The sequence below is a fragment of the Elephas maximus genome, chromosome X (assembly GCF_024166365.1).
Source record: "Elephas maximus indicus isolate mEleMax1 chromosome X, mEleMax1 primary haplotype, whole genome shotgun sequence".
In the NCBI taxonomy this organism is placed as follows: domain Eukaryota; kingdom Metazoa; phylum Chordata; class Mammalia; order Proboscidea; family Elephantidae; genus Elephas; species Elephas maximus.
In genome coordinates, this window is record NC_064846.1 from 56976505 (window position 1) to 57112881 (window position 136377).

At 39.4% G+C, this 136377-nt stretch overlaps 2 protein-coding genes and 1 pseudogene across 2 annotated transcripts; 1 reads left to right on the forward strand and 2 right to left on the reverse strand.

Moving 5' to 3' along the window:
• Positions 1-5088: 5088 nt before the first annotated feature.
• Positions 5089-94796, reverse strand: CENPI (centromere protein I). Its single transcript, XM_049872711.1, has 21 exons — positions 94734-94796; positions 92449-92645; positions 90933-91070; positions 88374-88492; positions 87963-88070; positions 74471-74519; positions 74186-74232; positions 38878-38967; positions 38410-38538; positions 37830-37997; positions 37568-37688; positions 36360-36451; positions 34776-34893; positions 34622-34686; positions 27172-27266; positions 23920-24055; positions 22602-22726; positions 21958-22006; positions 21597-21833; positions 7282-7323; positions 5089-5868 (listed from the first exon to the last, which is right to left on the reverse strand). Exons 2-21 carry the CDS (start codon positions 92630-92632, stop codon positions 5767-5769), a joined length of 2214 nt encoding a protein of 737 aa, XP_049728668.1. The 5' UTR covers positions 92633-92645; positions 94734-94796; the 3' UTR covers positions 5089-5766.
• On the forward strand, positions 43817-52772 carry LOC126069457 (Fanconi anemia core complex-associated protein 24-like; annotated as a pseudogene).
• A 2968-nt stretch (positions 94797-97764) lies between the features above and the next one.
• On the reverse strand, positions 97765-108782 carry TMEM35A (transmembrane protein 35A). Its single transcript, XM_049872322.1, has 2 exons — positions 108572-108782; positions 97765-98717 (listed from the first exon to the last, which is right to left on the reverse strand). Exons 1-2 carry the CDS (start codon positions 108689-108691, stop codon positions 98334-98336), a joined length of 504 nt encoding a protein of 167 aa, XP_049728279.1. The 5' UTR covers positions 108692-108782; the 3' UTR covers positions 97765-98333.
• Positions 108783-136377: the final 27595 nt, after the last annotated feature.

Genomic DNA, 136377 nt, shown 5'->3' on the forward strand with positions numbered 1-136377 from the left:
ACCTCCAATCTTTTGGTTAGTAAACAAGCTTGTTAGTCATTTGCACCACCCAGGGACTCCTGCCTGCATTTAGGAAGGGACTAATAGCTCAGCAGTTCTCCAGTTGTTCCTGAGAATGTGCAGCCTTATATTCTTTCACATGACCCGGTATGGCCAGCAGGGCCTCTTTTGTTGTCTCTTTCCCTGATCTCCCTGTTAAACTTCTGGATGGTCCACCGTTAGTCTCCACTGATCACTAACTGATTATTATTTTTGACAATGCCCTGGAGACAAAAACTTCTCCATCATCCAAATAAAGTCAAATAATTCAAGCTGGGCCAGGATGCTCCCAGCCTTTAGGCTTACTCTGACCCCCTCCTTGGTATAGCTTCTGTATTATAGAGCAAGATCTGGGGGAGCTGAGAGCTGCCACTTGGATGCTAACTCCACTGAAATAGCTCTTCCATAACATGGAGCTGGATGGCGGGATGGGTGCAGCCCCTAGCTCAAATCTGTGGCCTCCCACTATTATTACTGAGTTCTGTAGATTTTGTTTAACAAATGATTCTCAATTTGTTATAAGACATTTGGTCAGTCTCTATAGACTTGCTAATTTTAAACAATTAAATAGTTGCTCTTACGGGGAGAGGTTTCATTTTTCTTTACTTCAAGCTCCTCACGCTGCCATCTATAAGATGTCCCCTTTACAATTTTAAACTGATTATGCAGAAACTGGTGATCAAGTTTATGAATTTAACACAAAGCTGATTATAAATAGAAAAATACTGATTTGTGTTCTAATTTAAAAAAGCTTTAACTTTTAAAAAATTATATACTAAAAAAAAATCATATACTATCTTCTCTCTCACTACACCAGGTAATAGAAAGATATCTACAAATAGATACAAGGGCAGCGTACAGCACACAAAAATTCTATTTTGTTCTATTTCATAGGTGATACTGTATGTGTCATTACAGCCAGGCCTGAAATACTCATAAATGCCCACGATGTCAAACTATTAAATGGGTGTTCATTCATTCATATTTTAGCACTTCTTCCTGAGGTTCAAATGACCTATATTCACCAATGAGGGTAGGAGTACAGAAAATACACATTACCTCAGTAAGTCACTATCTTCTGGGATAGTCTTCAATTGCATTTATTATATATAAGTTATACTTTGATTAGATATACTTGAAAGGTAGGAAAAATTTTTACTTTTTTCCCACTTTGGGATTTTTAATGAAATTTTACATATTTGCAATCATTTTATATGATGAACAGTTTGGAAGACAGACATTAGAATCTAAACTTTAAACAAGAGGGGATCAAGAGGCCAAAATAGTTAGGTGGCTTCTCTAAGGTCACGGAATTCATTAGTGAAAACCCAGAACTAGAAGCAATGGAAGGACCCCTTGACATCCAGCCTTTCAGTTCTGGAAGCAGCAGTCAAGAATCGAATGATGTATTGCATTGTGCAAATCTGCTCCAAAAGGCCTCTTTAAAGTTCTAAAAGGCAAAGATGTCACTTTGATGACTAAGGTGCACCTGACCCAAGCCATGTTCTTTCTTCTCAATCACTTCATATGCATAAGAAAGCTGGCCAATAAAAAAAAAGAACATAGAAGAAGAATTGACGCATTTGAACTGTGGTACTGGCAAAGAATACTGAATAGAAGAACAAACAAATCAGTCTAAGCAGAAACAAAACCGAAACACTCCTTAAAAGCAAGGATGATGAAACTTCATCTTAATTATGTTGGACACCAATCCCTAGAACAGGACATCATGTTTGGTAAGTAGAGAGAGGGTCAGTAAAAACAAGGAAAACTCTCAGTAAGATAGACTGGCACAATAACCGCAACAACGGGCTCAAGCATATCAAAGATCATGAAGATGGCACAGGACCAGGCAACATGTTGTTCTGTTATACGTAAGGTTGCCATGAGTCAGAGCCTACTCGATGGCAACTAACATCAATATTAAAAAGCATAATAATTTAAATGAAGTGAAAGGTAAAATCAAATGAAAAGACATTTTTAAAACATAACACCAAGTTTAGAGTATTTTTTTTCTTTCAAGTAAAACCATTTTGTAATATAAAAGGTATCTGATGTAAAGAAAGAATTTATACTACGTTAATAAAAGGTATATGGGGCATCACAGAATTATTTACTTTTCTTTCCAGATCTACTCCAATACCAAGAGGAAAGAAAAGCTATGATTAAAAGGAAAACAAATATAAGAAATCTAATAGCAACTTAAGTATTAAACATTAAGTCAATATTTATAACTTGGAGAATAATACACAAATATACTGGGTAAAGAAAGTAGTTTATTCTTTTTTGTACAATTGGGATAGTAAACCAAATTTTGTTTTCCTTTTCTCTAGATATCTTTTGCACCGAAGCCAAAATAGCTGCTATTCTTGTTTAAATCTTGTTTTTCTTCTGTTATGAGATTTCTTTGAAAAAGATTTAACTACCTTTGGCTTATTTTCACAGCCATCTATCTACTCTTAAGAGGGTTAAGAAACTAATCAAAAGAAGAAAAATATGGGCTTTTATAGATTGAATTGTGTCCCCCCAAAATGTGTTGTAAATTCTAACTCCTATACCTATGGTTATGGAGCCCTGGTGGTGCAGTAGTTAAGTGCTCGGCTGCTAACCGAAAGAAAGCTTGGCCGTTCGGATCCACCAGCTGCTCCTTGGAAACCCTATGGGTTTCTTTGTTATGTTAATGAGACAGTATTAGCGTAGGGTGTGCCTTAAATCAATGTCTTTCTAGATATAAAATAGATCAAACTGGCCATCGAGCAAGCAGAGATGGGGCATGAGAGATGCCAATCCACATGAAGGTTGCTCATGAGCAGAAGTTCAAAAGAGACAAGCACCTTCCTCCAGAGTCAAGAGACAAGAAAGCCTTCCCCTAGAGCCGGTATCCTGAATTTGGACTTCTAACCTCCTAAAGTGTGAAAAAATAAATCGTGTTGTCAAAGCCACCCACTTGTGGTATTTCTGTTATAGCAGCACTAGATAACTAAGACAAGAGCCCCCAAAAAAGGTACTCAGCAAGTCATTACTGAGCAAAAATACTAACCCAAGGGAAAATATTTCTCTTTCCTGGAACACAAAGTTTAGAAAAGTTTCTTCAATGATCTGAAGATTGTTAGGAGTTAAATTCCTAGATGAAAAATAACATGAAAGATAATCAAAATCCCTTCTCGCAAATGAAAATGTTACATGCTCTTAAGGACAAAATACCATGTTCTGAAAAAAAAATATGGAAAGTTATTTAGAGCACAAAGTTGAAAGAAATCTCTAAATGAGAAAATTATCCATTGGGAAAGCTAACACATTTACTTCAAGGCAGTTAAAGCTGCATTCTTCCCAGTATATGTGTAACATTCCACACCATTAAACATTCCCTCCTTTTTGAAAGTTTCTTCAGTTGGCTTCCAGCACACCAGTCTCCTAATTTTTCTCCTAGCTCTCTGGTGGGTCCTTTTCAGTCTTTTGCTGGTTCCTTCTATTCTCTACCCTTAATGTTGGCATACCCCAGGGCTCAGTCCTTGGCCATCTTCTCTTCTCTAGCTGTATTACGTGATCTCATCCAATATCATGGCTATTCCCTGATGGCTCTCAAATTAATTTTTCCAGTCCCAACTGGTTCCTTGAACTCCAGGCTTGGATATTCAACTGCCTACTCAGGATCTCCAGCCGAACATGGTCAAAATAGAACTTCTGATTCCACACCCCTCCAAACCTGTTCATCCTCCAGTATGTGTCATCATGCATCTCAGAATTCACCCATTTGCTGAGGTCAAGGAGTCATCCTTGACACCTACCACTCTTTCTCCCTCCTCATATCCAAGCTATCAGCAGATCCTTTCTTCTCTACCTTCAAAATAGAGCCTGAATCCAACCTCTGACCACGTCCCCATCATCTACCACCCTAGTCCAAGACTCTTGCTTGGAACATTGTAACAACCTAAGTGATCGCTCTGCTTTCACTCTTTCTCTCCTTCAGTCTAATCTTCACACTGCTGCTCCACACTTCATATAGGTAAGTCAAATTATGTCACTCTTCTACTCTCAATTCCTCTAATGGCTTCCCATTACATATCCATGCCAGGCTCTAAGGACCTTCATGAACTAGTTAGTCTCTGGCTTTTTCCTCTATTTCATTTTGTATTCCTCTCCTCCCTTAGTCACTGTTTTAACCTCATTGGCCTCTTTGTTATTCCTCGAAGATGTCAAGTAAGTTAACATTTTAGGGCCTTTTTGCTTGCCTTAAGGAGCTTGGTGGCACAGTGGTTGAGCACTGGCCTGCTAATCGAAAGGTTAGTAGTTTGAATCCACCAGCTGCTCCATGGGAGAAAGATGTGGCAGTCTGCTTCCATAAAGATTACAGTCTTAGAAATCCTATGGGATAGTTCTGCCCTGTCCTATAGGGTCACTATGAGTCAGAATCAATTCAACAGCAATGGTTTTTTTCACAGTCACTTGCCTTTACCTCTGCCCGGAATGCTTTTCCCCTAGATTCTTACATGGCTCACATTTTTACTTCATTAGGGGCTCTGCCTATGTCACCTCCTCAAACAGGCCTTCCCTGACCATCTTAAGTAGTAACTCTCTCAACATTTTGTCCCTATCTCCTGCTCCTTCTTCATAGTACATGATAACCATATTTTAGATGTTATATTTTTATTGTCTGTATTTCCCACTGGAGTGTAAGTTCCACAAAAGCAGGTACTTTATACTGTGCTGTATTTCCAGCCCACAGAATACCAGGCACGTATTAAGTAGTTCGATAAATATCTATTTATTGAATGAATGAAGAAGATTTACAGTCTGAACACTGCCCCATAATATAGTTTTGCAAAAAAAAGAAAGGAACCACAACAATGTGGCCGTAAGACAAAAACAAATTCAACTTGGCTTCTCTAAGTGATATGAATTTTATTATAAAGAGGAAGAGTTATTCAGTAGCACTGAAGCAAAATTTTATAGTAAATTTTCAACAAGATAGTCTAGCTATTTTGAAATAAAAGGAAAGCTTCAGAATTACCCTTGAAAGTAAAGTTGTAGTTAAGTTTATTTGGGCCTGAACATTTAAAAACTGGACATATATATATATACAAATGAACACACAGAAAAAAAATACAGCAGTTTCATGAAATCAAACCAGTAAAAACAGGAATGTCTTGATTGCCCCACAATCCTCTTCCCTTCCTCCTGTCATCAAACTGCTACCAGTAAAGGCCCAGACAGCTATTATATACTTAGAGCCAGCTTTTAGAGTTATATATGTTGACTTACTGCTGGTACTGTCGTTCACAGTAAGAAAAATGACAATACAACAAATGTTTCACCAATTTAGCACAGTACTTTGCATGTGTCTGTCTATGGATTAATTGCCACTGTGTATTACCTGTTCTCTTCATCTGTGCAGCTTATAGTACAAAAATAAGAAAAATCCTACCATATAACAGATGTGGCTCCTAATGCATAATTTGGTTGAAGACAGAGCCTGATGATGAAGAGGTGATTTTTCATTAGTGGGCAAAGAAATCTAAATTCTGAAAAATAAAGTTAGCCACACCAAGGCATTCCTGGGCCATGGATGGAAGGGCAAGTCCAAAAAGGTGGCTGTCTGTTGGCAAAGCAAATATGGAAACTCAAGTTGAGCCATTTGGCCACTATAGCAACAAGGAATTTAGTCTAGTGTGCTCAGTTTGTTTATGTCAGTATTTAATGCTCATCATTGTGGTTTATGTTGTTTCATCAGGGGGTAGAAGAATGATGAATATTACTTCTTATGAAAAGTTTCAGGCCTTGTAATCCCTGTGAAAATAAATAGTCCAAATACCAGCTCCATTTCTTTCCCTGCAGGCACAGAAAAAGGAAAATTATTTTACTATGCTTATTCTCTACTTCCTTTCTTTACCTAGCATTGTGCGACTAATTACTGTTGCATGTGGCCTTTCTAGCCATGGTCTTGTAATGCCACTCAGGTGACTGTGGGATAGGGTCATTGTGGCCTACCAAGGGGATCGATCAGTTTTGCCTTAAAAGAGAGCCAATTCCAGAGCAGAATGAGACCTCATCATCATCAAAGGAGAGACCCACAGCAGAGACCTGCAGGAGACGGCTCAGTGGGCTTCCCAGCCCATGGAGCAAGAAAGCTGAGTGCTTTGGGGAAGAGACTGAGGGCCAAGGAGAAGTCTATGCCTGACCCATGAATTTGGGACCTGCTATCCTCCACAATTGTGTGAGCCATTTCCTTCATATGGTTGGTGAGTTCTGTGAAACACTGCAATGAATTAGGGAACCCAAAGACAGGAGGGAGAGTTCTGAAGTGAGAGGGAGTAGTTGACTTTAGAGATGATGGAGTGGGGTAGCAGCTTGGAAAAGTTGGACATTTGGGACATCTTTAACCTCCATCTCATAGGAACCAGCTTTGTGCTGATCCTTATAAAAGAAATTATTCATTTACCTAGGAAAAGTTAAAGGATCCTAGATGTATATAACAAGAGTTACCTCATAGGGGCCAGGTTCATAATGGGCACTCAATCACTAAGTTAACATTTATGCCAAAAAGTACCCAAAATCCAAGGGTTAAACATCCCTTTTATTATACTGGCAAAAGAAAAAAAAATTTAGCTGGTCAACTGAGCAAAGTACTGTGGAATGGAAACAGTTCATTATTCTAATGCTCTAGAAATTTAACATCTAAAATACATATAACACAACTTACGGGGCAATGAGTTTATGTTAATGAGGGAGGAACAATACAGAAAAGGAGGATGAGTATGGTTACACAACTTGAAGAATATAATCATGTCACTGAATTGTACATGTAGAAATTGTTGAATTGGTGTATGTTTGCTGTGTATATTCTCAACAAAAAATAAAACAAAATACATAACACAGGAGCAGACATTATTACATTACTGCCTATATTAAGTATGTACACAGCTGAAGTTTCTATAATGATGACACAATTATGTATGGTTTTGTTAAATCAGTCTCATTACAGTCACATGTTGTATATACGCAACTGTACTATAAAATGAGACTATGCATGACCACAACATCAAGAGTTGAACTATGAATAGTAATATTCTACAGAACACTGTGGAGAGTATGTGCCAATTAGTTCAAATAAAAGTCACTGGAATGAATTCAGAAGGCAAACATTTTGTTTTGACTTTGTGGAGGCAGCAGAGTTTAGATCTGGAGAAAGGTAAAGGTATAAATACTCCTAATGAAGTTAAAAACTGTACAAAGTTTATTTACCTGAATAAAGCTCAGTTTTATGATCCTTGCCTCTGGCTGTACCTTAAAACAAACAAAGGGAGTGGGAGAGATATAGGGATGGAAATATTTCGTTAGCAAAACTTACCAGAAAAAGATTGCTGTTCACTGTCTAATTCATTTGCTAAGTTCCATTCCTACCAACACTCTGATTCCTTTTGAACTGGCACCCACTATAACCCTCTAGATTTCTTTCTCCCTTAGAAGCACAAACAGAGGGGAAATAAACTCACAGTAGATAAAATTAGCATCATTTTGCTAATATATGGCCTTGTTTTTTTTTTTTTTTTTTAATTCTGTACTTAGCCACTAGGATGGGGATGGAAGGTTTACAGGAAGCTTTTTAAAGAAATATGGTACGTAAATTGAACTTTGAAGGATGAAGAGGAAGTCTGAGTAAGGCAGTCTGTATACATAGTATATTCCGTAAAACTCTGTAAGTCTTTATGAAAACTCAGACCTAGGTAATCCTATCTATTCCCTGGCTCTAACTATGACTTACTGTATTTCATTGAATCTAAGAACCATCAATTCTAAGAAACGTTTTTTTAAATACCACTAAAAAAATTCCTCTTATTAAGCTATGCATAACACAATGCCTTTTTAACACTTAGAATTTTTATTTTATAATGATTCAAAGACTTGTTTTAGATGCAGGCAAATTTTTAATCATATATTACTCTTATACAAACAAAATGGTAAATATAAACAAACTGTGAAGGTATTTCTAAAACTCCACATTCAGAGTTCAACTCTTCTCAACTACTTTTCTACTTAAGAGTCGTGATCCCTTTGTTTTTTTTACACAATGTCATTCTCTCTGCCATAAAGAGTATGATGCAACATTTCTTAAAACAACTAAAAGCTATTGGCGCTTCCCTCCCTCCCAAATCAGATGATTTTAGGGAGTTAAAACAGTGTTGAAATATTGTCTCCAGATTATTTTTCCAAGCTGCTGACATCCATTCTGCACGGTCTGATTCTGGCAATCTGCCTATGCAAACTTTAACAGCAAATGACGACTGTATCATGATTGTTACCTGGCTGACAACAATCTTATTAAGATGCATCCTGATCTCCAAGAAGTTAAAAAGTGAAAAAAATGTACATTTATGGAACTGATGAAATGTAGTACAAGCTGATGACTTACATATTTATTTCTCTAGCTCTAAAATTTCTCTCCTGAACTCCAAGCCTGTACTTCAAACTGCCTACTTACATTTCTTCTTCGATGTCTAATAGGCATCTCAAATTTAAGTAGGTCAAGACACAACTTGAATCTCAACTTGCCCCTTCCTCAAAATAAAGGAAATAATCTCTCCTGTTCTTTCAGCAGTGTTCCTCTTATTAGTAAATGGAACACCATCAACTCAGTTGCTCAAGTCAAAAGTCCTTCCCTGTTTCTCATCCTCACTTACATCAAGCCATCAACAAGTCTTGTCTGCTCTACCTGTGCATCGTATCTCAAAGGAGTCAACTTCTATCCATCTCCACTGCCATACGAATATAAGTCACTATTAATTATCTCTTGTCTAGACTACAGCAATAGCCTGGCTAACTGGTGCCCCTGCTTCCACTAGGGTCTCCTCATAGAACCTCATCTTCCACAAAGAAGCCAATGTGATCTCTATTAAATGTTAAGTCAGATCATATTACAATCCTGCTTAAAAATCTTTCAACTGTTTCCCACTGGACTCTTTACCAGACCTGTAAGATATACGGCCTCTGTGTCTCTCTAAATTCACCTCATTCCAATTCTCCCTCTTGTTCCTTAAGCTCTAAGCCTCACTGGCCTACCTTATTATCTGTGAACCCCCTGGAATGCTTTCTCTAGCTATTCTCAGACTCATTCTCATCTTTTAGACAAAATCTCAGATCAAATGTCACCTCTTCAAAGAGGCCATCCTTGACCACCCATTCCTGAAAACTCCCCAGTCATTCTCTTACCCCGCCCAGTTTATTTCTTTAATAGCATCTATCAAAATTTAAAATTATCATGTTTACTCATTTCTTGTTTATTATTTCCCCTTGTTAGAATATAAACTCCATTTGGGCATGGTATCTGTCTTCTTCACCACTATATTCTCAGTACCTGGAGCAAAGTGGGAACCAAATAAATATTTGTTGGATGAATGAACAAATAAATAGTTGTTAATTCAAAGGCAACTTATGATAAGAAAACATAGAGCTTTAGAATTTCCTGGAATGTAGGCTCTTCAAATGTTTAAAATATTTTGACTCGTTAAGTGAGCTGAGCTCTTTGATACTGAGAACTGACTGGCCAAGTTAAATTCACTAAATTATCTCTATAGAGTGGCTACTTTGAAATAATGACAATGTGATAATTCACTAAAATAAAATTGCCAGAATTAAATCATACTACCATGGCATCTGGAGCCCTGGTGGTACAGCAGTTAAGAGTTCGGCTGCTAACCAAAAGGTTGGCAGTTCAAATCCACCAGCCACTCCTTGGAAACCCTATGGGGCAGTTTTACTCTGTCCTATTGGGTTGCAATGAGTTGCAATCAACTTGACGGCAATGGGTTTACCATGGTATCAAGGAGCTCTGGTGGCACAACAGTTAAGTGCTCAGCTAATAACCAAAAAGTCAGTGGTTCGAACCTACCAGGGGTTCCATGGGAGAAAAGACCTGGCGATCAGCTCCAATAAAGATGATAGCCTCGGAAACCTTATAGGGCACTCCTACTCTGTTCTACAGGGTCACTATGAGTTGGAATTGACTAGATGGCACACAACACCACCAGTGTCAGAGGTTATTTGTACTTAGTGCACAGTTACTTGGTGACTGGAGTTCAAAGACACTCTTTTAATAGAAAAATTCACATTAATGCCAAGTATTTTCTGAACCTTATAGAAACACCACCAATTACAAAAATGACAGTTTCAGTTTGCCAAAGAACAATGTTCTCTTCTGTTCTATGCTGCTAGAATTTAACCCTCCAGAACCAACCTACCTTAAACATTTCAAAAAGCAGTTTCTGATTTAAAAAAAATGAATTGCTGATCCTCCAAAACAAGTTTGCTTACCTATGTCCAAATCAATATACTACTTTAGATACTATAATATTTTTTAAAAAAAAAAGGGCAGAATAAATTCTAGTCTACCTATGATTCATTACATGTTGTTATGTTTTGAATTGTGTCCTCCCAAAATACGTGTTGGAATCCTAACCCCTATACTTGTGAATGTATTCTAATGCAATGTAATCACCTTCCATAATGCATTCTAATGTAATGTGATCAATCAATCAGTTGAGGTCGGATCAGTGTAGGGCAGACCCTAAACCTAATCACTTCTGAATTATAAAAAGAGCAGGGTGGACACAGACAGGTGCATGCGTGCGTGTGCGTGCACGCATACATACACATGGTAAAGACAGAGCCAGATGAATTGACAAGCCCAGGAACTCCAAGAACTGCAGGCTACCAGAAGCTGAAATAGACAAAGAAGGACCTTCCCCTCCACCTAGAGCCACACCCTGTCTGGGCTTTTCGCATTCTGGACTATGACTAAATAATCTTCTGTTCTTTAAAGCCACCCACTTGTGGTATTTCTGTTAAAGCAGCAATAGGTAACTAAGACGTATGCTTTTCCAGCTAAGAATTGTGGAAGCTGCAACTGTTAACAGAGTAGAAAAACGGACACCTATTCATTGCTAAGAAGGAGCCCTGCTGGCATGGTGGTTAAAACCCAGCAGGTGCTCTGTGGGAGAAAGATGCGGCAGTCTGGTTCCGTAAAGATTACAGCCTTGGAAACCCTATGGGGCAGTTCTACTCTGTCCTATAGGGTCGCAATGAGTAGGAATCAAATCAACAGCACTGGGTTTTATTCAATACTAGTCCTAATGCAATTTGGTATAACTTCTACTGAGAGCCATTTGACAAAAACCAACAAAATTAAAAAGATATACCTTTTGAAAGTAATTCCACTTTGGACAATTTTATCCAATAGACAGCTTGCATTATGTGTAAAATGATGTATACAGTTCAAGGACATTCCTGAGAGTATAATAACATGATTAAAAACAACTTAAATGCCCCATAAGAGGGGACTGCTTAATTTACATTAAATGCATACAATGGAATAACTATGTAGATATCAAAAAGAATGAGGCAGCCCCATATGTACCAACATGGAAAAAAAAGCCAAGTAATTAAGTCAAAAAATGAAATTGCAGAAAAGTGTATATAGCATATAGTGTTGACAAAGGTAATTTACACAGAAATGTCTCTGGAAGAATATTCAAGAAATTGCTAAGAGTGGATGCCTCTGGGGAGGGAAACTGAGTAACTAGAGGACAGGGTTAGGAAGGAGATTATTTAAAGAAACTTTTTTATTAGGGAAAATTACAAACAAATACAAAGAGAATATAATAAACCCCTATGAATCACCCAGATTCAACAATTATCAACTTATAACTAATCGTGTTTCCCCTATTCCCTACCTACTGCCATCTACCCCCAGATTTAAAAAAAAAATTTATTTGAGGTCAAATTCACATAACATAAAATCAGCCATTATAAACAATTTAGTGGAATTTAATACATTTACAATGCTGTGGACCCACCACTGCTATCTAGCTCTAGAACTTTTTTCATTACCCAAAAGGAAACCCCATACCGATTAAGCAGTTGCTTACCTGGGTGTAATGGATCAATTTTGTGTGGCCTTTCTAGCCACAGTCTTGTAACTATCACCCGCGTGATTGGGTGGGACTGTGTAAATAATTGTGGTCCACCAAGGCGATTGGTTGTTTTGCCTTAAAAGAGAGCCAATTCTAGAGCAGAGAGGACAGCCCACTACCACCAAGGAAAAACAGCCAGGAGCCAGTGCATCCTTTGGACCCAGGATCCCTGTGCTGAGAAGCTCCTGGAAGTAGGAGACAGAGAGAGAGAGAGAGAGAGAGAAAGACAGAGAGAGAGAGAGAGAGCTATGACCCTGAAGATGGTGAGAGGCGCTGGCAGGAGAAACCCCACAGCAGGAGATGGCACAGTGGATTTCCCAGCCCACGGACTGAGAAAGCTGAATGCCTTTGGGTAGAGGATGAGGGCCAGGGAAAGGCCTGCCTGCAAGCACAGCTGGAAAGAGGCTGTCCTGATGGAAGAAATGTATCCTTGAGTGTTCCTGAGCCTGAATTGTAACCTGTTACTTCCCTAATAAACCCCATCATCGTGAATATGGCCTGTGAGTTCTGTGTGGCCAATGCAATGAGTTATCGAACCCAGCAGAGAAGTAGAGAGTGCCATAAGAGGGGCGGTTGGTGTCAGCAGTAAAGCTAGCAGAGAGAAGAGGCATGTCTGACCTCTGTCTCATAGGAATCAGCCTTGGGCTGTTGATCTTGAGTCTCCTTCCCCCTTGTGAAGTTAGAGGAGGTCAGGCACTGCCCCCATGCTGTTTTTACATCCCCCCTTCTGTTCTCCCCACAATTCTGGCAATTACTCGTTTGTATTGTCTTTATGAATTTGCTTATTCTGAATACTTCACATAATGGAATCATACAGTGTATGGCCTTTTGTGTTTGGCTTCTTTCACTTAGCATAATGTTTTTGAGGTTCATCTATTTTGTAGCACAGATTATTACTTCATTCTTTTCGTGTATTTCATTGTATGGATTATATGTCATTGTATGGATACCACATTCTGTTTATTTATTCATCCATTTATCGATGGACGCTTGGGTTATTTCCACTTTTTGGCTACTATAAATAATATTACAATGAACGTTCATGTACAAGTTTGAGTCCCTGCTTTTAATTCTCTTGGGTATACACCTAGGAGTAAAACTGCTGGGCTGAACAACAAAGTTGGTGGACTCATACTTCTCAATTTCATAGCTTACTACAAAGCTACACTAATCAAGGTAGTGTGGTACTAGAATAAGGAAAGACATAGCGATCAAAGGAATAGAATTGACGAGTCCAGAAATAAACCCATACATCTACGGTCAATTGATTTTTAACAGGGTGCCAAGACAGTTTAATGGTGAATGAGTCATCTTTTCCACAAATGCTGCTGTGGCAACTGTATACCTACATGCACTATATAGGACATCTACATCACGCCGTATATAAAATTTAACTCAAAATGAATAAAAAACCTGAATGTAAGACTTAAGACTATAAAACTCTTACACAAAACATGAGTGAACTTAGGTCAGGCAGTGATTTCTTGGCTATGACAACAAAAACACAAGCAGTAAGAGGAAAAAATTCCTAAGTTGGATTTCATCAAAATTAAAAATGTTTGTGCTTCAAAAGACAACAAAACAGTAAAAAGACAACCCACAGAATAAGAAAAAAAATTGCAAATCATATGTCTCATAAGGGACTTATATCTAGAATATAGAAAGAACATTTATGACTCAAAAATAAAATGACAAATCAGTTGATTAAAACTTGGACAAAGGACTTGCATAAACATTTCTCCAAAAAAGATATACACATGGCCAAGAGTCACATGAAAAGATGCCCAACATTATTAGTTATTAGGGATGCGCAAAACAAAACCACAATGAGATACCACACCACTTCGCACTCACTAATCCATAACCTGTTGCCATGAAGTCAATTCCGATTCATAGTGACCCTAAAGGACAGGGCAGAACTGCCCCATAGGGTTTCCAAGGCTGTAATCTTTACAGAGGAAACCTGGTGGCGTAGTGGTTAAGAGCTATGTCTGCTAACCAAGGGGTCGGCAGTTCAAATCCACCAGGCACTCCTTGGAAACTCTATGGGGTAGCTCTACCCTGTCCTACAGAGTCGCTGTGAGTTGGAATCACCTCAATGGCAACGGGTTTGAGTTTTGTTTGTTTGTTTAATCCATCCTTACAGAGGCAGACTTCCACATCTTTCTCTTGTGGAACGGCTGGCAGGTTCGAACTGCTGACCTTTTAGTTAGCAGCTGAGCACTTTAACCACTGGCCACCAGGGCACCTTTCACACTCACTAGGATGACTAAAATTAAAAAAAAGGGACAATAACAAGGGTTGGTGAAGATGGAATCCTCATATATTGCTGATGGGAATGTAAAGTTGTTCCTCAAAAAGTTCCAAATTGAATTACTACACAGCTCAGCAATCTTACTCCTTGGTATATAACCAATAAAAACATAGGTGTGCACACACACACACAGACACAACTTGTACACCAATGTTCAAGAGTCCCCAGATGGTGCAAATGGTTGAGCACTTGAGTACTAGCTGGAAGGCTGGCAGTTCAAACCTGCCCAAAGGAGCCTCGGGAGACAGGTCTGATGACCTGCTTCCGAAAGGTCAAAGCCTTATAAACTCAATAGAACAGTTTTACTCCGCACACACAGGGTCACCATGAGTTAAAATCAGCTCCACGGCAACTAACAACATACCAATGTTCACAGCAAAATTATTCATAATAGCCAAAAAGCAGAAACACCCCAAATGTCCATCAAGTGATGAATGGATAAACAAAATGTGGCATATCCATAAATGGAGTATTATTTAGCAGTAAAAACAAATGAAGTACTGATACATGCTATGATATGGATGGACCTTGAAAGTACTATGCTAAGTGAAAGAAGCCAGTCATAAAGAATCACATATTGTATGATCCCATTTATATGAAATGTTCAAAATAGGCAACTCTACAGACAGAAAGACGATTAGTGTTTACCTAGAGCTGAGGATGATGTGGAGATTGGAGAGTGATGGCTAAGGGGTTCAGAATTTTTGTTTTGGATAATGAAAATGTTCTAAAAATTGATGATGATGATGGATGCACAACTCTGTGAATATACTAAAATCCACTGAATTGTACACTTTCAAATGGGTAAATTGTATGGTGCTTGAATTATATCTCAATAAAACTGTTAAAAGAGAGAGGGAAGGAGAAAACCAAAATTCATTAGTTGTTACCTGGAGCAGGTGGGGGACACAGGGATTGGGGAGAGGGTACTGCTTAAGTAGTACAGAGTTTTTGTTAAGGGTGCTGAAGAAAATTGGAAACTCCAAACATAACTAAAAATGCACCAACAGGAGAAGATGAACTAGATATACAGGACTTCCTAAAAATTAAATACTTAACGCTTACCAAAAGACTTCTCTAAAAGAGTAAAAAGAGAATCTAAAGGCTGGGAAAAAAATTTTGGCTACAAAATATCCAACAAGGGTCTATCTCTAAAATTTATAAAATGCTTCAACACCTCAATAACAAAAAGACAAACAATTCAATTAAAAAATGGGCAATGGATATGAACAGATATGAATGACTTTGGTGAAGTCAACAAAGGAGACGTTCAGACAGCTAACAAACACATGAATAAATGCTCGCGATCATTAGCTATTAGAGATACAAATCAAAACTACAATAAGATACCATCTCATCCCCAAATTACTGGCACTAACCAAAAAAAACAGAACATAACAAATGTTGGACAGGTTGTGGGGAGACTGGAACTCTTATGAAATGCTGGTGGGAGTGTAAAATGGTACAATCACTATGGAAAACACCACGGCGCTTCCTTAAAAAGCTAGAAATAGAAATACCATATGATGCGGCAATCCCTCTCCTAGGAATATAGCTAGAAAAATAAGAGCTGTCACTCGAACAGACATATGACACCTATATTCACTGTAGCATTATTCACAATAACAAAAAGATAGAACCAACATAGGTGCCCATCAACAGACGAATGAATGAACAAACTGTGGCATATACACACAATGGAATACTATGCAATGGTAAAGAACAATGACGAATCCATGAAACATCTCACAACATGGATAAATTTGGAGGACATTACACTGAGTGAAATAAGTCAATCAATCACAAAAGGACAAATATTGTATGAGACCACTATTATGAAGAAACAAGAAAAAAATTTCCACATAGAAAAATAAAATTCTTTGATGGTTACCAGGAGGGAGGGAAAAATCACCCAAGAGATAGAAAAAAAAAAAAAAACTAGTGCGCACGTGTTAATACTCATGAAGAGAAAGGCAATACACAACATGCGGGAAGTCAGCCAAACAGGACTAAGGCATGGGAGAACACTGAGAAGAGCACAAGAATAAAAGGCAACAAAGGTAATTACTACAGCATAGACAATCCTGCAACAATAGTATTAACAAACACTAATTTATGAATAGATACATAGCTAGACAGGTATATCAAAAGGTGTTGGGAGGGTGTAAGGGAACACACCCACCTGCAGACATAGTTTTGGTGGTGGATATTTCTACACAGATAACTGTAAGTGCTGCTTATATATTAATATAGGCAACAGGGCACACAAGGGCCACAGTCAGGGTAACTTCTCAGACATAACCAAACACCTTGCAGGATGAAGTTCCTAGGTTTGAAGGCAAAGAACCATAGAATCGAGGGACATCTACATCAATTGGCACAACATAGTTCATAAAGGCCAAGTTCTGCATGCTGTTTTGGTGAGTAGCATTTGGAATCTCAAAGCTTGCAAGCGGTCATCTAAGATACAATTATCAGTCTTTTACATCCGGAGCAAAAGAGAGTGAAGAAAAAGAAAGACTCAAGGGAGCAATTAGTCCAAGGGGCTAATGGACCATATGAACCACAGCCTACACGAGCCCGAGACCAGAAGAACTGGATGGTGCCCGGCTACCACTACTGACCATACTGACTGGGTTCACAACTGAGAGTCCCGGACAGAGCAGGAGAAAAATTGCAGAACAAAAATCAAATTTACAAAGAAGACCAGACTTACTGGTCTGACAGAGACTGGAGTAACTCCCAAGACTATGGCCCTAAGACACCCTTCTGAACTGGAACTGAAGCCATTCCTAGAGACCTCCTTTCAGTCAAACCATAAACAGGCCCATAAAGTAAACAATAATACCCGAGAGAAACATGCTCCGTAGAACAATCAATTATATGAGATCAAAATGGCAACATTTGCCAAAAAGCAAAGATGAGATGGCAGGACCGGGTAGAATAATAGGACAAAAGGAAACAGGGAACCTAGCACAGAAATGGGGAGAGTGCTGATACACTGTAGGGCATGAAACCAATGTCATAGAACACTTTATGTACAAACTATCGAACGGGAAACTTAATTTGATCTGTGAAGTTTCTCCCAATGCACAATAAAAAATTTAAAAAAGGAAAGTGATAGCGGTAATTGCTGCACAACATGGTGAATATAGTTAATGTCACTGAATTGTACATGTAAAAATGGTTGAAATGTTCAGTTGCATATATTTTACAATACAAACTTTAAAAAATAAAAAAAAGAAATAGTTTTAAAAAGGATCAATATCTTTTAGAGGCATATAATGAGATATTTACAGAATTATATAATGTTTGGTATTTGCTTCAAAATAATCGGGGGGTGTCAAACTGGCGGGAGTAGAGATTATGCTGGGTAATGGGTACATGGGGGTTGATTATACTATTCCCTCTAATTTTGTAAGTTTGACACTTTTCACAATAAAAAAAATGCTTTTTTCAAAACAACAAAAGGCTAACACTCATGGTAAGGAATTATCAAGCCAAAATCTAGAGGATAAAAACTCAGAGAAGTAAAACTAATACTCAGTCACTTCTGGCCTGAGAGAATTTGCTAATGCAGAGGAATCAGCTATAGAACTGAGCTGCACTTTCAAAGCCTCACAGGTTTCAAGGGACAAAAGTCAAAGCACAGGGTTTGCCAAAGGTAGAAGCTGTTAGAAACCAAAAACATACTTCCCCCCTCACCCCATGTCAACCTGGAAGCCCGAAGGGCTACACGTTCAAGGTAACAGCGAACCAGAGGTTACAGGGTTTCTGCTTGAGATGATAAAAATGGATTTAAAATAGTGGTGTCGGTTGTACAACACCATGAATGTAATTACAGTAATAGTGCCACTAAAATACACACTTAAAATGATTAAAACAGCAAATTTTAGGTTATATGTATTTTAACACAATAATTTTTTTTTTAAAAAGAGTTAACCAGAAGTAAATTAGCCCTCTCACAGGTTGCAGTCTGACTTCCTATGGTCCAGGGAATCTCAGGCATAGCACTTGGATTAGGGTTTGTTATGAGTTGAATTGTATCCCCCAAAAATGTCTGTCAACTTGGTTAGGCCATGATTCCCAGGATTGTGTGGCTGTCCTTCATTTTGTGATCTAATGTAATTTTCCTGTGTGTCATAAATCCTGACCTGATGTTAATGAGGCAGGATTAGGGGCAGTATGTTAATGAGGCAGGCAATCTACGGGATTAAGTTATATCCTGAGTCAATTTCTTTTGAGAAATAAAAGAGAGAAGCAAGCAGAGAGGAGAGGAGCCTCATACCACTAAGAAAGAAGAGTTGGGAACGGAGTGTGTTCTCTGGACCCAGGGTCCCTGCATTGAGAAGCTCCTAGACCAGGGGAAGATTGATGACAAGGACCTTCCCCCACAGCAAAGAGATAGAGAATGCCTTCCCCTGGAGCTGGCACACTGACTTCAGACTTCTATCTCCTAAACTATGAGAATAAATTTCTGTTTGTTAAAGCGATTTACTTGTGGTATTTCTGTTACAGCAGCACTAGGTACTAAGACGGGGCTGTTGTTATGGTTAGTTACTGTTAAGTCGATTCCTAATCATGGAGACCCCATGTGTACAGAGTAGAACTGTTCCTTAGGGCTTTCAAGGCTGTGACCTTTCGGAAGCAGATCTCTAGGCCTGTCTTCTGATGCGCCTCTGGGTGGGTTAGAAGCGCAAACCTTTCACTTAGTAGCCAAGTGTTTAACTGTTTGCGCCACCCAGGTACCCCTAGGGTAGTCTCAGACAAATAGCAACCCTAGGTACCTGTGAGAAGCAAATAAAAATCCTTTCTCCAGAAAGATAACATTTTAGTCTTCAAATTATTTCTACAAATGATATTCCAAGTACCCAACACATGGTCAAAGACAACCAGGCACACAAAGAAACTAAACAACATGAGGAAGCAGCAGCAAAAAAACAGGCAACAGAAAGAGACCTATAAAAACTTCAGATACTGGAATTATCAGAAACACATTATAAAACGATGTTAACTGAGTTTAATTAAATAAAAACTAAGTCTGAAAGTTTTGACAGATAACTAGAAATGATAAGTAAGATATCAAGACAAGAATGAGAAAGATCTCTTCATTTGGAACAATCTGCAGGACATATTAAGGAAAAAAAACCACAAGGAACAGAACAGTAATGTTTAGTGTGCTATCTTTTACGCAGGGGTCAGCAGTGGTTCAGCGGCAGAGTTCTTGCCTTCCACGCACGAGAGCTGGGTTTGATTCCTGGCCAATGCACCTTACGTGTAGCCCCACCCATCACCCATCTGTCAGTGGAGGCTTGTGTCTTGCTATGATGCTGAACAGGTTTCAGTGGCACTCTCAGACTAAGACAGATTAGGAAGAAAGGCCTGGGGATCTATTTCTGAAAATTGGCCTAAGAAAACCCTATGGATCACAACGGCCCGGTCTGCAACCAATCATGGGGATAACACAGGACCAGACAGCATTCTGTTCTGTTGTGCATGGGGTCTCCATGAGTTGAGGCAATCTTAACAACAGCAAACAACAATCTTTTCTGTAAGGGCTGAAAGGAATGCAAATACATATATATACTTTCTGATTTATGAAGGGAAAGACGCAATGAAAAAAAAAAACCAAAACATGATAAAAATGGTACACATAGAAGAGGGGCGTGAAGGATGGACGGAAGGGACATTTTCATAGTTTAGAGTTTGGAAGCATATGAATGTTTTACACACTTAAAGAATAAAATTAAAAAGGAAAAAAGCAATCTCTGAAACATGAAAACCAAGTGTATATAAAGTACAGTATCTAGTCAAGGGACAAAAAGAACTAAAAACATTCAAAAATTAAGAAAAGACAAAAAGACAAGAAAAAAAATCAGAAAACCATTAAACTATACTGCCTCTGAAATTAATCTATGTAGTTAAAAACATGACTTTTATTCAGATATTAAAATCAATCAATATGTTTTTGAAGGCCTACATATTTTTTTTTAATATACCATCTGGTCCTTGACTACTTTTCAAAACCTCATCTCCTGTCATGCTATAGTCTAACCCAGGGGCTTTCAACCCTTCTTGTGTATCAGAACCATAAGAAAAAAGCAGATCCTGGATGTCACCCAGAGTTATTAAATCAGAATCTCAGGGTGAGACTAACCAAGAAAGTATACTTTGGAAAAGCACCTTGGGTAATTCTACCGCTCAGTCAGGATAGAATCACTGCCCTAGCCCTTTGAATCTATTTCAAGTACTTCAAACATGGCATGCTCTAACACAGGAGTCAGCAAACCACAGCCCATAGGCCAAATCCAGCCCAATGCCTGTTTTTATAAATAAAATTTTGTTTGAACACAATTATGCCCATTTGTTTACACGTTGTCTACAGAGGCTTTCACACTACAATGACAAAGTTGAATAGCCTTGACAGAGACTATATGGCCTGCTAATAAGGCTTTTTACTACCTGGCCTTTTGTAGGAAAAGGTTTGCTGACCCCTGCTCTAACTTATCTGTGCTCTATGCTTTTCCACCTTTCCCCAAATACTGCTCCTATCCTAGCAAGCACCTGTTCACCCTTTAAAACTACCATTAGCTTCACTTCTGCTGAGTTTGAACTAGGTTAGTACCCTCTGTATATTTTTTCATCATTCCCTGTATGTTGCCTATTACATTGCTCACTATATTTTATTCCTAGAAGCCTGTTTAATGACTGCCTCCCTGACTAGACTGTAAGCTCTGTGAGGGCAATGAGTAACACCTGTCTTGTTCACCATAGTGCTTGGCTCATTGTTTGCATACATTAAACATTATTCAATGAATCTCTCTCCCACTCCATATAGCATTTTTTTTTCATTCTGTTACATCCCTCAGTGTTCTAGCTTGCTAAGGGAATTCTGAATTCCCATTCTATCAAGGTATTTGTAATCCTACCTCGTTGTGCTAAACACACATTTAATATGCACACCATTTTATGAGCGCTTCCATTTCAATGAAGCCTTCTCTTGCCTGGCACCACCTCCCCTATTTTTCTCATTAACTATACATTTTGTCACTTCACCATACTGTATTATAGTATTTGTTACAAGCCTGTCTCTGCTACGAACACAGGCTCTTGGAGAGCAGACCCTTCACTTAACTTTGAATTCCCAAGAACCTAGCACAGAGACCAAAATTTAGTTGATACTAAAAAAAAAAAAAAAGTATTGCAATTCAGACAGTTCCTATTTCTGTCATAACAGTATTGCTATAACAATCTAAAAATCCTTTATATACCCTTACCTGTAGCAGAAAGGCAACAGCATAACTGAATAGAGCAGGGTGCTGCATTAAACTTAAGCTGTTTTTGTACTCTGCTATTCCAGCTTCTTCTAGAATTTGGGGGTCAATATCTATAATTCCATGGTAGAAACTTTTCTGGTGGGGTTTGGATAGCCACAGGCAACCAAACATGGATGTCAAATAGTGATTAAATTCTTGATAGGTCTTGTTGCTGAAATTGAATTGGGACTTTCCCTGCTGTGAAAGAAAAAAAAGTTGTCACTATCACTTATTCTCCCTTTCCTTCTTATCCCAAAAGGTCACGTAAATCTATACTCAATTTTTAAACAATGGTGGTTTAACAGAGATTTACAATCTGTACCTTCTGTATCAAGTAATTTTTCTTTGCAGCAGTCAAATTTTTACGATACCTAATAGGGAGAACAAATAGAATGAAATTTAAAAGTAAATGGCTTCAAAATGTAATGATAAATAAAAACGTACACTTTAAATGTAAATCTGTGCAAATGTGTATAACACAAATATTCAGCTGTCCAGGTGTCCAGTTAAGGTTTTTATTCCTTTGTGGTATATTCTCCTCAAAAAAGAAAAAGAGGCTCAACACTGAATCGGACATTTAAGATGTGCACTTGTTATGTAAAGAAAACGCAATGAAGGAGATGCTTTTAATGTCTCCCTATTAGAGAAGCTACATAGACCCAAAATAGTTGTCAGCAAATAACTAATCTTTCTATAAGACACAACTATTATAATTAACAATGCTGAGTAGAGCAAAGGGTACTTAACCATGAATTTTTTTATTCCATAGTCCCCACAGTGACATTTTAAAAATGATACAGCTATCATAGCCCCACATGGGAAGATCATTCCCAAAATAAAGCCATCTTTTCTATTTCTATAGGTCCTAGCAGAAAAATGAATAGGAATTTTTATCGTATTATAGTTGAAAAAATGAAGATAAAATTATCATGTACCGATTCATAAAATGGTAAAAAGGCTTTATACCTGTGCATTATGTAACAGAGCTGGTTCAGAATACTGGAATCCAGGCTGAAGAGTGCAGGATAGAAGACTCCAGGAGGAAGCAACACCACTAATGGAAGGTTATGATTTATATATATGTCACATACCTTTAGGGAAAAATGATAACATTAGTATATAGTATATTAAAAAAAATTATATAGATTATTCCCCAGAATCTCTCAACCAAGTTCACCTCAAGAATCATGAGTATAAGATAACCAATAATATAACATTTTTTTTAATATAACATTAGATTAGGGCCTGCCCAATTAAATAGAATAAATAGCCATAAACCTCTTTAAAGATATACCTCACTGAAAATATATATGTATATCTATATGTATATATACATACACACACACACACACAAACCTTAGCAATCACCAACCTTTACCAAAAAAAAAAAAAAACACCAAACCAAACCCAGTGCTGTTGAGTCAATTCCAACTCATAGCGACCCTACAGGACAGAGTAGAACTGCCCCATAGAGTTTCCAAGGAGCGCCTGGCGGATTCGAACTCCCGACCCTTTGGTTAGCAGCCGCAGCACTTAACCACTACGCCACCAGGGTTTCCCAACCTTTACCACAGAGCATTATTTCTAGAAGACCATTATTAAAATCTTCAATATTTTTCTGGGGAGAAGGTTTAGAATTAGGGGAACAGGGTAGGAAAAAGAAGCATTTCTTTTTCCTTAAGTTCCATAAACACTTATTAATCATATTAGTTAGCTTATCTATCATATTAGTTAATCTGGAAAACAAAGGAGCATGCTTCTAAGCATCTATAATGTAAGACAACTAGGTATTAGTGAAGGGAAAAAGCCAGGAAAATTGAGATTAGTGGACACTTCCTAGATAACAGCTCTGTCCAGGTAGAATACCACAAGACAACAGAAGAGGACCAGAATCATAAAGAAGTAAGGCAGCTGAAAGGTGGGAGTGGAGATCTAAAGAAATAAGATGGTATTTTTGGTTTTAGCCAGGGGTTGTGGATATACTATGAACAAAAAGTGACACCAGAGACAGACTTCTGTCAAAGGCTAGCATTATTATAGTACTATAGATGAATGTCTATTACGTGGTACATGAACAAAAATTCTTTTTAAAAAGCATTTGGTTTTCTACTTTGTTTTATGAAAGTCAGTCATTCAGGTGAGAATACAATCATTATCTTAGTGTGTACCTTATTTTAATATGCTCAGAGCCAACTTAATGGTCGTACATAAAATTTAGATAATAAGCACTAAAATGGACATCCATCACAAAAATCTAAACAGGGAAAAATGGGATATGTAGTACCTTCTCATAGAAATCCAAAATAAAGTGCAGCAAGAAAGTACTATTGCTCTCTAAGCGCACTGCATTAGTGGACAGCCAGCCTACGTAGTGAATCAGTTTAGACACAGAGTTCATGGATCCACCTAAAGTTGTCTCTCTGCAATAGGAAAACATGACATTCTATCAATATTAGCAAAACTGCTTACAATTTCCAATCTAAAGCTGGATATTATATAGCAAAAGGTTGATAGGTGTTTCAGAAAACTCCTATCAGTGCTCCAGTGTCTACTTCATTTTATTTTTTAAGCCACAGTGAGTAAGCTCAAAACCACATTTAGCCCGCTAGGGAACCATTAACATCAAGTCACAGAACATCCTTGGCAACCCCATTGCTATATACGAGAGAAAGAAAGGATTAACCTCTACACAAACTTTAGATAATGTTACCCATGGGTAGTAACTGATAAGCATTGAACTCTAACACTCCTCAAATATGGAAATCCTTGAGTGATAAGCATATAAAAACCACTAGAAAATAGGTATTTCATTACAAAATTAGAGGGAAAAAAGAGTTCATAACAAGGTGGGTGACACAAAAAACTCAGAATAAAATCTGAAAGTGGACAAAACAATCCACCAGAAAAAATGAGAACTAATTAATCTCAACCAAACCACACATTGGTTTTAAAAGTATAAATATTACAATGAGTTTGGGAATTGTTGCCTACGATGTCAGTAATGTTGCAGCACATTTACTGAAAACTTAAACAAATCAAAACTTAGTTTTGTCTGCATTCCTGAGCTAAGATGCTCAAGTTAAAGAAAATAGAATGTTAAAATATTTTCACTCTAATTTGACTGGCATTCGATTCAATCCTAAAACTAAATTAGTAAAACTTTTGGCATCTTTCATTCTTCCAGTAAAAACTAAATCTGGATATTTCATATTCTTCCAAAATCAATGAACTGAGTCTCTTTAGACCAGACGTCGGTTCAATCCATCCATCTATTCACCCTTATCCTTCTTCAACCCACACTGTTAAGTGAGCCAGGAAAAGATACACCTGCAGATGTGATCTTATAACTTTATCCTCCTATCTAGGTAGCTAACAATGGTTATAAAAAAATGCACAATGAAAAATAAATGATATATAGTCTTAGAGCTTTGAACCGATGACTCTACCACTATTCATCACCATGATGGTTCAGTGCCAGAGCAAGCAGGGAAGGATTAAGAGACCATTCAAATAGGTGGGCATCCATATAATCAGCTGGCTATTTATAAAACTATATTTTAACTATGACTTTTGGCAGCACTTAGCAAATGTATCTGAAATAATTTGAAACAATGGTGATTGCTCAGAACAGCCTCTTAAAAGTTTTTCTCCACAGAACTCTATTAGCATGTTGGATGAAATAATCCACTGTTCAGGACTGCCTTCTTATCTCCATCCACTATATAGCATCTTTAGCATCCCTGGCTCCCACCTACAAAATGATGGTACCATCCTCTTCCCAGTCACTGTGAAAACCAAAAATGCTCCCTGGAGAACCACTGCAGGAGATATGGCATTACAACCGTATTGCCAAAATAGAAGAAATTATTGAGAACTTAAGACCTATATTATATAATGTTAAGTATTATTATGATAAGCAAAGTTCTCTATGTTTTCTTCGTTTCAAGGATTTTAGAAAGTGGAGCTCCTTTTTAAATGCTCTCCCCTAAATTTATAACATAAATAAAAGAAGGATTCCAGGATTTTTGGAAAGAAAAATAGAAATTATAAGTGATCTATTTCAGGAGTGCCTAAGACTTAAATTGCAAGGTAGCTGAAGACTGCAGATGCAAACATGCTATCCTTAATCAAATTTAGCTGGAAGGAGTTCAACATTTTAATGGAATTTCTTTATAATAGTGGTTCTCAAACTTTAGCTTGCACCAGAACTACCTGAAGCTTTTGTTAAAACACAGATTACTGGGCCCCACTTCTTGAGTTTAATTCAATAGGTCTGGGATAGGACCTGAGAATTTGCATTTCTAACAAGTTCTCAAGTGGTGCTGCTGCTGCTGGTCCAGAGACAACACTTTGAGAACCACAGCTTTATAAGATGCATTCACTACCCATGAACTCTCCATTTCCTTCTAGAAGCGATCAGACTTACATGGAAGCATTGCAATAATGAAGAATTAAAAACAATTTTCCAGGTTACCCTCATAAGGCTTCTATTCCCTGTTCTCCTACCAAAGTAGATCACCACATGAATAAGAATACATAGAAAAATGGGTCTGGGCTAATCTTTTAACCAACCACCAGCTATCTGCAACTGAAGCTAAGGAATCCTTATGTTACAATTATAACTATAAAGTAAGATGTGGCTGACAATATAGTGAATTTGAACACTGATTAGATACTTGAAGATATTAAGAGCTATTAATTTCTTAGGTGTCATAATGTTACCATTTTTTTTACATTTGAAATGTCTGGGTTCTCCTTAATGATAATCCAGCAGGGAGGAGGAGAAAGGTGGGGTTGTAACAGATGAAAAAACAGTTAGCTGTTGAAACTGGATGATGGGTACATGGGAGTAACAGTACTTAGTCTCCCTATTTTTTATTATGTTTCCAATTTTCCATAATATAAAGTTAAAAATCAATGCTAAAATATAATGTGGCTGATAGCAGATTATAGAAGGCAAAGATTTTAGATAAGGAGTCAAAATAACCTAATTATGCAGTTCCTTGAAATTTAGACTTTTACTTTTAGGGTAAAGCACACATTTAACAATAATCAACATAATAGACATTTAGGGCTCTTTTTTTACTCAAAAGGCAAAATAAATTAATGCATATAACCAAAATATATCAGAGGATCTTAAAAAAACAAAACTATACACCAACATTACCTTGGAGATTTTCTAATCATCACCAAAATTGGCTTTACATATATATTCATTACATAAAGTGAGCTAAACTAAATGGAAGTCAAACTTGCAAGTTCTAATCTCAGCTCTTCAGTGTTTTGCTATATTAACTCTTTTGCAAGTTACTTAGAGGCTAAGGGATTGCTTTCTGATTTATGTAAAGGAAATAGGAGAATAAACCTTCCTCACAGCATTGTAGGGAAGGGGAATAAAAAGTAACCAAAAAAATCTTTCAGAAAAGTACTACTAAACATTTACACGAAATAATTAGGCTTCCTATCACACTGTAAAATTCCTTATGGAAACGATTCATACAGACCATTTCTTGTGGAGGATTGGAAGATAACTCACAGAGGACTGTTCAGCACAGGTTTCATGTGGATGTCCGTAGAAAGGCACAACAGCCAATTCTGCAGTAACTCTTTTAGACTCTGAAGAACACTACACTGAGGGGGCAAAACAAAAAAATCATTCCGTCATAACATCTTCAGAAGGAATAGATTAAATAAAAGGCTTAGAAGTGGAAGTGACCATGAAGATGCCCTCATCCAATTTAGAACTCAATAGCTGTTGCTCCAATATCATCAGTCTCCGGGAGATAGATGAACGCAGGAACAAGTTTACATTGCCATTTTCTCTACAAGAAACACACCTCTACACTACTGCCCCAAACTTAGGAACAAACTTTTGTTTCTCTAAATTACATTCATTTATAACATACATTGCATCATCAAACACAGCATTATCCACTCCTTACTGTCCCCTCTCAAAAATCCTTTAAAGTTGCCACAGATAGGAGTTTCCCATCCTTCTCTCCTTCTGGTTTACAAATAAAATTTACTCCCTTTTTAACAGCCATAAAATTTATCTTATCATGTATGACTATGAAAATGAACAATTCTAGTTTTTCTTTTCCCAGGCCCTGCCTTGATTTCCCAGGGCCTGATTCACATACAAAATATATAGTCATGATAGAAATTTACCTGGGACATTTATGATGGGACATTTTATCTATAAATTTGAAAGCAATCCATATCATCCCAAAACATCCTTTATCAAACATCCTTAAAAAATAATAGACTTGATGGGTTTTTAGATGCTATTTGAGTATTTCCAGTGATAGGGTGTTCATTGCTACTTTACAGAACAGTTCTATTAAGATTTGTTAGAAACTGACAACTTACATTCAGGTTATAAATATGTCCGAATTCAAAGCAACCTTGGAGTCATCTAAAACAATCCTCTGCTTGGGTATCAATCAGGGAATTTTATCATTTGAAAAGGTATTCAATATTACAATGTTATATTTAGAGAACAAAAGTCTTTAATTCCCCATCTACCTATGCTATCCCACCCAGCCCCCACATTAAATGAAGGCATGAGGTTTTTACGTTTATAGGGTTAAAAAAAAAAGGTCTGGAAGCATGGCCCTACTCTATGTGTGAACTTTCTCTACATAAATACTCCAGCAGACAGACAGTAAACCTCTGCTTGACTTACTCCACTGTCAACAAATAAATAGACTACAACTTAAGGTCCTTGATTCCATTTTGAGACTGCACTGTTATAAGATACTGTCCTTTATCTAATTCGGCCCCCTGTAGCCAAACAGAGATCTGTTTCTTCCATGTGGCAACCTTTCAAATATTTGAAAGGAACCGGAAAACATTAGACTTTTTTCCTCCAGTCAGAATATCCTTGGTTCCTTTACTGTTCCCCAAGGTAGAAATCAATTTTTTTCCCTTCAAAATATCCAACTTATCCATTTCCTTCCCAATTTCACTATAATTACCCTAGACCAGGCATTTACAACTCTGAGATTACTTTTATCCTCCCAGTTTGTCTCCATTCCTCTAGTCTCGTTCCCCAGACCCAATTCTTTCACCACAGCTGTCAGACTCTTGTTATGGGAGTACTCCAACCACTATATTCCTCTTCCTTCCAAGAGCTTGCAGTGAATATGCCTTCTGCAAAGGAATAGCAGTTATGTATCAAGGTCATAAAAATGTTCAAACCCTTTCCTTTCATCTAGTAATATAACTCCTGGAAAAGTATCCCAAGAGAATACTACAACAGAAGAAAAAACTGTTTTATGAAGATGCCCAATGTAGTTATCTATACCTACAAATTAGAAATAATAATAGAGAAATGAAATAGATTATGGTACAATATTGATGGGCTATTGTGCCATTAAAAGTATGAAAAATAGATAGGACATCATAAAAATTAAAAACTTTTGTTCATCAAAAAACTTTACCAAAAGTAAAAAGACAAGCTATTGACTGGGAGAATATCTTCAGAAACCACACAGCCAAAAAGATTCTAATAACCAAAATATATATAAAACTCCAACAACTTAACAACAAAAAGACAAATAACCCAATCATGGGCAAAGGACTTGAATAGACATTCCACCAAAGATGACATTCAAGTGGCCACCAAATACATTAAAAGACGTTCAGCATCACTAGCCATCAGAGAGATGCAAATCAAAACCACCATGGGATACCATTTCACTCCCATTACAATGGCTAAGATAAAAAAAATGGAAAATCACAAATGTTGGCGAGGATGTGGAGAAATTGGAACCCTTACCCATTGCTGGTGGAAATGCAAAATGGTACAGCTGTTGTGGAAATGGTGGCGGTTCCTCAAAAAGCTAAAAATAGAACTACCATATGACCCAGCAATTCCACGCCTAGGTATATATCCAAAAGACTTGAAAGCAGAGACTCAGAGATCTACACACCAGTGCTCACTGGAGCATTATTCACAATAGCCAAAAGGTATTTAACAACCTAAATACCTACCAAGAGATGAATGGATAAACAAGATGTGCTATATGCATACAACTGAGTACTACTCAGCCAGGAGGAGAAATGAAGACTTGATACATGCTACAATATGGATGCAACTGGAAGACATTATGCTGAGTAAAATAAGTCAATCACAAAAGGACAAATATTGCATGACATCACTTATACAAAAAGACAAAAGGTAAATGTAAAGATAACAAAGTTTATTCGTGGTTACCGGGGCAGGAGGAAGGGGAAAGGGGGGTGGTGGTTAACAGGGATGGAAATATTGCATAGAATAAGGGTAGGGTTGCACCACTGATTATTGTAACTGCTCTCAATAAGTTGTACAGCTATAAAAAGTTAAATTGGCAAAAGTTGTGTGATAGACATATTTCCAACAACAAGAGTAGCTACTGAGGCTACTTGTATACAACCAAACATGTCATGGAATCTGGTTCCTCGGTTTGGAGGTTTAGAGTCATGGTTTCATAGGACATTCCAGTTAATTGGCCTAATAACATGTTTAGTGCTTCTGTTCTACCTCCTAGTTTGTTGGAAAGTGCCTGGGGTCTTAAAAACTTTCAAGCAGGCATCCAAACCAAAAACTCATTGCCACCAAGTCAATTCCAACTCATAGCAACCCTACAGGACAGAGTAGACTTGCCCCATAGGGTTTCCAAGGAGTGGCTGGTAGATTCGAACTGCCAACCTTTTGTTTAGCTGCCAATTGCTTAACCACTGTGCCACTAGGGCTCCAACAGCCATCCAAGGCAGAACAATTGGTCTCTATTTGCTGAAGCAACAGAGAAACAAAGAGTATCAGGAACAGGAGGAGGATGTGGAATGTGTGGCTAATTACCTCCACGAACAACTGCCTCCTTTGCCACGAGACCAGAAGAACTAGATGGTGCCCGGCTACCATTACTGAACAGCTTGATCAAAGATTCCACAGAAGAATCCTGGTAAAAAGGGGGAAACTGTAGAACAGAGCTTCAAATTTTCATGGGTTCCAGATTTCCTGGAGCCATGAAGTTTAGATGAACCCCAGAAACTATTGCCCTGAGATAATCTTTTAAGCCTTAAAGCAAAAATATCCCCTGAAGTCTTCTTAAAACCAAGTAGTTTAGCTTAACTAGTAAAAATGGCTTCCTTGAGCCTTATGCTCTTTTAAGAACTATGTATACGGGATCAAATTGACAACAGCAACTTGAAGATTAGACAGGAACCTTAGGGGGCAGTGAATTAATGTTAAGGGGGAGCAATAACTTAGAAAAGGAGGTTGAGAATGGTTGCACAACTCAAAGAATGTAATCAATGTCACTGAATTGTACCTGTAGTATATGTTTTACTGTGTATATTCTCAACAACAAAATATAAGATTTATATATATAAATAAAAAATATATATTATAAAAATATAAAAAAGGGGAATCCGCTTTAACTAAAAAGACAAAGAAATCAAATGGACCTTCTTATTTAATCAGGTGTCACAGAATAAACTGTGTTTATTCTGTTTATATTGTTCTAGAATATTTACAAATATCTTATGAACTATAGAACCTCAAGAGCTAAATCTGCTAACATTAGTCGGGATTTGTTAAGTTCAAAGACCCCCACTTCAGATTGCATTTTGCTATAGTTTTTCTCATGAGTTTGACTATCCCTTGGTTTTCTGACATCCAAAGTCTAAGGAGATAAATTCTCTAAACACATGTACAGAATCTATCTTTATCTTTTGAAAAATTTAAGTCCTAACCCCTATATTCAGGCAGACTTCAAGGTTTGTGAAACATGTTTGAAAAATTGCAGGTTGTCTTTACAAACATGGCTAATGTGATATTATAACAATTCATAAATTGCCCCATTGATAACACTTAAAATGTACATAAACTCACAGTGAACTAAGTTTTTTTCTTTCACCTGTCCTATCTTGAGCTGTACCCTTTGCTTCACATTCTATAAAAACTCAGCTGAACATCTGGTGCTTGACATTGCTGCTTCCTCTGTGCATCTCCCCTCTGCACTGTCCTAATAAGAGTGCTGATAGCTTCTGAACCTAAAAACAACACAAAAGCTACCTTTAACACTATTTTTAAGCCATTACTCCTCCTTCCTTATGTAAAAAGGAAAAAAACCTTCTTCCTTTGGTGTTTATACTAAACTACCCAACTATACTATCATCTACTTTTTCTTTCCAAACCTCTCTTACCCACCTCCTAGAAACTCAACCACATTCACTGAGGACTTTGACACTCTCTACCCTCATGTCCTGTCATTAACAGTTCAGTTATGTCAGCGTGTGTGAGGATGACCAACCTAATATTTCAGCTTCAGAGTTCCACGACCTCAAATCTTCACTGTATTTTAGCTACCCACTCCCACAGCCATACAATAGACTTTATCACAACCTGGATTGAACCATCACTGAAATCTACTCTATTACTCTTTCTTTGTTTATAACTTCCCATCCTTCCAGCTTCCTCACACCCTCAACTATTACAATTACTCTCCAACTTCAGACATTTAAATCCTTGATTCTTTCATTTTTAAACTCGATTTTCAGGTTTATCAGCATGTTTCTGGCCTTACTTCCCTATCTAAACTAGACCACACTGCTAATCATGCTCAACTCCCTTGTACCCTATCCAATCAGTATAACTGCAACTGATGCAATCTTGTAATTTGCCTACTCTGCTTCTACATCTGAGCTGAAGAGAATCGCACAACTGTACAGATGGGTGCCACTCCAAATATATGGTGTCCAACTTCAGCTGGGCCCTTATGAAGCTTAAGAATCCTTTCAATTGTCTTCGACCAGCTCTCTCACATTTTCCTCGGTGGCTGTCCTTAACACTTAACACCCTCCTGAAACTCCCTACTCAATTCTATACAACATCCTTCCTATTTTGAGAAATTTACCATTTTTAGGCACAAAGTATTTCAATTTCTTGTCCTTTTCCCCAACTATTCAAATATATCTAAGTATCCACCTATCTATACCTCCTTCCCTCGAGTCTTAGAGGATAAGTGGTTACCCCAAGCCCTCACCAACCTCTCAAACAAATTCTTCTACCTACAGTCTTAATCCAGTTTATTCTGGAACTTTACATCATGAATTATCACCATCTTTCTTCTATCTTCAACTGGCTCCTTTTATAAACATCCTTGTTATGGCGGCAAAACAAACAAACAAACCTTCCCTTGATTCAAAGTCCCATTATAGCTACCTCTCTCTATCTCTTCTTTATAGCCAAACTTCTTGAAAGATACCCATTGTCTTGACTTTTTCACTTCTCATACACTCCTCAGTCTGGCTTCTATCCCATACTCCATAAAAACTGCTCACAAAGGTAGCTAAAACCTCTGTATTACTAATTTCAAAAGAAACTTTTTTGTCCTTATCTTTCTGGACCTTCCTGTGGCATCTGGCAACACTGTTCTTTCACTCCTTTTATTCTCCCTTATTTCCCTGGCACTATTGTTCTCCTGGTTCTTTTCCTTTCCTCTTAGCAATTCCTTTTTAAGGTTCCTTTGTAGACACTCTTCCTTTATAGGCTGAGTATTAAATACTAATTATTCCCCTGAATAATTAGTCCTTGGCCCACTATCTGTTCCCTTTCCTACCTCCCTACTTCCCTCCTTCCCTAGATATAAATAGATGTATGTGTATATAAATGTGTCTACACATATTAGGTTGAACCATAGGAAAGTGCCAATTGTCAATCATTTCTGACGTACAAAAATGGCACTTTCCTATGGTTCAACCAAATATTTATAGATAAACAGCTCTCTAGATTGTTGGAATAATAACAAATAACCCAATCAGAAGAGTAGAAGAGTATAACAGAAAACTTCAAAATGAGGTATCTAAAAATGTATTCACTGAGAAGAATAAGTGTACACTTTCATGTGAATGATGATATTGGCCAGATAGTAAAAGTTACAAGTAATATAAATAAATCTCAAAGCCAGGTTAATGTGATGGGTAGTTAATAAAAGTGTTATTTAATTACGACAAACACTAAACAGGAAAAGATATTTTTCCTGTAAATATAGCCAAGAGTAAGTAATTCAAAATGAAAAAAAAGTTATAAAAGAAGCATTACTTATACTGTCATTCTTTTAGAATAGGAATAATCATCCTATAAGAAAGTGGCTCTCAAATTTGTTCAGATAGTAGAACTCCTAGGAGCCACACTGGTCCTTTTTTGGAGAATACCCCAAAATAGTAACACAATTCTATCATACAAAATTGAAACAGAAAATGATGGTATTAAATGTAAGTGTATATATACTCTATATTGTTTGTGCATGCATGTATATATATATATAATCAATGTATGCATATAAGCATACAATATGAAAGTCACAGGGAGTTTTATATGCATTGCTCACTACTGCATTACCGGTGCCAATAGTGGTGCTCAGTAAATATTTTGCATGTTCACAACAATCAACCTAAGTAATACTAAGTATTTGCTAGTTTGTTTTTATTAATATGTGTTTGCCACTGGTTCATTCACTTTCTCTTCTGCTACAAGTGGAAACAGTTCAGCGTGGTTGTATGGGAGAAAAACTTAAAAACTGAGAAAATCTTACGCGTTCATTAACTGTTGGAGAGGAGTACTAGTGGGAAGTAAATGAATAAAACCCCACTAATATTTGAGTTGAGCGATGCAATACCTCATAGTTCAGGTACAAGAGAATCCTGTTAGAAAACCGCTACTATAACCCGGGTTTGGAATTACATAACACTGGCAACAGAATGAAAACTTCCTGTTGAACTAGAAGGTAGGACGGGACAGGAAAGCTGGTGATTGGGAACCCATTGTTCAAGAAGGGAGAGTGTTGACATGTTGTGGGGTTGATAACCAATGTCACAAAACAGTATGTGTACTAATTGTTTAACTAGAAGCTAGTTTGTTCTGTAAACCTTCTTCTAAAGCACAATTTAAAAAAAAGCTTCCTATTTGAATCTAAGCAAGACAGTTTTTTTTTAATTACCTTGAAATAAATAGTTGATGTAAAGAAGAGGTGTGCTAGATGGTCAAAAAGAAGTGGTTTCAACTCTAGAAATTAAAAGAAAAGATTAATATTAAAAATCCTTTTAATAAATATTACACAACATTAAATAGCCCCAGATTTTCATGGTACATACCACAGAAGTTACTAAAAGGAATCCAGCTCACTAGCTGAAGGAACTGTGACCGACAACAGAGGCCATCCCAGAAAGGAAGGCTCTTATACAGGAATGCTTCACAGGCATAAAAGCCCTCCTGTAACATAAGTCAGTAGTAAAACATTATATTAGTTCCATGGAACTCCCCAGTTTAATTTTTGCTATAGTTTTTCACTCTTACACTAATTTTTTTGTCATCAATATAATTAAAACCTTGGGCTAGTTGCCAGATTTCCTCATAAAAAGGATCAGATCATTACTATCAGGATACATTACCATCTTTATCAATATAGTTTTCAGCCACCATAAAACTTCAACAGTTGGAAAAAACATAAAAAGTTACAGGACATTTTTCAAAGATAAATGAAATTGTATTACTTTGGGGATACATATGGTAATCTGAATAGTCATTAAAATGTAATGTTATATAATAGGGCTAGAATTTCATTAGATACTATAGACCAATCCAAACTCTGGGTAGCTCCACTGAAGAGGCCTGAGTGTCTAGAAGACTTATGTTTCTACCAAATTGAGGATCCAGAGCTCTTTTTTTTACTTTGTCTCCCTAAGCCTTATATAGTGGTACATACCAGGACTCTATCCCAGACCTTCCTTCATCAGATAAATGTTCTGGGCAATCCCATCCATACCATAGCTAAAACCACCACTTACATCATGTTGAGTCCTAAATCTGTATCTCTAACCCAAATCTCATTTTTGAGCTCTAGACTCATTTATCTAACTGCAAACTGGATATTATCACCTAGTAGATGTCTCACAGCCATCTCAAAATCAACATATTTTAAATCAAGCTTAATTTCCCTTCCAAGCCTTCTCTTCCCATATTCCTTTTTTCAGTGAATGCCACTATCATCCTCTCAAGCAAGAAACCTAGATTCTTCCCTTCATCTTTACTACTAACTTCCAACTCAATGGTTTCACACCAATTCCTTAAGATTTATTAAACTTCAATTCTGTGCCAAGTACCAAGCTGAATCACCTGTACATGAAGAAAAATTAAAACATGGCTCCTGTCTGCCAGGAGCTCACATGTGGAAAAACAGATTCTGAAAGTGCCATGTCAGAAGTAAGCACTGAGAGTTATGGGAGCACACAGGACAAGTAGCTAACCCAGACTGGGGTGCTAAGTGAAAGCTTCTTGAAGGTACTGATACCAGAGCTGCAGTTTAAAGTACAACTCAGGGTTACCCAAGCCAAATGGTATAGTGGCTATTCAAAACCTGTTAGTATTCAAAAGCGATTATAAGAACACAAGTAGTGACCCTATAAGATTTATTTTACTGGCTAATTCCATCAATTGAATGCATTCGATTGCATCTTCAGTTCTCCTAAATTAGATTTTGCTCCCTTATTTGCATAATTTAACAAATTCTTTCTTCAAACCTAACAGTACAAAGTAGAACTCCGCTCTATTTATGTTTCAATTTCAGTAAACAGTGTTTACAAAAGATGTCACTGCACTAAAGAAAAGGTTTTTAATGGACATCTAAGTAAATTTTAGTAAAGAATGGTGGAGTCTGTTGGAAAGAAGTAGAATCTTACTTGTAAAAAGCACTGTGCCCTGATGATAGAGTCCAGTAAGCTGGTAAATTCTTTTCCAAATTCAGAATTATTCACCTTGTACCAAACACATTCTAGAGCAGAAATATTAAACATAAGCAGTTGGTTGTACAACAATGAAAACTACAGAAAACATAATTACCGATACCCTAAAGAGACAAATATAAACAAGGTGTAAGTCTCATACATCCTAACAAACTCATACTGTAGATGGTAATGGGTATGTGGAGGTGACAGTGAGATGTTACAGTGAGAAAATAAACTGGTACAATTCACATATAATGAATATCATTAGCTTTTTGTCACATAATAATCCAAGAGACTAAAAATGTGTGAATTAAAAATGGGAGATTATTCTGTAACGATAAAAAAAAAGTTTGAGAATAGCCCAAATTTCAATTAGGGCGAGCCGGGTGCCATCTGACAGTGATAGGACTAGACGATATTAGAATTTAATAAGTGGGAACTTAATAAATTATATCATACCCTATCTAAAGAAAGACCGAATGGGAAAACGAGTTAGACTAGTACTGACTAAAACTGACTTTAAACACTTTAAATAGTGAGGAGTTGTTTATCCAGGTAAGAAATACTCAGTCTGGTCAACAGAATACCATCTTTAAAGAAACTCCCTGGAGGAATGGGATGATGAGGCCTGCATGAAACACTCCTCACTGCCCTTTCCTTTATTTCTATAATTAAGAACGCTTCTAATGACTAATTGGGCTCTACATATACTGATAGCAGAGAGGGGATGCTCTAGTTGGCAAACATGAACATTTTGGTCACCAGAAAGAATTACTTGTATTATAAATAATAAGTTGACATTCTGGCTCATACATTAGTCTCTTGTGAGTTTAGTTAGCATTAATCTGATGGGCTTTGGTACTTACAGGCAAGTTTCTAGACATACAAAGATGGAGAGGCCTTGAGTTATGACCCTCATCAAAGCAGAGCCACCTAGTGGAAGTTTTGGAGGCCAAAACAACACACCTTCTTTCTTGCTGCCCTTTAAAATTCCAATAAAGGAAGCATTCATGCTCTAAATATATGGTTACTAGAGAAATAAATAATACTGCATATGAATGATCTTCGTGTCCAGAATTTGGCATCCTTATGAAAGAAACCAATCTGTAAACTATCTTGTTCCTTTCTCATTCATCTAATGCTTTTAAGTAGGCAATTCTTACCTTCTTGTAATGTTAGACTCAACCAGTGATAGAATCTCAGCAAGACTGACTCATTTCTGACACAGTTAATATAATGAAGTAGCAGAGAACTGTTTAGCACTGAACCCATCTGACAAGGCAGCTGCAAACACAGAACACTTGATCAACTATAAGTATATGAAAAGTGACTCAGAGCAACAAGAAAATCACTTTAGAGAAGATATGTAAGGAAAATAAAGGCCATGAAGACAAAATGGAAAAAGCACATGGTTCAGTCACATACCTCTAAGCAATGGATGTTTTCTAAGAGTTGATGGAAGCTCTGAAGCTGTTCTACTGGAAATGATCCATTGTTACTGAGGCAATCAGAAATACTCATCTCTTTCTTTCCACATTCTCTGACATAGTTACTGGAGTTTGGCAAGGGTATAACTGAGTAAGAATTCCTTTTCTAAAGAAAAGAGATAATAAAACAATCAATAAGCAGACTAAATAGACTATAAACTATAACTGCAGAAGAACTTGTTAAGATAGTTCAACTAACGGAGTCTGAATGTGGTTTACATGAAATCCTGGACAATTAAAAGATATTTAAATATCTATATACTCTCCTCTAACATCCCAAAACCAAACCCACTGCCGTCAAGTCGATTCCGACTCATAGCAACCCTATAGGACGGAGTAGAACTGCCCCACAGAGTTTCCAAGAAGCACCTGGTGGATTCGAACTGCCGAATTTTTGGTTAGCAGCCGTAGCACTTAACCACTATGCCACCAGGGTTTCCCCTCTAACATCTGAATGGCTATTATTTGGATTCAATAAAAGAAGGCGACTAAAGTCTTTGGAGTTTTAGATTACTCACTCTGTTTACAGGACGTACTTTAGCTGAACCTAGTATCAGCTTTAGAGATACTGGAGAAGGTCCCATGTTTCTCTGCCTCACAGCAATCAGAGCCATCTGCCATAAATTCTCTGAATTCTTAAAATAGATCTATAAATTTTAATGTACAGTACATGAGAGGTATTCATAAGTGAGAGCGACATAAAATCTAAAACTCTTCATTAATTGAAATATATTAACTATGAAGTATCTTGTACCCTTTCAAATCCAACTAAAGTTGCTTTTTCTTTTCTGATCAGGAATCCATTAAATATATCAAATAAAATCAAAACAAAGCACCAATCCTCCCAAAAAACTTTCCACAAGCAGTGGCACAATACTAGATTTTAAAACAGTACACTATAAATATTTCAGTCAAAATATGTAAATTGACTTTATCAAAAATAACATAATTCAATCTCAATATGACTTATGTCTTTACTTCCTTACCTTCTTCCTTACAGGCAAAGACACAGAAATCAAAGTAGGAGCAAAGAACTTATACAGAGACAACAAAGCTTGGAGATGAGACTGCATGCCCTGAAATAAAATAGAGTTTTCAATTTGTACCCAACAAGAAACTGCGGGGGGGGGGGGGGGGTGGGGAGGGGGCAAGAAGAAAAGAAAAATGTAATGATAAAATAAACTGAAACTACACATATGTTCAGGCCCTAATTTCACTACATGATATAGCCATTGGAAGATGCTATAGAAAAATCAAGGAATGAATAACTGACATTTAAGTCAACCACTGTAAAACAGCATTCTCTAACCTATGATGTTTCTCTATTTTTTTTTATTTTATGATAGTAAAATATACATAACAAAAAATTTGCTGTTTTAACCACTTTTAAGAGTACAGTTCAGTGACAATAATTACATTCACCATGTTGTTACAACAATCATCTCTTTTATGACTTTTTCCTATTTTACTTCTCCCTTGTATTTTCTCTCTTCTCTTCCCATTTCATCTTCTTCTCTGCCCATGCCTTAGGCTTACCAGTCATACTTGCTAGCCTGGCTTACTCTCACTGATAGCATATTTAGGACTCAAAGAGTGTGTTGTTGTTAGCTGCTGTTGAGTTGACCATCGACACATTTCGATCTAATTCAAAATGGGATTGGACTGTTGTGATCCATAGGGGTTTACACAGGCTGATTTTCAGAAGTAGATCACCAGGCCTTTCCTCCTAGTTTGTCTTAGTTTGAAAGCTCTGCCAAAACCTGTTCAACATCATAACAGCACACAAGCCTACATCGACAGACATGTGGTGGCTATGCTTGCAGTACATTAGCTGGGAATTGAACCATGTTTCCCACATGGAAGGTGAGAATTCTACCACTAAACCACGACTGCCCTCAAAGAGTTTGTTGTTGTTCTGTGCCGTCAAGTCAATTCCAGCTCACAGTGATCCTAGAGGACAGGGTTGAACTGCCCCCATAGAGTTTCCAAGGCTGTAATCTTTAAGGAAGCAGACTATCACATCTTTATCCCAACAGAGCAGCTGGTGGGTTCAAACCACCAACCTTTGGGTTAGCAGCCAAGCACTTAACCACTGCGCCACAAGGGCTCCTTTCAAAGAGCTCACTCATCCTTAACTTAGACATCAAGGAGGTAGGACAAAAAGGGAGGCCAAGAAAACATGGCAAAGGAAATATTAACACCTGATTATCATAATTCCTGGAAAATTAACTAGAAAAATCTGACAAATGGTGTGCAGTAGTCAAGCAGCTTGATATAGGTAAGTCTTAGCAAGTAGCTTGATATAAATAAATAAGTCACAATGAAAGAAGTCATTTTCCTGCTAGATACTTATGTTTGAAACACCTGAGTATACAGAGAAATCATACCTCTAAAATGAATTCCAAGGAAATAACTAAGTTGCTTTAATATATTAAAATTTTGTTGAATCAAATACTGTCCAAAATAAGGAAGGCAGCAAATGGGAATTAGAAATACAATATTTCCATTTTTTGTTTTAATTATAGATTTTATTCTTTAGAGCAATTTTAGGTTTACAGAAACATTAATCATAAAGCACAGAGTTCCCATATACCCCTCTCCCACTTAGTTTCTCCTTTTATCTTACATTTCTTAAAATTGATGGACCAATACTGATATATTATTATTAACTAAAGTACATAGGTTACATTAGGGTTCACTCTTTGTATTGCATAGTTAGTTTTACGGGTTTTGACAAATGCATGTCATGTGTCCACCAACACAGTATCATACAGAATAGTTTTACTGCCCTGAAAATCCCCTGTGCACCACCTACTCATTCCTTCCTCTTTCACTCTGAGCTAATCCTGGCTACTGCACCAATTGTATCAAACCAGTCCAGAGAAACGTCAGTTTGCCTTTCCTGGTCAGACCAGACCCCAGCTGTTCTATATGGCCCTTTCTCTTTCATCCGCATTCACCGGGGGGAGGGGCACGTCAGCAGGTACTGCCCCTTCTTTGTTTCTTAGGTTGGATAATCCCTTGAAATGACTCACAAACTCCAGGGAAAGGGCTATCTTTAATCTAGCAAAAAAAAAAGGGGGGGGGGTGATAAAAACACAGAGGGTGAGGACTGGGAGGAGTCTTGGCGCAGAGTTTCCACGTCCCCAAGGGACAGGTTTCCAAGAGCAAATATTTGCTATCTCCTCCAGGAGGAGCCGCTGAGCCTCCATCCACCAAGGCCTTTATTGGCCTTACACCAAGCAGCCATGATAAATTACATCATGCCCCCTGAGGCTTGGTCAGCATCAGGCCCCAGGTGATCCCTCCTGGTCTGCTCAGCCCCCACTCATTGGCCCCAGGTGGGGTCCAGCTCTCAGGGACCAGAACCAAAGTCCAAATTGTTCATGGCAAAGGACTTCCGTACCTTGCAGCTACCTCCCTCAAATAACCTGGCAGCCACTGATCTTTTTACTATTTGTACTAAAAAAAAAAAAAACCCAAACCCATTGCCATCGAGTCAATTTCAGCTCATAGCAACCCTGCAGGACAGAGTAGAAATGCCCATAGGGTTTCTGAGGCTGTAATCTTTACTGAAGCAGACTGCCACATCTTTCTCCCATGGAGCAGCTGGTGAGTCTGAACCACTGACCTTTCAGTTAGCACCTGAGCATTTAACCCCTGCGCCACAGGGCTCCTTACTCTGCATATAGTTTTGCCTTTTTCCAGAATGTCATATAGATGGAATTGCACAATATGTAGCCTTTTCAGATTGGCTTCTTTCACTTAGCAACATACACTTAAGGTTCCTCCATGTCTTTTTGTAACTTAATAGCTCATTTCTTTTTATCACTGAGTAATATTCTATCACATGGATGTACTACAGTTTATTCATTCGCCTACTGAAGGAAATCTTGATTGCTTCCAATTTTGGGAATTATGAATAAACACTCAACCATGCCTCCCCCACCCATTCCTGAAGAACCAGTCCAGGACTGAGACAGATAGAGTTAACTGTGCTGGTGGAACAAAAGAGCTGTTAAAAGATGACCATCTAACTGCCCCGACAGGGAACACAACAGAGAACCCCTCAGGGAGCAGGAGAGCAGTGGGATGCAGACCTCAAATTCTTATAAAAAGACCAGACTTAATGATCCTACTGAGACTAGAAGGACCCCAGAGGTCATGGTCCCCAGGCCTTCTGTTAGCCCAAGACAGGAATCATTCCCAAAGCCAACTCTTCATGTTACCGCAAATCGCGGGTTTGAGTTGCCTGCCGCAAAGCCAATATTGAGACAGGAGGAGGTAAGCAGTAAGAAGGTTTTATTCAATACCGGTATTTAAGAGACAGAGGGGCTTAAATTTTTTTCAAATTCTGTCTACTCTAAAGGGTTGATGGGAGGGTTTTATATAGGGAAGATCAGGGTTACCTAATGTTTTGAGCACGTAGTCTACGGATGGTCTTATACGTCACAAAACAACTACAAAAAACTCTTTATTAAACTAAAGATATGTATATCAGGCATCTGGACTCTAATCAATATATTTGTAACAGGCTGAAAAACTCACACAAGAATCTCTCGGCTAATGGAACTGTTTTGTCAAGTCTACTGTGGCTGAGATAGGGAGCAAGAAAGTTGTAGATTAAAAATGCCAGAGAGCCTTTCTGTCGGTTTGTAGGTTGAAGGTCATTTCTCAAGAGAACAAAAAGAAGAAGAAAGACCAAGGCCACAGGAGCTGAGATAGCTCCGCACCCCTTTGGAAGAGATGGGTGTAGCTGGCGTAATAAAAAAATGTTTAGAGATTATTTACAGTATCATTATGGTGTCACTCATGTCAAGCTCTTAATCACTAATTTTGAATAGGGGAAAACATGTTGTAAGGTATTCGGGTGTTTATGTTTTAAGAGCGGAACAGGCTGTTCAGCTATATTTTGAAAAGAGCCTGTACCATTTTTTAAGGACTAGAGATTAACCACAGTTTATACAGCTATACTAAAACAAATGAGAAAATATATTTTCTCTAATATTAAAAACACTAAGGAAAATGCATTCTGGTACTTCATTCAGATGGGGATTGGACTGGACAACGGGATAGAAAATGATACTGCTGAAGACTGAGCTTCTTGGCTCAAGTACGCACATGAGACTAGGTTGGCAACTCCTGTCTGGAGGGGAGATGAGAGGGCAGAGGGGGTCAGAGGCTGGCTGAATGGACATGAAAAGAGAGTGGGGGGGAAGGAGTGTGCTGTCTCATTAGCAGGAGAGCAACTAGGAGTATATATCAAGGCGTATATAAGTTTTTGTATGAGAGACTGACTCGATTTGTAAACTTTCACTTAAAGCACAATAAAAATTAAAAAAAAAAGATTACCATCTAGAAGTTGGGTAAACGGGAACCACATTCTGTCAACATGAGATAAGGCTGAAATAATTACTACCTCCTTCTTAGTGTTTTTCTAGTCCCTTCTCCCTTTACAGGCTTGGGATATGCAGAAGAACAAAGCGTGACCACTGTTTAACCTTCTTCAGACCTCCAGAGATGGTGATGTAGTGCCAAAGATCAGTGTGCTTACACTATATCCCATAATAAGTGATGCCAAGGGTCACCGAAAGGACTCCCTCTTGAGTATCGTCGGGTTCCATCTTGGATTCCAGATGCGTGTGCAACCTAATTAACATGCACTGCCATTTGAGAAGTACCCATGCCTTGAAAGAAGGCCACTAAATATTCATTACTCTATTGTCTCCACCGAACCCATATAACCCCTAGCCTTGATTCACTTTTCAAGTCAGTCTTTTGGAGAGGCTTAGTCTCCTGCTGACTCCTCTTGCTTGGCTCAAGCAAAATAAAGCTTGCTGAAGATAGTTTGTCTTTCACATGTACTCTTACTCAGGAAAAGACAAGGATGCTTTGTGTCAGACTTGCGGCTGGTAATGGGACCACATGCCGTGCCGCAGCAAGGGCTCTGCACCCCCTCCCCGTGCCACAAAACTTGCTGTGGCAAAGCTGTAGCCTCTTCACATTGCCCCCCAATGCCACATGCCTCACCAAGGCAAGGGATTTGCCCCTTTGCGCAATATGCCTTGCTGTGCTGATAGAAGGGTCCCAACCCAGTGCTGTACAACACACTGCAAGAAGGGTCCCACACCCAATGCTACATGCCCCACCCAAGGGAATCAGATCCAGCCCGCCACCTGCAACAGAAAACCATGCCCAACCAACCCATAACTCTGAAACCATAAGCAGATTTCCTGGGCACAGTGACAAGAGAACCTCCACCCCTACACTTTCCAGCAAAACAGAAATAAATCTAGGAAACTAACACAGGGTGAAATGCAAAACAAAGTACATGAACAGACAACCCTGACACAGAGGTGAGTTTGACACACAGGTGGCCAGGACACCAGAGAAATCAGACTTGAGAGAGTAAGTACTATTCAGATGGACGTTTCAGTGGAACACAGGAAGAAGCTACAAGGGAACCTACTTACAAAACAGTGACAGCTGGCGACCCTGGAAAGGGAGAACAATAACAAGTGTTCTAAGACAAGGCTGGAGTAGAAACAGAGAAATACATTCTCCAATAATAAAAAATAGTAACAATAAAGGAAGAAAAGCTATCTAAAGAGAAAGGGAAGAAGCTAATTCCCTGGGGGAAAAAAAACTCAAAGAAAACAGATAATTACAAAGCATATGAGGAGATAGGATCCCCCGTGATGACACAGGCCTCAAACACGTGTTTTTTGGGCATATTGTGGCCAGTGAGAAATGCCGTGGGTCGTACCTGGCACAGGGGATGTAAGGGGAAATTAAACTCGTTTTTGAGGATCACCTGCCAATGGCAGATTTTTGTCTAACAGATCCTATATTCTTTTTTTTTTAATTAATTTTTATTAAGCTTCAAGTGAACATTTACCATTCCAATCAGTCTGTCACATGTAGGTTTACATACATCTTACTCCCTTCTCCCACTTGCTCTCCCCCTATTGAGTCAGTCCTTTCAGTCTCTCGTTTCGTGCCAATTTTGCCGTCTTCCCTCTTTCTCTATCTTCCCATCCCCCCTCCAGTCAAGAGTTGCCAACACACTCTCCAGTGTCCACCTGATTTAATTAGCTCACTCTTCATCAGCATCTCTCTCCCCCGCCGCTGACCAGTCCTTTTCATGCCTGATGAGTTGTCTTCGCGGATGGTTCCTGTCCTGTGCCATCAGAAGTTCTGGGGAGCATTGTCTCTGGGATTCCTCTAGTCGCAGTCATACCATTAGGTATGGTCTTTTTATGAGAATTTGGGGTCTGTATCCCAATGGTCTCCTGCTCCCTCAGAAGTTGTCTGTTGTGCTCCCTAACAGGGCAGACATCAATTGTGGCCGGGCACCAACTAGTTCTTCTGGTCTCAGGATAATGTAGGTCTCTGGTTCATGTGGCCCTTTCTGTCTCTTGGGTTCTTAGGTGTCGTGTGACCTTGGTGTTCTTCCTTTGCCTTTGCTCCAGGTGGGTTGAGATCAATTGATGTATCTTAGATGGCCGCTTGTTGGCTTTTAGGACCCCAGGCGCCACAATTCAAAGTGGGATGCAGAATGTTTTCATAATAGAATAATTTTGCCAATTGACTTAGAAGTCCCCTCAAACCATGGTCCCCAGAACCCAGCCCCTGCTCCGCTGACCTTTGAAGCTTTCATGTTATCCCGGAAACCTCTTTGCTTTTAGTCCAGTCCAGTTAGGCTGACCTTCCTTGTATTGAGTGTTGTCTTTCCCTTCACCCAAAGCAGTTCTTATCTACTGATTGATCAATATAAAAACCTCTCCCTCCCTCCCTCCCTCACCCCTTTGTAACCACAAAAGTATGTGTTCTTCTCCGTTTTTTCTATTTCTCAACATCTTATAATAGTGGTCTTATACAATATTTGTCCTTTTGCCTCTGACTAATTTCACTCAGCATAATGCCTTCCAGATTCCTCCATGTTATGAAATGTTTCACAGATTCGTCACTGTTCTTTACCGATGCATAGTATTCCATTGTGTGGATATACCACAATTTATTTACCCATTCATCCGTTGACGGACATCTTGGTTGCTTCCAGCTTTTTGCTATTGTAAACAGAGCTGCAATAAACATGGGTGTGCATATATCTGTTTGTGTGAAGGCTCTTGTATCACTAGGGTATATTCCGAGGAGTGGGATTTCTGGGTTGTATGGTAGTTCTATTTCTAACTGTTTAAGATAACGCCAGATGGATTTCCAAAGTGCTTGTACCATTTTACAATCCCACCAGCAGTGTATGAGAGTTCCAATCTCTCCGCAGCCTCTCCAACATTTATTATTTTGTGTTTTTTGAATTAATGCCAGTCTAGTTGGTGTGAGATGGAATCTCATCGTAGTTTTAATTTGCATTTCTCTAATGGCTAAAGATCGGGAGCATTTTCTCATGTATCTGTTGGCTGCCTGAATATCTTCTTTAGTGAAATGTGTGTTCATATCCTTTGCCCACTTCTTGATTGGGTTGTTTGTCTTTTTGTGGTTGAGTTTTGACAGAATCATGTAGATTTTAGAGATCAGGCGCTGGTCTGAGATGTCATAGCTGAATATTCTTTCCCAGTCTGTAGGTGGTCTTTTTACTCTTTTGGTGAAGTCTTTAGATGAGCATAGGTGTTTGACTTTTAGGAGCTCCCATTTATCTGGTTTCTCTTCATCATTTTTGGTAATGTTTTGTATTCTGTTTATGCCCTGTAATAGGGCTCCTAGGGTTGTCCCTATTTTTTCTTCCATGATCTTTATCGTTTTAGTCTTTATGTTTAGGTATTTGATCCACTTAGAGTTAGCTTTTGTGCATGGTGTGAGGTATGGGTCCTGTTTCATTCTTTTGCAAATGGATATCCAGTTATGCCAGCACCATTTGTTAAAAAGACTATCATTTCCCCAATTGACTGACACTGGTCCTTTGTCAAATATCAGCTGCTCATACATGGATGGATTTATGTCTGGGTTCTCAATTCTGTTCCATTGGTCTATGTGCCTGTTGTTGTACCAGTACCAGGCTGTTTTGACTACTGTAGCTGTATAATTGGTTCTGAAATCAGGTAGAGTGAGGCCTCCCACTTTCTTCTTTTTCAGTAATGCTTTGCTTATCCGGGGGTTCTGTCCCTTCCATATGAAATTAGTGATTTGTTTCTCTATCCCCTTAAAATATGACATTGGTATTTGGATTGGAAGTGCGTTATATGTATAGATGGCTTTTGGTAGAATAGACATTTTTACTATGTTAAGTCTTCCTATCCATGAGCAGGGTATGTTTTTCTACTTAAGTATGTCCTTTTGAATTTCTTGTAGCAGAGTTTTATAGTTTTCTTTGTATAGGTCTTTTACATCCTTGGTAAGATTTATTCCTAAGTATCTTATCTTCTTGGGGGCTACTGTGAATGGTATTGATTTGGTGATTTCCTCTTCGATGTTCTTTTTGTTGATGTAGAGGAATCCAAGTGATTTTTGTATGTTTATCTTATAACCTGAGACTCTGCCAAACTCTTCTATTAGTTTCAGTAGTTTTCTGGAGGATTCCTTAGGGTTTTCCATGTATACGATCATGTCATCTGCAAATAGGGATAGCTTTACTTCCTCCTTGCCAATCTGGATACCCTTTATTTCTTTGTCTAGCCTAATTGCCCTGGCTAGGACTTCAAGTACGATGTTGAATAAGAGCAGTGATAAAGGGCATCCTTGTCTGGTTCCCGTTCTCAAGGGAAATGCTTTCAGGTTCTCTCCATTTAGAGTGATATTGGCTGTTGGCTTTGCATAGATGCCCTTTATTATGTTGAGCAATTTTCCTTCAATTCCTATTTTGGTAAGAGTTTTTATCATAAATGGGTGTTGAACTTTGTCAAATGCCTTTTCTGCATCTATTGATAAGATCAAGTGGTTTTTATCCTTTATTTATGTGATGGATTACATTAACGGTTTTTCTGATATTAAACCAGCCTTGCATACCTGGTATAAATCCCACTTGATCATGGTGAATTATTTTTTGGATGTGTTGTTGGATTCTATTGGCTAGAATTTTGTTGAGGATTTTTGCATCTATGTTCATGAGCAATATAGGTCTAAAATTTTCTTTTTTTGTAATGTCTTTACCTGGTTTTGGTATCAGGGAGATGGTAGCTTCATAGAATGAGTTGGGTAGTATTCCGTCTTTTTCTATGCTTTGAAATACCTTCAGTAGTAGTGGTGTTAGGTCTTCTCTGAAGGTTTGGTAGAACTCTGCAGTGAAGCCATCTGGGCCAGCACTTTTTTTTGTTGGAAGTTTTTTGATTACCGTTTCAATCTCTTTTTTTGTTATGGGTCTATTTAGTTGTTCTACTTCTGAATGTGTTAGTTTAGGTAGGTAGTAATTTTCCAAGAATTGATCCATTTCTTCTAGGTTTGCAAATTTGTTAGAGTACAATTTTACATAGTAATCTGAAATGATTCTTTTAATTTCAGTTGGCTCTGTTGTCCTTCTCGTTTCTTATTTGGGTTATTTGTTTCCTTTCCTGTATTTCTTTAGTCAGTCTAGCCAATGGTTTATCAATTTTGTTAATTTTTTCAAAGAACCAGCTTTTGGCTTTGTTAACTCTTTCAATTGTTTTTCTGTTCTCTAATTCATTTAGTTCAGCTCTAATTTTTATTATTTGTTTTCTTCTGGTGCCTGATGGGTTCTTTTGTTGCTCACTTTCTATTTGTTCAAGTTGTTGGGACAGTTCTCTGATTTGGGCTCTTCTTCTTTTTGTATGTGTGCATTTATCGATATAAATTGGCCTCTGAGCACTGCTTTTGCTGTGTCCCAGAGGTTTTGATAGGAAGTATTTTCATTCTCGTTGGTTTCTAAGAATTTCCTTATTCCCTCCTTGATGTCTTTTATAACCCAGTCTTTTTTCAGGAGGGTATTGTTCATTTTCCAAGTATTTGATTTCTTTTCCCTAGGTTTTCTGTTATTGATTTCTAGCTTCATTGCTTTGTGGTCTGAGAAGATGCTTTGTAATATTTCGATGTTTTGGATTCTGCAAAGATTTGTTTTGTGACCTAATATGTGGTCTATTCTAGAGAATGTTCCATGTGCACTAGAAATAAAAGTATACTTTGCAGCAGTTGGGTGGAGAGTTCTGTATAAGTCTATGAGGCCAAGTTGGTTGATTGTTGTAAGTAGGTCTTCCGTGTCTCTGTTGAGCTTCTTACTGGATGCCCTGTCCTTCTCCGAAAGTGGTGTGTTGAAGTCTCCTACTATAAATGTGGAGGTGTCTGTCTCACTTTTCAATTCTGTTAAAATCTGATTTATGTATCTTGCAGCCCTGTCATTGGGTGCGTAAATATTTAATATGGTTATGTCTTCCTGATCAATTGTCCCTTTTATCATTATATAGTGTCCTTCTTTATCCTTTGTGGCGGATTTAAGTCTAAAGTCCATTTTGTCAGAAATTAATATTGCTACTCCTTTTTTGCTTATTATTCGCTTGATATATTTTTTTCCATTCTTTGAGTTTTAGTTTGTTTGTGTCTCTAAGTCTAAGGTGTGTCTCTTGTAGGCAGCATATAGATGGATCGTGTTTCTTTATCCAGTGCGTGACTCTCTGTCTCTTTATTGGTGCATTTAGTCCATTTACATTCAGCGTAATTATAGATAAATAAGTTTTTAGTGCTGTCATTTTGATGCCTTTTCATTTGTGTTGTTGGCCTTTTCATTTTTCCACATGCTTTTTTGTGCTGAGACGTTTTTCTTAGTAGACTGTGAGATCCTCATTTTCATAATGTTTAACTTTATGTTTGTTGAGTCGTTACGTTTTTCTTGGCTTTTTTCTTGAGTTATGGAATTGATATTCCTTTTTGTGGTTACCTTATTATTTACCCCTATTTTTCTAAGTAAAAACCTAACTTGTATCCTTCTATATCGCCTTGGATCACTCTCCATCTGGCAGTTCAATGCCTCCTATATTTAGTCCCTCTTTTTGATTATTGTGGTCGTTTATCTATTGATTTCCATGATTTCCTGTTATGTGTATTATTTTGTTTATTTATTTATTTATTAGAATTAATCTTAATTTGTTTGTTTTTGTGCTTTCCCTATTTGAGTTGCGTTGATATCAGGACATTCTGTTCTGTGACCTTGTATTGTGCTGGTACCTGATATTATTGGTCATCAGGCCAAACAATCTCCTTTAGCATTTCTTGCAGTCTTGGTTTAGTTTTTGCAAATTCTCTAAACTTGAGTTTATCTGTAAATATCTTAATTTCTCCTTCATATTTCAGAGAGAGTTTTGCTGGATATATGATCCTTGGTTGGCAGTTTTTCTCCTTCAGTGCTCTGTATACGTCGTCCCATTCGCTTCTTGCCTGCATGGTTTCTGCTGAGTAGTCTGAACTTATTCTTATTGATTCTCCCTTGAAGGAAACCTTTCTTTTCTCCCTGGCTGTTTTTAAAATTTTCTGTTTGTCTTTGGTTTTGGCAAGTTTGATGATAATATGTCTTGGTGTTTTTCTTTTTGGATCAATCTTGAATGGGGTTCGATGAGCATCTTGGATAGATATCCTTTTGTCTTTCATGATGTCAGGGAAGTTTTCTGTCAGGAGTTCTTCAGCTATTTGCTCTGTGTTTTCTGTCCCCCCTCCCTGTTCTGGGACTCCAATCACTCGCAAGTTATTCTTCTTGATAGAGTCCCACATGTTTCTTAGGGTTTCTTCTTTTTTTTAATTGTTTTATCTGATTTTTTTTCAGCTATGTTGGTGTTGATTCCCTGGTCCTCCAGAAGTCCCAGTCTACATTCTAATTGCTCGAGTCTGCTCCTCTGACTTTCTATTGCGTTGTCGAATTCTGTAATTTTATTGTTAATCTTTTGGATTTCTACCTGCTGTCTCTCTATGGATTCTTGCAACTTATTAATTTTTCCACTATGTTCTTGAATAATCTTTTTGAGTTCTTCAACAGTTTTATCAGTGTGTTCCTTGGCTTTTTCTGCAGTTATCCTAATTTCATTTGTGATATCTTTAAGCATTCTGTAAATTAGTTTTTTATATTCTGTATCTGATAATTCCAAGATTGTATCTTCATTTGGGAAAGATTTTGATTCTTTTTTGGGGGGGGTTGGAGAAGGTGTGATGGTCTGTTTCTTTATGTGGTTTGATATGGACTGCTGTCTCCGAGCCATCACTGGGAAACTAAATTTTCCAGGTAATCAGCTAAAAAAAATGCAGTCAGATCCCTATCTGAATTCTCCCTCTGGCTCAGGGTATTCGGATGTTAATGGAGCCGCCTGGGGAGGGTGGGGAGGGATCAGAGAGCTAGGAGTGTAGCACCACAGAATATAGAGCTGATCCCCGCGTTCACGCTCCACCCCCGTCCGCCAAAATCCCGGCGGGAAGGCTCCCTGGCTGGGACGCTACTCTCCCCGTTCCGAGACCAGTCACTTCCTCCCGGGGACTTCTCCCTCCGGTGCGCCGCCCTGCTCGCGCGAACTGGGTGGGCGTCTCCCGCACGAACGGCTGGGCCTGCCCCCGGGGTCTATTCAGAGGAATATGACTGGACCCCGCGCTCACGCCCCGCCCGCGTGCGCCAAAGTCCCAGCGGAACGGCTCCCCGGCTGGGACGCTGCTCTCCCCGCTCCAAGACCAGTCACTTCCTCCCGGGGATTTCTCCCTCCGGTGCGCTACGCCGCACGCGCGAACTGGGTGGGCGTCCCCCGCACGAAAGTCTGGGCCCCCCTCGGGGTCGCTTTAGGGAAATATAGCTGATCCCCACGCTCGCGCCATGCCCGCTTCCCGCCAAACTCCCAGTGGGACGGCTCCCCGGCTGGGATGCTGCTCTCCCCGCTCCGAGACCAGTCACTTCCTCCCGGGGATTTCTCCCTCCAGTGTGCCGCGCCGCACGGGCGAACTGGGTGGGCGTCCCCCGCACGAAAGTCTGGGCCCCCCTCGGGGTCGCTTCAGGGAAATATAGCTGATCCCCACGCTCGCGGCACGCCCGCTTCCCGCCAAATTCCCGGCGGGATGGCTCCCCTGCTGGAACGCTGTTCTCCCCGCTCCAAGATCAGTCACTGCCTCCCGGCTGCTTCTCCCACCGGCTGCGCCGCTACACCGCCCACGCCAACCAGCTAGACTCCCTCCCGGGATGGGTTCGGGGGGGTAGGGCTGGGCCCCTTGTCTGTGCCGTCCGCCCCCCTGGGCTCTGCCCCAGATCGGGCTCCGAAGGTCACCTGCCTGGTACGCTGGCTCCTAGTTATGAAAACGATCGCTGTCTGCTCGTATTTGTTCGTTTTCCGTCTCTAAGTCTGTGTTTGTTGTTCAGAGTTCGTAGATTGTTATGTATGTGATCGATTCACTTGTTTTTCCGAGTCTTTGTTGCAAGAGGGATCCGTGGTAGCGTCCACCTAGTCTGCCATCTTGGCCCCACCTGATCCTATATTCTTTTATATCACTGCAGCTGATTTGGTGGCAGGAAATGGCTACAGAAAGAGGCTTGTTCAGGTTAGAAATTCCAGTAATCTTCAAGGGATTGTACCAGTTGAAAAGATAGAGATGAGTGAACAATACTTTCCAGCTGTACAGAAGTTTACTGTGCTGGGCGCCTTGGGATGGTGTTGCTTCCAGTGGCCAGGCAGATGGAAGCGTCCTGCCTCATTATCCGCTTAATTCAAGAGCAAACCAAAAAGCTCAATGAGAACACTTCTCTCAGGAAGACACATGCTCTGCTCTCTGAGCCATCCCTCCTGTGAACTGTGTAGCAGGTCCCAGGAGTTGGAAAAGTTAAAGCTCCCATTCTGCTTCAAAAATTCCCAAGTATCCAACAACTAAGTAACGCATCCATGCAAGAACTTAAGCAAGTCATTGGACAAGGAGTAGCATACAGCAAATTCAAGTGTTTTTCACACAGTCCAAGTGATGACTCGCCTTATGGCATCTACTATGTTTTTTCCTTTAGACCACAAACTATAAGATTTCATATTTAAAAACCAAGAAAAAGTATTTCTTCTTACAGCAACTAGTCAAAGATGAGGTACAGCCTAAATGGGGCCTCAGTCTCTGGGTTCAGGCCTTGTGGGCACCAGATGGTACTGTCCTCATTCTTCTAGGATGAAAAGGGCCTATGGGGATCTCCCTAAGACAGTCAGTTTAATTTAGAGACTCTTATAACTCAGCAGAAAGCCAGCTTGGGTAGATTTTAACGTGTGACCTTGACCTGCATCAATCATGGAAAGGTGTTCAAAAGCTTCAGGTGGTGGATGCGAATATCTAAAGCACTGTGTATCATAAGCCCCTTGCTCCTGGTGTCAGTGCTGCTGTTCTTCAGATCTGGTCTAAATATACACGTTCTTTCAGGCTACCAGTATAAATAAATAAATAAGCAAGCAAGCAAACAAAAAAATAGAAATCTTAGGAAAAAATTAAAAATTCTAGGGCTTAATAGTAAAATAACAGAAATGATTAATTAACTCCATGGAAGGGCTTAGAAGTAGAACTGAAATGACAGAAGAAAGGATCAGCAAAACAAAGCAGGACCTTTGAGATTGCATATGCTAAGGAATAAACAGAATAAAGAGTGAAGAAAAATGAACGAAGCCTAAGGGATATGTGGGACACTATCAAGAGGAATAATATATGCATTACGGGAGTTCCAGAAGGAGAAGAGAGGGAAAAAAAAGTCCAGAAAGAATTTTTAAAGAAATAATGGCAGCAAACTTCCCAAGTATCATGAAATGTGAGAAGTTTTACATCCAAAAAGCTCATTGAACTCCATATACAATAAATCCTAAAAGAAACACGCTGAGGCATATCATAATCAAACTCTCAAGAACCAAATACAAGGAGAGAATTTTGAGTGCAGCATAAGAAAAGTAAAGTATCACATACCAAAAAAAACCCATCCCTATCGAGTCAATTCCGACTCAAAAGAAAGCCTATAGGGCAGAATAGAACTGCCCCATAGGTTTTCCAAGGGTGTAAATCTTTATGGAAGCATACTGTCAGATCTTTCTCCTGGTGGGGTGACCGGTGGGTTTGAAATACCAACCTTTCAGTTAGCAGCCGAATGCTTAATCTCTGTGCCACCATGGTCCCCAGTAAGATTAAGGGCCAATTTCTCATCAGAAACCATGTAGGCAAAAAGACAATGGGATGACACAGCTAAACTGCTGAAAGAAAAGAACTTGTCAGTGATAATAAAATATCCAGAAAAATTACCATTTGAAAATGAAGGTGAATACCTGGAGCAAAGGAAAATGAAGAACACCAAAGACACAAGGTAATTATGAGCCCTAGAGACAGAAAGGGTCATATAAATCAGAGACTACATCAGCCTGAGACTGGAAGAACTAGATGGTGCCTGGCTACAACTGTTGACTGCCTTGACAGGGAACACATCAGAGAATCCCTGATGGAGCAGGAGAGAGGTGGGATGCAGACCTCAAATTCACATAAAAAGACCAGACTTAATGATCTGACTGAGACTAGAAGGACCCCGGAGGTCATGGTCCCCAGACCTTCTGTTACCCAAGACTGGAACCATTCCCAAAGCCAACTCTTCAGACAGGGATTGGACTGGACTATAAGAAAATGATACTGGCGAGGAGTGAGCTTCTTGGCTCAAGTAGACACATGAGACTATGTGGGCAGCTCTGTAAACCTTCATCTAAAATATGATTAAAAAAAAAATCCAGTGCCTCCAAGTCGATTCTGACTCATAGCAACCCTATAGGACAGAGTAGAACTGCCCCATAGAGTTTCCAAGGAGCACCTGGCGGATTCGAACTGCCGACCCTTGGGTTAGCAGCCGTAGCACTTAACCACTATACCACCAGGGTTTTTAACTAGACAGTAGACAAGAATTATCTTAGGTGAAAGGAAGGACAACACAAAATACGGGAACGTCAGCACAACTAGACTAAGCCAAAAGCTAAGAAGTTTTCTTAATACAAGCAAACACTTCCAGGGACAGTGTAGCAGGGGCAGGGGCCTGCAGACCATGGTTTCAGGGGACATCTAGGTCAACTGGCATAACAAAGTTTATTAAGAAAATGTTCTGCATTTGGTGAGTGCCATCTGGGGCCTTTAAAGCTAGTGGGTGGCCATCTAAGATGCATCAATTGGTCCCAACCCACCTGGAGCAAAGGAGAATGAAGAACACCAAAGAAATAAGGAAAATATTACCCCAAGAGACAGAAAGGGCCACATAAACCAAAGACTCATCAGCCTGATATTAGAAGAACTAGATGGTGCCCAGCTACCACCAATGACTGCCCTGACAGGGAACACAACAGACAGTCCCTGAGAAAAGTGGGATGCAGAATTCAAATTCTAGTAAAAAGACCAGACTTAATGGTCTGACTGAGACTGGAGGAACCCCCAAAGACATGGCCCCCGGACTCTCTGTTAACCCAGAACTAAAACCATTCACAAAGCCAACTCTTCAGACAAAGATTAGACCGGACTATAAGACAGAAAATGATACTCATGAAGAGTGTGCTTCTTAGTTCAAGTAGATACATGAGGCTAAATGGGCAGCTCCTGTCCAGAGGTGAGATTAGAAGGCAGAAGGGGACAGGAGCTGGTTGAATGGACATGGGAAATCTAGGGTGGAAAGGAGGAGTGTGCTGTCACATTACAGGGATAGCAACTAGGGTCACATAAAAAAGAAAGCATTGACATTATACAGATCAAACGTAAGATATTTCCTACTGGTAAATACAACAGGCATGTCCTTCATGCTTTATAATGACAAAGTTATAAGGGGGACAAAAGGGAAAAAATAACAAAATACATATAACAATAAAATAAATTTAGATTACAGGGAAGCCGAGATACAAAGATGTAGTTGATAACATCCAAACAAAAGGGAGGAGAGGATTAGTGAAGATGTAGACTTTTTATATGTTAAGGAAGCTAAGTTGGTATTAGCATGTAACAGGTAGTTTTAGATGTAAGATGATAAACGTACTCCTCATGGTAAACACAAAGAAATTAAACATAAAATTATATGCCAAAATAAAGAAGGGAAAAAAATAGCTCAGTACCTACAAAAAAAGGGAATAAACAAAAGAGATAAAATCTATAGATAAAAAGAATTGAGCACTGGAGGAAAAGAGAAACAAAGAAACCGTCAGTCTCACAAAACAACATATAATAAAATGGCAGAAGTAAATCCTCCTCTATCAGTCAATTACCATGAACATAAACAGATAAATGTTCCACACAAGAGGCAGAGAGCAGCAGAATGGATAAGAAAACATGACCCATCCATATGCTGTCTACAAAAGACCCATCTTAGGCCCAATGACACAAACAGAAAGTAAAAGGATGGGAAAGAATGTTCCATGCAAACAGTCACCAAAAGAGACCAGCGATGGTGTCTTAGTTTGGGTTCTCTAGAGAAACAAAACCAGTAATGTGATTTATATTAAGGAAACAGTTCACATGATTGTAGGGGTTGGAAAGTCCCAAGTCCTTGGATCAAGATAGAGTCCTTTCTCAACGCATGGCGCCACAGAAGCTGCTGAACCCAAGATGAGCAGGTTAGAGAGCAGGGGTCCCGCTCACAGGTTGTGATGGTCGAGGAATTCCCAAGGTCGGCAGGCAAGACCACAAGGTTTCTCCTGAGTCAGCTGCAGGGGCTGGCAAACCCAAGATAGGCAGGTCGGGAAGCAGGACTCTTGCTCGCAGGCTGTGCATATCAGCGAATCCCAAGATGGATAGATAAGCTGCTAGCTCAAGTCCCAAGAACCAGAGGTCAGACAAGAGACAGCTGCTGGATCCAGAACAAGCCAAAAATCTTTGCAAGGGGAGCAGGAAAAATGAAGTAGACAGAAGAAGGCAGAGAGATGAAGGGTAAGGGGGCGAGGAGCCGCCACAGGCCCTACGCCCACAAGTACCACTCAGCAGATTCCATCATGGGGGTAATCACATATCAAATTTCAATAGGAAAGTGATCACAACATTATGCAACTGCCAAAACACTGAGAATCATGGCCCGGCCAAGCTGACACACAATCCTAACCACCACAGACGGTCAAACTGGTATCAGACAAAATAGACTTTAAGTCAAAAACTATTATAAGAAATGAATAAGGATATTATATATTTATAAAAGGGACAATTAATCAAGAAAATATAGCAATCATAAATATATACACATTCAACATCTGTGTACCAAAATATATAAAGCAAATACTGAAAGAACTGAAAGGAGCAATAGCCAATGCTACAATAAATAGAGGCTTCAATACATCATTGTCAATACTGGAAAGAACTTCCAGAAAGAAGATCAGTAAGGAAATAAATGACTTGTAGAACACCATAAACCAATTAGATCTAATAGACATATATGTAGCATTCCACCCAACATCAAAACAATACACATTTTTCTCTAGTGCACATTTGACATTCTCTATTTTTTTTTTTTTAGGATAGGCCATATGCTAGGTCATGAAACAACCTTTGACAAGTTTAAAAAGACTGAAGCGATATCAAGTATATTCTCCAACCACAAAGGAATAAAACTAGAAATTAATAATACAAAGAAGAATGTAAAACACACAAATAAATACAAACTAAATAACACACTATTAAACGACCAATGGGTCAAGGAAGAAATCAAGAGTGAAATAAAAAAAGAAAAACTTGGAGTTCAATGAAAATGAAAACACAATATATCAAAACCTATAGGATACAGAGTATATAGTCATCAGAGATAAATTTATAGCAATAAATGCCTACATCAAAAAAGAAAAAAAGATCTCAAGTCAACAGTGTAATGCTACAATTTAAGGAAACAGAAAAAGAGCAAACTAATCCCAGAGCTTCTGGGATAAATGAAATAATAAAGATCAGAGCAGAAATAAATGAAATAGAGACTATAAAAACAAAAGAAAGAAACAACAAAACCAAAAGTTGGCACTATGAAAAGATCAATAAAACTGACAAACCTCTAGTTAAACGGACAAAAAAAGAGGATGCAAACAACCAAAATAAGAAACAAAAGTGAAGACATTACATCAGACCCAACAGAAATAAAAAGGATCATAATAGAATACTATGAAAAGCTGTACTCCAACAAACTTGATAACTTAGATGAAACAGACAAATTTTTAGAAACACATAACCTATCTAAATTAACACAAAAAGAGGCAGAAAATCTCAACAGACCCATAACAAGAGATTGAATAAGTAATCAAAAACCTTTTAACAAAAAAAGCCCTATACAGGATGGCTTCACTAGAGATTTTACCAAACATTCAGAGAAGAATTAACAGTAATCCTGTCGAAATCCTATCAAAATATAAAATAGGTAGGAATACTCCCTAACTCATTCTACAAAGCCACATTAGCTTGGTACCAAACCCAGACAAACATATCACAAGAAAAGAAGAGACTATATCCCTCACGAATATAGATGTAAAAATGCTCAACAAGATTATAGCAAAGAGAATCTAACAACACATTAAAAGAATTATACAACAGGGCCCAGTGGGATATATTCCAGGAATGCAAGGATGGTTCAACATTTGAAAATCAATTAATGCAATACACCATATTAACAGAAAATAGGAAAGGAACCACATGATCATCTCAATAGACACAGAAAGAGCATTTGATAAAATCCAACAGCCTTTCCGTATAAAAACTCAACAACGTAGGAATAGAAGTTCCTCAACATGATTCAAGGCATCTATAAAAAGCCAACAGCTAACATTATACTCAAACGGGAAGGAGATAAGGATGCCCACTATCACCATTCTATTCAATATTGTCCTGGAAGTCCTAGCCAGGGCAATAAGGCAAAGATCTCCAAATTGGAAAAAAAAAAAGAAGTAAAATTATCTCTATTTGTAGATGACATGATCTTACATGTAGGAAAATCCCAAAGAATCTACAAGAAAGCTTCTAGACTAATAGAAGGATTCAGCAGAGTTGCAGTGTACAAGATCAAGACAAAAAATGAGTTGGGTTTCTGTACACCAGCAATGAGAAATCTGAAAAGGAAATTTTAAAAACTCCACTTACAATAGCATCTAAAAGAATAAAATACCTAGGAATAAACCTAACCAGGGGTGTGAAGGACTTACACAATGAAAACTACAAAACATTGCTATAAGAGACTAAAACAGACCTAAATAAGTGGGAAGAAATTCCATGCTAATGAACTGAAAGATTTATGTCAATACTACCCAAAATGATCTACAGATTCAATGCAATCCCAATCAAATGCCAGCAGCATTTTTTACAGAAATGGAAAATCTAATCAACAACTTTATATAATAGACAGTCAAGAGGTCCCGAATAGCCAAAGCAATTTTGAAAAAGAACAAAGGAGAAGGCCTCACACTTCCCCATTATTAATTAAAATATACTATACAGCTACAGTAATCAAAACACCCTAAAAAAAAAAAAAACAACCCTGGTACTGGTTTAATGGAATAGAACTGAAAGCTCAGAAGTAAATCTATACATCTGTGGTCAGATGATTTTGACAAATGTGCTAAGTCCATTCAATGTGGAAGGAACAGAATCTTCAACAGATGTTGCTGAGAAAATTAGATTTCCAAATATGAAAAAGTAGGAGCCATACCTCACACCATACACTAAAATGAATTCAAAATGAATCAAGGACCTAAATGTTAAAGTGAAAACAATAAAATTCTTGGAAGAAAATATAACAGCGAAGCTATACAACTTAGTTTTTCTTTTTAAATGCTAAATTAACAAGCAAATCAACAATTGCATGTGCAGAAGAAGACAAAATAGGTAACTAGAACCTGATGAAAATGAAATACAATCACACAATGCATCATGTCCATTCGGGCAATGTTCAACAGCATATATGTCCATGGTCTTGTAAGTTTTTTTTTTTTTTTAAAGAGAAAATAGCTTTTCTTTTATTATTTCCCTTAATGGTTTTAAAGACCCCAAACCTAGAATTTTGCAGTACTAGACCACGGATGGGACAGAGGCAGGTAAGGCAAAGCACATGACTCTGGATGTGGGCTCTCAGGCTTGGTCTGACGGGCAGGTAGGCATGGGCTGCAGGGACAGGCTGCTTCTGCTCTTTAGGCAGGTGGAACAGTTAGCAGAGCTGGTACACCCTGCTCTCTCTTTGCTGGCTTCCTTTCACTCCACTCCCGCAGCCGCCCTCTCAGCCGCCACTGCTAACACTACCGCCCATTCCTCCAGCAGCAGCAATGAGGATGACCAGAAGCAGACTCCCATAAGATTTTAATATAATAGGCTTTACGGAGCTGGGTTCATAACTACAGCTTCTACACAAGCCGAATGTTCGTAACCCTGGGGACTGCCTATACATAACGTTGTGTTCACACAACCTCCAGATCACAAGATGTCCTATTTCACAGAACATATCGTGGATGTTAAGTAACTCATGACTGTACTTATGTACATCAAAGGATTTTATCAAAAACATTATATAGCTACAGTAACCAAAACAGCCTGGTACCGCTATAATAGACACACAGACCCATGGAATAGAATTATGAGTCCAGAAATAAAGCTGCATATCTATGGGTTTTGTATCTATGGTTAAGTGATTTTTCACAAGGGTGCTAACTACATTCAATGGGAAAAGAAGTCTCTTCAACAAACAGTGCTGGGAAAACAGGATTTCTACAGGCAGAAAAATTAACTGGATCCATGCCTCACACCACATACAAAAACAAATTTAAAATAGATTAAGGACCTAAATGTGAAAACTAAAACCATAAAATTCTTAGAAGAAAATGCAGGGGCAACACTGTCAGGCCTAGGTTTTAACAATGGATTATCTGATATAATAACAAAAGCACAAACAGCAAAAGAAAAAAATAAACAAATGGGACCTCATAAAAATTAAAAAACTTTTGTTCATCAAAAGACTTTACCAAAAAAAGTGAAAAGAAAAGCTACCAACTGGGAGACTATCTCTGGAAACCTTATATCCAATAAAAATCTACTAAGGTATATACACAAACTTGGACAACTTAACAACAAAAAGACAAATAACCCAATCAAAATGGGAAAGGACCTGAATAGCCATTGCACCAAAGAGAACATTCAAATGGCCACCAAATGCATGAAATGATGCTTAGTGTTATTAGCTATCAGAGATGCCAATTGTCATGGATTGAATTATGTCCTCTCCAAAATGTATCAACTGGGCTGGGCCACAATTCGCAGTATTGTGTGATTTTCCTATCTGTTGTAAATCCTGCCTCTATGATGTTAATGAGGGAGGATGGGCAGCAGTAGTGTTAATAAGGCGGGACTCAACCTACAGGATTGGATTGTGTCTTGAGGCAACCTCTTGAGATATAAATGATAGAAGCAAGCAGAGAGACTTGAGGCCTCATACCACCAAGAAAGCAGTGCCAGGAGCAGAGTGCATCCTTTGGACCCGGGGTCCCTACGCCTGAGAAGCTCCTCGACCAGGGGAAGAATGAGGACACGGGTCTTCCTCCAGAGCCCACAGAGAGAGAAAGCCTTCCACTGGAGCCGATGCCCTGAATTTGGATGTCTAGCCTACTTTAAAAAAAAAAAATTTTTTTTTAAACTACTCTTTGTTAAAGCCATCTGCTTGTGGTATTTCTGTTATAGCAGCACTAAATGACTAACACACCAGTCAAAATCACAATGAGATACCATTTCACTCCCACTAGGATGTCAAAAGATAAAAATGTAACATGAACCACAAAATAACAAATGCTGGGGAGGATATGAGGAAATTGAAACACTTATCCATTACTGGTGGGAATGCAAAATGGTACAGCCATTGTAGAACAGTGTGGCGGTTCCCAAAAAACTAAAAATAGAATGATCATATGACCCAGCAATTCCACTCCTAGGTATATAACCAAAAGACTTGAAAGCAGAGACTTATACACCAATGTTCATTGCAGCACTATTCACAATAGCCAAAAGGTAGAAACAACCTAAATGTCCATCAACAGATGCATGGATAAATAAAACATGCCACATACATACAATGGAATATTACTCAGCCAGTAGGAGAAATGAAGTCTTCATACATGCTACAATATGGATAGAGCTTGGAGACATTACTCTGAGTGAAATAAGTTCAATCATAAAAGCACAAATATTGTATGATCTCACTTATATCAAAAGACAAAAAAGGCAGATGTATACAGACCAAAGTTTATCATAGTTTACCAGGGGCAGGTGAGACAGGGAAAAGAGGAAGTTTTTGCTTATGGAGTTTCAGTTTATGGCGATGGAAAAATCACACTGATTAAGGGTAAAGTTGCACACCCGATTATTTTAAGTGCTGTGAATAAGTTGTACACCAGTAAAAAGCTGAACTGGCAAAAGTTATGTGATAGATTTACCAAAAGAAAAAACAAAAGAGTAGCTATCAAGGCTGCTTATGTGCAACCAAATACCTTGTGGAATTTGGCTCCTTGGTTTGGAGGTTTAGGGTCATGGTTTCATGGGACATCCCCGTTAATTGGCCTAATAATGTGTTCGATGCTTCTGTTCTATCTCCTAGTTCATTGCATGGTGTCTGGGGTCTTAAAAGCTTGCAGGTGGCCATCTGAGGTCCAACAATTGGTCTCTATTCATGTGGAGTAAAAGAGGAAGACAGAGAAATAGGACAAAGAAAAGGAATGTGTGGCTAATTATTAATAACAACTGCCTCCTTTGTCATGAGACCAGAAGAACTAGATGGTGTTCAGCTACAATTACTAAACATTTTGATCAAAGATTCTATAGAATAATCCTGCTCAAAAGGGGGGAAATGCAGAACAGAATTTCAAATTCTCATGGAATCTAGACATTTTGGAGTCATGGAGGAGGGATGAACCCCTGAAGCTACTGCCCTGCGATAATCTTTAAACCCTAATCCAAAAATATCCCCTTAAGTCTTCTTAAAACCGAACAATAGTTTAGCTGAACTAGTAATGAACATCTGCCTATAGCATTGTGCTAGTTTTTATGGAATCAAACTTACAACAGCAACTCAAAAGATTAGATAGGAACCTCAGGGGACAGCGAGTTTATGTTAATGGCAGAGGAATAATTCCGAAAAGGGGGATGAGTATGGTTACACAACTTGAAGAATGTATTCAATGTCACTGAATTGTACCTGTAGAACCAAAAAAAAACCAAACCCAGTGCCATCGAGTCGATTCCAACTCATAGTGATCCTACAGGACAGAGTAGAACTGCCCCATAGAGTTTCCAAGGAGCGTCTGGTGGATTCAAACTGCCGACCCTTTGGTTAGCAGCAGTAGCACTTAACCACTGCGTCACCAGGGTTTCCCTGTGAATGTAGAAATTGTTGAATTGGTGTATGCTCTGCTGTGTATATTCTCAACAACAAAAATAAAATAAATTATACTAAAAAAAAACCTTAAACAGGAGTAAAAAGACAATTTACAGACTGAAAAAATCTTCAGGAACCATAAACCCAATAAGGGTCTAATACCCAAAATATATATGAAACTTCTACAATTCAGTGGTTAAGTGCTATGGCTGCTAACCAAAAGGTCAGCAGTTTGAATCCACCAGCCACTCCTTGGAAACCCTATGGGGCAATTCCACTCTGTCCTATAGGGTTGCTATGGGTTGGAATCGACTGCTATGGGTTGGAATCATCTCAAGGGCAACTTTTTTTTTTTCCCCTCCTACAGCTCAACAACAAAAAGACTAATAACCTGACCAAAAAATTTGCAAAGGACATGAACAGTCACTTCACCAAAGAGGATATTGAAGCAGCCAACAAACACATGAAAAGATGACTCTCGTCAGTAGCCATTAGAAAGATGCAAATCAAAAAACCAATGAGATACCACCTCAACCGTGCTAGAATGGCACTGATAAAAAAAAAAAACACGAAAATAACAAATGTTGATGAGGATGTGGGGATATAAGGACCTTTATCCATTGCTGGCAGGAATGCAGAATGGTACAACTGTTGTGGAAAATACTATGGTGATTTCTAAAAAAATTAAAAATTGAACTACCATATGACTCAACAATCCCACTCCTGGGTATCGTGTTGTCATGCAAATAATGCACACCTTCTACATTTGTTTGCCAACTACACCCTCCCGGCCTCCCTCCAGGTACTTCTGTAAGAGCACTATGCTAATTTTTTTACAGCAATAAGTTTAAAAAATGGCATAGCAGTGCCTATCTCCCAGCAGGAGAGCATGTTTGGTAAACAAAAGTAGAAAGCATGCATCATTTGTGTAAAATAATGGTATATACCCTAGACCGAAAAGTAGCAACACATACAGGCATACGTACACCATGTTCATTGCGGCATTATTCCACACTAGCAAAAAGGTAGAAACAACCTAAGCGCCCATCAACAGATGAATGGATAAACAAAACGTGGTATGTACCACGTTTTTATGCAAATAACACGTGCTATACTTTTTTTGTCAACCACAACATCCCCTGCAAGGTATTTCTGTAAGCACGCTATGCTAGTTTTTTTTTTTTTTTTTACAGCACTGTAAAAAAATTAGCTTAGCACATTTACAAAAAACACCTCACGGGGGAGGGTGTGGTTGACAAAAAAATGTATAGCACACACTATTTGTGTAAAATGCAGTACATACAATGGACTACTACTCTACCATAAGGAGAAATGAAGTCCGAATATATGGATGAACCTCGAAGACATTATGCTGAGTGAAATAACCTGTTGCCATCGAGTCAATTCCAACTCATAGCGACCCTATATGACAGAGTAAAACTGCCCCATGGGGTTTCCAAGGAGCAGCTGGTGGATTCAAACTGCTGACCTTTTGGTTAGCAGCCAACCTCTTAACCACTGTACTACCAGGGCTCACAGTGAAATAAGTCAATCACAAAAGGACAAATATTGAATGGTCTCATATGAAATGACAAAAATATGTAAATATACGTGGAAATCAGCATTATATGAAAATAAATAACGATCATATCAGATCAGAAAATATTATATGGGACATATATGTCCCTCTGGACCCACTATAGAAAATATAGGTGTACACTGTGTGTCCCATTTTTCATGAAAGTATTATTGTAAGGTATTAATGCACAAAATAGTCAGACAGTAGATATTTCACTATCGTAAATTCGAAATGTTAGGTAACAAGATAGTCGGTAAGTGAGGGGTCAGTGTATATATACATACATATATTGTCATGGATTAAATTGTGTACCCCAAAAATATGTGTCAATTTGGCTGGGCCATGATTCCCCTGTACTGTGTGGTTGTCCTCAATTTTGTGATTTTCCTGTACGTTATAAATCATAATATCTGCCTGTGGTTAAAAAGGATTAGGGTGGGACATAAAACCCTTACTCAGGTCACATCCCTGATCCAATGTAAAGGGAATTTCCCTGGGTGTGGCCTGCACCACCTTTTATCTTACAAGAGATGAAAGGAAAGGGAAGCAAGCAGAGAGTTGGAAGCCTCATACCACCAAGACAGCAGTGCCGGGAAACAGAACACATCCTTTGGATCCAGGGTTCCTGCATGGAGAAGCTCCTAGTCCAGGCAGAGATTGACAGGAAGGACCTTCGTCCAGGGCTCACAGAGAGAGAAAACCTTCCCCTGGAGGTGATGCCCTGAATTTGGACTTCTAGTCTACTAGACTGTGAGAAAATAAATTTCTCTTTGTTAAAGCCAAAAAAAAAAAGAATAGGTAAATATATAGAGCCCAGTGGTTATTAGAGGTTAAAATGGGCTAGAGTGGGAAAGGAAGGAATCAGTCTCTGGAAAGTAGTGAGTTTTTGTCTACGGTGATGGGAAAATTGGCATCAACTAAGGGCAACGTAGGAAACCCTGGTGACATAGTGGTTAAGTGCTATGGCTACAACCAAACGGTCAGCAGTTTGAATCCACCAGGCGCTCCTTGGAAACTCTTTGGATACCCTGGTGGTATAGTGGTTAAGTGCTATGGCTGCTAACCAAAAGGCTGGCAGTTCAAATCTACCTGGCGCTCCCTGAAAACTCTGTGGGGCAGTTCTGCTCTGACCTATAGAGTCACTGTGAGTTGCAATCAACTTGACAGCAATGGGTTTGTTTTTTTTTTTTTTTGAAGGGCAATGGTTATACAAGTTGACTAATAATAAATGACATCACTAAGTGGTACACCAGAAAAGGGCAAAATGGCAAATGTTCTATATTTAATTCTGCAGCTACAACACAACAACAAAAACAAAAGCGCAGTTATTGATACTACTCAGGTCTTAGGCACAACCAAACACATCGTGGCATCAGTTCTCTTGGTTCCATGGCTTAGTGTCATGGTTTCGAGGGACAATCCAGTCAATTGGCCTAATACTGTTTTTAGAGTTTCTGTTCTACCTCCTAGTTGGGTGAGTAGTGCCTGAGGTCTTAAAAGCTTCAAACGGCCATCCAATGTACAACTGGTGTCTATTCACCTGGTGCAGCAGCAGCAGCAGGAGACCCAAGAATCAGAGAAGGAACTGAACTGCAGATCTAATTGCGTCTATGAACTACCCCTCCTTTGCCATGAGACCAGAACAACTGGATCGTGCCGGGCTAGCATTACCGAACATTTTGATCAAGGACTTAATAATAGATGGATCCTGATCAAAAGATTTGGAAAAATGCAGGACAGAATTTCAAGATCCTATGGAATCCAAACTTACTGTACCCATCAAGGCCAGAGGAACCCCTGAATCTGTTGCCCTGTCTTAATCTTTAAACCTTGAGCCAAAAGTATGCCCGTAAGTCATCTTTAAATCAAAGAACAGTTTACGTCAAGTAGTAAATAAATGCTTACCTTGAACACTGCACTCTTTTAAAGAATTATCTATATGAGATCAAATTGACAACAGTAACTCTATATCATAGATGAGAAGTTTAAGGGGTAAGTGAGTCTAAGTTAATGTGAAATAATTTGGGTAGAGATAGGAAGAATGACGGCTAAACATGAAGAGTGTAATCAATGTCACTGAATTGTACATGTAGAAAAATGTGGACCGTGAGAATGCTCTGCTGTGTATATTATTTTCACCAAAAAGAAAAAAAAATTAAACTCTTCTGCTTTAATGGAAACATTCAGGAAAGATTGTCTCCACCCATAAAATGGTGATGTAAAATGGTGCAGCTGCTGTGGCAGTTCCTCAAAAGTTAAACATAGAGTTACCATAACCAAACTAAACCTTTTGCTGTCAAGTCAATTCTGACTCATGGCAATCGCATGTATTACAGAACAGAGCTGCTCCATAAGGTTTTCTTGGTTGTAATATTTATGGAAGCCAATCGCCTGGCCTTTCTTCTGCAGTGCTGCTGGTGGGTTCAAACTACCAACCCCTAGGTTAATAGTCAAATGCAAACCGTTCGCACCTCCCAGCGACCTCAGGGTTACCATATGACCCAGCAAATTCAATCCTAGGCATAAACCAAAGAGAAATGAAAATACACTTCCATGCAAAAACTTGTACCCAAATGTGCATGAAGCATTATTCATTGGGAAGGGGGTTAAGATGGTGGAATGAACAGTCACTCGCATTTATCTACCCGTAACTAACGCACTGCACAATGAATAAAAACAAGCACTGGCTGGGATCTCAGAGCTCCAGACAGCAGTTGAAGGGTTAGAGAGCTGACCTAAGTCCCATAACGGGGACAAGAAGGAGCAGGGTCAGCAGAGAAGCTGGGAGTTTCTGGCCGCAGGCATCCAGAGGACTTGGTTCACCATGGCCATTTGGGGACAGGGACAGGCAACATCTTGAACAAAGAACGCAAGACGGGAGCTAAACCGATGAAAGTGTAGTCCGATTAAGGTTGTACAGACTGGCTGTGAGAATTCACAAGCAGCGCATTTGGGAAGGGGCACAGGGATGCCAAGACACTGCGAGTGAGTGGTATTAAATACAACCAAGACCAGAGGCATGCAAGCACTAGAACCTGGGGCCACAGAAGAGCTGCAGGACCCATACATACGGGAGGGTGAGAAAAATACATCAAACAAACGACACAACAGGAAACTGGCTCACTACGCAAAACTAGGTATCTAGGGAGAGCCTGCTCAGGGTCGCCTGCAAGGGAAAATCATAAAGCGCTCACAATCCTCACCCTGGGAAAGCTGAGTCCCACCGCTTCCACCCGCAGCCAGCGGAAAAGTCCCATGCGTGCGCAATTGGTCACAGAGGGAAAGCTGTGCCCCAATCCTACAAAGAGAAGTGACGGAATCTAGCCCCAGAAGCATAGTCATCTGAGGAGGGCTACGACCAAATCCACAAAAAAACAGAAAGACCCTCACTCAACAGTAAAGTCAGCCACCTTAGGAAAAATCATCCAGAGTAAGCACCCAGAGACTTAAAACTTCCCAAAATACCTAAAAGTTGTAGAGATAGACTAGAATCATACAGTAACAGAGAGAAATCCTCAGATGAACTGCTGAGGCACCACTGGATGAACCAAACGGTCAGAGTGCCCTCTAGTGGAACTTCGGAGAAGATAGTGGAGAGAAACCTAAGAAAAATGTTTTTTCGAAACACAAAATTCCAAATTCCAGAATATCAGAAGATATTAAAATACCCCACATTCAATGAAAAATAATAAAACACATAAGATTGCAAGAGAAGATGGCCCAATAAAAAAAACATGAATTGGAAATTCCTCTTATGGAGGCCAGAATAATGGAAAAATAGAAGACTTCCTGACAATACTGTTAAATATGCTTAAAGAAAGCAAAGAACACACAGAAAACAAACTAGTAGAGATCAGAAAAAAAAAGATACAAAATGAGAAATTCAATAAAGAGACTGAAAACATCCAAAAAAAAAAAAAAACAGAAATACTGGAACTGAAGAATAATTGGATTAGAAACCACAAGGGAAACATTCAACAATAGATTCTAGGAGAGAGAAGACAAAATAAGTAATCTAGAAGACAGAGTAAACTGAACTTATTAAGTCTCAAGAGAAGAGAACAAAGAAAAGTGAACAAAGCCAAATGGAAATGTGAGAGTCAATAAAGAAATTTAACATTAGAAATTTTGGAAATCCAGAACACCATGATAATAATAAAGGCATAGAAAGTATTTCCCAAGAGATAATCACAGAGAATTTCCCACACCTGAATATGGAATCAAGCTTGCAAATACCAGAAACTACATGACAGGAATAGTTTTAGTATGTTAATGTATGTTACTTGATGTTTGCATGTTAAATGTTGTTGCAATTGCAAGCTGTGTAGCGTAGTATTTGTGGTTAACACTAAGAAAACACCTAGTAAAAATACACAGAAGAAGGAAGAAATCTAAAAGGCTCTTTACAAAAAAAGCAGCTAAACACAAAAATAACATAAAAATGAGAATAAAAAGACAAAGAAGATATGTTGTTGTTAGGTGCCATCAAGTCGGCTCTGACCCATAGCAGCCCTATGTACAACAGAACAAAACACTGTCCAGTCCTGCACCATCTTCACAATCGTCATTGTTTGAGCCCATTGTTGCAGCCACTGTGTGATATAAGATACGCAAAAATCAATTAGCAAAATGAATGAAGTAGATACCTCATTTTCAGTAATAACCTTAAATGTAAATAGTCTGAACTTCCCATGCGAAAGGCAGAGTGACAGAATGGATTAAAAAAACATGACTCATCCTTTTGCTGCCTATAAGAAACATACCTTAGACACAAGGACACAAACAAGCTGAAACATAAGAATGGAAAAAAATATTCCATGCAACCACTAACCAAAAGAGAGCAGGGTAGCCATACGGATATCAGATAAAATAGACTTTAAATCAAACCTACTAAAAGTGATAAAGGACATTACATAATAATGAGAGGGTTGATTCATCAAGAAGACAATTGTAAATTGTAACAATTATAAATACATACGCACCTGACATCAATGCTCCAAAATATATGAAACATATACCGACTAATATGAAGGGAGAAAATAGATAATTCCACAACCACAGTTGAGGACTTCAACACACCACTTGTAATTCTAGACAGAACATCTAAAAAGAAGATCAGTAAGGACACTGAGGACTTAAATAAAACCATATGCCACTCTGACCTAACGGGCATATATAGAACACTCCACCCATCATCAGAGCAATACACATTTTTCTCTAGTGCACATGGATCATTTTCCAGAAGTGATCATATGCTAGACTACAAAACAAATCTCAACAAATTTCAAAAGCCTAAAATCATACAAAGCATCTTCTCTGACCATAATGGTATGAAGCTACATAAATCAACAATAGGAACAATAATGAAAAAATCATAATTACATGGAAACTAAATAACACACTACTAAAAACCTACTGGGTAATAGTAGAAATTAAAAGTAAAATTAAAAAATACTTACAATCAAAAGAAAGAAATGAAAACACAACATATCAAAACTTTTGGGACACAGCAAAAGCAGTGCTCAGTGAGATATTCACAGCAATAAATGCCTACATTAAAAACGAAGAAAAAATCCAAAATAATTAACTTAAACTGACAACTTGAACAAATAGAAAAGAGCAAAAGAAGACCAAAGCTACCAGAAGCAAGAAAATAAAGATCAGAGCATAAATGAAATGAAAACAGAAAAGCAATAGAAAGAAATCGACAAAACCAGAAGTTGGTTCTTTGAAAGGATCAATAAAACAGACAAACCACTAGTTAGACTGACAAAAGAAAAATGAGAAGCGGTAAATAACCATAGAAGCATTATTCATAATAGCTCCAAAATGGAAAACAACCCAAATGCCCATCAGCTGATGAATGGATAAACAAAATGTATTTATCCATGTTACTCATTTGAGTTTATATCCCCAATGGAATATTATTCAGCAATAAACAGAAATGAAGTTCTAATACATGCTATGATACGAACTTTGAAAACATTATGCTAAATGAAATAAGCCAGAGACACAAAAGGACAAATATTATGAGTCCACTTATCTGAAAGATCTAGAATAGGCAAACGCATAGAAACAGTAAGTAGATTAATAGTTGCCTTTTTTTTTTTTTTTTTTTAGGACTGAGGTGAAAGATGGGAATGGAGAGTGACTGCTAATGGGTACAAATTTCTTTAAGGAGTGATAAAAATGTTGCGGAATTGGAGAGTGGTGATGGTTACACAACTTTGGAAGTATACTAAAAACCAATGAATTATATACTTGAAAAGGGTGAAATTTATGTTATGTAAATTGTACAGTGAAACCGATAAGAGCCGGAACTCAATAGGAATGCAGTGTTTTTCCAGGTCTCGCAAGTTTTCTGCCTTTGACAGGCTGCAGGTCTTACCACTTTTCTATCACTCTCTATTAATGGAAAATATTTGAGTTTTCTTTCTCTTACAGGTTTCCGCCTTACACAGGTTCCATCTTTCATAGGTTTTACTCTATCTCAATAAAAAAATTGCATGAGAAAACAATAGGAAAACATTTACAATTGAAAAAAATTTCAAAAGCAATATAAGTATGTTATTATAAATATGGAGGCAAAGCCACCAAAAGAGCTGAAGTGATTAACTATGATGAGTAGAATCAGCGGTAAAAAGGGCAGGGCAGGGTTCTACTGTCTCTTCATTAAACCTTATATGACAATTTGATTTTTAATCTAACTTCTTGTATTACTTTAACAAAATTTAAATTGCTTTAAATGGAGCATGCTTATTTGCAAAGTAATTATCAAGTACCTATTAATGTGCCATACATTGTGTAACCTTGAGCAAGTTACTTTAGCTCATGATTCTTCATTTATCAGTGAAATACAGGTAATGACAGTACTTACCTCCCAAAGCTGTTATGAGCATTCAGAGAGAACGCATACAAAGCATACAGCACAATGTCTGGCACATACCAACAAGCACTCAAATATCCGCTATTTTTATTAAGGATACAAGCACAAAGTCGTACCATCAAGATGCTTATATGTATAAATAAATAAGTACAATAATCATTATAAAAAAAACCCCAGTGCCATTATAGGTACCATGAAATGTATAGGGTTCAGTGAAGGTTCAACGGAGGGAATGTTAAATAGACCTGAAAGTTAAAGAAAGGAATCATAAAGGACATAAGTCTTGAACTCAGTCTCAGAAGATAAGTAGGGTTTACCCAGAAGATGTACAAAAATGTTTTGGATCTCCCTCTAGCCTAGGGGATCTGTGTGTTGAAGGGCACAGAAGCTTCAAACAGTCTGGTATATCTAAGGAACTATAAATAAGTTCAGTAAGCCTAACAGTAGTTCTCAAGGTGAGGTCCCCTGATAAGCAGAATCAACATAATCTGGGAACCTGTTCAAATGCAAATTATCAGGTCCACCCCATATGTATTGAATCAGCAACACTGGGGATGGGGCTCAGCAATCTGTGTTATAAAAAGCCCTCTGGGTAATTCTGATGCATAGCTAAAGTTTGAGAAGCACCAGCCTTAGGAATGGGAAGGAGGGGAGAAAAGGGGAAGCCCCAGAGAGAACAGGGAGTGGGATAAAGTGAACAAATAGAGACTATGGAGCATCTACGAGGCCACACAAAGGTACTTATCTTTAGCATAGGCATAATATAACCAGTTTTGAAGTTTAGAACAATAACTCCAGCAGCAGCGTGAAAAGAATGGAAGGACATAAAAATAGCACAGTAGAGAGATCACTGGGGCGGCAGCAGTAATCCAAGTGAGAGAATGATGACCCTGAAATAAAGGAGGGGCAAGGGGAATGAAGAAAAGGGGATTGATTTGAGTAATATTTAAGAAGAATAGACAAGATTTGGTAGCTGATTGGATCTGGAGGTGAGGGAAGAAAATGGTAGTGCCATGGAAAAGACTAGAAGAGCAAAAAGAGCACCTGAACTAAGATGAAATGGGGGAGGTATAAGATAAAAATGAATTTGAGTGATATTTTCAGGAGATGGAAGAGAAAAGATCTGAGAGCCAATTGGGTATGGGGTATGAGAAAGAAGGAATTAAGAATGATTCCTAGGTTTCAAGCTTAGGTGATTCACCAAGATAGGGAAATACAAGAAAAGGCATTGGAGTGAGGAAAAAAGATTATGAATTCAGTTTGGGATATGTAAAGTTTGAAGTACCTATTGAATATCCAGGTGAAAGTATATGTGAGCTCACAAAAAACTGTGGTAAAATCTATAGCACTATAGCAGCAGGGTGGTGTAGTGGTTAAGTGCTGTGGCTGCTAACCAAAGGGTCAGCAGTTTGAATCCGCCAGGCGCTCCTTGGAAACTCTATGGGGCAGTTTTACTCTGTCACTATGAGTCAGAATCGACTCAACGGCACTGGGTTTTTTTTATAGCAGCAGCACACAGGTGGTACTAAAAGCCATGGTAATAGAGAGATTGCTCAAGAACCCAAATCCCACTGCCGTCCAGTTGATTCTGACTCATAGCGACCCTATAGGACAGAGTAGAACTGCCCTATAGGGTTTCCAAGGAGAGGTCAGTAGATTCAAACTACCAACCTTTTGGGTTAGCAGCTGAACACTTAACTATTGTGCCACTAGGGATTCCACCCAAGGACAGCATTTACCAAAAAAAGGCTGAGGAAACCTCATACTGGAAAAGTGGGAATGTGTGTATGTGTTTGTGCTTTTCATTAAATTTGAATCTCTTTATGTAGGTCATGCAGGCTTCAGTTAGGCATAGGCACTACTACTTCCTATTGTTTTATACTCAAAGCTTCAGACTTCTATTACCTGGCAGGTATAGTAAAAAATAATACCGCAAGAGAGCTATAAGGACAACGGGTAGTAGTCAAGAAAAAAACCCAAACCCATTGCTGTTGAGTCAATTCTGACTCATAGTGACCCTATAGGACAGAGTAGAACTGCCCCATAGAGTTTCTAAGGAGCGCCTGGAGGATTCAAACTGCTGACCTTTTGGTTAGCAGCTGCAGCATTTAGCCACTATGCCACCAGAGTCAAGAGAATAGTATATGGCAGTTTAAGTATCCAGAAGAGAATGTCTTCAAATACTTCCCTAGATCACATTCACAAAAAAATATATAAACTCATTTCTGACCACTTCCTGACCCTGACTGTTCCAGTCATATCAAAACAGTTACCAAAATAGTTTTTGCTGTTTGACACCTGCATGTCTTTGCACATGCTGCTCCCTCTGCCAGGAGTGTCCTTCTCTCCCTTCTTTCCCAATTAAGTCCTATTCATCTTTTTAAATTTCTCTCAAGCATCACTACTCCTCCTTGACCCTGAGGCTGATTTTCATTTCTTATTTTGTTGACTAAGCCCCTAGACAGTAAGTTCTATGAAGGTAATGTCTCATTCGAGTTTACATTCAAAGCCAAGCTCAGTACCTAGCACATAGTATACTGGCTAGTCTTACGTCTTTTTGTTACTCACCATCTTGGTCTGAAGATCAAGCAGTTTTCTCACACGAAATGGTTTGACTAGAAAAGGTAAAGAATAACTATGCTATGCATTTGGTTTAGAATAAAAACCAACTGGTTATGCCAAACCACCATGTAGTTCATTTAGCTTCTTTTTACAACAAATCAAGAATATAAAAAGCAATTTCCACAAAACAATTCCTGATGTGTAACTAATGCTAATAGTTAACTTTATAAAGGCTAATACAAATGCTAATTCCACAGAGTGAATATAATACAATGGAATGAAAACACTCACCATTCTCTTTTTTGGTAAGTAAATATAACAAATGGCAGACGTAAGGGCACTGTTAAAATATAAAAATTCAAAAACAGAAATGACAATATATTTTGAACAGAAAAGCAACACATTTTCCTCAAATGTCAATTTTATGGTGATTACGTAAAAAGCCTTCAGGATTTCATCGAACAACAGTTTTAGAAAGCTTGTCTTCAATACAACATAAAAAAAACACTACATAGTGGTGATAAAAAAAATAGTTTTAACTGGCATGTCATTATGACTTTTTTAGTTGTTTTTAGAATATAAACACTATAGACAATTTAGAAAAGAGAAAGATAATTGTCCATAATTCTTCTACCTAACAAAAATTCATACATTCCTTCCAGTATTCGTTCATATTTATTAAAAAGATAGAAACTTAAAAATTGTACCATAATTTTCTACTTAAAAGCATTTTCCCATGTTGTTTAGTCTTCAAAATTATCATTTTCAATGATGCTCAATATTCCAATGAGTGGATATACCATAATTTAATTAACCATTTAGTCCCCAGTTTGGCAATTAGCACACACTCAATAAATTTGTTAATTAAATTACTGAGTGACCCATTTTCCTGCACCATTTCGAGTGTCCATTTGTTGAAGTCTTATTCTAGGTCCAAACCAAAAACGTGTTGCTGTCGAATCGATTCCGACTCATAGTGACCCTACAGGACAGAGTAGAACTGCCCCATAGAGTTTCCAAGGAACACCTGGTGGATTGGAACTGCTGACCTTTTGGTTAGCAGCCGTAGCACGTAACCATTTATGCCACCAGGTTTCCATAGATCAGGGGTTGGCAAATTCTACAGCTAGGATTCTGGATCTAGGGCCTGTTTCTATAAATCTATACCTGCTTTCTGAGTACAACAGCAGAGTAGTTCCAACAAAGAGAATATGGTCTGCAAAGTCTAAAATATTTACTATCTGATTCTTTACAGAAAAAGTTTGCTGATGCCTATTCTGGAAGAAAACATGAGAATATCTTCATGACCACAGGGTGGTAGTATTTGTTTTTTCCTTCATAAAGGAAAAAACTGATACCCACAAAATAAAACATAAAAAAAAACCCAATAGAGTTCATTAAATTAAGAGCATTCGTTTATCAGATAAAGAAATAACACTTTATTGCAGAGATACGTAAACTACAACCTGTGGGCCTAATTCAGCCCACCACTTAATGTAAATAGTTTTATAGGAACACAGCCACACCCACTCACACTGTAACAGCAGAGTTGAGTCAGTTGTCACAGAGACAGTATGTCCGCCAAGCCTAAAATATTTATTAAGTGGTCCTTTCGGAAAAAGTTTGCCAGCACCTGAACTAGATGACACGAAATTTAAAAAGCAAATTATTTAATGGGACTAGAGAAATCAAAGACTGTTTTGTTTAGTCATGACTAAGTTTTTAAAGTCTATAGTATTCTACATTTCCTCTGCTGTACTTAGAAATGGGTTCAGGCAGACTCTGGACATACTTTTTTTTTTTATTAACTTTTATTAAGCTTCAAGTGAACGTTTACAAATCCAATCAGTCTGTCACATATAAGTTTACATACATCTTACTCCGTACTCCCACTTGCTCTCCCCCTATTGAGTCAGCCCTTACAGTCTCTCCTTTCGTGACAATTTTGCCAGCTTCCCCCTCTCTCTATCCTCCCATCCCCCCTCCAGACAAGAGTTGCCAACACACTCTCAAGTGTCCACCTGATATAATTAGCTCACTCTTCCTCAGCATCTCTCTCCCACCCGCTGACCAGTCCCTTTCATGTCTGATGAGTTGTCTTCGGGGATGGTTCCTGTCCTGGGCCAACAGAAGGTCTGGGGAGCATGGCCGCCGGGATTCCTCTAGTCCCAGTCAGACCATTAAGTATGGTCTTTTTATGAGAATTTGGGGTCTGCAGCCCACTGATCTCCTGTTCCCTCAGGAGTTCTCTGTTGTGCTCCCTGTCAGGGCAGTCATCGACTGTGGCCGGACACCAACTAGTTCTTCTGGTCTCAGGATGATGTAGGTCTCTGGTTCATGTGGCCCTTTCTGTCTCTTGGGCTGCTAGTTGTCCTGTGACCTTGGTGTTCTTCATTTTCCTTTGCTCCAGGTGGGTTGAGATCAATTGATGCATCTTAGATGGCCACTTGTTAGCATTAAAGACCCCCGACGCCACATTTCAAAGTGGGATGCAGAATGTTCTCATAATAGAATTATTTTGCCAATTGACTTAGAAGCCCCCGCAAACCATGCTCCCCAGACCCCCGGCCCTGCTCCGCTGACCTTTGAAGCATTCATTTTATCCTGGAAACTTCTTTGCTTTTGGTCCAGTCCAATTGAGCTGACCTTCCATGTATTGAGTGTTGTCTTTCCCTTCACCCAAAGCAGTTCTTATCTACTGATTACTCAATAAAAAACCCTCTCCCTCCCTCCCTCCCTCTCCCCCTCGTAACCACAAAAGTATGTGTTCTTCTCAGTTTATACTATTTCTCAAGATCTTATAATAGTGGTCTTATACAATATTTGTCCTTTTCCCTCTGACTAATTTCGCTCAGCATAATGCCTTCCAGGTTCCTCCATGTTATGAAATGTTTCACAGATTCGTCACTGTTCTTTATCGATGCGTACTATTCCATTGTGTGAATATACCACAATTTATTTACCCATTCATCCGTTGATGGACACCTTGGTTGCTTCCAGCTTTTTGCTATTGTAAACAGAGCTGCAATAAACATGGGTGGGCATATATCTGTTCGTGTGAAGGCTCTTGTATCTCTAGGGTATATTTCGAGGAGTGGGATTTCTGGGTTGTATGGTAGTTCTATTTCTAACTGTTTAAGATAACGCCAGATGGATTTCCAAAGTGCTCGTACCATTTTACATTCCCACCAGCAGTGTATAAGAGTTCCAATCTCTCCGCAGCCTCTCCAACATTTATTATTTTGTGTTTTTGGGATTAATGCCAGCCTTGTTGGTGTGAGATGGAATCTCATCGTAGTTTTAATTTGCATTTCTCTAATGGCGAATGATCGAGAGCATTTTCTCATGTATCTGTTGGCTGCCTGAATATCTTCTTTAGTGAAATGTGTGTTCATATCCTTTGCCCACTTCTTGATTGGGTTGTTTGTCTTTTTGTGGTTGAGTTTTGACAGAATCATGTAGATTTTAGAGATCAGGCGCTGGTCGGAGATGTCATAGCTGAAAATTCTTTCCCAGTCTGTAGGTGGTCTTTTTACTCTTTTGGTGAAGTCTTTAGATGAGCATAGGTGTTTGATTTTTAGGAGCTCCCAGTTATCAGGCTTCTCTTCATCATTTTTGGCAATGTTTTGTATTCTGTTTATGCCTTGTATTAGGGTTCCTAGGGTTGTCCCTATTTCTTCTTCCATGATCTTTATCATTTTAGTCTTTATGTTTAGGTCTTTGATCCACTTGGAGTTAGTTTTTGTGCATGGTGTGAGGTATGGGTCCTGTTTCATTCTTTTGCAAATGGATATCCACTTATGCCAGCACCATTTGTTAAAAAGACTATCTTTTCCCCAATTGACTGACACTGGTCATTTGTCAAATATCAGCTGCTCATACGTGGATGGATTTATATCTGGGTTCACAATTCTGTTCCATTGGTCTATGTGCCTGTTGTTGTACCAGTACCAGGCTGTTTTGACTACTGTGGCTGTATAATAGCTTCTAAAATCAGGTAGAGTGAGGCCTCCCACTTTCTTCTTCTTTTTCAGTAATGCTTTGCTTATCCGGGGCTTCTTTCCCTTCCCTATGAAATTGGCGATTTTTTTCTCTATCCCCTTAAAATATGACATTGGAATTTGGATCGGAAGTACGTTATATGTATAGATGGCTTTTGGTAGAATAGACATTTTTACTATGTTAAGTCTTCCTATCCATGAGCAAGGTATGTTTTTCCACTTAGGTATGTGCTTTTGAATTTCTTGTAGTAGAGCTTTGTAGTTTTCTTTGTATAGGTCTTTTACATCCTTGGTAAGATTTATTCCTAAGTATCTTATCTTCTTGGGGGCTACTGTGAATGGTATTGATTTGGTGATTTCCTCTTCGGTGTTCTTTTTGTTGATGTAGAGGAATCCAAGTGATTTTTGTATGTTTATTTTATAACCTGAGACTCTGCCAAACTCTTCCATTAGTTTCAGTAGTTTTCTGGAGGATTCCTTAGGGTTTTCTGTGTATAAGATCATGTTATCTGCAAACAGTGATAACTTTACTTCCTCCTTGCCAATCCGGATACCCTTTATTTCTTTGTCTAGCCTAATTGCCCTGGCTAGGACTTCAAGTACGATGTTGAATAAGAGCAGTGATAAAGGGCATCCTTGTCTGGTTCCCGTTCTCAAGGGAAATGCTTTCAGGTTCTCTCCATTTAGAGTGATATTGGCTGTTGTCTTTGCATTAAAAAAATTTTTTTTTTTTTTTTTGCATAGATGCCCTTTATTATGTTGAGGAATTTTCCTTCAATTCCTATTTTGGTAAGAGTTTTTATCATAAATGGGTGTTGGACTTTGTCAAATGCCTTTTCTGCATCAATCGATAAGATCATGTGGTTTTTATCTTTTGTTTTATTTATGTCATGGATTACATTAATGGTTTTTCTGATATTAAACCAGCCTTGCATAAAAACCTGGTATAAATCCCACTTGATCATGGTGAATTATTTTTTTGATGTGTTGTTGGATTCTATTGGCTAGAATTTTGTTGAGGATTTTTGCATCCATGTTCATGAGGGATATAGGTCTGTAATTTTCTTTTTTTGTAATGTCTTTACCTGGTTTTGGTATCAGGGAGATGGTGGTTTCACAGAATGAGTTGGGTAGTATTCCGTCATTTTCTATGCTTTGACGTACCTTCAGTAGTAGTAGTGTTAACTCTTCTCTGCAAGTTTGGTAGAACTCTGCAGTGAAGCCGTCCGGGCCAGGGCTTTTTTTTGTTGGAAGTTTTTTGATTACCGTTTCAATCTCTTTTTTTGTTATGGGTCTATTTAGTTGTTCTACTTCTGAATGTGTTAGTTTAGGTAGCTAGTGTTTTTCCAAGAATTCATCCATTTCTTCTAGGTTTTTAAATTTGTTAGAGTACAATTTTTCGTAGTAATCTGAAATGATTCTTTTAATTTCATTTGGTTCTGTTGTGATGTGGTCCTTCTCGTTTCTTATTCGGGTTATTTGTTTCCTTTCCTGTATTTCTTTAGTCAGTCTAGCCAATGGTTTATCAATTTTGTTAATTTTTTTGAAGAACCAGCTTTTGGCTTTGTTAATTCTTTCAATTGTTTTTCTGTTCTCTAATTCATTTAGTTCAGCTCTAATTTTTATTATTTGTTTTCTTCTGGTGCCTGATGGGTTCTTTTGTTGCTCACTTTCTATTTGTTCAAGTTGTAGGGACAGTTCTCTGATTTGGGCTCTTTCTTCTTTTTGTATGTGTGCATTTATCGATATAAATTGGCCTCTGAGCACTGCTTTTGCTGTGTCCCAGAGGTTTTGATAGGAAGTATTTTCATTCTCGTTGCATTCTATGAATCTCCTTATTCCCTCCTTGATGTCTTCTATAACCCAGTCTTTTTTCAGGAGGGTATTGTTCAGTTTCCAAGTATTTGATTTCTTTTCCCTAGTTTTTCTGTTATTGATTTCTAGTTTTATTGCCTTGTGGTCTGAGAAGATGCTTTGTAATATTTTGATGTTTTGGACTCTGCAAAGGTTTGTTTTATGACCTAATATGTGGTCTATTCTAGAGAATGTTCCATGTGCGCTAGAAAAAAAAGTATACTTTGCAGCATTTGGGTGGAGAGTTCCGTATAAGTCAATGAGGTCACGTTGGTTGATTGTTGTAAGTAGGTCTTCCGTGTCTCTATTGAGCTTCTTACTGGATGTCCTGTCCTTCTCCGAAAGTGGTGTGTTGAAGTCTCCTACTACAATTGTGGAGGTGTCTATCTCACTTTTCAATTCTGTTAAAATTTGATTTGTGTATCTTGCAGCCCTGTCATTTGGTGCATAAATTTTAATACGGTTATGTCTTCCTGGTCAATTGTCCCTTTTATCATTATATAGTGTTCTTCTTTATCCTTTGTGGCGGATTTAAGTCTAAAGTCTATTTTGTCAGAAATTAATATTGCTACTCCTCTTCTTTTTTGCTTATTGTTTGCTTGATATATTTTTTTCCACCTTTGAGTTTTAGTTTGTTTGTGTCTCTAAGTCTAAGGTGTGTCTCTTGTAGGCAGCATATAGATGGATCGTGTTTCTTTATCCAGTCCGTGACTCTCTGTCTCTTTATTGGTGCATTTAGTCCATTTACATTCAGCGTAATTATAGATAAATAAGTGTTTAGTGCTGTCATTTTGATGCCTGTTCATGTGTGTTGTTGGCCATTTCATTTTTCCACATACTTTTTTGTGCTGAGACGTTTTTCTTAGTAAATTGTGAGATCCTCGTTTTCATAGTGTTTGACTTTATGTTAGTTGAGTCGTTATGTTTTTCTTGGCTTTTATCTTGAGTTATGGAGTTGTTATACCTTTTTGTGGTTACCTTATTATTTACCCCTATTTCTCTAAGTAAAAACCTAACTTGTATCGTTCTATATCGCCTTGCATCGCTCTCCATATGGCAGTTCAATGCCTCCTGTATTTAGTCCCTCTTTTTGATTACTGTGATCTTTTACCTATTGACTTCCATGATTCCGTTATGTGTATTATTTTTTTTTAATTAATCTTAATTTGTTTGTTTTTGTGATTTCCCTATTTGAGTTGATATCAGGACGTTCTGTTTTGTGACCTTGTATTGTGCTGGTATCTGATATTATTGGTTTTCTGACCAAACAATATCCTTTAGTATTTCTTGTAGCTTTGGTTTGGTTTTTGCAAATTCTCTAAACTTGTGTTTATCTGTAAATATCTTAATTTCGCCTTCATATTTCAGAGAGAGTTTTGCTGGATATATGATCCTTGGCTGGCAGTTTTTCTCCTTCAGTGCTCTGTATATGTCATCCCATTCCCTTCTTGCCTGCATGGTTTCTGCTGAGTAGTCTGAACTTATTCTTATTGATTCTCCCTTGAAGGAAACCTTTCTTTTCTCCCTGGCTGCTTTTAAAATTTTCTCTTTATCTTTGGTTTTGGCAAGTTTGAGGATAATATGTCTTGGTGTTTTTGTTTTTGGATCAATCTTAAATGGGGTTAGATGAGCATCTTGGATAGATATCCTTTCGTCTTTCATGATGTCAGGGAAGTTTTCTGTCAGGAGTTCTTCAACTATTTGCTCTGTGTTTTCTGTCCCCCCTCCCTGTTCTGGGACTCCAATCACCCGCAAGTTATCTTTCTTGATAGAGTCCCACATGATTCTTAGGGTTTCTTCATTTTTTTAAATTCTTTTATCTGATTTTTTTTCAGCTATGTTGGTGTTGATTCCCTGGTCCTCCAGATGTCCCAGTCTGCATTCTAATTGCTCGAGCCTGCTCCTCTGACTTCCTATTGCATTGTCTAATTCTGTAATTTTATTGTTAATCTTTTGGATTTCTACATGCTGTCTCTCTATGGATTCTTGCAACTTATTAATTTTTCCACTATGTTCTTGAATAATCTTTTTGAGTTCTTCAACAGTTTTATCAGTGTGTTCCTTGGCTTTTTCTGCAGTTTGCCTTATTTCATTTCTGATGTCTTGAAGCATTCTGTAAATTAGTTTTTTATATTCTGTATCTGATAATTCCAGAATTGTATCTTCATTTGGCAAAGATTTTGATTCTTTTGTTTGGGGGGTTGGAGAAGCTGTCATGGTCTGCTTCTTTATGTGGTTTGATATGGACTGCTGTCTCCGAGCCATCACTGGGAAACTAGTTTTTCCAGAAAATCTTCTAAGAAAAAAATGCAGTCAGATCCCTATCAGAGTTCTCCCTCTGGCTCAGGCTATTCGGATGTTAATGACGCCACCTGGGGAGGGTGGGAGAGGGATCAGAGAGATAGGAGAGTAGCACCTCAGAATATAGCCAGAGTTGCTTGTCTTGCTTGGAATGACTATTATATCTGAGATTTCTGCGGGGCGCGTCGCCTATGTGTGCTTTGTGGAGATTGCCCCCGGGGGGTCTGGCCCACTGGAGTCACGGTTAGATCCTCCGCTGCCAGCCCCATGCCCAACGTCAAGGTTCCTCTACTGGGACGGTGCACTCCCGACTCCAAAATCAGTGGCTGCCTCCCGGGGACTCCCCATCCCGCCAGCCGCGCCGCCGCGCCCCCCCCCCCCGGGGTCAGCTCAGGCGAACGGAGCAGCTCCCCGCGCCTGTGCAGCGACCGCGCGTCCCGGCTGGGACGCCGCTCTCCCCGCTCCAAGACCAGTCACTTCCCCCCGGGGAGCTCCCCCACCGGCCGCGTCGCCACGCCGCCTGCGCGAAACGGATGGGTCCCCCCCCGGAGCTAATTCATGGGGGTGGTGCAGCTCTCCGCGCCTATGCCGTGCCTGCGTCCAGTCAAAATTGTGGCGGGACGGTACCCCGGCTGGGACGCCGCTCTCCCCGCTCCAAGACCCGTCACTGTCTCCCGGGGACTTCTCCCAGCCACTGCGTCGCCACGCCGCCCGCGCGAACCTGCTGGGCCCCCCCCCGGGGTCAGTTCAGGGGGGTGGAGCTGCTCCCCGCACTTATGCCGTGCCCGCTCCCCGCCAAAATCCCGGCGGGACGGTTCCCCGGCTGGGACGCCGCTCTCCCCGCTCCAAGACCCGTCACTGTCTCCCGGGGACTTCTCCCACCGGCTGCGTCGCCACGCCGCCCGCGCCAACCAGCTGGGCCCCCTCCCGGAATGAGTTCGGAGGCCAGGGCTGGGCCCCTTGTTTGTGCCGTCTGCCCCCCTGGGCTCTCCCCCAAATCGGGCGCCGAAGGTCACCTGACTGGTACGCTGGCTCCAGGCTCTGAAAACAATCACTGCCTCCCCGTATTTGTTCGTTCTCCGTCTCTAAATCTGTGTTTGTTGTTCAGGGTTCGTAGATTTTTATGTATGTGATCGATTCACTTGTTTTTCCGAGTCTCTGTTGCAAGAGGGATCCGCGGTAGTGTCCACCTAGTCCGCCATCTTGGCCCCGCCTCTGGACATACTTTTAAGAAGCACAAATTTAAATATAGGATCTTTTTTTTTCTTTTTTAAGGGAAGAATACATATTATGACCAAATCTACCATTTTACTGTTGTTGTTAAGTGCCATCAAGTCGCCCCCAACAAACGGTGACCCCATGTGTTACAAAGTATTATTGCTTCACAGGGTTTTCTTGGCTATAATCTTTACAGAAGCGAATTGCCAGGCCTTTTCTTCTGTGGAGCTGCTGAGTGGGTTCAAATCACCAACCTTTCAGTTAGCAGTTGATCACAAACTGCTTGTACCACCTAGGCCACAGCAGCCATATTCTACACCAAATACAGTAACTTTCAGTAAAAAACTCATTGCCTCACACTCCTAGAATATGAACTATTAGCAACACTATAACAGTTGAATATGCAACGAATGTCATACAATGACTTGCCCTAGGCTCCAGCATTATAGGAAATCTGACATTCTCCTTTAATCACATCTAGAAAGGAAAAACTCATAGGCGTTTAACACTTTACAATTGCCTCCCTGGTAAGTATTTAACTACCACAACTGAGTCACTAAAAAGTCAGGCTCCCACCAAATTATATGAACATGACTTTTCTGAAGCATTGATTTTAAAAGTTAGGCTCCTTATTTCTTGATCTCGATATTTACATGAATGTGTTCAGTTTGTGAAAATTAATCAAACTGATTACTTATGATCATTTATGATATATACATAATTTTTTGTATGTATATTATACATCAATAAATACTATTTTTAAAAAGATAGGAAAAAAGTAAGTCTCCTTCCCTCCTGCCCAGCTGAACAAGAAACTCTAGTCAGCTTCATAAAACATACTCAAGTAGATTGCAATTCATCACAAACATTTACGAGTAATCCCTATTCATTCATTCATGAAACAAATATTTATTGAGCAGTGAATAAACAGACAAAAAGTCCTGCCCTCCAGAGGTTTACATTCTATGTGCTATGAATTGTGGAACCAAGTGTTATGGATTGAATTGTGTCCCCTCAAAAGATATGTTCAAGTCCTAACTCCTGTACCTATGAATGTGACATTGTTTGGAAGTAAGGTCTTTGAGATGTTATCAGGTTAACATAAGGTCATACTGAAGTAGGATAGGTCCTAATCCCATCTGAGTAGTGTCTAATGAAAGAGAACAGACACATAGACAAAGGAAGAATAGCCATATGACAACTGAAGCAGCTGTAGTTGCAAACCAAGGAATGCCAAAGATTGCTGGGAGCAACCAGAAGCTAGGAGAGAGGCATGAACAGTTTCTCTCTGTGAGCCCTCAGAAGAAATCAACATGGCCAACACTCTGATTTGGAATTCTAGCCTCCAGAACTGTGAGACCATAAATTTCTGTTCTTTAAAGCCACCAACTTTATAGTATTTTGTTACAGCAGCCTTAGGAAACTGAGACACCAAGGTCTTGGGTCATAAAAGGCTTTGTCCCTGCCTGGAAGAATTCAGTCTACTGAGCTACTACAAGAAAAAGGAAACCATGCTTTCTTGCTTCCTGTTGTTTATAAAATATGCTTAAACACAGAATTCACTTGTACCGCAATCTGGTCAGTTTATGAGCAGAAACAATGAGGTTAAGAGAGATGTCAAAAGGAAGGGAGAGTCAATCACATACTATCTATCATTGAAGCACTCCTATATACCACAGGGCAAGCAGGAGGGATGAGCCATTCTTACTATTGACACCTCAAGGTCACTACTCTTTCACCTTTGTATAGAAAAGGACTTCCTTTGAGACTTAGTCCACCTAACCTCACTACCTATATGCTATCCATTCACCACTAATCTCCTAGTAACTTACCAAAATTCACTGAGCACTTTGGCATGACTCAGTGTTCTCTTCAAACCCAATCACTGTATCATCCCAGAGGACTTCAATGTCCAAGTCAACAAAACACCTTGGCCTTACAGTTTAAGGACCTTCTCAATTCCAGTGACTGGACTACCACTTATAGGATTATTGTATATTAGATACTCTGAATGACCCTGCCTACTTTGGTGCCGATTCAGCTATGTTTTTTTATCTAGCTGTTTAAGCACATTTCTGAGCTGGCATGAAAGGAAAACTTTGAAGCTCCAAAAAACAAAATGAAAGAAGGAACACTGAATGTTGAATGAGCTTTCTCCCCAAGATTTTCGGTCAAATCTTAGAGACCGTCAACTTCCAGTTTAATGGTTGCAAAAGGAGGTAGGGATAGGGTAGACAGTAAATGAAGCTTAGGATCCACCCAAGAATAGAGATTATGCAGGGGATCTATTACAAAACTGGAAGCCCCAAGAGGTAAACCCTAAGTGTATCGTTGTGAAGCAAAAGCAAACCCCACTATGCTAAAGAGGACAGTAAGTAAACTTGCCTGTCTTCACCTTGGGGTTGGGTGGAAGGAAAATAAAGCCTCTCCCAAGAATTTATAACCACAAGCCAGCCCCATGTAAGCCTGCAGTTTGAATTTACACTAGTGGTATAGACTAAAAAAAACTCAAGTGGAGAGTTTAGAGTGGTCCCAGCTTAATTGTACCCCCCACGCTTGTGAGAGAGGCAAATACAAATCGCCTCTGGAGGAGATCGACTATATTTCTAGGATTCAAAGAATTCTCAGAGATAAAGTTCCAAGGAAAACAAGCACCTCACAGTCAAAAATCACAAAACACGCAAAGAAATAAAGCATCATGAGTGAGAACCATCAGAAGCAGATCTCAAAGAAATCAAATCACTACTATGAGCCTTGGTCTACTACAGAAATCATCCCATGGTCATTACTTTGAACCTATCCTGAAATCTTAAGCTAACTCCAATGTTACAACTTCCTAACATTATAGCTTTTAATCCCAACATACTTCATGAATGTCATCAAGATATTACAAACCTCAACTGCATTTTCTCCCAGTCTGACCTCTTCTGTCTTTACTTTCTTCCCTTTTCATTCTAGACCCCACGGTCCATCAGCTAAAACATTCTGTAGCCCCCTGTCCTACCCTGGAGAAATCACACACCCTTGCATGTTAGTAACACCAGAAATTCATGCTCTCTTATCTCTACAGCCCTTCAAAACTTCTGTGTCTAATCAGCTCCTATTTCCCTCAGCAGCTATTTCAAAATTTGCACTCTTTCCTCAAAGATAATATTCTATCTGCCCCTCCTCATGCTCAGCAGAAGCCCTTGTCTCCTACTTGAGTGAAAAATTGAAAGGGGGAAAAAAAACACCACAGGGCAAGAATTCCCTTAGCTTTGTCCCCTGTTGTTGTTGTTAGGTGTCGTCGAGTCAGTTCCGACTCATAGCGACCCTATGCACAACAGAACGAAACACTGCCCAGTTCTGCGCCATCCTTACAATCGTTGTTATGCTTGAGCTCACTGTTGCAGCCACTGTGTCAATCCACCTCGTTGAGGGTCTTTCTCTTTTCCGCTGACCCTGTACTCTGCCAAGCATGATGTTCTTCTCCAGGGAATCATCCCTCCTGACAACACGTCCAAAGTATTTAAGATGCAGCCTCACCATCCTTGCCTCTAAGGAGCATTCTGGCTGTACTTCTTCCAAGAAAGAGTTGCTCGTTCATTTGGCAGTCCGTGGTATATTCAATATTCTTCGCCAACACCACAATTCAAAGGCGTCAACTCTTCTTCGGTCTTCCTTATTCATTGTCCAGCTTTCACATGCATATGAGGTGATTGAAAATACCATGGCTTGGGTCAGGCGCACCTTAGATTATAAATTCCTGGAGCGCAGAAACTCTGTGCTAAACTTTCAGTCCTCTACAGTGCTTAGCACAATCCAACGAACGTAGTAACATCACTTTTTAAAAATGAAATGAATAAATTCCCTTCCCAAAAGCAAGAAGAACTCAGTTCAGATAAGTGGTTCACATGACCTGGGAACTGCTGATGGTCCTTAAAAGTGTTCCACGTGGACAGTGGATTGATTTCTTCGAGTGATTAATATTTTTAATGGGAATAATTATGCTATTTAATCAAAATCAGTCCATTGGCATCTCACGAAAAGCAATCCTCTCCTCATCAATTTTGATGAGGTTTTTGCAGTGTTAATCAAGAATATGTAGAGTAAGTGACCCAAAGGACTCTGTTGAAGTGGTTTAAAAGGGAAAAAATCACTGCTCTAGATCAGCAAAGAGACTCCAGTTTGGATTCAGCTCTATCTGTAACATTTTACTTCCTTAAAAAAAGATATAACGCAAACATGGTAAAAATTTTACACGTGTTAAATCAGAAAGATGGATGCAACGGTGTTTGTTACTGTTATTCTTTGTATTTTCTGTATGCTTAATACATTTTAATTGTGTGGCATCTGAAACACATATAGTGCAGCAATACACAAGCATGTACTATTTGATCTATGTACGATGCTGTCCAATTTTTACTTACCAGTGCATCATCTTGCAATGAAGCAAAAAAGAAGCCATAGAGCGAGTTAACTTGGTCTTTTTCATTAACGAAGTCAAACATTGCAACTAGCCAACGAAAGAAAAGTACCTATTGAGAGACAAAAATGTTTACATTAGAGAAACATAACTGGCACAGAAGAGCTTAATTCCCACCTCAAGACTATTTAAATCGCTAAAGTTTTAGAAGCTTACAGCACAAAGTAGGATAATAGATTTTACTTCTCAGTAAAAAAAAATTCTGTTTGAATTAGAGTTCTTCCATCAGGCTATATTGTTCCAAAACTATAGGCCTTGCACAAAAGACCACTGCCATTATTCCATAAGTGGCACTTTCTTCCCAGCCCTTAAGTGGCTCTGAAGGACTTATTATCAAAGTACTTAAAAAGATTACCTTGGTGCTACCAGAACACTTGCCAACACAAAGCCAAGAGACAGCCTTAACCACAGAATCTCCTGATATGACAGTTGCTGGAATCAAGCACTTCAATATCCGAGTGTTTATGGAATTCCCTGGAAAGTAGACAAGCTCTAAATTAAACTACATTTTAGTTCCTCGATTGTTCCCGGGACCTAAAAATCTCACTTTATATTGATTGAAGGCAATAAAAACAGTGAATAACATTCAATATATTTTATCATCTTTATGAAAAAGTGTTTAACACAAAAAAAATTACCTTTAACTTCTGATACAAACTACAAAGCAATTTATTTGGCCCTTATAGTTTGACAAAAAGGGGAGGGTGATGCACAGTTTCTTTTTGAGGTGATAAAAACGTTCTGCAATTAGCTAGTGGTGATGGTTGTACAACTTTGTGAATATAGTACTAAAAACCAATGAAATGAACACTTCAAAAGGGTGAATTTTGATATGTGAACTATAGATCAAATAAGAGGCTGTCACTGGAAAATTTCAAAATAAATTTTTCAATGTCACAATAGATTGATTTACTTAAAGCTACTGATAGACACCTTGCATGAGCTGCTACATTTACGAATAAATATTTTTGTCTTCTTTCACCAAAAAAGGGGGTGAGGGTACTAGAATGGAGTAGATATTCTTGGACTTAGCTAGTAATAATATCATTCCATACTAGTCTAATCTTTCCATCTGGCTCTCTGGTCTCCATGGTGTTCTCTCATCTGGTAGTAAAAGTGATATTGCAGAGAATGGCTTTGTATACACCCAGTATCAACTTCTGTTTATTAAAGCTTTAAGAATTAAAGTACATTTCATCAATTTCTACCCCATCGCTCCGTAGAGAAGAAAAGAAGCAGTGATGGCTAGTAATCAATCACATGAATAAAAATCTCTGCTTTCTACTCTTGTGGTTTTACTTTTTCTCCCTCTCTCTTATCCCCTAACCCTTCTAAAGTTTAAAAGGGTCTCACAATTAACACTTTACATATGCACCAAATTCAAACTGGGAATTTCATATTGACTCTAACTTCCAAGTGACTTTTTAATTAACTCCTAAAGACTCTAAAGTCCCTTTGTACCTAATTACGATCACATTTCTAGCATACCTGTCTCTAAATAGGCATTTCAACTTACCAAACAGGTGCAAATAAAGATCTAGTATTGTTGGCGGATATCGTAGAAGTAACAAAAAGGGAGAAAAGCAATTAAGGAGGCCACATTTGACCTGAGCAAATTCCAGCTTCACAGAAAAATGCAAAGTTAGACTAGAAAGCCAGGGATTATTTCTTAAATTGTTATATACAAGTTTCCAGTGCATGATGCACACATTTTGAAACACCTCATGACCCGGCAGACATGAATACCACCAGCCACTAACTTCTCACCTATCAAAAAAGAAAAGGAAAATTCCAAAATAGAAAACACCTATAGAGTCTATATATTTTTTAAGGGCAGTAGGGAGTGACAGAATTGATCTTGATAGACATTGATCGGTTAAACATGGATTCCTGGAAAGATATTAGAACAACCAACCTGAAACAACCTACAAGAACAAAAGCCAATCTTACTCAGTCAACTTTAACTTTCTAAGAAAACCAAAGAACTAATCAGGGAAAAGTAAAAACCGAAACCAAATCTGCTGCCGTCGAGTCAATTCCAGCTCATAGTGACCCTATAGGGCAGAGTAGAACTGCCCCATAGAGTTTCCGAGGAGCACCTGGCGGATTTGAACTGCCGACCTTTAGGTTAGCAGCCATAGCACTTAACCACTATGCCACCAGGGTTTCCCAGGGAAAAGCAGAGAAATAAAATACCTCAGAGTCATAAGTTGAATTAAGTTACTAATGCTGTGTTGTTGCTTTCAAACACGCAAATATGATGATAGGACAAATACAAAGGAACCTAGGATACAAGGACCAGGAAATATTATATAAGGCATCCAGTTTTGAGAGCTGCCTTAATTAAAAAAAAAAAAAAAAAAACTAGTAGCAGTGTAATGCAGTATAAACACTAGAATGGGAATTAGGAGATCTGAGTTCTACCTCCAACTTTCTCACATTAAGCCAAGTCTGTTTACTGCTCAGTTTCCTCATCTTTAAATTGAGAATGTTCAGGGTTTAGAATACCTCCCAAATCTGAATCTGGATGAGGGGTTAAAAGGTTCTTTTCAAGTAAAAAGAATACTGATGAGGTGTTATTCATTTCTTTCTAAGAACCCCTCCAACACCTCCCCACACCTCCTCCATCATGAACCTAGAACAGGAAAGCATGTGCACAAAAGAAAATGCATCTTGACTGACAAGAGTCTATCCATTTTACTTGTAAAGATACCTGACAACTGGCCATTTTCAGAATATGCCCGCAGAAACTCTGGCTCATAAGGTAGTTGGAACACCATTTTATAACCCTATCAGGTTGGTTTTAGGAAGAGAATAGTAAAAAGAACTGCAACTGACTGCAATGAACAAGCTAATTAAGTCTAGGAGGCAATACTAATAGCAAACTAATGACAAATGTATCCCATCTACATACCAAATTTGCCACTAAGTGCCACATTTAATAGAATGTCAATTTTTTCTGGAGCTAAACCATTCTTCCAAGCCACATTTTCCACGGTTTTCAAGTGTTCTTCCATGGTTTTACCTTTACTCTGTAAAGTTTTAATGGGACCTGAAAAAAAAAAAGGACCAATATTAAATAGTGGGACCTTAAAATTCTTTCAGTCCCCAATAGTTAAAATTTGGGATTCTTTAAAGGAACAGCTTTATATAAAAAATTTCTTCCTAAAAACCCTTCAAAAGCTTTAAAACTCTAGAATATTTAAGCGCAGTAACGCCCTTAGTGAGGAAAACTGAATCATGCCCTGGCATCAAAGCTTTAAACTATCGTGGGACAAACAGATCAACTGGCATAACTTAGCTCATAAAGACAATGTCCTACATACTAGTTTGGTGAGTAGCATCTAGGGTCTTAAAAACTTGCAAGCAGTCATCTATGATACAACTATCGGTGTCTTTCCATCTGGAGCAAAGGAGAGTGAAAGAAACCAAAGATTCATGGAAGAAATTAGCCCATGCCTCTTAACCACAGCCTCTCTAACCTCAGACCAGAACTAGATAGTGCCTGGCTACCACCACGGACCATTCTGACCAGGGACACAATAGAAGGTCTTGGTTAGAATGGGAGAAAAATGTAGAGCAAAGCCAAATTCATAAAAAAGACCAGACTTCACTGGACTAATAGAGACTAGAGGAACCCCTGAGACTATCGTCCTAAGATACCCTTTTAACCTGGAACTGAACTTACTCCTGGAGGTCACCTTTCAGCCAAATAATAGATTGGCCTATAAAATAAAAAATAACATCCATGAGGAATGTGCTCCTTTAAACAATCAGCTATGAGACCAAACGGGCAACATTTACACAAAAGCAAAGATGAGAAGGCAAGGAGGTGCAGGGAAACTGGATGGATGAAAACAGGGCAGGCAGGGTGAAAATGGTGAGAATGCTGACACATTACAGGGATTGTAACCAATGTCACAGAACAATTTGTGTATGAATTGTTGAATGGGAATCTAATTTGCTGTGTAAACTTTCACTTAAAACACAATAAAATATTGGGAAAAAAAGCTTTAAACTACTAACTAAAATCATTGGTTTAGACTATATGCTGTTTCAATATTAGGGCAGTGGTTCCCAAACTTGGCTTACATTAGAATCATCTACGTAATATTTAAAACATCCCAATGCCCAGGTTGCATCCCATACCAATAAAATCAGAATGTCTAGGAGTGAATACCGGGCGTTGCTATTTTTTAAAATTCTTGGGTGATTCCAATGGGCAGAAAAGTTTGGGAACCACTCTACTAAGAACATGCTTTATTGCTGTGTCTGTAGTACCTAACATATTAATATGGAATGTAGAAAGTGCTCAATAAATGCCTATGAAATAAACAAAAACAAAAATGAACAAAAATATGCTTTCTTTTAAAACTCCTGCTAAAAAAAAAATTCTAGAATACTTTTATAAGAGAAATAATCACTGTTACCTTTCTCAAAGTATCTCAATGCTATTTGCAGTACTTCTGCATGTTCGGAATCTTCCTCCGGATTGTTTTGTCCATGTTTCAAGATGCTCTCTGAATAGCTTGGCTTCTCTTTTATTTGGTCTGACAGTCTACCTTGAGAAGTCCTCCTTTGTGCCTCTGAGTTAACTCTTTTTCGAGCTGACATTGCTGCAGATATTCTATACAGAAACAACTGTCAAGTTACCATTAATCAGTCGAACATTCCCTTTTTTCTCCACAAAGACAGGGACCACATCTGCCCGTATTCCCAGCATTTAGTACAGTACCTACCGTACAACAGGCACAAAATAAACTGACAACAGTCCAGACAACAAAATCTATAGGTTAACTTTCTCAGAAAGCCCTTGACCTAAATAAAAGTAGAAAGAAACAACTCTCTAAGGTAACATTAATCAACTGGACTGGCCTTGGGCGGGGGGTGGGGGAGAGTGAGAGCACAGGCCATATAGCAAGTTCATTCTTAAAACGGCTTTATCATACAAGCGAGCCTAAAAATAATCCAGCTCATGAACTCAGTCTTATTTCTCCACTCACTATTTTTCTCCACTCCTCGATTTTGCTTTTAATCTTTATGTGTCCCTCTTTGTCAGTGCTAAGTTAAAACTGCATAGTTTAAAAGCCAAACAGGTGGCCAAACTAAAGATTTTCAAGACAGAAACATCCATTTATCTATTCACTTATTCAATAAATAATTACTGAACATCAACTATATACCAAGCACAATTCTAGGTACCAGGGATGAACTATTAAAACACTCAAGGTCCCTGCTCTCATTAAAGCAAATAAATAAGGAAATTAACTAATAATGAATATAAAAAACACAGTGATGTGATATAAACAAGGTGGGGGTGGAGGCGCCACTTTGGAATAAGTGGCCAGAGAAAGCCTCTCTGAGGCGACCTTTAAGTTGAGATCTGAATGCCAAGAGGGAATTGACCATGTGAAAATCTGGTGGAAGAGTATTCATGGAGCTGGAAGAACACCATGTCCTAAGACCTTAAAACAAGAAAGAGCTTTAGTGTTACAGAAACGGCAGCAACACCAGTGTGGGGAGGACTGGCAAGAAAGAGGTAAGGGTAGTGAGAGATGAAGTCAGAAAGGTTAGCCAGGGACTAGATCATAGCGGGACTTGCAAGTCAGAGAAAGGAATTTGGATTTTAAGTGTCATGGGAAGTGGTTGGGGTGGGGAGCTAGAATGGGGAAGGATACCATCTGATTTATGTTTTAAGATTGTAGCTGCTGTGTAAAGAACAGAATGTAGGGATAACAGAGTGGAAACAGACCAATTAAAGGGCTCTTGCAGAAGTTCAGAAGAAAGATGATTGCAGTGGGAACTAGACTTAAGGTGTAGTGGTGGAAGAAGTGCAAAATTAATTAATCATAATGTGTTTTGGAAGGAGACTGGGCGGGATGTGATAAAAGAACTGGATGTAGAGAAAAGGAAGAGGAACCAAGAATGACTTCTAAATTTTTGACTTACTATTGGAAAAATTAAGGGAATGGTCGAATTACCTAATCCCACCTTAGAACAGATGAGGTCAGAGTAGGCTAGCAATACGTACGTCCAACCCAGTGGGAGGGTCCAGATTCCGAGCTGTCAAAAAAGGGACACCCTGGTAGTGAGTGGCTAAGTGCTACAGCTGCTAACCAAAAGGTGGACAGTTCAAATCCACCAGGCGCTCCTTGGAAACTCTGTGGGGCAGTTCTACTCTGTCCTGTAGGGTCGCTATGAGTCGGAATCGACTTAATGGCAACGGGTTTTAACGGCGTTTTATGGCAAAAAGGGTCGCTATGAGTCGGAATCGACTGGACGGCACTGGGAAAGAGAATAAGACTGGCAAAAACGGAGCCCTAGTGGTGCAGTGATTAAGAGCTCGGCTGCTAACCAAAAGGTCGGCAGTTCGAATCCACCAGCCGCTTCTCGGAAACCCTACGGGACAGTTCTACTCTCTCCTATAGGGACACTACGAATCGACTCTACGGCAACGGGTATGGCAAAAAGAGTTGGCGAGCAGCTTCTGAACCCATCCCTCTGAACCGTCCCATCGCTTCCCAAGTATCCCTTTCACGGCCTGCCCCAGCGGGGGGCGAACTTGGCCACAACCACTGGCCCACTGAACAGACTCCTGGGCTGGAGGAGAAGCCGACCCCAGCGACACCTTTCAGGGTAGTCTCGCCCGCAGAAATTAGGAGATCCCCTTTGCTCTCAGGGCTCCAAATTCAAGCGGTGTTTCAAAGTACCTCACCTGGCGCTCTCTTTGGTCCCACAGCGTCCGGCGCCGGAAAGCCGCCTCACTGATTCAAATAGCCGTGCCCCGCCCCGCGCATGCGCCATCCGAGGGACCCAAGCGGCGCCAAGGCAGAGCGGCGCGCTCTACTGAAACCTGATTGGTTGGGTTTCCGCTCTGAGGGGAGAGGCAGCACGCGCGCCAACGCTGACGTAGACCCAAGTACTGAGTGCGACCGGCCCCACCCGCCGCCCCTGATTGGCTGGTGTTTCCGGGGTTCTCCTAATGCTCGCATTCATAGTTTGGAGTAAAACGAAGCACTTAAGTGTCTTGATTCTTAAAATTAACGTGATAAGTTATAGTAATTATTTTGCCCGGATTGACCCCGAATGTCAGGATTTTGAAGCTGTAGGAAAATATGAAACTGCAAACTTCACAATAAAGTCTGCTTCTCCCATGCTAACTAGGTCTGTGACCTCTGAGGCAGTCGCTTTCCCTATGTGGAGATGAGGATTGGGAGGACAGAACGGTTGGGTCTGCCCTCCTTTACCGAGGATAGATGCGGATACTCTCCAAGGTTTGCGAGAAACGTGTGTCCCGAGTCAGATTTTGTGGTTCCTTGCAAGCAGCAGGCAATGAACAGAAAAATGGACCTTGAGTAATCAACTGACACTAAAGAAACCGGCTAAAACAGCAACAATGACTAAACTCGGTCCGTAATTTAATCTCTTATAGGGGTAGGAATCAGAGAGAAAAGATAGAAATTTAGCGACTTTCACTGAATTTGTCGATGGGTAAAACTGTAGGGGGAGAAATTTGCAACAGGGAGAGTGAAAAAACGGTAACAGATGTCTTTGATTTTGGAGCTTCTGTGGCGTGGTGGTTAAGAGTTTAGCTGCTAACCAAAAGGTCTGCAGTTGGAATCCACCAGCCTCCCCTAGGAAACCCTGTAGGCCAGTTCTACTCTAAGTTTTGACTTTTTTTTTCCACCAGAAACTGCTCTGTAGCATCGTATATTTGTCTTTTCTGGCTAGAAAAGGGTAGTCATTAACAAACCCATTACCTCGTGATTTAATAAAAAGATTGTGTGCTTCTTTGATTTGAATTTCAAAAGGTCTCATAGCTACAAATGGGTGAAAGGCCAAATTTCCAGCACTTTTTACTGTCAAGTCAGTAACCATTAGTACTTGGTCACTATGGAAACTTGCATTCATTAAGAAAAAAATATTTAACCTTCTGCAAAATCTCCAGTCCTCTGAACATTCTTTTTCTTCATATCCGACATACAGGGGAGACTGGTGCTCTTCTAATTTGCAAATTGTTTATTAAACCGTGAAACAATCAAATATTATTGTTTTGAGCTAACCCAAAGGTTTATTTTTAACAATTGTATCCAGCCTACTTTGAGCCACTTGTTTTTAGAAAGGAGAAATTCTCCCTGCATGCATATAGAATGACTGCTTGGAATAAACCTTGTGGTTCAATTTCCTTGAGTCGATTATTTTTAACAGGAGAGATGAAAAACTAAAGATTAAACTGATGTATTTGAAAAAGCCTACAGTAGAAATGACTGTTTACCACATCTTAAGATTTTCAGTTTTCAGAGTACTTTCATGTACTCTTAATCATGCATAAAAATTGAGACAATGTTGGCCATTCAAATATTTCAACAATAGCTGTTCTTCCTCATCTAATAAAACAAACTTTCTCTAGAGTCATTTTTCACGTTTTTAATCATGTCATAGATTCAAAGAAATGTAAATTGGAAGGGATTTTAAGGTTTCAACCTCCCTCCCCTCCGTTTTTGTAGATGATGAAACTGGGGCCCTGAGTGGTGAAATAACTTGTCTAATGTAATAAATTCGTGGCAGTGCAAGTGTAAGTTGTGCCACTTTGAGGACACATATATAGTGAGACAGCGGTTCACTTTAATGTACCTGCAATTTTTTCAGAAATTATTTCTCTACCTTCCCTTGGCATCACCTGATGAAACAGAACTCCTCAAACCTAGAAATTGTATTGCGATCCCAAATCCATGGCTTTTTTGTTTTATGTGATGACATGACAGAAGTGTAGGAAATGTAAATAAGATAAGAAAGTTAATAACCTTATTAGTATATTAGGCGATTATCTTCCCCTACTCTTTTCCTCCCTTACCCAGACTTAAAGAGAGTGAGAGACTGAATCCTTTGTTACAACTCTTTCTTTCCAGATTTTAAGTTTTTGTCCAGACAGTTTCCTCCAAATTTCAAAAATTTTTATTTTGAAAGAATAAGAGAAATAAAAGAGAGGTATCAATTACCAAGAACAATTGACATTGAAGAAAATACAGTAATTCATAATCTCCCCACACACACCCCCCCACCCATGTCCCCACCCCTGGCACACTAATATTAAAACCATCAAAGCACATCTAACAAGGAGAAGCAGCAGTATGTAACAAAGAAAGCAAATATTCATACTGCTCAATCCAACTAACCCTTATCAAACGTCCTTCCCCACCGGAACTCCCTCCACCGGAACAATAGAGAGGTGTAGAGGAGACAACCCTAGGGCTGAGCTGGAACTCTGCTTGCGCTAGGAAGTTTCAGTGAAGAATCAATAGAAGTAGTGAATCTGTTTGGCCAGGAAACACTTGATACAGTTCCTCTATCAAATTTCAGATGATTCAAGAGAACAGCTGGGGTTTGAGACTCACGGTTTTCTAGCAGGACTAATCCCTGCTCCCTCAACCACAACAGGGGAGTAGGTGTCAAATCCTGGTTAGCTGCTGAGAATAGTGGAAGTAAGGCCACCTTTGGCTTGAGAAAATTTGAAAAAGATGTATGATAACAAGTTTACTGCTTCAGTTTCAAACTTTAAGTAAAAGGGCTTAGTAGCTTGGGTTTGGACCAAGACAAGGAGAAACTTCTTAGTTTATCACGTAAAAAATTAGACTATCTCTTGACTGCATGTATCCCTTGTTTTAATTAAGCTCAATGTGGGGTATTTAAACTTTGAACAACCTGACGTAGAGCCTAATTAATTTTACATATAACTCAATGTCTCAAATTGAAGGAACTTTTTTCTAAAGTGGTGAGTTTAAGTTTTCAGCATAATCTGTCAAGGGACTTTCCCTCCATGGGAATATATCACTTACTTTACACCAGAAGTAATTAGGGCTCTCTTTGTAGGAGGTTTATCTTACTCTGCCTTTGCTGGAATCAATGTATAAAGGGAAGGATACCTGTGCAGGATTAGTTCAAGACCAGAGCCTTCTCATCCATCCATGCGTGCATACACACACAGTAGTTAAATACATATTCCCACACATCGTCTTACAATCACATGCTTGCTGGAGTCCATTTCACAAACACATTTCAACAGTAGCCATATACATTTACATGCAGCAAGATGTGAGAGTCGCCCCAGAGTGATTAAAGGTGATGCACATACATCTAGGTAGGGGAGGTCATTTTATGGTATAGATGTACACAAGCCAACATGGTCATTAACTTGCAGGTTATATTTTTCCCTTCCCCCCAAGATAGATAAATCAAGTGAGAAACACACACTGACATCTTCCTGGGTGTCATGGAGGCAACTGCCTGAAAGGTCCATTTTTGCACTTCCATTTTCCTATGACACCTTCATTTTGCCCTGGGGAGCCTTCTCATATAAAGAGGGCTGCTCCTCAGCATTCCCTGACAAGGGCTTCTTCTCAGAAGACCGGTCTTCAGGCTTGCGGGCAATCAGCAGGCGGCAGGTGAGCAGGATTCCAAACACCAGGGCATGAGCATAGCGTTTGAGAGGATCACCCACCAGCTGGTGAAAGAAGAGCACAGCTAACACCAGCAAGAGTAGGAAGAAGTTGGCCACATCCTTGGGACGCCCAGGCACAAGGGTCATGACGATGCCACAGGCCACCTCAAGAACTCCAATGCTTTTGCGGAGAAGAATGGAATTGATCCCCATTTTCTTCAGCAGAGGAAGGGCTCGCACATAGCTCTTGTAAGCACGTTTCTAGAATGGGAATGCCATGAGACAATCGCTGCATTAACCATGATATTTGAACATTAGAATGAAGAAAACACAATCAATATCCTTCTTCCCCACCATTCACCTTCCACACCAGCCAAGGGTGTTCACGTTTCTTGACTGTGCCCCCTAAACAAAAAAGCTTCATAACTAAAATAAGATAAAAGCAAGCAATCTCCTGAGACCCCTGTGACTTAAACCTTAGTAACAACACCAAAGGGAATAAGGCAGACAATTTGTTTGTATAGTTTAAATTTTTTTTTCTAATTATCATAAACAACTCTAAGAATTTACAAGGAAATTCACTGGGACCATTAAAAACTAGTGTTAGCCACATCCACATTTTCCAGTGCCTGCCTTCTCCAAACCTGGGTGCATATGAATACCAACCAAAATGAAACAGGCCGGACACAGTACAGAAAGCTTCACTAATTTGGACTTCCCTAATTTGGAATCTGTGATCATTCAGAAAAGAGCTGAGCTGAAGTTTACATTTGTGGGATCTATCAAAAAAAAGTTTTAAGTGTTTGCTAAGCAAATACAAAAATAAAAATGTATGCAAATATTAGCCCCTTATATATATATTTTTTAACATAATAAGAAAAAATCATTCTCATATTCATTGACGTAAATCCCCAGACCTCTACAAGATACTACCCTGGTTAGGCTAGTTCAAGTCCATTAATTTTAATTCAAGAAATATTTATTGAACACCTACTATGTGTTATGCGTTGCAGATACAGAGGTGAATAAGACAGGGTCAAGAAGCTCTTGGTCTAGTGGGGGGAAACAGACACGTAAACAACGTTATAAGGCAGTGTTATATAACAGAGGTATGCACAAGGTCTAATGATAGTCCAAAGGAAGACACCATAGGATAAAGGTGCAAGTTACTGGATATATTACAAAGTAAAAGAATTATATTGCATTTAGAGTCATAGATAAATCATATTTTTCACTATTTCAGATTGGCCAGATCCTCATTTTGAAGCAAACTGATGAGATTTTAACAAGTCTTGTTGGGTTGTTCGACTGCTTTATTTTCATTAAGTATCCATTCACTCATTCAATATTTATTAAGTGCCTCCTCGTGGTAGGCACTGTACTAGGTGCTCTGCATACAGATGTCAACTGTTCAAAGGCTCTGCCTTCCTGAAGCTTGAAGTTTATGAGGGGAAGAACTGATAGTAAATGTAAGTGCAAAAAAAGTGTTATGGGTGCTAGATAAAATTATGTACTGGGTACAGTGGAGGCACACCAGAGGAAGTGTGATCAAATCTCCCTAGATGAAGGCTGAGAAAAATCTGGAGTGGAATCTGAAAAGATAAACAGGTGTTTGCAAGATCAATAAGGGAGGGAAGGACATTGCAGGCAGAAGCAGCTGGATGAGCAAAGGTCCTAAAGCACAAAATAGACTGGTGTCTTGACAACACTGCCACAGTTCAGCATAGGATGAGAAGGGTGAGACGTTAGACAGGAGAGGTAGATATGAATCAGATTACAGAGAACTATATATGCTGTGCTATCGAGTTGGACTTTATCCTCTAAGCAAGGGGAAGCAACATAATAAATTCGCTTTTTAGGAAGTTTCCTCTGGAAATAGTGTGGAGGATGGATTGGGAGAGGCATGCCTAGAAGCAAGGAGACTAGGTGAGAGACCTGGACTAGAGTAATCACGGTGAGGATAAAGGGAAGGGGACAGAGTTAAGGATACAATGAATACGAAATCAATAGAACTTGGCATTTTGTTGGATGTAGGCACTGAGGGGAAGGAAGGAGTCAAGAAAGATTCTCTCAGGTGTTTAGTTTGGGTGCCTGGGCAGATGGCTGTTACCGTTCTCCACGTCTGGGAATGCAGCAGAGGTTGAGGGGCAGGAGCAAAGGGGAATAAGAAATTTAATTTTGTTTTTTTTAGAGTTGAAGTATCCACAAGACCTCTAAATTGAGATGTCTGGTGGTCCGCTTAGAAAGAGAGGTCTGGGCTAAAGATACAGAATGCATAGTCATCAGTATATAATATGGGAGTGGACAAGATTGCCAGGGTGAGTATTACAGTGAGAAAAATTGTGCGACAGAACATTTAAGCAATGAAGAGAGGAAAAAGGAGTCCACAAAGCAGACAGAACAAAATAGGAGGAAAACCAGGAGAGGTAGGGCCATGCAGGCTAGGAAGAGTTTCAAGAAGAGAATAGTCAAAAGCACCATATGCAAGACAAGAATTATAAGAATCAGGCAGAAAGCCAACTCGCCCTCCCAGAGCATCTGGCGCTTAGAATAGAGTTCTACAAATTCTAGATTTGGAACAAACATTAAGTCATTTTTTTTCTCACTCCTGGACAAGTGAATGCACCTCTATTTCATGGATTATCAGGAGTAGCACAAGATAATCCTCTCTGATAACTGTTAAAAGTGTTCTAGTGAAAAAAGCACAGGTTTTAGATTCAAACAGACTTGATTTCAAATCCCAGCTCAACCACTTTTCCAGTTGGGTGTCCATGGGCAAATCATTTAAAGTCTCTGAAACTCGTTTCCTGAGCAGGGCAGGGACTTGAGTGAGGTGAGTGAGGCTACTTGCCTTGGGTGCAAAATTTAAGGGGATGCCAAAAAAAACTCATTAATCATAAATAATATCCATGATGAACAAAACTTTAAATAAAGGCTGGATCCGCCCCCAACACTTGCAGGATCCTGCTTCACTCTCCCCTCCTGCCTTTCCCTAATCTCAGCCCTGTTGGATCCCGACTTAATTTAAAATTTCACCTCCCCTTAATCCCTACACTGTTCCTGAGCACATAGGAAATACAAAGTGTTAGTCATTCTTCCTCCCTCTTCCCATTTTAGGGTAAAATTATGGATTTTCAGAGTGAAATTTGGAGAAAGGTTGACCAGTAGGTGGAGTGTAGCCCTGAGGCTTAACTGAACCAGATTCATGCAGAGCTGAGCTGAGGGTTAGGACACCTGGTGATGGAGAGAAGCCTGCCCCTTTCCTCTCAGTGTTAACCTAGATACAACCTGCCAGCTTTCCCCCCTTCCCCCTCCCCAACTCTCGCACTCTGGTGACGGTAGCAGGGAGACATTAGGGAAAGTTATCTAGACCCAAGAGACCTCCTTAATACTTTTAAGTAAGGACCATTTCTAATTAACAACACAAACCTTCCCATGAGGCGATTCCTAAGTGTAAGCTTCTCACATGATGAACACAGGACGCAAGATGAGTTTCTTGCAGTCATTTCTGAGCCAAGATTTCCAGATGCTGGCTGCTTTGCTTCTGGAAATGTTCCTTTTTTTGGCTAGGGCTAACACCCATCAAGAAGCCCTGGTGGTGCTGTCGGTTAAGGGCTCAGCTGCTAACTGAAAGGTAGGCAGTTTTAAACCACCAGCCACTCCGCAGGAGAATGCTGCGGCAGTCTGCTTCCATAAAGATTTACAGCTTCTGTCCAATAGCATCTCTATGAGTCAGAATCTACTCAAAGGCAGAGTTTTAACCACTCATCATTCAAGAATAGATTCTTATCTATACTACAGTGGAATCTGTAGCCCTAAGGCCAAATTCTAGGTCCTTATTAAATTAAGTTCTTATGACTTCGGTGGTGTTTTTTCTCTCCATTTGGTATAACTGCATATTACTTGTTCTCAGTTGTTTAGCTAACCTCTAAAACTGCAGCTATGGATATTTTTATACAGCTGTAGCCTCTTTCTTTCCTCCATTTCTCAAGAGGAAACTGCATGTGGATAAGACATTTCATCAAATCTTTAGTTCTAAGCTCGGTGGGTACAGATGGCATCTCTTCTCCAAGATTCCAGACAGTGAATATTTAGTTTGTCAGAGATGGGGTTAAGCTTGGGTGGGTCTTGACATTATAGGAAGCCCTTTATTTTTTTCCCCCCTTGGAGCAGAATGGGGACTTCAAAAGAATTCTACTATTGCCAAACCCTATCATTAAGCTTGGTCTAAAAATAAATAAATAAACCATTGCTGTCGAGTTGATTCCAACTCATAGCTACCCTATAGGACAAGTAGAACTGCTCCATAGGATTTCCAAGAGTGGCTGATGGATTCAAACTGCTGACCTTTTGATTAGCAACTGAGCTCTCAACCACTGTGCCACCAGGGCTCCAAGCTTGGTTCTGACATATCTATTGAGACTATAGTAACTAGGTCTCTAAAGACCTTAATTGTACTGATCGTGAGTAAAGACAGTTGACTGACTGACTCCCAAAAGGCTCTTGCATTTCACATTGTTAAGTCTGTTTCCTTTCCATTGCAATGACCCAGACCCTGCACCATAGTTTCCTTATAGGGGAAGGAACCAGGAAAGAGAAAGGTTCAGCCAAATGTTCCAAACCCCTTCAACCAAAGGCAATCATCGCAGCAGTATTCTCGGACTGGGACTCTTAAAATAAGCTAAATGCCAATTTTAGTTTTACCCCTAAGTTGCTGGGAGAAAGTTACTAATAGCTTATTACCTCAGTTTCTCTTTGTGTAAATTAAAAGTACATTTTGGAGAACCAAAGAAGCATAGCATCATAGCATGAACCGAGTGTCACAAAAACATTTTATCATTAAGGAACCACACAATTAGAAATCCATATGTTTGCAAGTCACAGCAATTATTTTAATGATAATAGTGATGAATCAAGCAGGTCCCTTCTTGTGGTATGAGGGATGTGATTCAGATGTGAGTCTTGTTATTTATTCCTCACAACATCCCAGGGTCCATGATATCATATCAGTGACATTAAACGTGAACAGCTCCAAATCATATAACGATATTCACCTTCAGTTACAATAAATAACTGACCCAAGTCAGCCAACAGGACAAAATGGGAACAGAGGGCAAGTAGTTAGGTCCATTATGTCCACTAGCTCACATATATCAAATAGGTAAGAGAAAAAATAATCTGGTTAATATGCTGTATAATTCTATTTATGTAAAATTCAAAAATAGGCAAAACTAACCTATGATATTAGAAGTCAGGATAGTAATTACCCTGGGGGTGACGAGGGGTGTTTCTGGGGTGCTGATCATGTTCTGTTTCTTGATATAAGTGCTGGTTACACAGGAATAACTCTGAAAATTCATTGAGCTATATATTTATATCATGTGCACGTGTCAATATGTGTGTTTATACTTCAATAAAATTTATAGAGATAAAAAAATAAAAGCAGAAGTGGGCACTAAGAAATGCATATTTTGACTAAAAAAACTCAATCTACATAAGTGCTGGAAAATTTATTGACTTAAGTGTGATTTTCCTGAATCTTCGTAGGAAAAAAAATGAAAACCACATGTCAATCATAGATCCTTTTTTTTTTAATGCAATAGAAGCCATAGAATATTTAATTGTCAAATATTCACGTGAATGATAGACACCTTTTAAGGAATTCTACGTTTCACTGGGATATAATGCCCACCTAAAGAGGACGTTATCAAGCCTGGTTTTACTAACTGAAGTGGCTCTTTCCCAGATTGCATCTTAGGGCAGGAGAGTCTGACTTCTACTGACAATTGAAGGTTGCTCTGAAACAAACACAGCTGTTGGCCAAACTGAGACTACAAGCTCTCTGGCATAAGCCCCAACCCCCAACGTATACTTTTGCTTGTGATGGCTAACTGTGTGAACTAAGCAAAATCACTTCACATCTCAAGGTCTCAATTTCCTTTCTGAGGGGATAACATACTGTTCCACCTCTGAGAGCAAGCAGTTCTAAGCATCATTGAATTACTCTCTTATTACTTAGTTGGAAAGCAATAAGTATCAGTGATTGAAAGCAAGAAAAATCATCTATGAACATTAAATAAATTGCCCAAACATCAGGGGTGTTTCCCAGGGGTATACAAACAAGAGGGCATTTAACTACAGGTAAACAAATCAATCAAATCAACAAACCTTTACTATGTGCCATGAGGAGATGCAAAGAAGCAGAGACTTTTCCAGTTGTCCTCAGGGCCAAAATCGTTGTGACAGGATTTTGGTGTTTTCTCACCATTTCGTATGTGACCCCCTGTGCTTACAGGATGAAACCACTGCTACAAAGAGTATGAATACCACATTTAGAGTAACCCAGCCATTCCTATGTTTCCAGTCACTGCAAAGAAAACTACTTAGTAGCACTGGCGCTGTCTCCCAATTTCAAGTAAATTCATGATGACGTTTAGCTAAGGGAGTGGTTTGTCATGATGAGTTCACATGGGATTTAGAGTACTGTACTCTAAAAAAAAATTTTTTTTAACTCTATAATGACACTTGCCAGATCTGGAGGAAATATGGGGCAACGCATGTCAAATAGGCTATCCAGAGATGTTTCTGGAAGTTCTCCACAGGATCCACTGTGCTAATTCCACAGCAGCAAGTGAAGATTCTTCAGTATTATCTGATTCCATAAAAGTCTATTCACCAGGGGTCATGAGAATAGCATCTTGCTCTCCTAAATGCCTGAGTTCATTCTCTTTAGCTAGACATTCAAATTAGGCAGGAAACCATCACAGAAAACAGAATCAATTATCATCATCACCTCACCAAGAGCATTTCTTGAACACCGACTATATGCATACACTGTACCAGATGCTTTCACATGTTATCTCAGTTAATATTCATAACAACCATCTGAGGTAAGTATTGTTATCCACATTTTACAGATGAGGAAACTGAAACACTAAGAGTGCCAGGACTCAAACATGAGGATGTATGACTCCAAAGCCTGTGCTCTTTCTACTAAACTTCCCTGACTTCCCCACTAGAGACAGGAAAGAAATATATAGTCATTTGGCTGGTTGGTTTTCAGCAACAATTCTCCATAGAGGAGATCACATGTAAGCATAACACTAATGTTTCTAGAACAAGAAAAAAAAAAAAAGTCAGAAAAGCAAAAAAAAAAAATCTAAATTTGAAAAATCGGTTTCAAAGTAAGACAAAACTCCCAAACTGTGGATTGGTGTAGTTGAATTGGTACAGAAAAGGAGCAAGAATGTTCCAGCTATTTTCAAGAATCAATTGCGCGTTCTGCCATCCAGAAAAACAGTTGAAACCATTAATCATTCCTCTACTTGGAATACTGAGTCACGGGACTTGGTGTTTAACTCTGCCCCAACAGCTTACCCTATAACCTAGGGTAAGTCATTAAACTTACTCTGTTTCAGTTTATCCATCAGTAAGATAAGAATAACTAATCAAAAGAATCTACCTCAGAGAGATGTTTTAAAAGAAAAACTAACCTTAAAACAACCACAGCAATAACACTTTGACATCTTATAAGAAAAGCCACTGCAGTCAATACATGACTAACCCCATCAATGCAGAGGAATCAGTCCTAAATAGAAAACAGAAGGTCTCAGATAATCATCCAAGCTGATCTAGGGTTGGGGTTCTGAGGGGTCTGTGGCCCCCTTCTAGAAGCAAAAAGACAAAATAAAAGGCTCCTGAAGTGCATAATCAAGAACCAGCCAAAGAAATCTAAAGGGTGGTAAGCAGCCAAAACAATGCTACAATGGCTCATTCATTCACCCATCCATTCAACAAATATATATTGAGCACCTTCTTTGTACTAGAGCTGCATTTCCTCCCTTTCCTATGGATTCAGGAATAAGGCTGAATCAAGCCCAGGAATATGTAGTGTGGCCAATTCCAGCCTGTGTCCCAGTGCACAATGTAGGAGGGGATCCTGGAAAAGGGCCGTCTGAAAATTCTCTTCAAGCCTTATGTCACTGTGACATCTACCTTCCCAGTTGGATATAGTCCTTCCATTCCCTCCAGATGCCCTGGAGCACAGAAGCATGTACACACACACACACAATGGTTCTATACTGGTGTACTAGATTTCATTTATTTAAATATGTCCCTTTATATGATATGAAATTTTCATATTTGTTTCTTCTGCCTTTCCTGAGTCTATAATAGATAGCTTCACTCCTGAGGAAAAAGCCTACTATAAACCCATTTGTAGCCAGTCCTCTTCTGAGTTCCTGCCAAGCAGCTAGGAAGCTTCCCCATGACTCCATTTTAGTTGGATTACCTGCAGAGCCTAACACTGTCCTTAGGATGCAGCTTGGGGAGCCTCTAAAGCAGTTGAGCAGGGTCTGGGGGGCAGGGAGTATAAGGAAGCAGGATACTCTGTCCCTAAGGAAAGGGAAAGCTAAAAAATACCTAAGGTGCACACACACACACAAATATATAAGCACATGTATACATGAGAAGTAAGCAAGAGCATATTTATTCATTTATAATCTGTCTATAATATTCAACTACTACCACAGATTAAAAATATAGTGGCATTACCCTCCACCTTGTCTCCCTGCCCCCACCCTCTTCACACACTTTGGTGGCTTCTGTTGCCCCACCCTCCACTCCCCTCCCCAATGCTGGCTGCCTTGAATACTCATTTTGACCTGATTTCAATTCCATCTGGTCAAACATGCTGGGAGGAGGGGAGGGAAGAAGGAGAAGCACATTAGGATTTGCCACTGAGGATAGAGCTGGGTCCCTGAATCCCAGCCACCCTCCCCTACCCCCGGGTGATCCTGTGGTGAGGGAAACATAGAAAGCAGCAGCTCAAACCCTTAGACAGAAGCCAGAGCTGCCTGCTAACGTTTTCTAAGCATCTACAATTTGCCAGTCTCTGTCCATTTGCAGCTCACTTTGAGGGTCCCTGGAAGGCTCCACAGTGGACACCAGGAGAGCTATCTATTCCTCTCAATGTGTGGGGCTATTCCTCCCTGCTTGGACCCAGCGGGAGTCCCTCTTGCCTCTTCTCACTCTCCTTCTGTTCTTCACCTAAGCTCCTTTCCTTCTTGACCTTGAGAGTCCAGTCACGGGCTCCCTCCCATTACTGGCAGTCAGGCAAGGCAGTGAGAACCAGGTTCCCTTGAGCTGGAGCAGGGAAATGAAGAGACAAAGTGACAGGGAGAGGCGAGAGACAGAAAGTGCTGGAAACATCCCTTGCCATCTCCTAGTACTCCAAAGCATAAGAGCAAGTCCTCATCACGCCCAACTGAGGCAAGCAGCCCAGCCCCCAGTTCCCAGAGGAAATGTTTTGGCCAGTCACCTTTGGTGATTCCAACCATGCAAAGGGGAAAACCTGCAGAGGGGCTGGCCCTGGGCATCTACAGGAGGCAAGGTGGGGATTACAGGCTGGTTTGCAGGAGAGAAAAGGCAGACCTTGCAAGTTAGCCAAAAAAAAAAAAAATTCCAGCCCTCCCTTGAGAGACGGGTATGAGAAAGCAGGCAGGCACGCGGCGACCTTTATTTGGGCCAATACTGCTTTGTCTTAAGGATACACATACATACCCAGGCAGCTAGGGAAATACTATCAGCTCTACGTGAGGATAAGGAACACCTAGCCAGCCCCTAAAAACTGCAGGGTTTTGTAGTCCTGTCTCCAGCTTTTTCCCTCCTTCCCCTTTGTTCTTTCCCAACATAAACTCTCCAGCTTGTTAAACTCTTAGCTCCAAGGGAAGGAATCCGACTTGCAGACTCGTTGTCCGGACTTTGGGCGTGTGCTGGAAGAAAGGAAGGGCTCTCTCTTGCCAATGACAGGTGCTACACAAGTCTCAGCCTTCTGGTTTACTGGGGATGGGGTAAGGAGGGGGTCCTCGCTAGGCGGCCCCTCCCCCAACTGGCGTTCAGTGGCTCCAGAACAGTTGCTCCTGGCATAGCCCACAAATGCAATCGCTCTTACCCAGCTGCTCCCGCAAGCGGCAAAGTTGTTGGGGAGGAGGGAGCGGTCTGGGGTAGGGAGTAAGGGTTAAGGGAATGGGACCGTAGAACGAGAAGAAAAAAAGGGGAGAGGTGCTCGCAATCCTTTGGGGGTGCGCCTCTCATCACCCATTTGCCTTACTTACCATCTCATTGTAGGCATCCTTGCTGAGCCTAGGGGTCAACTTGATAGTCCCCATGAAAACAAAGAAGAGTCCCAGGGCCACTGAGAGGGCCACGATAGTTACGGTTCTGGGGGATGCCATGGGGTCACCAAGGCAGGTCCCAACTAACCCTCTGCTTTGCGCACCCCGTCTGCCTGAGGTGCGGGCAGTTAGCACAGAGAGAAGGAAAGGAACGCTGCGGAAGCAGCAGGCAGCTAGAATGACAAAGGGAGAGGAGGGAGCTCCAGAGAAAAATTGAGAGATCGAGATTCAACCTCTCACTACAACAATCGCTGGGTCCTAATGCCCTACCCTTGCTGCTCACTGGCCAAAAGCAAAGTCTCGAAGTTAAATGAAGCCCTAAACTGAGGCGGAAAGTTCAAATCTTAAATGGGGAGAAGGTAGGTTATACTTCGAATTCAGTCGCTGAGCGGTCTCTGAAATGAAGAATTAAGTAAGACCTTTCCACCACTTCACACCCCAGGTGCACTTTGTCTCCCGTCCCTCCCATCATCCTTTCGTTATGCACTCCGTTTTCCGCCTCTCCCTTTATCGCCCCATCTTCTTTTTCCTAGAAGCTTTTGTCTTCAGAGAGTTATTGGTTTCTGAAGTTGGAAGCATTGGAGGATAAAGCTGCAAAATTGTCAGTCTTGAATGCTGCCCAAGAAGGCTTTATCTTCCGCTTCCTCAAAAACCTCTAAAGGCTCCCGTTACTCCAGAGTTCTTATTTAGTGATTCAAGGCCGTCCACATTTTGACCCTTCTGTCTTTGAATGCAAACCCTGGTGGCTAGTGGTTAAGAGCTACGGCTCCTATCTAAAAGGTCAGCGGTTTGAATCCAACTGGCGCTCCTTGGAAACCCTATTGGGCAGTTCTACTCTGTCCTATAGGGTCGTTAAGAGCCGGAATCGACTCCACAGCAAAGGGTTGGGTTTGGTTTGGTTTTGTCTTTGGATAGTCCCTAGGTGGCACAAAGGGTTGGCCCTAGACTACTAACTCAAAGATTGGTGGTTCAAACCCACCCAGCAGTGCCACAGAAGAAAGGCCTGGCGGTCTGCTTAAGTAAAAAGATTAAAGCCAAGAAAACCTCCTGGAGCAGTTCTACTCTGTAACACATATGGTTGCCATGAGTTAGGATCTACTGGACAGCAAAGGGTTTTGTTTTTGCTCCTGTCTTCTAACACCTCCTACTGTCATATGCCACTCTTCATCTACTATTTACTCATGGCCCTATACAACTTGAGCTTTCCCACTCCCCTAATCTTTGGTCATGTCCTTTTCCCACTCCATCACTCTTTATCCTTTTCTTTAATGTCACCTTCTCCATAAAGCCTTTCTGGGTTCATTCCCAGCTGGGTATGATTTCTCCCTCCTTTAATTTTCTCTAATAATAGCCAACACTCATTGACTGTTTACTAGGTGCCAGACACTGTCCTTTACACACGTTAACTCATTTGATCTTTACCGCAACACTGTGAGTCTTATGCCCGTTTTATGGATGGAGATATCGAGGCACAGGGAGTTAAATAAATTGCCCAAGATTATACTGCTAGTAAACAGAGGGTAAGCATTTAATCTAGGTAGTCGTTTCTAGAACCCAGGCTCTTGAATATTGGTCTACTGCCTCTCCTATTATATTCTGTACCATTAGCATGACACTGGACTCAAACATACTAATGATCATGAAGATGGCACAGCACTGGGCAACATTTCTTTCTGTTATACATAAGGTCACCATGAGTTGGAGCTGCCACGATGGCAGCTAACAACAACAACAGTATGACATTTACTTGATACTGCTTAGCTCTGTAATACACACAGACACACACACACTCATAATTTTTTGGGAGTCAGTGTTGATTAGGGAGATAGAACAGTCAAACCCAGAAGGTCCAGAGCTGGAATCCCAACTCTGCCACTGTGTGAGCTTGGAAAGTCACTCAACTTCTCTGAACCTCCATTTCCACATTTATAAACTGTGGACAAAAATCTTGTGTCAAAGGGTTTGTCATGGATTGAATTATGTCCCCCCAAAAATGTGTGTATCAACTTGGGTAGGCCATGATTCCCAGTATTGTGTGGTTGTCCTTCATTGTGTGATTGTAATTTCATGTTGAGAGGATTAGGGTGGAATTGCAACAGCACCCTCACTCAGGTCACCTCCCTGATCCCAGGTAAAGGGAGTTTCCCTGGGATATGGCCCGCACCACCTTTTATCTCTCAAGAGATAAAAGGAAAAGGGAGCAAGCAGAGAGTTGGGGACCTCATACCACCAAGAAAGCAGCACCAGGAGCAGAACATGTCCTTTGGACGCGGGGTCTCTACGCCTGAGAAACTCCTCAACCAGGGGAAGATCGAAGACAAGGACCTTCCTCCAGAGCTGACAGAGAGAAAAAACCTTCCCCTAGAACCAGCGCCCTGAATTTGAACTTGTAACTACTAGACTGTGAGAAAATAATTTTTCTCTTTGTTAAAGCCATCCACTTGTGGTATTTCTGTTATGGCAGCACTGGATAACTAAGACAGGGTTGTTTTAAAAATTCCATGTATCTAAAGTGTCTCACATATCATAAGAGCTCAATGGAGATAGTTCTCTCTTCTTGCTCCTTCTACCTTTCTGATGCACTCCACAATTAGATTAGATTATACACATTTAAAAGATAGGGGCCACTTCTATTATCCCCCATAGTACCTAGCACAATACCTTGGTGCACCAGATTCTAATTAATCTCTGTTGGGGAAAAAACAATAGATAAATTAAAATGCAAATACCTCTGGGAGTGGTAATACTTTAAGATTTAGCAGTCATTTACATCTTATGGGGAAAGAATCAGAATCTTTTCTGATTATACAACCTATAAATCACTGAGTGCCAACAATGTGGGTACAACTGACTTAGGCACTGTCAGAATGTTGTTGTCGGTTGTGGTCCAATTTATTCCGACTCGTTGTTATTGTTCTTAGGTGCCCTTGAGTCGCTTCTGACTCATAGGGACCCTATGTACAACAGAATGAAACACTGCTCGGTTCTGCGCCATCCTTACAACCCTTCTTATGCTTGAGCCCATTGTTGTAGCCACTGTGTCAATCCACCTCACTGAGGGTCTTCCCCTTTTCCGCTGACCCGGTACTTTGCCAAGCATGATGTCCTTCTCCAGGGACTGATCCCTCCTGACAACATGTCCAAAGTATGTAAGACACAGTCTCTCCATCCTTGCTTCTAAGGAGCCTTCTGGTTGTACTTCTTCCAAGACAGAATTTTCTTCTTTTGGCAGTCCATGGTATATTCAATATACTTCGCCAAAACCACAATTCAAAGGCGTCAATTCTTATTCTGTCTTCCTTATTCATTGTCCAGCTTTCACATGCATATGAGGCGATTGAAAACACCATGGCTTGGGTCAGGTGCACCTTAGTCTTCAAGGTGACATCTTTGCTCTTCAACACTTTAAAGAGGCCCTTTGCAGCAGATTTGCCCAATGCAATGCGTCTTTTGATTTCTTGACAGCTGCTTCCATGGGTGTTGATTGTGGATCCAAGTAAAATGAAATCCTTGACAACTTCAGTCTTTTTTCCCTTTATCATGATGTTGTTCGTTGGTCCACTCGTGAGGATTTTTGTTTTCTTTATGTTGAGGTGCCATCCATACTAAAGGCTGTGGTCTTTGATCTTCATCAGTAAGTGCTTCAAGCCCTCTTCACTTTCAGCAAGCAAGGTTGTGTCATCTGCATAATGCAGGTTCTTAATGAGTCTTCCTCCAATCCTGATGCCCCGTTCTTCTTCTTATAGTCCAGCTTCTCGGATTATTTGCTCAGCATACAGATTGAATAGGTATGGTGAAAGGATACCACCCTGACATACACCTTTCTTGACTTTAAACCAATCAGTATTCCCTTTTTCTCTCCGAACAACTGCCTCTTGATCTATGTAAAGGTTCCTCATGAGCACAATTAAGTGTTCCGGAATTCCCATTCTTCGCAATGATTCTGACTCATAAACCAAAAAAACCAAACCCAGTGCCGTTGAGTCGATTCCCACTCCTAGTGACTCTATAGGACAGAGTAGAACTGCCCCATAGAGTTTTCAAGGAGCGCCTGGTGGATTCCAACTGCCGACCCATAAATCAGAATAAATTAACCGCTCCATAGGGTTTTCAAGTCTGTGACCTTTTAGAAGCAGATCACCAGGCGTATCTTTGGAGGCACCTCTGGGTGGGTTCAAACTGCCAACTTTTTGGCTAGTAGTTGAGTGCTTAACCGTTTGTGCCACCCAGAGACTCCTACTGTAGGAAAACACAAATTAATCGTAGACCCCACTCCCAATGGGTTTGTAGCATTGTAAAGAGTAGGGTTTGTTAGAGAGGAGGGAATTTCTTTCTCATATACATAAAAGACCGGAAAGAATACACCAAAATGAAATGTTTATAATTTGTTTTCCAAATATTCTATATTGAATATGGCAGTAAAATGAGCACTTAGGAAAGCCCATTCACATACACACACACACACACGTATACACATACATACATGTTTTTTTAAGCTGCATATACTTGCATTCTTTATCTATTACAGGAGTCCCCGAGTGGCACGAATGGTTGTGCTTAGCTACTAACCCCGAAAGGTTGGAGGTTCTTGTCTATCCAGAGGTGCCTCAGAAGAAATGCCTGGCAATCTACTTCTGCAAAATTAGCCATTGAAAGCCCTATGGAGCACAATTCTACTCTGACACACGTGGGGTCACCATAAGTGGGAAAAGACTCGATGGCAACTGGTTATATTTTAAAGAAATATATATAAAATATTTTCCTTTAAAATTGTATGATAATGTAAATAATACGTATTAATTATAAAAATGTGTAAAATACTGAAAAATATAAAGAAAAAATAACTCATGATCCCATCATGCAGAGATAAATACTGTTAATATTTTGATGTATTTCTGACCTTTTTCTTAAATGTCTCTACATAAGAAATGTATGTAAATTAATTTTTCAAAATTCGATCCTACTTTATAGTTAGTTTTACATGCTGCTTTTTCCCCCCACTTATTTGTTAGTATTTTTCATGTCATTAGATTATGTTAAAAAAAAAAAACAACTTTTTAAAATGGTGGTATAATACTTCAGCAACTTTCAAATGTACCAAAACCAAAAACCAAACCCACTGCCATCGAGTCAATTCTGACTCATAGCGACCTTATAGAACAGGGTAGAGCTGCCCCATAGAGTTTCCAAGGAGTGCCTGTTGGATTCAAACTGCCGACGTCCTGGTTAGCAGCCATAGCACTTAACCACTATGCCACCAGGGTTTCCTTAAATGTACTTGAAATCATTTAATTATTCTCCTATTGCTACATATTGACGCTGTTTCCATTTTTTTTTCAATTCTACAAATAAAGATGTGATGCACATATTTGTATGTAAATCTTTGTCTGAGTCTCTGAATTTTTCCTTAGGATAAATTCCTAGAAGTTGAATGAGTCAAAATTAGGAACTTTCTTTTCTCTTTGTACACACACACACACGTGTGCATTTTTTAATAATAGCTAACATTTATTTTTTTTTATCACTTACCATATACCAGACAGTATACTAAGTGACTGGCATGCATTGTGAGATTAGTACCAAACCTGTTGCTGTCAAGTCGATTCGAACTCATAGCTACCCTGTAGGACACGTTAGAACTGCCCCATAGGGTTTCCAAGGAACAAACGGTGAATTGGAACAGCCGACTTTTTGGTTAACAACTGTAACTCCTAACTGTTAGTTTTCCCTACTTTATGAAATGAGGAAACCAAGCAAGAAATGGAGTACAGAGTAGGGTTGCCACCTATGGGGTATTCAACTTGAACCTGTGTTACTTCTAAATTTGCTGCTGCTGCTGCTTATTCAATTCATTTTAAAACACATGAATGTTTAAAAGATTCTTGATACATATTACCACAGTGCTTTCCAGAAAGAAAATTTACCTTCCCATCAGCAGTGTAGGAGAGTGTAGGCATCAACATATCAGACCTGCACTGGGAATTTCAGTGTGTTTTTCATCTTCACTGATTTTATACATTAAAATTTTGTATTTCATTGATTATTCATGTGCTCGAACATATTTAGTATATTTATTGGCCATATGTATATCTTCTGCTAAATATCCTTTTTCATTTTGAGTATTGGTATTTTAAAATTAATTCATAAGAACTCCTTATATCATAATGATATGAATCACTTATTTCCATACTTGTCATAAATATTTTTCCCAGTTTGTGTTTGCCAATAAATTTGATGGAGTCAAATCTAGCAATAGCTTTGCGATTTCTTCCATTGCTTATAAAGTTCTTCCCAATCTCAAAATTAAACATTTACCTATATTTTCTTAAAGGTCTTTTATGCTTTCATTTCTTTTTTACATTCCACACTGTTGACTAATCACTGCTTTGTGATGCTTTATTTATTGTATATTTGATTCTTATATTTTTACTAGGTTAGTTGAAGGCTTTCTGTTCTGTCTCCACTAATTTATTTGTTTGATTCCTATAAGGTCACTATGAGTTGGAATTGATTCGACAGCAACGGATTTGTTTTTTTTTTATGACAGTACTACAATGTTTTGAATATTATAACTTAGGTATGCATTTTAATATCCGATAAGCTTACTCTGTCTTCATTATTACTCTTTTTAAAATGTTACTTATTTTGTTGTTATTGTTGAGAATATACACAGCAAAACATACATCAATTCAGCAGCTTCTACATATACAATTCAGTTACATTGGTTACATTCTTTGAGTTGTACAGCCATTCTCACCCTCCTTTTTGAGTTGTTCATCCCCCATTAACAGAAACTCACTGCTCCCTAAGGTTCTTATCTAATCTTTCGAGTTGCCGTTGTCAATTTGATCCCGTATAGATAGTTCTTAAAAGAGCCTAATGCTCAAGGTATTTTTTACCAGTTAAGCTAAATTATTGTTTGGTTTTAAGAAGACTTCAGGGGATATTTTTGGTTTAAGGTTTAAAGATTATCTCAGGATAATATTTTCAGGGGTTCATCCACCCTTCATGATTCCAGAAAGTCTGGAATCCAGGAGAATTTTTAATTTGTTCTGCATTTTCCTCTTTGATCAGGATTTTCCTCTTTTGATCAAAATGTTTAGTAATGGTAGCTGGGCATCATCCAGTTCTTCTGGTCTCATGGCAAAGGAGGTAGTTGTTCATGGAGGCAATTAGCCACACATACCATGTCTTTGTCCTATTCCTGACTCTCCTTTTTCCTCTGTTGCTCCAGGGGAATAAAACGAATTATTGCGCCTTGGGTGGCCTCCTTGAAAGCTTTTTAAGATCCCAGGCACCATGCAATGAACTAGGAGGTAGAACTGAAGCACTAAACATGTTACTAGGGCAATTAACTGAGATATTCCATGAAACCATGACACCAAACCTCCAAACCAAGGAACCAAATACCATGAGGCATTTGGTTGTACATAAGTAGCCTCAGTAGCTGCTCTTTTTATTGTCATTGTTGTAAATATATTTATCACACTACTTTTGCCAATCCAACTTTTTATAGGTGTACAGCTTCCTGACAGCCTACACTTAATGCAATTTTTCTATCACCATTAACCACCACCACCCCCAACCCATGGTAACCACTAATAAACTTTTATCTCTATACATTTGCGTATGTTTGTCTTTTCATATAAGTGAGGTCATACAATATTTGTCCTTTTGTGATTTACTTATTTCACTCAGCATGTCTTGAGGCCCCATCCATATTTGTAGCATGTATCAAGGCTTCATTTCTCCTACTGACTGAGTAGAATTCCATTGTATGTATGTGCCACATTTTGTTTATCCATTCATCTGTTGATGGGCATTTAGGTTGTTTTCACCTTTTAGCTATTGTGAATAGCGCTGCAGTGAACATTGGTGTACAAGTCTGTTTGAGTCTCTGCTTTCAAGTCTTTTGGGTATATACCTGGGAGTGGAATCGCTGGGTCATATACAGGGTCGCTATGAGTTGGAATCGGCTCTAGGGCAGTGGGTTTGATGGTGGTTCTATTTTTACTTTTTTGAGGAACTCCCACACTGTTTTCCACAATGGCTGTGTCATTTTTCATTCCCACCAGCAATGGACAAGGGTTTCAATTTTCCCACATCCTCACCAGCATTTATTATTTTCTGTTTTTGTATTTTTTTATATCTTAACTCTCCTAGTGGGAGTGAAATGGTATCTCATTGTGGTTTTGGTTTGCATCTCTCCGATGGCTAAAGAAGTTGAGAATCTTTTCATGTGTTTAGTGGCCATTTGAATGTCGTCTTTGGTGAAATGTCTATTCAAGTCCTTTGCTCACTTTCTGATTGGGTTATTTGTCTTTTTGTTGTTAAGTTGTCAAAGTTTTATATATATATTGGTTATTAGATTCTTATGGGATATATGGTTTCCAAAAATATTCTCCCAGTCGGTAGCTCATATTTTCCCTTTTTTGGTAAAGTCTTTTGATGAACAAATGTTTTTAATTTTTGTGAGGTCCCATTTATTTATTTTTTCTTTTGCTATATGTACATGTGTGTTTTTTGTTTGTTTTTAGATAATCCATTGTTGAAAGCTAGGCTCAATAGTGTTGACCCTGCATTTTCGTCTAAGAATTTTATGATTTTAGTTTTCACATTTAGGTCTTTATCCATTCTGAATTTGTTTTTGGTACGGTTATTATTACTCCTTTTCCAAAAAATTCTTTGCCATTCTTCCCTACTTATCCTTTTAGATGAACTTTAGAATCACTTTATTAAGTTAAAATAACTTTGAATTTTGACTAGGATTGAATTAAACATGTAATTAACTTTTTAAAATTGATATCTTAGGAAATATAGCTTTCCCATCCAGGGATATGGCATCTAAATCCATTTATTTAAATCCTAGATGCTGAAAGATGCACAAGTACTCTTGTTTTCTTTGTATAGATCCTATGCATTTCTTCTTAGGGTTATTCCTAAGGATTTTATGCTATATTTTTGTAGAGAATGGATTTTTCTCCCCCATTATATCTTCTAACTGGTTGTTGCTGGCTTATAGGAAAACTATTCATTGATATTTAATCACTTTTCTGAACTCTCATTAAATCTTGGAGTGTTTTGATTAATTCTCTTGGGGGTTCTCTGGATAGACAATCAAATCAACTGCAAGTAATAATTATTTTTGTCTTCTTTCCAATAGTTATACTTTATTTTGTTTCCACATCTTATTGTGTTAGGTACAAGCCCACTTCTAACATTTGCCTGGCTTGGGGCAAGAGTACAAATGGAGGCCCACTTACCACCTGTCAAGGAACCATGAATTGAAAGAGTACAAATGGAGGCCCACTTACCACCTGTCAAGGAACCAAGAAAAGAGAGGCTTGTTACTATTGGGAAACTATCATTGTTGTGGAAGAATGTATTGCTATTGAGAGAGGAAAGATTTGACAGTTCAATTTGTCTTTTCTCTTACTAAGCACTTCTGCTGCTTCCATTCTCTCTGCACTTGGAAGCAGTGTCTGTCTCTGACATCAGCAATAGCATAATTCATAAAACTTCATGGGATTTGCCTTTTGTTTAAGCATTCTCCTTAAGTTTGAGTGATGTTAATCATAAGAACAAGAATGTTTAGGGTTATGTATTGTGTCAACATTGAGCAGTGGATCCTGAATGACACAAGTGCCTGTGCCTTCTTCTTCTTTTAATAATTTTTATTGTGTTTTAAGTGAAAGTTTACAAATCAAGTCAGTTTCTCACACAAAAACCCATATACACCTTGGCCTGCACCCTCTTTACTAAATTTATTGCTGTGTATTTGCGATATGAGGGTTTCTCTAAAACATGAAGCCCAGGACAGGGGCCTCTCTGGCACCTGTTTACTCAGACTACTACTAAACACTTTTAAACCACAATCACCTACTTTTGGAGCCCAGGTTGCACAGTGGTTAAGAGCTTGGCTGCTAACTAAAAGGTCAGCAGGTTGAACACACCAGCCCCCCCCCCCTTGGAAACCCTATGGGGCAGTTCTACTCTGTCCTGTAGGGTCGCTATGAGTCAGAACCAACTCAACAGCAACAAGTTTTTTTTTTTTGGAGCCTACTTTTGTCCTTGTCTTTTGTGAGAATGCTTGTAGTTAATAGAGAGCTTTCATTTACTCAGGGCTTAAAACCAGCTGCCGTTGAGTCAACTCCAGTTCAAGGTGACCCCATGTGTGTCAGAGTAGACCCGTGCTCCATAGAGTTTTCCCAGGCTGATTTTTCAGAAGTAGGCTGCCAGGCTTTTCTTCCTGGGTGCCTCTGGATGGACTTGAACCTACAACCTTTAAATTGTTAGATGAGCAAGTTAACCATTTACACCACATCGAAGGCTTACCATGTGTCAATTGCAATTCTAATTGATTTACATGTATAATCTCATTCCTTACAGCAACCCCTTAAAGTAGGAATTATTATTATTAGATTTAATTGATTAAAGAACTTACTGCACCAGGGCTCCAAAAGTAGGTCACATGTGTATAAATTTCAGAGCTGGGATTTGAAACCCAGTGTTATAGACTGAATTGTGTCCCTTCCCCCCCTTCAAATATATGTTGGAATCCTAACCAGTATATGTGAATGTATTCTCCTTTGGGAGTAGGGTTTTCTTTGTCATGTTGATAGGGCCATACCAGTGTAGGGTGTGTCCTAAACCTAATCACTGCTTTGTTATAAAAAGTAGATTTAACAAGGAAGGAAGCACAAGCAGCTGAAGATAGACGCTATGTGAAGACTGCCAAGGAACGGAGGAATGATGGGGCTACAGAAGCTGAAAGAGACAAGAATCTTCCCCCAGAGCCAACAGAGAGAGTCTTTTGTCCTGTCACAGTGGTCCCAATTGAAAAATCTTGAGATCCATAGCAGAGTACAATACTCACAGCTCCGATAGGATCACAGCCTCTGTAGGCTAAAGGGGGATGCCTTAATTTTATCACTAGCTACTATTTTTTTTTTCTACTATTTGGTGAGCACTCACTCTGTGGTAGGCATTGTATAATTTCAGTGCATTACATACATCAGTTCATCCAGTCCTTGTGACAGCCCCGGGAAATAGGTTCAATGGGTCCTGTTACTATGCCAATTTTTATAAATGGAGAGACTGAAACTAAGAGAAGTTAAATCATTTACCTAAGATCATCTTCTCGTAAGTAGTAGAGCTAGAAATGGATTCTGCATAACAGCAAACCTATTCTTTTGATTACTGTTAATGGTTCTTAATCTTGGCTTCACATTAGAATCACTTGGAATTTTTTTTTAAATTTAAGTATTTCATTGTGTTTTCGGTGAAAGTTTACACAGCAAATTAGGTTCTCATTTAATGATTTATATGCAATTTGTTCAGTGACAATGGTTACATTTTTCACAGTGTGTCAACTTTCTCATTACTTCCGTTCTGGTCATTCCGTTTCCAGTAATCTGGTTTCTCTGCCCCCCACCCCCTTAACTTCTTGTCTTTACTTTTGAGCAAATGTTAACCATTTGGTCTCATATAGATGACTTTTTAAAAGAACAAGCACAGTACTCACAGATGATATTGCTTATTTTATGAGCCAATCTGTTATTTCGCTAAAAGATGACCTCATAAAATAGCTTTGGTTCAAGGTTTAAAGACTATCTCCCGGTGATAGTCTTGGGAAGTCCTCCAGTCTCAAGTGGCCCAGTAAATCTGGACTTTTTAAGAATTTGAGTCCTGTTGCACATTTTGTCCTATTCTATCAGGATCCATCTATTTTGTTCTGGATCAGAACAGTCAGTAGTGGTAGCTGGGCACCATCTAGTTCTTCTGGTCTCAGGGTGGATGAGGTTGTGGTTCGTGTCGACTATTATTAGTCTCCTGGACTAATTTCTTCTGAGTCTTTGGTTTTCTTCTTTGTCTTTTACTCCGGATGCATAGAGACCAATAGCTGTATCTTAGATGGCCTGTTGCAAGCTTTTAAGATCCCAGATGCTACTCAAACCAGGATGTAGAACATAAACTTTACATACTATATTATGCCAGTTGACTGAGGTGTCCCACAAGACTACGGTCCTAACTCATCAAACCTTATATACCAATTCTGTGAGGTGTTTGGTTAAATCTAGGAAGTATTCGTGTTTGTGCCCCCATGTGCTTTATTGTATATATAAATATATATGGATACATACACTTACGTACATGTATACTTCTGCTTATACACACACACCTGTTGCTGTTGTGACGATTCTGACTCATAACAACCCTACAAGGCAGAGTAGAACTGCTCTACAGGGTTTCCAAGGAAGAGCTGGGGGATTCAAACTGCTGACCTCTTGATTAGCAGCCAAGCTCTTAACCACTGCGCCACACACAGGGCTCCACACCCTACATATAGGTACATCTATATATGCCCACATATATACAGACATATACATACCTATATGCTTGTATGCATACATACACACACGTAACACACTCCTATTTTTTAGTTGTTGTTGCACAGTTGTGTATGTCAAAGCATTTACCAAAAACGTCCTTTTTTCTTGCATACTTTTTAGTGACATCATTACCTTGGTCAAGCTGTGCACACTTCACCCACATTTGGTGTTATATTTCCCATCCCCAGAAATAACAAGTATTTAACAATAATCGTGAGGATGGCCCAGGATTGGGCAGTGTTTTATTGTGTTGTACATAGGGTTGCTATGAGTCAGAACCAACTCCATGGCACGTAACAACAACAACTACTTAGAGAGTGACCCCTCCCCGGAAATTTGTTTTTAAAACTTATATCTGGGGCCCACCTGCAGAGATTCTGTTTAATTGGTCTGGGGTGGGGTCTCTGGCATTGATATCTTTAAAAAGCTTCCCAAGTGATTCCAATGTGCGACCAGGGTTGTGAATCATTGCACTGTGTTTTGTTGCCCCAAAGCTCAGTGACTACAGTTGTTTCTCAGGTAAATAGAAGGCACATGGTGAAAAAAGTCAAAGGGAAAAGAAACAAGGTTATGATAGGGTGAGTGTTATATTGAACTTGTGCCTCTCTCTGTTTCCTATAGACAACATATGCTGTTTGTAAGGTAGGTGTGAACAACAAGCTCAGATGAGCGCTTGCACGGTAATGGCTCTCTCCTCAGCTTCACAAGTTAGCGCTAATCGAGAACGTTGGCAGCATTAGCTGAAGGTGTGAGTTATATCAAAATTCCAAACTGACAGGTAGGTATGCTGGGCAAATACTGCTCTTTGATTTTTAACTCTTTGAGTTACTTCCAAAAGAGAACTAAGATCACGCTCTATACTCATCAGCTTTCTATGGCTGTCAGGACCAAGTTAGAAACTGAGCCTAACCTAGGAAATACTCAGTGCTTTACAGAAATATTGTGTTCGTCTGTGGGGGCAGCCTATGCTCTGGGGTCTCCCTCAGAGCAGAGTCTCTAGTCAATCATCTGATCTTCCTAGAAAGGGGGAGTCCGTGACTAGAACCAGCAGATCAGAACATCCCCCAGGATCCCTGAGCACTCAGCCATGAGAAGGAAGGAGGGAGAGAGGGAAAAGGAGGGAGAGAAAGGCAAGGAGAGAGAGGGAGGGAGAGAGAAAGGGAGGGAAAAAGAGGGAGAAGGGGGAAGGGAGTGAGAGAGAGACCTCTGTACACGTGTTTATGCTTAGCTTTATTAGAGTGGCAGGCTCTTCTTCCCTTTACAGAGAGACAGTAAGGAGGGTGGCTCTCACAGAGCTGCAGCAGCAGCACCAGCTTTACCTAGGAACTTGTTAGAAATGCAAATTCTCATGTCCTACCCCAGACCTACTGAATCAGAAACTTCGGAGGTGTGGGACCCAGCGATGTGTGTTTTAACAAGCCCTCTAGATGATTCCAGTGAAAAGTGAGGATATGGGCATCAGACAGTTGAATTCAAGCCCTGGTTCCACCACTTATTATGTGACCTTGTGTCTCAGTTTCCTTATCTATAAAACACAGCAAGTGATTTTCTCATAGGTCCCTACCTACATGGAATAATGCACATAGAGCACTTAGCATAGTGTGAGGCACAACATAAGGATTCAATAAATGTTGGATACCCATTATTTTTTGGAGGATAACTCATTTATTTTAGGCATCCAGTTATTCCAATCAGTGGTTTTGAATGTCTGTAATCATCTGAGAAAATCTAAGATTATTTATTATATTACTAGTGGTACATGTAGATATCACTTACATTGTCCACCTCTGGGTTTTCTTGGGAGGCTTTTTTGGCACTTATAGTACATGCAGGTGTTGGGCTGGGACTTGCTTGACTGTGTAAAACAGAAGGAAGTTCACAGGCGCCATATTTCTGGGTTGAGAGGTTATTATATTCAGTGCTGCATCCTGGAGGCGTGCAGGTGTAAAACTTTTGTCTCTGGGCTTTTATACAGAGAGATAAGGCTTGTAAGCATATTTACTATTTCCTGTGTGTTCTCAGGAAGGTGAGGTTTTGGGGTTAAGTAATATTCAAGTGAATAAATTATTTTCAGGTGCAATACAACGTAAGCATGCGTCCTTGACATACTGTATCACCACAGGTACATATAAGTATCACTTAGATCTTTCGCCTCTCGGGCTTCTGAACAGTGAGATAAGCCTTGTAAGTATATTTACGGTTTCCTGTGTGTTACCGGGAAGGTGAAGGTGCGATTTTGCTGGATTAGGTAATATTCAAGTGGATAACACATTCTCAAGCACAATACAGTGTAAGCACGTGTTGTAGCAATCATCAAACACCGGGAAATCAAAATAAGAGGAAGACCCTCCTCTCTTGTCAGGAACAAGCCAAGAGTCAGGGGTGTGCCAAATGACCTCTGGCTGCTACAGGTTGCAAAGTATTTACCTGTCAAAGGAACCAGAAGGCAATGCAGAGAATGCAGCACTAAGAAGAAGCAGACTCAGAAAACAATTATATGCCACCAGTGCACGGTGCCTTTATGTGTTACCCCATGTTTTCAAAAACTTCACCCAATAAAATAAAATTGCTAAGAATCCCATTGCCATCGAGTCTATTACAACTCATACCAACCCTACAGGACAGAGTAGAACTGTCACATAGTTTTCCAATGAGCGGCTGATGGAGTCAAACTACTGGCCTTTTGGGGAGCAATTGATGTCTTAATCACAGCGCTGTTTGGTTTTTTAAAATTGCTAAGATAAAACAACTTTTCCCTGCCTCATTCTATGTATACCACATAATAATTATAAAAATCCATATTACATGACAAAAAATTAGCAACACTCAATGATTCAGGATGCATTCCGTTAATGAAAAAACATTGCATCACCAAAAAAATTGCAAACATAAAATAATTCAATAGTGGAAGGGTTAAAAGCTTACTTACTTGTATTTTTTAAAAAGGAAATAAGCGTTCTTCAAAACATATTTGGTGCCAATATTCATATTTGTTTAAGCACACATGGGTGTAAAAAGAGCACTCATAGGAACTGTATAAACCAAACAAAAACCAAACCCATTGATGTCCAGTAGATTCCGACGCATAGCCATCTTGTAAGACAGAGTAGAATGGCCCCATAGGGTTTCTAAGGCTGTAAATCTTTATGGAAGCAGACTGTCACATCTTTCTCCCGCAGAGTGGTTGCTGGGTTCGAACCAATGACCTTTCAATTAGCAGTTGAGTGCTTCAACCACTGCACCACCAGGGCTCTAGGAACTATGTTGTTGTTAGGCGCCGTTGAGTCAATTGTGACTCATAGTGACCCTTTGTACAACTGAAGGAAACACTGCCCAGTCCTGTGCCATCCTCAGAATTGTTGCTACCTTTGAGCCCATTGTTGCAACCACTGTGTCAATCCACTCATTGAAGGTCTTCCTCTTTTTCATTGACCCTCTACTGTATCAAGCATAATATCCCTCTGCAGGGATTGTGCCCTCCTGATAGATAACGTGTCCAAAGAACGTGTCCAAAGTACATAAGAAATCTCGCCATCCTCACTTCCAAGGAGCATTTTGACTGTACTTCCAAGACAGATTGGTTCTTTCTTCTGGCACTCCTTCGTATATTAAATATTCTTTGCCAACACCATAATTCAGAGGCATCAATTCTTCTTCGGTCTTCTTTATTCATTGTCCAGCTTTTGCATGCATATGAGGCTATTGAAAATACCATGGCTTGAGTCAGGTGCACCTTAGTCCTCAAAGTGACATCTTTGCGTTTCTAACACTTTAAAGAGGTTTTTTGCAGCAGATACGCCCAATGCAATATATCGTTTGATTTCTTGACTGCTATTTCCATGGGCATTGATAGTGGATCCAAGTAAAATGAAATCTTTGATTACTTTAATAATTTCTCCATTTTCATGATGTTGCTTATTGGTCCAGTTGTGAGGATTTTTGTTTTCTTTATGTTGAGGTGTAATCCCTACTGAAGGGTGTATGTAGTCTTTGATTTTCATCAGTAAGTACTTCAAGTCCTCCTCACTTTCAGCAAGCAAGGTTGTGTCTTCTGCATATTGCAGGTTGTTAATGAGTCTTCCTCCAAACCTGATGCCCCGTTCTTCTTCATATAGTCCAGCTTCTGGAACTATTTACTCAGCATACAGATTGAATAAGTATTGTGAAAGGATACAACCCTGACACACGCCTTTCCTGACATTAAAGCACGCAGGTTCCCTTGTTCTGTTCAAATGACTCCCTCTTGGTCTATGTACAGGTTCCTCATGTTCTGGAATTCCCATTCTTCACAATGATGTCCATAATTTGTTACGATCCACACAGTTTGATGCCTTTTCATAGTGAATAAAACACAAGTAAACATCTTTCTGATGGTCTCTGTTTTCAGCTAAGATCCATCTGACATCAGCAATGATATCCCTCGTTCCACGCTCCGTTTTGAATTTGGCTTGAATTTCTGGCAGTTCCCTGTCAATGTATTGCTGCAACGTTTTTTAATTATCTTCAGCAAAATTTTACTTGAGTGTGATATTAATATTATTCGATAATTTCTGCATTCTGTTGGATCGCCTTTCTTTGGATTTGGCACAAATATGGATCTCTTCCGGTCGGTTGGCCAGGTAGCTGTCTTCCAAATTTCTTAGCATAAAAGAATGAGTACTTCCAGCATTGCTTCCATTTGTTGAAACATCTCAATTGGTGTTCTGTCCATTTCTAGAGCCTTGTTTCTTGCCGATGGGTTCAGTGCAGCTTGGACTTCTTCCTTCAGTACCAGTACCATCGGTTCTTGATCATATGCTACCTCCTAAAATGTTTCAACGTCAATCAATTCTTTTGGTATAATGTATTTCGTCCATCTAAGAATGTATAACATATAAAAAACCCAAGCCCATTGCCGTTGAGTTGATTCCGACTCACAGTGACAGAGTAGAACTGCCCATGGGGTTTTCAAGACTGTGATCTTTATGGAAGCAGATTAATACATCTTTCTTCCAGGGATCAGCTGGTGGGTTTGAACTCCCAACCTTTCTCTTAGCAGCCCAACGCTTGACCTCTGCATCACCAGAGCACCATATAATGTATAAAGGAAGTGTATTTATTGAGACCTTATTACATGTCAGGGAAACCCTGGAGGTGTAGTTTAGCAATCCTACGATGATGTACACACCTCCATAATGAGAGCTAGTATAATGTGATCACCTCTATGATGAGATCTGCTATGAGCAGCCAATCAGTTGAAAGGGGAGTTTCCTTGGGGGTGTGGTCTGCATCCGATATAGGTGTGCTGTCTGGCAAAACTCACTGACTTTTGCTGGCTCTGAATTCTGCAGCTGGCTCCTCACCTGACCCCCTCTTCTTGGGACTTGAGCTAGCAGCTTACCTGCTGATCTTTTGTTCATCACCCCTGCAGCTACCTGAGTCAGGAAAAGCCTCCAGCAGCTACCTGAGTCAGGAAAAACCTCCAGCCTGACCCACAGACGTGGGACTTTCTAGCCTTTACAACCACGTGAGCCATTTCCTTGAGAAAAATCTCCGCGTCTTTCTCTTTATATATATGTATACACATGCTTCACTGATTTTGCTTCTCTGGAGAACCCAGCCTAAGACACCATCTTATTGACATTGCCATGGAAGAAGGGCTGGAACAAAACTGATAAAAACAATTTGCAGTCAGGAAGCACTTCATACAGCACTGTCTTGAGGAACATTAATTACTGATTTATCCTAAAACATAGCTGTGGTCTGACCTTTGGAGTCTCTGTTTGTCAGAACTGACTACACATCAATAATTCTTCAAAAAATCCCAATGCCCAAGGCAAAATGGTCTTTACTAGTTTATTTAGATCATTGTTTGACTCCGTGATTTTTAGAAACCAGTTTCTTCAAGGCTCAAGCTTCGAAAGGATATCTAAGGGCAATGGCCTGGATGGGTTACCCCAACTCCATGGACCCCAAAAATCTGGATTCCAGGAGAATCAAAACTGTTTCTCACTCTACATCTATCTCTGAGGGATGAGCTGCTAGTGTTGGAATACATTGCACTGCAAATTTCAGCACTAAAAAAAGCAAAGGGTTGGGACCTCATTGAGTGAGAAAATAAACATCAGCACCAGCCATGTGAATGTTAGGTAGTAAATATCTGTGTTACCCTAGAAACCAGAAGTACAAAGGTAGATAGGTAGTTTGGTGACAGTTTCCAGGGTAATTCTTCCCACATGCAACATAAGAGCTCTCCTCTTATGTTATCCCTTTTGCTACATGCCTACCGGACCTCCACTCCATGTTTCACTATCACCTCCATCTCCCAAGACTCCTCTCTGACTTTCCTATTTTTTGTAAGTGGCAGTGCCGTTCTCCCAAGTACTGTTTTCAGAAACCCTTGATTTTTATCAGTGAACTGAAGGGCCCTCAAATTATTGTGTATCCCTAAACCTAAGGGACAAAATTTTTAAAAAGTAGACACATAAATCAAGAAATGATAGACTCTTCAATTGAAAAGAGAAATTTAAAAAGGTTCAGAGTAGCTGTAACTAGCCATCTGTGACTTTTCCCAGAAGCAACTTGTAAATATAATTTGTGGATATACTGCAGATGAGATTAAGATGCTTTCCAATACATCACCTGGGAGTTACCAACCTGGAATGTAATTTATGTAAGATTAGCTGTTACCTTGGAAACTGACATGTAATGAGGACAGGAGGCAGGTAATATTGTAATGACAGAACATTCTGGTAACTAGTTAGAGATGGTGAAAAAAAGAGCATTAGAAGGTAGGTGTTTATCCAGCATGGTTCAAGTAAGAAGGACACTGGTCTGTTAGACATCTTACAAATAACCCAGTCATTTGTACTGCAATGATAGGAGCTTCCTCAAAACCATTCAACTCCATTTGTTCAAATTGTAGGCAACCTTCTGATTACTTGATTGGTTTCTCAGACACGTTAGTATCTGGTTGGTACAGTCCTAGAGAGTAGATAAGAATATTTCTGTCACTAGAAACTATATACTTCATTGGCAGTTGGCTTACAAACCAGTCTCCTATAGATCTGCGTACTGTAAGTTAGTTCCTCGAGTCTAACCACTTCCAGGTAAACTGATAAAATCTGACTCTTAGTTTCAGATTCTGGATGATGAGGGTTTCACCAAAATTTATCAATTCATTACTTTTTTTTTTGATTATCAGTGTAGTACATGTCCATTGTGGAAAAAGTGAAAACTATATAAATAGAAAAGAAGCTGATGAATGCTACTATCCAGAGGCAACCACGGTAAACATTCAGCCTATTTCCTTCCAGTCTTTTTTCCAATCCATTTTTTTTCTTAACACATTTAAGATGATACTGTATGTACAATCTTTTATCCTGCCTTTTTCAGTTAATGTTGCCTTATACATATATTTCCGTGTCATTATAAACTTTTTAAAGGCACAATTTTGAGTTAAATTTTTATTGAAGTATTTTTTTATAGTGTAAATACAGAAAAATGCATGTATCAAAATAGTACAGTTGATAGATTTTCACAAAGTGAACACATCCGTATAACCAGCACCCAGTTAGAGAAAGAGAATATTGCTAGCACCCAGAAGCCCCCCTTATGCCCTCTGCCAGTTACTACACCCCTCTAAAGGTAATGCTATCTTGACTTCTAACACCATAGTATGAGTGTAATTTGAATGGCTCTGTAATGTTGTTGTTGTTAGGTGTCTCCTAGTCGGTTCCGACTCATAGCGACCCTATTACGTACAACAGAATGAAACTCTGCCCGGTCCTGGTCCATCCTCACAAGTATTGCTATATTTGAGTCCATTGTTGTAGCCACTGTGTCAATCCATCTCGTTGAGGGTTTTCTTTTTCTTTGATGACCAAGTATGAAGTCCTTCTCCAGGGACTGGTCCCTCTGATAACATGTCCAAAGTACTTTGAGATGAAGTCTTACCATCTTCACTTCGAAGGAGAATTTTGACTGTACTTCTTCCAAGACAGATTTGTTTGTTCTTCTGGCAGTCCATGGTATAGTCGATATTCTTCACCAATTCTTCCGGCTTCCCTATTCATCGTCTAGCTTTCACATGCATATGAGGTGATTGAAAATAAATGACTTGGGTCAGGCATACCTTAGTTCTCAAAGTGACATCTTTGCTTTTTAACACTTTAAAGAGGTCTTTTGCAGCAGATTTGTCCAATGCAATGCGTCTTTTGATTTCTCATCTGCTGCTTCCATGGGTGTTGATTGTGGATCCAAGTAAAATGAAATCCTTGACAACCTCAAACTTTTCTCTGTTTATCATGATGTTGCTTATTGGTCCAGTCGTGAAGATTTTTGTTTTCTTTGCTTTGAGGTGTAACCCATACTGAAGGCTGTGGTCTTTGGTCTTCATCAGCAAGTGCTTCAAATCCTGTTTGCTTTTAGCGAGCAAGGTTGTGTTATCTGCATATCACAGGTTGTTAATGAGCCTTCCTCCAATCCTGTTGCCGTATTCTTCATAGAGCCTGGCTTCTCGAATTATTTCCTCAGCATATATATTGAATAAGTATAGTGAAAGAATATAACCCTGATGCACACCTTTCCTGATTTTAAATCACATAGTATCCCTTTGTTCTGTTCGAACGACTGCCTCTTGGTCTATGTACAGGTTCAAACAATATTATTAATATCACAAGCAAGTAAAATTTTCCTGAAGTTAACTCAAAAATGGCTGCAAGCAGTACATTGACAGGGAACTGCCAGAAAGTCAAGCCAGATTCAGAAGAGGACGTAGAAGGAGGGCTATCATTACTTATGTCAGATGGATCTTGGCTGAAAGCAGAGAATACCAGAAAGATGTTTACCTGTGTTTTATCAACTGTGCAAAGGCATTCGACTATGTGGATCATAATAAATTACGGAAAATGTTGGGAAGAATGGGAATTTCAGAACACTTAATTGTGCACCGGCGGAACCTGTGCATAGGCTCTGTAACAGCCTGTAAAAAATCAAACCAAACCAGTTGCCATGGAGTCGATTCATGTTGATCCCAGGTGTTTCAGAGTAGAACTGTGCTCCACAGGGTTTTCAGTGGATGTGATCTTTCCGACAGAGATCGACAGGGCTGTCTTCCAGGATGCCTCTGGGTAGAATTGAACAGCCCACGTTTTGGTTAATAGACGAGTGCTTAACTGTTGCTGCTAACCAGACCACCCAGTACCCAGTGCTAATCAGGAACTCCATAATAGGCCATGGACATACCATATTTTATGCAACTATTCCCCATTCCCCTAATGTTGGACCTTGAAGATGCTTTTTATTTGTTTATTTTTAACCATGAGACCCTTTGGGCATATTTTTGTCCACATCTCTATTTCCTTAGAATAGATTTCTAGAGGTGAAATTTAAGGGACAAACGGTATAAAAAATTTAAAGGCTCTTGATTCTCAGTGCCAAATTGCTTTCTAGGAAGGTTGCATCAATTTATAACCCCACTGGCAGTATATGAGATCATCTGCCTCACTGCCCATGGTCTACTCTGAGGAATATCAGTTCTATTTTAATTTTCACCATTTTGATAGTAAAATAATATTATCTAGTTGATATACTTTGCATGATCTGTTGTTACTAGTGAAGCAAAACAAAGCACTTTATTGACTAAGTGTGTTTTTTTCTGTAAGTTATCTCTCCATGACCTTTGCCGAGGTCTCTATTGGAGTCATCATGTTTTTCTTATCTGTTTATATAACCTATGTAAACAATATAGTGACACTTTGCCACACTTTTATATATTTTTCTCTTTGTTTATTATTTAACTTCGTTAATTATATTTTTGTCATACAGGAGTTCTTAAAGCTTATGTAGTAAAATCTACCTACATTTTCCTTGGTGATTTTTTTTTTCCTATCGCTTTTAAGTTTAAAAAGTCTTCCCTGGTCCACATTTCAGATGCATAATCATGTATATTTTATTCTAGGGCTTTTATGATTTGTTTTTTGTTTTCTTTTACCTTCTACTAATTCATCTGGAATTTCAGCTGGTGCGTGGTGGTGGTTGTTAGTTGCCATCGAGTCAGCTCCAACTCGCAGCAGAACAAAATTTTGCTCAGTCCTTTGCCATCTTTATGATCATTGGTATGCTCGAGTTCACTGTTGCAGATATTGTGTAGTGCCTTCCAACCTAGTGGACTCATCTTCCAGGGCAATATCGGGCAATATCGGGCAATATTCTGTTGTGATCCATAGGGTTTTCACTGTCTAATTTTTGGAAGTAGATCACCAGGCTTTTCTTCCTAGTTCGTCTTAGTCTGAAAGCTTCACTGAAACCTGTCCACCATGGGTGACCCTGCTGGTATTTGAAATACTGGTGGCATAGCTTCCAGCATCACAAGCAAGCTATGACAAACTGACAGATGGGTGGTGGTGGTGCATGGTACTCACTGCCGTTGAGTTGATTCCGACTCATAGCGACCCTATAGGGTGGAATAGAACCGTCTCATAGGGTTTCCAAGGCTATAATCTTTACAAAAGCAGACTGCCACATCATTCTCCCTCAGAGCAACTGGTAGGTTTGAACCGCCACTCTTTCAGTTAGCAGCTGAGTGCTTACCCACTGGACCACCAGGGCTAGTGGGTCTCAAATTTTAATAGGCATCACCTGGGGTGCTTATTACAAACTCAGATATTTCTGAGTCCTACTTCCCTGAAACTTCTGTTTACTAAGTGTAGGGTAAGGAGTCCTGGTGGCTCAGTAGTTAATGTGCTGGACTGCTTATCAAAAGGCCAGCAGCTTGAGACCACCAGTGGCTCTGTGGAAGAAAGATGTGGCAGCCTTGAAAACCCTATGGTGTGGCTATGTGTCTAAATTGACTCAACAGCAATGAGTTTGGGTTTTTTTTTGAGGTGTAAAGTGGGGCTCAGGAATCAGCATTTTTTACAATCACCCCAGCTGATTATGTTGCAGATGGGCCCCTGTTCGTATTTTGAAAAATACTTGCAGTATGCAATATAACTTGCCTTAGTGCAGAGACTTATCACCTTCTACTTTATGACTGCAACTCTCTCCCTCAGCTTTCGGGTCACTATATTCCATAATCCATTTTTTTTCATAGCTACTAGAGTTCTTTTAAATATCTCATGGAAAAACTCTTTTTTAGTTTCCTACTGTTACAGGAAGGAGTCCTGGTGGCACAGTGGTTAAGTGCTGGACTGCTAACCGAAGGCTTGGCAGTTCGAATCCACCAACTGCTTCTTGGGGGAAAGATGTGGCCCTCTGCTTTCGTAAAGATTTACAGCCTCGGAAATCCTATAGGGCAATTCTACTCTGTCCTATAGGGTTGCTATGAGTTGGAATCGACTCCATGGCAACAGGCAGAGTGGCGGTGCATCGTTACAGGGGGCCCCTGAGTTGCACAACAGTTTGTGATAGGCTACTAACCTAAAGATTGGCAGTTTGAACCCACCCAGCGGCACTGTAGAAGAAAGGCATGGAGATCTACTTCTGTGAAACTTATAGCCAAGAAAATCCTACGGAGCAGTTCTACTCTGTAACACATGGGGTCGCCATGAGTTTGTTTTGTTTTATTTTTGGTTAATTATTACAGGAGCTAGTGCAAACTCCTCATCCCACCACTCCAGACCCTTCATTATCTTTCAGACCTACCTATCTAATCAGCTGGATCTCTGTTGACTTTTCAGGACCCACCCTCTTATCTCCCCAGGCCCGCCTCCTCGTGGCCCTTGTACGCATATTGCTCATTCCTGTTTTCATGCTGCAGCCCCCACCTCCACTCAGTTTATTCACATCTTACTCATTCAATTCAGTTCTCATGTTCTCTTCCTTCTCTGGCTATCAAGATGATCACTGCTTTTCTAGAATAACCAAAGCACCTATTGTGTATTCTTACATTGTGAATTTTGACTTCCCATCAGGTTACTCAATCCTCAAGGATTTCTGTCTTATAGCCTCTAACGTAGTCTAGATGTGAGGAAAGCACATCTTATGGAACGTGTTTAATGGAACCAAACCAGCCCTAACCGCCAAATGATTTTTATACATGTTATTTATTTCCGAGGGCATGGAACCCCTGGTGGTGTAGTGGTTAAGTGCTACGGCTGCTGACTAAAAGGTCAGCAGTTCAAATCCACCAGGTGCTCCTTGGAAACTCTATGGGGCAGTTGTACCCTGTCCTATATGGTTGCTATGAGTCGGAATCGACTCCATGGCAAGGGGTTTTGGTTTTCTGGTTTTAATGCTGTAGTCTCTCAGAAATCGTTCTCTTGGGCCGAAATGGTAATGTTTGACAAATTTCTAGAGATTTCACTTTCTTGTGATTTGGTTTGCTGATAACAAAACTAAAGCAAAGGTTAGCTTGGTTTCAGCTCTTATTTAATGTAACAATATTGCTTATCACCTGTGGCATGTCTACTTATTGACTTTGCGGTTGAAGAGTCTAACCTTTTCTATAACGTGGGATATTTCTTTCCCTTCTTAAAAATGTAATGATTTCTCTTTTATAGAAGAACATGGTTTATCAGATTAAATAAATATAAAGGGGTTAATGGCAAAATAATTACATTATAGCTTCCTTAATCTCTTTTCTCTCTTTGTCCCTCAGGGTTCTGCCTTCTCAAATGACAGATCTGCTTTAAATGAGTTTACTTGGATGCTCAGGAACAGGGAGGGAGAAGATGCCCTTTTTCTTTCCGGAGACAAGGTGGGATTCGATTTAATTCATCAAGTATTTATCGAGCTTCTATTGGACACCTGGTTCTGTGCTAGGCACAACAGATGAGAAAAGATAAAGGAGCACAAGGTATGGGAAGGAGAAGAAAGGGGAAGAAGAGGTAAGGAAAGGAGTAGAGCTGGATACCCACATACGAGGGGACTAAAAGAGGGGAAAGGGAAGAGAGAGCCTAAGGTGCATTCTCTGGCCTGGTCTCACTTGATAGCGCAATGTGGACCTAGAAACCTGAAGCAGCGGTTTGAACTCCAATCCTACTTAAGAACCATTGCAAAATGTGGGGCAGTTAGGAAGGCCACAATTTGAGTCAAGCATTTACCTTCTCAAGCCTTTAGAATGGGAAGTAAAATATCTCTCTCTCTTTTTTTAAGGGGTGTCTATGTGTATACAGTATATGGAGCCCTGGTGGCACAGTGGTTAAGTGCTCAGCTGCTAACCGAAAGTTCCGCTGTTTTAACCTGCTAGCTGCTCTGCGGGAAAAGATGTGGCAGTCTGCCTCCCTAAAGACTACAGCCTTGGAAACCCTGTGGGGCAGTTCTACTCTGTCCTACAGGGTCAATGTAAGTCAGAGTCAACTGGATGGCAACAGGGTTTGGTTTTGGTTTATGTGTGTATATAGGGAGCCCTGGTGGTGTAGTGATTAAGCACTGGGCTACTAACTGAAAGGTTGTTGGTTTGAACCCACCAGCTGCTCTGCAAGAGAAAGATGTGGCTGTCTCTTTCCATAAAGATTATAGCCTTGGAAACCCTATGGGGCAATTCTACTTTGTCCTATAGGGTCGCTATGAGTTGGAATAAACTCGATGGCAATGTGTTTATATGTATACTGTATATAGGAGCCCTGGTGGCACAATGGTTAAAGCGCATGGCTGCTAACCGAGTTTTCGAACCCACCAGCGTCTCTGCAGGAGAAAAGGCCTGATGATCTACTCCCATAAAGATTTAAAAAACAAAAACGAAAAAAAAAACCTACTGCCATCAAGTTGATTCCGACTCATAGTGACCTATGGAACTGTCCCATAGGATTTCCAAGGTTGTAATCTTTACGGAAGCAGACCGCCGCATCCTTTTCCCACAGAGCAGCTGGTGGGTTTGAACTGCCCACCTTTGGCTAGCAGCCGAACTCTTTAACCGCTGTGCCACCAGGACTCCACAACCCTATGAGGTAAGAGTAATTATTATGACCATTTTTCAGATGAGGAAACTGAGACACTTGGGAATTAAGTAACTTATTCAAGTACACACAGCTTATTAGCGGCAGATCTGGGCTTTGGACCTTGGTTTGGCTGACTCAACATTTGCTGTTATTTGAGATATTGGGTCATGTTTAATTTACTGCTGTCCTCACTGGGGCTAATGCACTGCCTTGCACATAATAGACATGTTATGCCTTGAATAAATAAATAAATGAATGAATGAAGCATGGAATATAAAGTGCTTCCCATTTAAGCCCAATTACTATTCAGCATAAAAATGAAATGTAATTAATGTTAGTTCACCTTGGTGTAAAATTTATTCTATTAAGACATTTTTTATTGTACAGACATGTGAATCCTTAATGTTTTCTTACTGATTTGGCAGGGCTCATGACCCTTCTAAAAATTAAAAGAATCACTGGATGAAGTCCAGGAACAGGTGAATAAACTAGTGGTATTCTGGCCTCCTTCTGAGCCCTTTAGTTGAAGAAAAAAAAATTTTCTCTGAGAGTTTAGGGTTCAGTAGTCCTGGGTAAAAAACCAAAAACCAAACCCACTGCTGTCGAGTTGATTCCAACTCATAGCAACCCTACAGGACAGGGTAGAACTGCCCCATAGTTTCCAAAGAACGCCTGGCAGATTTGAACTGCTGACCTCTTGGTTAGCGGCCATAGGTCTTAGCCACTACACCACCAGGGTTTCCGTAGCCCTGGGTAAGAGTCACTTAAGGAGCCAGGTTTAGCTTGTCATGATAACATAATACTTTTCTGATGTAATGTAAGGTTTACCTTGTCACAATAACAACACTTTTCGAATGTAGTGTAAAATATGAGGGAGAATGAATGCCCTAACATCCCTATTGCCCAAAATAGGGCTGACTTTTACTATAGGATGCAATTTGAGAAAACCAGCCCATGCCTCATCTCCTCATCTTCTGACCCATTATGGATTTGATGCCTGTGATGCTACCATTAGAAAATCATTCCTTTGTACACCAATGTTCCTTGCAGCACTATTTACAATAGCCAAAAGGTGGAAATAACTCAAATGTCCATCAACCAAGAAAAAAAAAAAAAACAAACAAACAAACCCAATGCTCATAACAGATCGCTGGATATACCAAATGGGGCACATACATACAATGGAATATTACTCAGCCGTAAAGAGAAACGATGTCCAGATATATGCTACAACATGGATGAACCTTGAAAACATTATGTTGAGTGAAATAAGTCAATCACAAAAGGACAAACATTGTATGATTTCACTTATATGAAATGGCAAGAATAGGCAAATGTACAGAGACCAAAGTTTATTAATGGTTACCAAGGGCAGGTGGGAGGGGGAAAGGGAGAGTCATTGTTTAGGAAGCAGTGAGATTCTGTTTATGGTGATGGGAAAATTGGCAATGATTATGGGTGACGGTTGCACAACACGATTAATGCAATTGAG

Coding starts and splice junctions, on each gene's coding strand:
- CENPI (XM_049872711.1), bottom strand. CDS start 92,632: ATGTCAGCTCGAAAAAGAGTTAACTCAGAGGCACAAAGGAGGACTTCT. Junction 91,071..92,448: donor ATTGAGATACTTTGAGAAAG/GTAACAGTGATT, acceptor TTTTTTTTTCAG/GTCCCATTAAAACTTTACAG. Junction 36,452..37,567: donor GAGTCTAACATTACAAGAAG/GTAAGAATTGCC, acceptor TTTCTGCTCTAG/AATGTGTTTGGTACAAGGTG.
- TMEM35A (XM_049872322.1), bottom strand. CDS start 108,691: ATGGCATCCCCCAGAACCGTAACTATCGTGGCCCTCTCAGTGGCCCTG. Junction 98,718..108,571: donor AGGATGCCTACAATGAGATG/GTAAGTAAGGCA, acceptor TTCCCATTCTAG/AAACGTGCTTACAAGAGCTA.